This window comes from Lepisma saccharinum, unplaced genomic scaffold, assembly GCF_977018435.1.
Source record: "Lepisma saccharinum unplaced genomic scaffold, izLepSacc3.1 HAP1_SCAFFOLD_450, whole genome shotgun sequence".
Taxonomy (NCBI): domain Eukaryota; kingdom Metazoa; phylum Arthropoda; class Insecta; order Zygentoma; family Lepismatidae; genus Lepisma; species Lepisma saccharinum.
In genome coordinates, this window is record NW_028143147.1 from 74,925 (window position 1) to 190,954 (window position 116,030).

At 37.8% G+C, this 116,030-nt stretch overlaps 2 protein-coding genes across 4 annotated transcripts; one reads left to right on the forward strand and one right to left on the reverse strand.

Annotated features, from left to right (window-relative positions):
• Positions 1 to 55,975: 55,975 nt before the first annotated feature.
• Positions 55,976 to 91,646, reverse strand: LOC145982841 (diacylglycerol kinase epsilon-like). 3 transcript variants are annotated; one of them, XM_083116202.1, is made up of 11 exons: positions 91,594 to 91,646; positions 90,787 to 91,025; positions 86,662 to 86,833; positions 84,586 to 84,716; positions 82,497 to 82,641; positions 74,891 to 75,108; positions 72,600 to 72,745; positions 71,084 to 71,252; positions 69,455 to 69,632; positions 67,493 to 67,629; positions 55,976 to 64,964 (listed from the first exon to the last, which is right to left on the reverse strand). In XM_083116202.1, exons 2-11 carry the CDS (start codon positions 90,967 to 90,969, stop codon positions 64,848 to 64,850), a joined length of 1,596 nt encoding a protein of 531 aa, XP_082972328.1. In that variant the 5' UTR covers positions 90,970 to 91,025; positions 91,594 to 91,646; the 3' UTR covers positions 55,976 to 64,847. The 3 variants fall into 3 exon arrangements, with proteins under 3 accessions (XP_082972328.1, XP_082972329.1, XP_082972330.1); XM_083116203.1 differs by having other exon boundaries at positions 91,563 to 91,625; XM_083116204.1 differs by lacking the exon at positions 91,594 to 91,646 and adding an exon at positions 91,326 to 91,344.
• An 863-nt stretch (positions 91,647 to 92,509) lies between these two features.
• On the forward strand, positions 92,510 to 114,865 carry LOC145982844 (dual specificity mitogen-activated protein kinase kinase 6-like). Its single transcript, XM_083116208.1, has 8 exons — positions 92,510 to 92,584; positions 95,011 to 95,199; positions 98,595 to 98,649; positions 99,966 to 100,131; positions 101,762 to 101,998; positions 110,184 to 110,363; positions 112,728 to 112,945; positions 114,583 to 114,865. Exons 2-8 carry the CDS (start codon positions 95,193 to 95,195, stop codon positions 114,719 to 114,721), a joined length of 1,002 nt encoding a protein of 333 aa, XP_082972334.1. The 5' UTR covers positions 92,510 to 92,584; positions 95,011 to 95,192; the 3' UTR covers positions 114,722 to 114,865.
• Positions 114,866 to 116,030: the final 1,165 nt, after the last annotated feature.

Sequence of the window (116,030 nt, forward strand, 5' to 3'; positions counted from 1 at the left end):
TAATTGAATCGACGACCTGTTTCGACGTAATTCAGTAAGTCAGATTTCAAAGCCCACAGTTTTCTAATCTGCTTAGAATCGATGCGTACGGGTGATCTCCCCTGTTGCGAAAACTCCCACACCAAATTGAAAGGGGATCGCTTTTCGAATCCTATTGCTACGAACTTGTTTTTTTCCTTGTTCAGAAAATATGTGTTAGCAAGATAGAGATCTAAACATGCCTCTACGTTGTGTAGTCCAGGACATTCGATTGTATCTGGAGAAAAGCCGATCTCCCTACGCCGTTTTATGAAATCACAGTCTGTAGTCACATCTATTCCCTCGTCCATCGGTTCGTTCTTGATAGGGACAGTTTCGATTTTGAGGGGTTGCACACGTTTGCGAGTTTTACGTTTGGAAGCATCATCCTGACGGGTCATGCGTTTCACTAGTTTGTCGTGTTTTTCCATTGTAGAATCCCTAACAGCCTCCATGATGTTTTCACTGGAGCTGTCTCGACGGCACTGAGAGAAAGATGCAGCAGCACACATTTATATAGCTTTTTGCATAACACGACACCGGATCGCGTGGATAGAGCAACACGATTGATCCCCTCTCGGGCACTTGCAATGGGGTAAACATTTGAAGATCTGACGAAAACGGTGTAGGATATATCCATCTTTACTGACACCGGGTGGAAATGCTTGAATGAAATCCTTGGTCGTAACATGGCGTGCTTTGTAATAAGCATACACGCAACAGTAATGTCCGCACGTCGTGGCCAACACCCCCTGTAAGGGAATGTTGTTGTAAGTCCAGACCGAGGAATGACGGTTCAGGAAAGTTACGAATTCTGGATAGAATGGATGAAATCCGTATGAATCGAAATATTCAGCCATATTGTTTTTGCCAAAATAGAAGGCCACCCAGTGTGTACCCTGAAAGTTGGAAGTGTCGGTGTTTGCGATTATCAAGGCAGGGGTAGGAAACGTCCGAGGTAAAAGATCTCTCGAGTAAACACCGTAGAAAATGTTCTTGGTGGAACAGTTTCGAGATAGAATCTCCCTGATCTGCGACGTGTTCATGCTGCCTATGTTTTCGAAAACGGAAAATGAGAGTACAGCGTTCTGTTATTTCTATACTCTCAAGATGATATTCTTCTAATATTTGGGGGGACGGTTGCGTGTCAACAGGTTTGGCAGACAGTACTTCCAAAGAATCACTATTATAAATATCATCACAGGTTATCAGTTCGATGAGTTTTCCCATCTCACGTTACATATGTTTTCATATGTTTATAATAATATTCCTGTCTTTGGTCATTTCTATGCTCCCAGGGCTGCTGTCAAGTAGTTCGGGAAACGATTGTATGGTCACAGGTTTTGAAGTTGTCACTTTCGAAGAAACACTACTATGCTTAATAGTACGGGTTATCACTTTGGTAGGTTTTTCCATCACAGGTAGTATAATGTCTACATCAGAACTGTCTCGATAACACTGCGAGCCAGAAACACGAGCACACATATTTATAGACAAGTCGGTCTCACTGATGGAGGATAACACTTCTGTCTTTTGTTATATCTACTGCACATTCGAATTCAGCATACAGAAGGCATGTTATATTTTCCGACAGCTGGGGGGAAAATTGCATCTCGGCTCCGATGATACCTTGTTCCTGGAGACTGGTGTGCGTGTCGTTTCCTGAAGAGTCAGGCGTTATGTCGAAAATCAGGAAAAAGGATCCGTTCTCGAACATTTTCCTTGTGATCTGGTGTCCGTAATTGGCGTGGTGAATGCCTGTACCGGAAAATAGAGTTTGATAGGCACGTGTTATCAATCCGCCGTTTCCTCCTGTGGTGACCCGCAAGGGTTCGTAAGGTACGAGTTCTCCATTTTTCACAAGATGGAAAGAAGATAGATTGAAACTTCTAAAGTCGAACGGATTTTTCTTACTGTCTCCGAGAAAGCTGGCGGTGGATACCATAGCAAAAAGAACAACATTCGGAAAAGGACCTTGAAAAGCATTATCGATCGAAATCTGCTGCGTTCCGGCAACGTAAGAATAAGCTTTGATGACGCTTCTGGTGAACGGATAATGGGCAGGAGCGTAAGAGAGTGCTCTGTCTATGGCTAAACTGGTGGTAGGAGTAGGAATGATGTGATTTATTTCGAGAACAGCCTTTAAAATTTTTATTCTGGTGGTTGGTGAAGTCTGATCTCCCCAGATGTAAAAAGCATCACGTGACCTGGCTAGATCGATACGTACTTCAACGCCGTTGACCAGGTATTTAGGCTGGTGGAAAAAATCAATGTGCAGTTTTCCCATAAGTTCGACTACGGCAGACACTTCCGTAGGATTTCCGGTTGTCGGAACGTGCTGGAAAAAGTCTTTTCTGGTGGTAAAACCTTTGTTGTCGGCGGTGATTTCATGTTGATGTCCAGGTGTGTCCAAGTACCACAAGGCATTTGTGAGATGCGTGTTCGCAGCATCGCTGCCGTAATTGATTTCTGCTTCGAAGATTGATTTATATGCGTAATTGTTATCGGCAACGGTTACAGCGATACCGTTGAGAGCCACTGTAACTTGTGAAAAAAGTGAATGGAGAGGATAATTCACGACCCCGCAGTTTTTTGTGAGAGCGTTGGAAGGTTCGGAAGCACTCATGGGAGACCCATCTTGATTGACCATCTGCGTTAGCAGACGAAGATAGGCAGATGAAAGATCTAGAAAATCTGTTCCTGCCGGCGGAACGGCAAACTGAAGTATGTTCTGATTATCGATGGACGCGATAGGCTTGTAGGCGACCGTGTAAGTTTTTTCGACATTTTGCTGAATAGGTTTTTTACTGAAAAGATCGAACTGCGAGATCATGCAAGTGTTATTCTCCATTATTATCCAAAAATATCTTTTCCTGCCGCCTTCTGTTTAATTTTCCTTTTGCGTGTCGTCCTAGATTTTGTGGATGTTTTTCTCCGCTTTTTGGATGCGCTTTTTTTACGGATCGTAGATGTTCTAATACGGGTGGCTGAACGTTTTAACATCGACTGAGCAATTTTTGTTGCAGGTTTTGTTCTTATACCGGAACCTACCAGAGAGTCGATTTTGCGTTGTGCTTTACTCTGAAGATTTTGACCCGCTTCACGTACACGTTGACGAACGATAGTTCTCGGAGTTTGCTGGCTTGTTGCAATGTCGGTGATAATGTTAGCGCCTGTTTTCAAAGCTTCTTTTCCGATCGCTTTTGCACCACTCCAGAGTAGAGGTTTCACCATTCTAAAGAGTCCTGCAAAGAGAGACCCCAATCCTCTCCCTTTTTGAATTCTAGTTGAACGATAGATGGGTCCAATTCCCCCACGGATCTGATTACTGTAATATTCGGTCTGCGAATTCATGGTGATTCATCAGCTTTTCGACATAGACTGAGCAAAATGATTCCTTACTGTTTTTTAAAAGGACTTTGCTTTCCTACGAAAATGTAAAACAGCTATTGTAGGTACGGAGCCGTTTCTCAAAGGCAGGAAATATCCTTGTCTATCATACATCGCAATTTCTATTGTTTCGAAAGAACCTTTATCCAGAGAAACGTAATGAATCGGATTAAATGTATGATGGGCTACGGGTACTGTGCAAGATGATTCTGTTTCCGAATACTGTTTTCGGGCAAGACGTAAAAGACGTAGCATTTCTCCTCCGACCAATTGCTGTTTCACGAGATCGGAATAAATGAATATGTAAGGGTTTTTATCCACGACGTTATTGGACACTGCGTGCGTAGAATAAATAGATTTCAATACGTCATATCGAAATTTAGCGTAGTCATCAGTTTCGTCTATGGGTGTAACAGTATTTGTTGGAACACCTTCCGATTCAGGATCGGGAACCCCTATCACGGACAGATGTTTGTTCACAGCCTCTTTAAAGAAAAATCTGAGATGAGTAGGAACAACGGCGTTAGCAGGGTTTGTTTTCAGGAACTGAATGAACTCCTCTATTGTATATGTTGCTGCAGGAAAATAAAATGGCTGCTCGTTAATATAGAGTGTATTATCCGTAGAAACAGAAGATCCCGACGCGTCCCATTGCGCTTCTAACAGAGAATGCCAGAATTGCTTAAGAACGTTTCTCCGTATTTCCAGGTCGTTGGGGAGGGATTCTTCGATGGTAGAGATCAGGTCCTCAGCATTTGCATACGTCCGAACAGGAAAGGTCACCGTTCCGTAATCTGTTTCCAAAACATTGTCGTATAGAGTTGAATAATGCAGTTCTGCTAATCCGACTTCCCACAATTCTGGAGACAGATCAATCCGTTTTGCAAGTTTTACGTTGAAATGGGTCAGCGTGTTGTTCGGAAAATACTTCTCCGATGCAGATGACGGTAGGTAAACATAGAAATTATCGTCCATTCTCGCCGAACACAAAGAACTCACTGGATCGTGGTGACGATATATTTTGATATAAATATGTTTTGGAAATTATTTTTCTGATAACTGTTTTACGGAAGATGCCTTGATCCACGAATCGAAACTAGGTGGATATCCGAGCCAGCGAACCAGGTATTCCAAATTTTTACCTTTTCCCCGGCTGTTCAAAATCTTATCAATTTTATACTCTTCGTCAGGATCCGAATAAACTTTTTGCAGTTCATGTTTGTAAAATGTGCCTTTTACAGGTTCTTCGTTTAAATCGTCTAATATGTATACAGGTACAGGTGATCGCTGAACAAGGGAGTGGATTTTGAAAAGTTCTCGTGACCACGATTGTTCGTATCCCTTCTCAAAATGTCCTTTGACGACAGAGATTCGTACGAAATCACCAACATTCAGATCTGAAGACGGTTGTGAAATATGACTGTCAGGTTTGTTGAGACGTTTCCACACGATGTAAACGTTAGACTCGTTCACATCTCGAGGTGCCATCCCTATGGAACTGTGGATAGTTGTATTGTAACCTTCGAGAAGTTGCGGTAAAATGTCTACGTAACGTCTTGTTTGTTTCGATGTGAAATATTTCCACATTCGTTCTTTCAATGTTCTGTTGAAACGTTCCACTACACTTGCTTTCACAGGATAATTTGAAGCGATCGAGAAATTTACATTCTCATTTTTTAAAAACTTCTGGAATGTAGAATTTGTGAACTCCGTTCCTTGGTCGGTCTGTAGTGTGACAGGTTTTCGTCTGCTTTGTCCGAAAATAATTTTGAAAGCTTCGGTTACCGAATTGCTTGTTTTATTTCTTAGTGGTAATGCAAAGGCATATTTTGAGAAAACATCGATCACTGTCAGAAGATATCTGTATCCATCGTTATGTTTTTGTATCGATGTCATGTCGTTAAGATCGGCTTCCCAAAGCATGTCTATGTTCCACACATTGTAATGATTTCGGGGGAACCTTTTCCTTGCAGGTTTGTGGAGAGTGTACGTTTCCTGGTGCATCAACCATTTTTTCACCGTATTGCGGGATATATTTTTATCCCGTACCGCGTTCCATAAACGATCTACAGATGAGAATGAAGCACGGTGTCGGGGATCGTAATATATTTTGGTGAGGATTTTATCGTGTTTTAACTTAGAGACTCCCATGACTGATCTCTCTGTCTACGGCTTTTTCTCAGAGGAACCAGCTTGTATGCGTCAGGTGTTCTCAGAAACGGTGTAGTTTTTCTGGAAACACGGACAGCCGCTTTCTTCTTCTTCTTCTGTTTCTGTCGATGAGACGGTCCAGGGCTTTCCGTTGACGACGCTGAGAAGTTCAACGTCTTCGGATCAGGAAGTGTTTTTTCCTGACGTTCGTCTATCAAATGTTGAGCCGTAGATTGGTACTCGTCGATGATATTTTGTAACTGATGACGTGTATTACGGGGTAACGTCTCAGCCAGGTTCGGAGGAAAGAACGTCGATCCTGGCGAAATAGTAGAAGAACCGTCGTTATCTTGAACAATAGGAATTTGTAATGGTTCTTTGGATTTTCGACTCAGCCATAAATACTCGTCCAGTTCCTTTCTGTAAAGACGCCATTTCTGATCGTCTGATATATTTTTCATTTTTAGAATATCATTCATTTTTTTATCCAGAACGGATAATTTCTGAGTTACAGACGAGTCGGAACCGCGAATACGTGCTAACTGTTCCGGTGAAAGGACGATCATCTTTTTGTAGGAAGATGTCATTTCTCAATGAGGAATGAGAGTACCGAGAAGACCCGATAACAAAGAACCTAGAAGTAAGGGTAGAAATCCACCTTTTTGCACAAGTAGTTTTCTTCGTTTTTCGATGTTCACTTTCGGTTTCACGAGATTGCGTAAGACCGACTTGTAAGGTGTCAGACGACGTTTTGTGGACGGTTTAATTTTCACGTTTCCTTTTAAAACGTTCAGGCAGCATTCGCTGATGAAACGAATTGTCTTTTTCGGAGCACTTTTCAATAATGATTTACGGATTTTGGTCGGTGAATTTTTCAACACGTGCAAGAAAGGTGAATGTTTCTTGAAAGAAGACGAATGTCTATTCCTGTTAGAACGTGATTTGGTACGTGTCTTCCTCGTTCTCCTCATCTCGATGTTTTAAACATTCCTGAGGAAGATATGCAGTTGAGTAATTCTGGTTAAAAATGTCTGTCTGATAACGTAAAGGATCCGGTGTTGACTGTGAAAGATCAATATACAAATAACTGAAAGGTTGAGCGGTAGCATCTATATATACTTTTTCGAGTTCCTTCATGCGGTGAGGATGAAGTTGTCGTGCAAACACAGTGAATTGGTTCATATCTCGAGGGTTTTTAAAAATAACGAAATGCTTCACGTTCAGCGAAATGTCTCTGCAATTTTTCCCTTGATGAAAAAGATTCTGTGTTATGAACACCACCGAAATGTTTTTGTGATGACTGCCTTTTGTGAAAAGGTCGGCGACTTTTTCTCCTTGAGCAACCATCATAAGATCATCCAGGATTATGAGAGTAGGGGTTTTTCCGTTCCACGACTGCCAATCGACGATCCCTTTATGATATTGCACATCTCGAAGATTTTGCGGAATACTGTTTTCCTGATCGTAACACCATACGATTTTCTTGACGGATCCTTCGACAAGATGAACGATGGAGTCGACCATATTTGTCACAAAAGTAGTTTTTCCACTTCCTGATGCTCCGCAGACCATCATGGTGAAAGGATGGGAAAGTTTAGGAAACATGTTTTATACTGGAGATTTGAAGAAAAATGAAGATCTGGCACATTGTAAACACATTTTATACACTGACTGTCCGAAGAAGGGTTCAAACTCTTGACCTCTACAGACATATTTTAGTCAGCACAGTATCCGAAGGGATACGATAAATGTTCATCGTCGAAACGTCGTTTCAACAGTACCGGCTGAAACAGCTTTTTTTCATATGTACTGATTACTTGGAACTGTTTTGTTCTTCTGATCCTGAAAATATTTTCGACCATAACTTCAGGTTGCTCACTGTTTATCATGTCGCACATGGTATCAAAATTGACCAATTCCGATGTGGAGGTATTCAATGTGATTCCTTTCACTTTACAGATATACTGCGGTTCGGAGAACGGTTTTGTTATTTTCATGCTGTAACTTTTCGGTCCCGTTGAAACAAACTGTTCACAAACTGCACCGGGTCCGAAATCTGCCAATTCATCGGTGAGTTCTCCTAGTGCGTCACCTGTCTGGGGATGATATTCCATTTCAGGACTATCTACGTAAATTACAGAATCTGTATCACAATAACATATCCTGTCACCCAATTTTTCGAGAAGTTCGTACAGTTTCAGACGAGCATGGCATGTTGTGAAGGCTCCGATAGGAACATTTACTTTCCTGTTCAGACTGACAGCCTCTTCAACATATTTCCAGTTCACTAAAACGGTGTCCTGATTGATGAATACGACTCCTCCAATCATTATATTTGGATCAGTCATTTTATCGAGAAAATCTTTCGATTCCTTGATGATGGTCGTCTGGGAAAGGTTGTCCCGTTGACACAACTTGCCCCATAAAGAATTAAGGCAAAGTTTAGCCAGAGTACGTTTACCAGGATTGACTTCGATACTGTTTTCTTCCAATAGAATACCCTCCTTATCGAAATATTTCTGTATGTACTTCTTCTTATCCTCGTCGTTCTGACACCATGAAGGCCAGCCGCTCGCTTCCTGTTTTATTTTCAAGAAGGTGTTGACATAACCAGCAAAAAGTCCTCCAGTTTTTGTGACAGGGTTGTACATCGATGTTTCATACTTCCACACTTCCGACACTGACAGTACTCTGTAGCCTAAACTACAAGCTTTACGCACCTCGGCGATGACCCAAGTCCCCGAAAGTGCGCGTTGTTCATCGGAATGGCTGCACGTACCTTCACATTTTAATCTGATAGCACATTCGTTACACAAGACAAACATCAGTTTTCCATGCATTTTTGTAGGTAGAACAGGATGTAAAAGGGCTTTTGGTGGCAGAACAGTACATTTTATGAGCCCCTCCATGTTCAAAACCTCATTTACCGATGGAATAGAAGTTCCTAGAAATATGGCAGGATGTCCGACAGGATAGGCACAGTATTTGTTCACATAAGGGTACAAACTTGTAAAATCATAGTACTGTAATTTTTCATTTTCCTTGATTTTGTAATACGTCCTGACTGTTTCAACTCTTCCTCCATATAAGGCGTCTCGTGGATTTAAAGGAATGCAGCAAACGATAGGATGTGTCGATAGATGTCTGTCGAGTTCAGGATCTGCTTGCAATATTTTTTTGAAATCGCATTCCCACATTGTGACAACATGGTATCCTTCAGAACGTAGAGCCGCAAGTTTACGACACGTTGTCTCGTATCTGAAGGCTGCAGTGTTCAACAAGTCACTATGTTTATCACTGTTACTATCCTGATCGGTTTCATCTTCTTCGTCACCTTTCGGATACATATCCCTGTTAATTGATATGCAGCGTTGACAACCATGCCAGTAGCACCCAAGCGCCTCATACACCGTCTGCGTCTCCTCGTGATAGCCGTCCACTCTGTAACGCCCTCCTATGACATATTTTTCACGAGTACGTCCACCGTGAAGAAGTATTACATCATTTTGTTCTTCCACGTAGGTTAACCATTTCAATGCGAACTTGGACATCTGATCTGCATGATGGTAACCTCCTTTAGGTATTATTCCTATAGTGTTAGCCGGCATAAATTTCTGCCTGTAAATTAGTGAACAGGCAGATGCTATTGTGAGACAATCCTTGAAAATGTCGATCTTGCATATGTCTAGGAAATTCTGTCTCAGCTTCAAACATCCTTGTCTCAACAGGGTAACATCCTTGATGCAGTATTGAAGAAGTTGGTTTTTGTTGTTGAAAGGTACATTTTTGCTGCATTCAATGTCATACCAAGACATAAAACGGTGCTGATCTTCGACTGTTTTCATATATTCATAGCCGTATGCAGAAGGAGGAGGCATCGGTCCTATGTAATTTCTGTTCTTGTAGGTGTTCCACAGATGCGGATAATAGCCTTTCTGAACAGGCAAACCGAAAAGTTTGGAAAATCCAGCAAGATTTGTCTGAACGTAGTTGAGACTGTCCACAAAATGAAGATTTTGGTATGACATACTGATGATTTTGGTACCGTCTAAGATCACATGAGGTTTCATTTCTCTTTCCAACATTCTCCGTAGCAGAAATGTGCAATCATAGCCTCGTGCATTGTGTGCACAGATGGTTATGTTGGAAAACTTGTGCTGCAATTCGAGATAGGACAGAAATGTGTCCACAGGATCATCCCAGAATATAAACTCTCTGGTTCCACAAACAGAACAGGGAACTGTTAAATCCTCCTTCTTGTAACACGAGTGACAGGCTGTCTGTACTACAATAAGATTCGGAACATGAAGAAACGTTTTTTCTTTCTCAGAGTAAGGAATGTCTGTATAACATTCAAAATCGTAGAATATATATAGAAATTTCGAATTCACTTTACTTTTCGGTACAGCCATGTGACAGAAATGATTTATAGGTTTCACGCAGTTACATACAGTACAGAACTTCATATTACATTTATGCACTTTTTCATATGTATTGCTTGTTAGAATAATTCTGAAACATCTGGGGCACTGTTGGATTTCACTACAGACTGTACCGTTTCGGAATGGTGTAGAAACGTGATTCGTGAAGCAGTTTTCATTTTTGAAAATTCTGTGACATGTCTGACATATTCTGCGAACACCCTGTTCAGGCACACACGGCGGAGTTGAACGACACATAGAACACAATTGTTTACACAGATGATTATGCGGTCTATGAAATATGAGTTCGTTACACCCGCGACATTCTTGTTTTGCCGCAAATGCTCCAACACGGTTCACTATCACATCATAATGCTGGCGAGTGTTATCATAGAGAAGGTATATATATTTGGAAGCATTTTCAACCTGTCCTTCAAACAAAACATCTTTCACATCACGAAGATTGTTGTATACAACAATTTTATATTCTGCAAGAACTTGCTGAAATTTTCTCAGTTCAGGAATTCCGCTTCCTGCACACGCATTGTCTGTGAGATCTACATCTGCTTTACGCATAAGTTCGAAAACAGGTTTGAGAAGATTTCTATTTCTTCGATACTGTGAATAGGACGGATCATTATCAGCATGGGATTTTCCTATGATCAAAGCTTCAGCTAAACAGAGTGGTTTCCTTCTATTCGGCACACCGACGACACTTCTTTTTTGCGTGCTTAGCATGTAATTAGGTAAACAATATGTTTTTTTACCTCCGCCACCTCCGACAGGTATGTCGACATGGTCGGCGCGCAAAATTAAGCGATCTGTAGCAGTGAATGTTTTCGCACTCTGCAATATTTTATACATGATATTCCACACCATATCACTGTGTAACTGGTCACATCTGTGCCACCCGACATAAATATCTTTCACAGTGGGGTCAGATATGTTAGACAGAGTTAAACCTATCTTGTCTTCATCTTTGGTGTTTTTTTTAACGTAGGTGAGAAGATTTTCGACACCTTCGCGGATCCATGTGTGAGGATCGACATTTTCTGGAGGGTGCGAGAAACTGAATTCCACACGTCGTCCTTTGGAACGGAATTTAGGATATTCACGTTCTTGAATGTTGTGTAATATTATATTCCCTATCTGTTCACGAGACACTGAAGCACGTTTTCTTTTCTTACCTCTTCTATCTGCTACAGAAACACTCTGGGATGACGGTTCTGCTGGGGGCAAGGGATCCGGTCTCCATGACGGTCCTGGCACAGGTTCCAAGCCTAATCCAGGTGCGACGTTCCTTGAAGGTCCTGGTGATGTAACAGGCTCAAATGCGGTTGTCTGCTTCTCCTCGGTAGCTGGGGATACAGGATCGGGTGTTGATGAAGGACCTGGTGATTCTTCGGAAATACCTGCTCCATAAAGATCGGGTACGGATGTTGTCACTGTTTGTAGTAACCGGTCATACTCCTCGATCAAGGAGATTGTTTCTCCTGCTATGATTTTTTGCACAATTTGCACCAACACTTCCCGTAACTGTCTAGGTGTTGTGAAATATCCATCACGATATAGCAATAACAGATCGTCAGCGGATAACTGTACGTCCATGATCGTGCGATGTCTGTGTCACGAAGACTGTCATGTGGAGAGAACACCGTACTTTATATACGCAAGCATACCAAACCAGTTATTTCCGTTCCTAACGGTTTTGCTGTCTGATCTGCAAACTCTCCGGAAATATGTAACAGTCCTCAGGTAACCGTCTTCGCCCTTTCTGGCTGATATGAATGCTCATGAAAAATTCTCGGAAAAGCTAACTGTCTTCACCAGATGTTGTCCTTTCTGATATCAAACCCAAGTAAAATTCTCGGAAATAGCTAACTGTCCTCACCAGATGTTTTCCTGATTGCTATGAAACCATGTAAAATTCTCGGAACTACTTAACACTCTTTTCCAATAAATCCCCGAACCATCCCTAACTGTTCTACTTTATTCCGAGTCCAACACACTATCACTCATCCTCCAAGCAAAGGTGGCGACCCCATTGTCACACCAGCATCAGAACCTGACATGACTGCCAATTCTATAATATTACGTAGTATCCGTCGGTGATAGATATTGTCACCTATCTGTTGTAGGTAAATTGAAAAACTCGAAAAACATGTCCGGAAAGTTTCGAAGGGTCGTCCAGCCGTCCCTAATTGGACTAGAGTGAAAGCAATTGCAGATTCGGAATCTGTACGTCAACACCTTTAAACAGAGTATATGGACGGAGGTCTACGGTCAAAATAACAAAAACCAAGATGGCGGCCAAGATGGCGACCCCCATTGTCATGACGAGGTGAGATGACAATTAATTGTATAATATTACGTAGTAACCGTAGGTGATGTTTACTGCCACCTATCTGTTGTAGGTAAATTGAAAAACCCGAAAAACATGTCCGGAAAGTTTCGAAGGGCCGTCCAGCCGTCCCTAATTGGACTAGAGTGAAAGCACTTGCAGATTCGGAATCTGTACGTCAACACCTTTAAATAGAGTATATGGACGGAGGTCTACGGTCAAAATAACAAAAACCAATATGGCGGCCAAGATGGCGGCCCCATTGTCATGACGAGGTGAGATGACAATTAATTGTATAATATTACGTAGTAACCGTAGGTGATGTTTACTGCCACCTATCTGTTGTAGGTAAATTGAAAAACCCGAAAAACATGTCCGGAAAGTTTCGAAGGGCCGTCCAGCCGTCCCTAATTGGACTAGAGTGAAAGCACTTGTAGATTCGGAATCTGTACGTCAACACCTTTAAATAGAGTATATGGACGGAGGTCTACGGTCAAAATAACAAAAACCAATATGGCGGCCAAGATGGCGGCCCCCATTGTCATGACGAGGTGAGATGACAATTAATTGTATAATATTACGTAGTAACCGTAGGTGATGTTTACTGCCACCTATCTGTTGTAGGTAAATTGAAAAACTCAAACTCGAAAAACATGTCCGGAAAATTTCGAAGGGCCGTTCAGCAGGCCCCTAACTGAACTAGAGTGAAGGCAATTGTAGATTCGGAATCTGTATGTCAAAAGTATATGGAAGGGGTCTACGATCTGGAATACAGAAACCCTACATTGCCGTCAACATGGAGGCCCTATTGTCCGGCCCTGTATGATTTAACATAAAATTGATTTGCCATATCTGTGCATTTTCAAAGGGCGATTCCGACTCGGTTTGGCCCCGGGAAGAAATAATAGAAATAACTTTGCATTTTCAAGGGGTTCGACTCCCCCTGTGTGTTCTAAAAACAAACTGATTGCTTTAATTTTGTATTTTGCAACGAGTCTACTCAAACCCTGTAAAAACGAATTTTCTATATGTGTAGGTCGACTCTGATTCTGTTTATTTAAGAAACAAACACAATTACAATAACGCTACATTTTCAACATCATCTATCTCACGATGTTCTTTCTCAGACGTTCTGTGAGGACCCAACAAGGAAGTTGTTTTCGCAATTATATCTCCATACGTTTATTATCTATCTGGATGGAACAAGGAAGTACTATGTACATAACGTTATCAGAGTCGACCAGATGCAACAAGGAACTACTGTGAAACTCATCTCAGAACTGCAGGCCTCAGTCCAGCAATTTCCTCCTTGTAAATCTGTCATGATGTGATAAAGAACTCCAGCCACCGCAGTTTAATCTCTTCTACAGATTTCCGCGTAACACGCTTGCTAATGACTTAAGCATGTAAGGAAGTCTGCAGAACTTCTGAAACAGATTTTCCTCCACTCATTCTGTTACTTCGTGCTGGATCAAGAAGAACGTGCGATGGCGGATAGAAATTTGGTAAGTACCTATTTCATATTCATATTAAAAATAACATATTTTCTGTATACACCATATATTTTTATTACAAAAAACTATTATACATATTTCATTATACCCATTAAATGCAACACCTCTCAATGTAGACATTATATGTACAATCTCGGGTTCGATTCCCGATGGAAACCTATGGTTCTGTGCATAAATTTAAAATCAGATAGATTGTTTAATTATCCCACAACTGAACGAAACGTGTTAGTGTATTAGTAAGATTAGTAATGTTTATTCGTTCAGTTTTCTCTTTTTCAACATCTCCACCATCCGTTCCTCTAGCTCTTTCCCCGTTCCCCCTGTTTTTTTATTTTCTGCTCTTTCATTCCTTACACTTTTAAATAGTTCCATTAACTCGAAACAGATTCTTAACGATAAATGCGAGGGTACATATTGGACTCTCTGTATGTTTTCTACAAAATCACCAAACACTGCCGCGTTTCTTTTTTTTTCAATAATGAAGCTGAATATTTTCACCAATGTGTCCACCTTCACTTCAAAATCTTTACACGTTTCTTCTAGTCGGTGCAATAAATCTTCGGACAACCCGTTTTCTTCGCAGAAATTGACGTAGCTGGCTACATGCTTTTCTACTTGTCGTGCGTGAACTTTGCTCCACAAATTTCTTCTCTCTTCTGTTGTAGTCCCCGTCTCCTCTTTTACGTCTCCATACAGCAGACTGAACCCTAGTGGAAGTGTAGTCATCTGAAATAGACAGAAAATATATTAGTTATGTATATATATATATATATATATATTTCGGCCTCCCCGATGGCGCAGTGGTAGCGTCGTCGCCTTGTAATCAAGGGTCCCGGGTTCGATACCCTGTGGAGGCACAAGTGGTTCGGATCCTACTTTAAACTGTAGGTCCAGTCCCAATTAGCCTTACCGTGCATAAAGTGGACTTCAAACAACTAATCAATTTTTTTTTTTTTTTTTTTTTTTTTTTACACAAACTGTAATCACTGTTATATATTAATTCACACATATTTTCAGGAACGTAACATGCAGCAGGGGGAGGCTCTGCGGAATGCTTTTGATCAATATCAAATAGGTGTAGAAGAACAAGAGCACTTCGCAGAGCTCACCAGGGATGTTAGGAGGTGCCTGGAGGAGCAGGCTGACATCGAACGGGTCTACGAGCAGACGTTGGCAGTAACAGCACTTCGGCGTCGACTCAATCGGGAAAGAATGGCCGACACTTTCCGTTATTATCGTCAAAGGTAATTATTTTAATTTATTTCTTATAACATTGTATATTTTGACATGGTCCGACAACCTATCGACTATCCTTGTAGCTCAATTATGGACAGATGGAAATTTAAATCTGAAAAATAAAATCGAAAATTTAAAATCGAAAAATCGTAAAGTTTAAAATGTTTTAAACAAGTTTAAAACGTTTTTGAACAAAATTGAAATAAAAGACCCTCAGTCACGGTCCTGTTTCTCCCAGACCTCACGTTTCAAAATGTCCTCAGTTGTGGCCTGGTTTCACATGCATGTTCACCATTTTCTGATTATATATGTCACATACCACTTTTTCTTTTACAGCCAATATCTACATGGAACCGAATATATTTCTTTAATTATTATATATTGTTTTTCAGAATGGGTCGACGCAATGCTCGTAGAGCCGATAACCTGCTTCACCTGATACCTCCTGCGGTCCTCAGAGGCTACGTTCGTCCTCCTTCTCCTGCTCCGGAAGAGGAGGAAGATCCACCCCTCATTGATTTGGTGCAGCGGGAGGAGGAGGACGGACATCGTACGCCTCCATTACCACCACCCGAGGACCGGGAACAGCTAACCCCCCCACCATAGGCTGTATGTACATCTTCCAAATAAACCTCTGCTGCCACAGGTAATGATTTTTATTTTCTCACCTTTCAAGCTGTATCGTTTTCTGCTTCCGACGTGTCAGTCTCCTCTATTATTTCGGGGAACTCACGATGTGGGCCTGTACCTCTTGAAAACTGCTCTTCAACTTTATGGACACTGGAAATAAAAGCATATTTTGATCTTAGATCGTTACGCCGTAACGGGTTGTAACAATAGTCGGCTAACTCTTCTAAATCTAATGCAGTACCTTTTATTCCTAATGTATCGCTTACCGACTCCTGTAGGGGTACACTACTGTTAAACCACTGAAATATTTCACCCAGTGATAACATAGACTCACGATATTGTTTTCTAAATATCTGCATCAGGGTTGCAACATCACTGTAATCCACTATCATGTATTTTTTGTGACACCCCACTCGGTACAGCAGGGGAATCTCCTCATTCAGTAAATGTTCCAAATTTTCGTACCGTGTCAATTCGACAGCGGCACGCCCACAATTTAAACTCTCATCCGTCATCATGATATATTTTGTAACCAGACAACGTGGAGGAACATGCAGATCGGATATATCTACATGTTCCGAATTTAGTTCAGATTCTGTCTCCATACAGATGCAATCTTTTGAGGAAATTCCCGATACTACAGTAAAAGGTCCTGCATTATATCCGTGAGATGCTATCTCACCGGCTACACGATTGCTCCACACATGGTACGGCAAATGACCGTATACAGGTGCTCTCTCGAAAAGGTAATGTGTCTCGCATAATCCTGTTCTACGACTCTTGATGTACTGCATGCTGATCGGAAAACCATTACTTTCAAGTTCCATAAAATTCTCATTCACTAGATCTCTATTGTAAAATGTTATTAAAAGAGATTCCCTGTACCTTACCGGACTATCAAACACCAACACTTTGGGACTATTACTCTCAAATATTTTCGATTTAACACCATGCAGTCTTTTCGAATCGGAGACTGTTACAGGGTATGCAAAACACATCGCCTTTCTCGGAGAACGTTCTATGTAACCGTACAAAGGATTATACTGCATATTTTTATCAGCATCATGTTTTCTTTTCCTCAACGTTTCACCCCTACCACAGCGTCTCAACTTCTCATATTTGTGTTGTGCAGCATTCTTTGCTTCCCACGATCTACGAAATTGCTGTTCCGTAAAATACTTAGGAACGCTCACGTACGGGCTTTCATCCTTAAACATTTCAGGCTGTACCGACGACCGTGGTGTCCGTGGAGGAGACGGCAGTAGACGGCTACTTCGTGATGTCGTCGTCGCTGGCAACAAATCTGGAGCAGCAGGTTTCATCCCCATTACACCGCCGACAAATTGCAATATCCAGCTCCCTATACCCATTTTACACTTCTACTCACCTCAAGATAACCCACTATATATTATATATATATATACCAGGTAGGATTGATCCGTTGAAACTGATCACTTTTCTCACTACAGTATCTGCAACCTGACAGCCGATTGTGCTGGCTGAGCTGTGGACAGTTATCTGGCGGACAGTTGTACCTCTTATGATGCATATCTGGCTCGTTCCATTTTATATACCTTCCTCCCGACGATCAACACAGTCATATTCGATACGTAATCTCTCGCGCAGAGCATCCAACGCCCACGTGCCTCTCCTATCTTCTTCCTGTCCTGGTACACTGTACACACTCAACTCTTCCGAGAATCGTACTTTTTTTATTCTGTATAATTTATCTACATCCGTCTTCTCCGGCACTTTTTTCTCCTTATGCTCTTTCTCCATCACGTGCTATCCCACATGCCACAGCATTCAGCCATTCCGCACATCATTCATCCTGTCCATGCATATCACCCTCAACCGTCCACACACACACATATCGCTCACCAATTCCTGGAACCACTTAACGATAATCTTTCTCGCAACACCAAACCAATTAACACCAGACATCAAACATTACTCATTCCCCCGAAACCCTACTCTCATCCCACACAATTCCTAGAACTCGAACACTCAACACTTCAACGCCATCTGCTCGAACATTCACCAGACCCTGAAATAATCTCCCGACAAAATTCCTTGAAAAACAGACCTTGAAACACTTGACTCAAAACTGCAAAAGCAATTACCATTCCCGACCCATTACACAAACCACATCCATTAATTCTCACAACATTTCCTCGAACCAACACTCAACAAACCACATTTTCCAAGAACAGACACTTAACCTTCCCGCATGCCTTAAAAGCCTCATCAACGCCATCTGTTTTCAGACGCCGGAAATTCCGAGAAAACCAACCGTCACCGGATAATCGTCGATACTTATCCTCCTCCCCAACCCACATTCCCAGAATTTCAGAATCATCCAACGCCATCTGTTTCCAGACGCCGCGGGAAAAACCCGAATACTTTTCCAACCAATCAAAACGCTCCTCACAAAATTAGGCCCCGCCCATTTTAAAACAACCCACCAATCAGAATCATCCACACAAATTAAGCCCCGCCCATTTTATGACGTCATCGCGAACAACAATAACACTTGCTTGCCCACACAACTACATCATCAATTGATCTTTGATCGATCTTTTCCAATCAATTGGTTTATCGACTCCAAGGCGGTACACTAACTACTGTGCTTTGGCTGATGATGCATCCCCTCTTTGTCGAGACGTAAGTGGTGGACGCTGATGCACCCAGACAAGAGTTTATCCAGAATTCTCCATCTAAGGGTGGGGAAGTAGAACGTAAGGGCAAATGTATAACTCAAATGAGCATAAACTGGGTCTTTGCGAAAATTTTAAGCGCGTGTTGGGGTGTGCGTATGAATGAATCACTGGATCCAGACTGTTGCTTTGGTTTGATTTATTTTACTTCGCTTTTCTGCCAATTTTGGCTAAACGCGAAGATGATGACTGATGATATGTAGAAACTGATTGATTGACTTCATTTTACTTCGCTTTTTTGTGCGTTTTGGCTTATTTGCGAAGATGGGGATGAGTGATATGATGAAATTGACGAATGGACACTCACTAACATCCATGCCCAGACCGGGATTCGAACCCGGGACTTCCGGCGCCATAGCGCGCTATGCTAACCACTCGGCCATGGAGGTTAGCTCCTGTCAGTGGCGTAGCGCAGTTTTGTACCCCCCGGCGCCCTGATGATGGCAGAGGAGTGGACAGGTATTCAATACTTGGATAGTATGACGAGCACAATAGTTACAATGTTGTGTTGTGTTGAGTTATGATGAGTTTGTAATGTGAATTTATGAACGTACATGTTCAAAATGAAACAAATGACTATCGAATATAGTAAACAGTTTGTAAATGTTATGTACCATATCTAAGTTATGAATACAAGAAATATTAATATTGGAATCTAGTTTTATGTTGATAAAAATGTGTAGGTTTCAATAATTTGGCGACCCAGTTTCCAGGATTCGAATTAGTAAGTGTTTAACTATACGTTTTTCGTAATAATATAGTTAAATAATGATAGTAAAAAGGAAAAGATCAACACGAAAAGGACACACGATTGATGAAAGCTTGATTTCTGACAATGTGGAAATCAATATTGAAAATTTGGGTTGTTGTAAGGATCCAGATAAGAATGCTAAGTGTATAACTTGTCGCAAATGTGGAAAGTTATATCACTATAAATGTCTACAGTTAGCAGCGTTACATTCCAGTAATTCTGATACATTTGAACAGTACTTGTGCAAAGTATGCGATCCGATGTTTGGCCAGCATGGGACTGAACACAATAAAGATACTAATTTTAATGCATTATTGGAGACAATAATTCATAAAATGGATGACGTTCGGTTGCAGTTTACAGACAGCCAAGCGCAGATGAAACAGCAGCTTACGGACAGCCAAGCACAGATGAAACAGCTCACAGACAGCCAAGCTCAGATGAAACAGCAGCTTACGGACAGCCAAGCACAGATGAAACAGCTTATAGACAGCCAAGCGCAGATGAAACAGCAGCTTACAGACAGCCAAGCGCAGATGAAACAACAGCTTACAGACAGCCAGGCGCAGATGAAACAGCAGCTTACAAACAACCAAGCACAGATGAAACAGCGTACAGACAGCCAAGCGCAGATGAAACAGCAGCTTACGGACAGCCAAGCACAGATGAAACAGCTCACAGACAGCCAAGCTCAGATGAAACAGCAGCTTACAGACAGCCAAGCGCGGATGCAACAACAGCTTACACACAGCCAAGCGCAGATAAAACAGCAGCTTACAGACAACCAAGCACAGATGAAACAGCTTATAGACAGCCAAGCTCAGATGAAACAGCAGCTTACAGACAGCCAAGCGCAGATGAAACAACAGCTTACAGACAGCCAGGCGCAGATGAAACAGCAGCTTACAGACAACCAAGCACAGATGAAACAGCGTACAGACAGCCAAGCGCAGATGAAACAGCAGCTTACGGACAGCCAAGCACAGATGAAACAGCTCACAGACAGCCAAGCTCAGATGAAACAGCAGCTTACAGACAGCCAAGCGCAGATGCAACAACAACTTACAGACAGCCAAGCGCAGATAAAACAGCAGCTTACAGACAACCAAGCACAGATGAAACAGCTTATAGACAGCCAAGCTCAGATGAAACAGCAGCTTACAGACAGCCAAGCGCAGATGAAACAACAGCTTACAGACAGCCAGGCGCAGATGAAACAGCAGCTTACAGACAACCAAGCACATATGAAACAGCGTACAGACAGCCAAGCGCAGATGAAACAGCAGCTTACAGACAGCCAAGAGCAGATGAAACAGCAACTCACTGATCAAATGAAAAAGTTTTCTGAAAGTCAGGTGTTAATAACAGCGAAGGGTCCCGGGTTCGAATCCCGGTCGGGCTTGGTTGTTTGTGAATGTCCATTCATCAATTTCATCCTTTCATCACTCATCCTCATCTTCGCAAATTAGCCAAGAGGCACAAAACGCGAAGTAAAATAAACTAAATCAATCAATCAATCAATAACAGCGACTCTTTCAGAAAGTTTCAATCAGTCTCTTGTTACTTTTCGCGCTGAATTCCGAGAAGAAATAAAACAGGTGGCTGATGCTTGCATAATAAATACTAACGCCCTTAAAAATGAGGTTAAAGAGGAATTAAGTGGTGTGCAGTCTAATATAGAATCACTTATTGCAAAGACTTCTTCTCATCAGGAACATCTCGTCGAACTAACGTCACAAGCGGAAGAACAAGTCTGCAATATAAGTGCTGTTAAAATTACACTAAATGAACAACAAGTATCTATTTCTCGCTTAGAAGATCAGATTGGTGATATTAAAACTAAAATAGGGCACATTAGTAGTACAAAAGTGTTAGCTACTGAGAATGATAATGCACCAACCGTTGATAAAATATCTGACGTGTCTGAAGCCAATCAAGTCGATGTCAATTCTCAAACTGCACAAACTACTCCAATAACAGCTTTAACTAGAAACCATGTTAAGAGAAAGAAGAAATTTGTTTCTTTTAAAGGCAAAAATACAAACGCAACTTCATCCGATACAGATGTAACAGATTTTGGGAGTGAAAATTCGAATACTACGCATGTAAAGCAAATGTACAATAGTAAGAGAACGAAGAGAAGCAGATTAGTAAGGGAGTGTTATCAGGCCATCAATAATGTTAATTCTAAACACTGTACAAATGCTTCTTTCACTAATTCATATGTCACACGAGATATATGCGGTTGTGATAATTCATTACAAGGGCAATTTAACACCAGTTCTGTTCACAACTCGCCTGACAATTGCACAAGCAATGTCCATACTTGTTTCTCGGGCTGTTCAACAAATGCTATGACTACGGATTCTATTAACTGTAGCATTCATACCAATTCCTGCCCATTAACAGTTTGCAGAATTCTGAACGAATGAATGCTACATATAAAAGCGGCACAGGTTTTGGTACTGCCAGAAGTAATGCACGCTTCATAAGTCCGAATAATCAGGATAGCACAGTAGTAACTACAGTACCGTTTGACCCAATGACACCTCGTCTTCAGAATTCGATGACTTCGTTGAATAACCGTCCTTCACAAGCAATAGTAACTGGCTCTAATGAGACTATGAAACGCATATTATAAGTGAGTGACTTGAACCTACTCCCAAAGTTCGGGGGAAATTTAGAGAAACAAAGTCCTAGAGACTATATTGATCAGTTAGTTTCAACATTCAATCTAATGGGAGTTCCGGAGGAATAAAGGCTGAATAGTATACCGCGTGAAGCACCTAAAAGTACCACCTGAAATAGCGAAGAAACCAGAAACAGTAGCGATGTGAGGTTTGCGGGAAACAATAATATCAAATGGGGCTCGTAAATCGGAGGTATGGGGTGGGTCGAAAAATATCGACAAATGGGGCATCTGGAGCAAAGTCATATTTTTTTAAATGGAACGATATACAATAACATGCATAATATAAAAGAGCACACGCAGAGAAACACTGTGCCGTTGGTCTTATGCATCTACTGCACATAGGAACGAAGATATGGCCATGTGAAAATATGTAAACAAACTAACAAGTGGCCCACTTGACCGTCAGTACCACGGCATGTAAGACTTCTCAGGTGCCTGACAGAACTGCCTTTACGCAGAGCAAGTTTTGATAGCAGGTCCACGAGATCGTGTTAGTTAATAGCAAGCAGTCGTAGTGGTAAGAGCGAAGATTATGGTGTTCACAAACATAGAAAAAGCGGACATGATCCTGATTTATGGGGAATGCCGAAAGAATGCCTCAGAAGCCTACCGTGTGTACGCAGAGAGATATCCGGACAGACGACAGCCATCTCGACGTCTGTTTGGTAAGTTATTTATTAAATTAAGAGACACCGGACGTGTAACACCACGAGCACGTGTGCGGAACAAGCCAACTACAGGTGAGGCAGGTGCAACAAATGTTCTCGCCGCTGTTGCTGTGAATCCGCACGTTAGCTCCCGTGAAATTGCCAGGGATGCTGGGATGAGTCAGCGAAGTGTATTGCGCATTCTGCACACACACAAGTTTCACCCATATCATATCTCCCTCCATCAGGAACTGCACGGGAATGATTTTGTGGACCGTGTTCGGTTTTGCACATGGATGTTACGACACGACACACCCGATTTGTCACGTATCGTCTTCACTGACGAGGCAACTTTTACCAATCATGGAAATGTCAACCTAAGGAACATGCACTATTGGTCGGTGACAAATCCACATTGGGTTCGCCAAGTGGAACGCCAGCGCCCATGGAGTGTGAACGTGTGGTGTGGTATAGTGGGTGAACATCTCATTGGCCCTTTTTTATACAAGGGACACTGAATGCTGACCGATACATACAGTTTTTCCAACATGAACTGCCTGTACTATTGGAGGACATACCACTTCAGACAAGGAGGGAAATGTGGTACCAACATGACGGGTGCCCAGCTCACAGTGCAAGACGCGCTACAGCATGTGTGGAAAATACATTTCCAAATCGTTGGATTGGACGTGGAGGGCCTGTCAAATGGCCGGCTCGTTCCCCAGATTTGAGACCGTTAGACTTTTTCCTGTGGGGAAAGCTGAAGGACATTGTCTACCGGGATGTGCCAACAACTCCAGAGGATATGCAACACCGCATTACTGCGGTCTGTAGGGACATTCCCTACGAGATGCTACATTCTGTGCAACGATCTTTGCGTGGGCGCCTCGTTGCCTGTATCGCAGCTGACGGCCACCACTTTGAACACACACTTTGGCAGGTTTTCGCTTCTTGCGCAGTGGTTCTTCGACATACTGTCATGGTCATTTTCATTATGCTGTAACACTGTCAAATACATGGTGCTGACCATGTCTACTGTATTTTTTCTTCCTTTAACACGTTCTGTCTTCATCTTGTTCAATGGCTTCCGACATCTCATACTTGTACATGCCGTGGTACTGACGGTCAAGTGGGCCACTTGTTAGTTTGTTTACATATTTTCACATGACCATATATTCGTTCCTATGTGCAGTAGATGCATGAGACCAACGGCGTTGTGTTTCTCTGCGTGTGCTCTTTTATATTATGCATGTTATTGTATATCGTTCCATTAACAAAAATATGACTTTGCTCCAGATGCCCCATTTGTCGATATTTTTCGACCCACCCCATTCCTCCGATTTACGAGCCCCATTTGATATTATTGTTTCCCGCAAACCTCACATCGCTACTGTTTCTGGTTTCTTCGCTATTTCAGGTGGTACTTTTTTGGTGCCTCACGCGGTATATAAGTGTTTTTACGGCATGGCATTGTTATGGTATAATTCTCATAAGAAGATATTTTCATGTTTTCAGGATTTCGTAGGAAAGTTTTTGCATCATTATGCTTCTGAACAAGTAGTACAAGCACAATTGGCAGCTCTACGGACAAGAAAATATGATCCTAATGTTGATGAAAACTTAGCTACTTTTGCATTGAAACTCTATTCTGCCTAATCAAATTTGGAAGAAGACCCATCGGAATCTGATATGATTCAGTTTTTGTTGCGACAAATACCGAGAAATGTGTCAGAATATGTGTCATGTCATGATACAACAAGTATGGACAGACTGATATCTATTTTAGACCGAATTGATTTGGTTCATTCCGGAAAAAACAAAGCTTTTAGAGTTCCAGAGGACCAGGAAGAACTTATGAGAAGAAATAAGACAACCAAATTTCTGAACAACAAATCCAAACAATCATTCAATGTTGGACAAGTTTCTGTCAAAACGCCAGATTTCGTAAGACCAGAAATTTTGCATATTCCAAAAATACCGAACCTACAACAATGGACATTTCCACTCAAATTTTTTTACAACATTTTTAAAAACTACACCCTGGAAAAATGACCCCTGCAAGTTCTCGCGTTTCTCTGCGTCCAGTTTAAGGCAGAAACGAGACTTCCAAAGTTGCGAGCCTAGCGTTGCGCTGAAAACACGCCGCCGCCATGTTAGTACGTCACTCCTTATGGAGAGCTCGTTGTCGTCTGCTTCGAGCATCCAGTTCCGGATGGATAGCCCACGGTGAGCGAACACGTGCAGCAGTTTTACAAATCTGTACCGATTTAAATAATGGAATAAGGAGCGATAGGAGAAAGGAAAGCTATGCTTTGTAATGATCATATTTCTATGAAATATCCCTGCTGCTCACGTGCAAGATAAATGAAAGGGTTCAGCTGCGTGTGTGTTCTCAGGCCATGCGAAAAATATTGCTTATAAAATTGGTTGCTGACCAGACACTCAAAAATATTTTTTAAACTTATATTTATCGATATTTACCGTAACCTATGTAGTGCAAAATAGGAATTTTCACATTCTTCACTTTATTTATAAAGCCTATTTAACTTTCTTTTCCATATTTTTCAAAACTGCTAAAGAGATAGGTTTGGAAGTTAACAAAGAGAAAACTAAATATATGCTTACAGGCCGAAACCAAGTGTTAGGTAATAATCAAAATCTAATTATTGATAACAAATCGTTTGAAACAGTTTCCAAATTCAAATACTTAGGAGTAATATTAACAAATGAAAATTATATTAAAGAGGAAATAAAAAGTAGGCTTAATTCAGGAAATGCATGTTACTTCTCTCTTCATAAACTTTTGTCTTCTCGTTTAATATCTAAGAAACTAAAAGTTAAAATATACAAAACAGTAATTTTGCCTGGAGTATTATATGGGTGTGAAACTTGGTCCCTTACATTGAAAGAGGAACATAAATTAAGAGTATTTGAAAATAAGATCCTTAGGAAAATATTTGGACCTAAAAGGGATGAGGAGACAGGTGAGTGGAGAAGGTTACATAATTTAGAACTACATAATTTGTATTCATGTCCAGACATTATTAAAATAATTAAATCAAGAAGACTTAGGTGGGCAGGCCATGTGGCACGAATGGGAGAGGAAAGAGGAGTTTACAGGATTCTTGTTGGGAAACCTGATGGTAAGAGACCAGTAGGAAGGCCAAGACGAAGATGGAGGGACAATGTCGAGATGGACCTAAGGGAAATCGGTAGGGATGGAAAAGAGTATATAGATCTTGCTCAAGATAGGGACAGATGGAAGGCCTGTGTTGCTGCAGCCATGAACCTTCGGGTTTAAGAAGGCTAGAGAGTTAGTTAGTTAGTTTTCCATAAAGCAATTTCAGTTTGTGTTCCATTTCTGTTGCCCAAATTATGATCAAATATTTTTGTGCAGTTAAGAGAAAATAAGATTACATTAGTTGCACAGTACATATCTATACTTAGTTTATGTATAATTATTACAAGGAAATAATGTGGATAACCATGGGCGTATTTAAGGGGGATTCAACGGGTCCAACCCCCCTCTTTTTTTGGTTCACTAAAATTACCAGTTTCCTTGTTCTATCCGCTTGTTCATAAAAAAATTCCTTCGGACTTATTTCATTGTCTTAAATTAGAGACGTATAGGACGGGATACGGATGGGAAGGAAATTTCGTAATTCCACACACCAGATGGGACTGCAGACCAATATCTGCAATTTCCTGAAAACCTTTTACCGAGTGGCTGAATTATAGTAATTACTACTATACTGCTAGGGCATAATTCATCTCCAAGAAATGGAGCACAAATTTTTGCACTGGAAGTTGTAAGATACTTGTTTTGCACAGTAACAAGTGAATTTGCTTTCGCTTCCGCGGCTCATGCTAAGTTGACGGGACGAGCAGAAGCCCCGCCTGCACGCATTTCTAAGTGATGACGTCAGAGGACCTCCTGTCTGTGGAGAGGACGTTTTCAAATCCGTGACGTAGTAGGTGAATTTCAGCGGTGTTTGAAGGCGTGTTTCTCGAGAACCGAAACAAATATCGCCGAGATATTTTGCACATCTCATGTTTGTGTCATTATCTGTAAAATGAATGGATTTAAAACGTTTTTCATGTCAAAGTGGAAATGTCCATTGGTGGTGGAAGCAGAATTTCGAGCAACGTTAAGCAATCAAATCCATGCTCAAACCAACCTATTCAAAATACTTTACGAACGGATGAAGGCTTTTCATCTCCGAATAGTGTTCAACCAAATACACAAAGTGGTTATAATAAAAGTCCAGTAAGGAACCAACGGGGTAAATGTAATTGGAACACAGTACGAAGCAACACTGAACAACCTAAACAACAGTCTCAACCTTCTCTAGCTGAACCGTGGTTAAGGCCTTCGCAGAGTATGCAGGTGAATCCATCTATACCTTTACCTCAGTGGAATGCAAATAATTTAAATTCCATGATGCAATATCCTACTCAACCGTGGATATTCTCTCCCTGGACTACACCATTTACTTCTTGCAGCAGTACAGTAACTCAGCCAAGTATATATCCAGGGAATAACTCTTTATGGTATGGTAATAATCCCAATTTGTTACCACAACCCGGGACTAGCAGTAACGTGACCCAAAGTCAAGTATGTACCTTCGAGTAGTGGAGTGTGCAATTCAACAGGAACGACTGCTAATACAAGTGAAAACTCATCCTTAAACATGTAAGGCAGAGTAATTGAGCTCCGGTTCCTCTGTCCAGTTAATTACAAGGAGCATATTCATTACTATACTCCAACATCAATTGAAGATAATCTCAATTTTCAGAGCAACACATCTATTGTTCCCAACCATTTGAAAAAGGAAGTTCTTAGTATAAACTTTGTACTCGATTGGTATGAAGCTGAACCAGAATGGGTAATGGACGATGACGGTGTTCTTGTTTCGAACACAAGAGTTATTGTGTTGCCAGATCAAATTTGTGATTTAACCATTAACTGTATTATTGATTGTGGGAGTCAAGCAAATTTAATGGATTATGCAACTTGGTTAAAATTGAAAACTATTATTCCTACTGCTAGATTAGATTCAGTGGATAATGTTAAATTATTTTATTTTGCTGGTGACAAAAGATTTAGAGTTATTGGTTCTAAGAATATTAGTTTATTAATAGCTTCAGAGCCCTTTCATATAGAGTTATATGTTATTAAGCAATTACATGCTGAAGTAATATTAGGATTGCCATTTCTTTGGCGCTTCGGAGCAATAATTGATTTCAAGAAGCAAAATATCACATTATCAAGTGATAAGAGAGTTCAATCTAATTATGTTTTAGAAACGACTGACATATTCCCTTCATGTTCTCTTCAAAGTAACTTTGTAACATTTGCTAAGAATTCCGAGCTAGAAGAGGATGAAAACTACTTAGCATCAGAAATCGATCTTAAAGCTTCATTAGCTGATAATAATTTGTTAACTAATGAAATGTATGATATATTTGTGAAGTTATTGTTAAGTTTCAGAATATTGTTTTCTGCCAAACCTAGGCAAACTAAGGTAAAGCCTTAAAACTTTTCAATTGTACAGAAGAAAAGAGAAGAGAGCTATTGAAAGCAAACAATGTGTAACCCAAATGATTTTTGTGTATAATGTTGTGTTTATTTTCTGTGTGCTCAATGAAATATTTCTGTATATTTATGAAAGTTATAAATTTTGCTTCTTTGTATAAAGAGAATATGACAAAGAAAATTGCCTAAATTATGTATGAATGGCATGCTTGAACGCAAATATTGTATTGCGTTAGTGTTTGTAGAAAGCAGTTTGTAATCTGCCCCTTTGATTGTAAATTTTCTTCTGTTCGACAATTTAATGTATATTGAATAATTGTCTCACGCAGAAAATGTTTCCTAAGAGAGGGGATTATATTGTGACGAGCACAATAGTTACAATGTTGTGTTGTGTTGAGTTATGATGAGTTTGTAATGTGAATTTATGAACGTACATGTTCAAAATGAAACAAATGACTATCGAATATAGTAAACAGTTTGTAATTGTTATGTACCATATCTAAGTTATGAATACAAGAAATATTAATATTGGAATCTAGTTTTATGTTGATAAAAATGTGTAGGTTTCACTAGTCACCCTCTTCCCAGCAGCCACAACAGACGAGAAATGAACGTGAGAAGAGAAAGTAAAAACAAGAGAAAAGAAGAAAGCGTAAAGAAATGGAGTGAAATTGATTGATTGAATTGTTGTTTTTAATGTGCCTCCAAGAAAAAATGGAAAAACAAAAGATGAGAGCGTAAAATAAATAAAAAAGAGAGAAAAAGACAGAAGTTAATAAAAAAAACATAAAATAAGAGAGTGTAAAACAAATGGAGAGAACGTAAAAGAAATTATGAAAAGAGAGAGAGAGAAAGGAGAAACAAGAGAAAAGAAGAGTGTAAAAGAAATGGAGAAACGGGAGAGAAAAGAGAGAAGAAATGGAATAACGAGAGAGAAAAGAGAACAAAATGAAAACGAGAGAGAAAAGAGAGAAGAAAAAGAAACAACGAGAGAGAACGGAGAAAGAAAAACGAGAGAGAAAGAGAGAAGAGACAGGAAAATGAGAGAGCGTAAAATAAATGGAGAAACGAAAATAGAGAAGCAGTGAGTGGAAGATAAAGGGAGAAGCAACAGAGAAACAGAGGGCAAAAGAAATAGAAATAGAGGGAGACACCACTGAGACAATAAGACACACGCACACACGAGCGAGTGCTTTTATTATACAGGTACCATTATGTTATAAAAAAAACAATTTACGGTCGCCTCCTTTGTCTTTTGCCTGCAGTTAGCGCGGGAAGGAAGGGAGGGGGGAGCTCTGGAATCGAAACCGCAAATGATGCTTGTGAGAAAACCACGAAGCGTGAAGTCTCAAGACCACCTTCGAGCTACATTGCCTTCCCAGAAATGACTTACGATGCTGTATCAGATTACTTCTCTCTTTTATAGCGCTCTCTGCGACCATTTGCACTTGGCATACTCACAATGAGGCCCGCTTTAGACGAAAGCATTTTCCTCAACGTTTATGCCATCACCAAAAAGCTACCGTGTAAAGTGAAAAATCTTAGCATTTCAGATGACATGCATATGTCATGGCTAGGGATAAGATTTTTATGACCTAAAAATCACCAAAATATGCAAAATAAAATATGCTCTTATCACCTAAATTTTTTCAAAATATGCACTATAATTTGAAAAATATGCCCTTATAACTAGACTGTTTCAAACATCAATATCTAACTTATGCCGAAATATTTTCATATCCATATTATTTTTAGCTCACTTTATGGGCCCTGATGAGTTGAAATGCACAATGAATACTTTCTGTAAATTTTCAATTAAAAAGATTTTGCTGGTCCAAAAAAAAAACAACCTTGAGTGAACATGGGAGTAAGAACGAGTCCACTTGAAAAATGACTGTATATTTCTTGAATAAGCGAAAATATGCTGAATATGACCGAAAATCCATCAAAATATGCTTTATCGCGTAGAAATGGCCAAATATGCCAAAATATGTCCTTAGAAAGCACCTTAATTCAATTAGTTTCTTCACAATATGAATTTCTATATATTTAGGGAACACATCACCCTTACCAAAAAAATATGCTAAGTCATAAAAATCCTAGCCCTAGTCATGGCATTTCTCAAGAATAGAACCGGCTGTAATTCCGTAGCATAACCAATCAGAAGCGCCCTCTAGTGCAGATGTAATGGCGGCCAAGCGAGATGTAAACAATGTATCACTTCACATTTTTAAAAGCCGATAACTATTCAACCGAGAGGAATAACGTTTCGTGTAAAACGTTATTAGGTACAAAACAATGGCGCTGCTTAAATATATACTTTATAACGTTTAATATACCCGTATGAAAGAATATTTTAGTTGTCTCGATTGTAAACACCTTGAACTCGACGTGTCTTTTGGGCCTCCCCGATGGCGTAGTGGTATCGTCGGCGCCTTGTAATCAAGGAGTCCCGGGATCGATACCTGGTGGAGGCACATAGTGGTTCGGATCCCACTTTGAACAGTAGGTCCAGTCCCAATTAGCCTTCCTGTGCATTAAGTGGACTTAAAACACCAAATCAACCAATCAATCAACCGACGTGTCTTTCGTGCTGTATATATTATACACTGTAATCGCAAAAGCTTACCGCAATGCTTCCGTAGACGTGTCCGTAGACATGACCGTACTTGAAGCAAGCATACTTCAAGAATGGTCTCGCAGAGCGGTCTTGAAGTCATGGACTGGAAGTGAAAATCTGTCGAACTGCACTTCGACTGCAGCGCCAAATACGGTCAGTAGATATAACCGAGGACACGTTGGTTTTCCACGTTTTAACACTTGTTTTTGACCACAGAAATCACACAGCATTTGCAAATGTTCTTATATATATATTTTTACACATTAGAAGAACAGGAACCAACAACTTGCTGGCTTTTTACCTCCACGATTTCAAACGAATGAACAACAAGTCCACTTGTCACGTGACCAAGCCTGCAACGATGTGTGCTCTGCCCTGTGTTCTCAATTCCTCGTGAACTTGGCGCTTTCGAAATACACTCGGTGACGTCACTTCCGTCAAGACCATACTTCAAGTATGGTATGGTACAGTTTGTACAGTCAACGGCAAAGATAATGGTAGGCAAATTGTCCACCACTATTTTCATTACTTTTTTTGTTTTACATCCTGCGTTGCTTTAAGGAATGAAATTATGTTGGTTCGAAGCAGTCATTGTTCTTTGCTGGTCGACAATTCGCCTACTGTTTCTTTCGCCGTTGGGTGTACCTTTCGGACACAGCCCGTGAAAAGTACTATCTGCTATAAGATTTTTGGAAGCATTTATGCTAGCAAAAATGGTAATGGAAATACTTTCGTCTAAAGCCGACCTTACAGTATCCAATACGTTTCTCTCATGTTAGGTTCCCCTCTTTCTCTGTTATGCACTGCATGGGAAGGTTCTGGCATCTACTTCATGATTATTTCATGTTTATTTTACTCCGCTTTTCTGCCCCTATTGGTAAATCGCGAAGATGAATGATGCTATTAATGAAGGAACTCTCACAAAGAACACCCAGACTGGTATTCAAACCTAGGACACCTGGTGTCGAAGCTTCATGATTACTATCACCACGCTCATCGTAGTGGTTAACCTAGTGGTATAAATATTCAAAGTACTGTCACGAACACTTCTGGGTTGTAACAATTCTATCGACTTTCAATGGGATTATTACAACCAAGAACAGGCCCGTAGCCAGAATTTTATTTCGGGGGGAGGGGAGCTCCTCCCTAACCAGCAAGGGCGTTGCCAGAATTATTTGTAGGGGGTGTCAGGCCATAGATAAAACTAGATTTGTGTATATAATAATGACAATAATAATTGTTGTTATTTTACAATAATAACTATTATAAGTTAATAAAATATACCAATTTCAATCCAAATTTATTGTTATTATTACATAAATTGAGAGATTTTGCTACTTGATCCACCGTATCAGTGAAAATCAAACACAATTGTCGTCCATTATTTTTCTTATATTTTGTACGGTTAGTGTACTGAAAATCATAGTTATTGTATTTTGTTATTAACTTTACACAAACGTTAAAAAAAGGCTTTAACAGTTAGTGGTAAATTTTACTCATAAAGTTTATATTCCGTGACCTCTCACAAAGAAAACTATAAGTTTTGGAAGCTGTAAAATATAAAATATAAATTGGTTCCTCTATTATACACTAAACGTTGTTCGATGTAATGCAGTTTTTACTGTGGTTATAAGTTTATTTCTGTTATTAACAATAAAAATAACATTTAAATTAGATATTTGTAGGATTTCGAGTGACTTCAGCCCCCTTAGCCCTCCCCGTGGCTACGTGCCTGACTCAGAAGTGTACGTGACTGTACAAAACAAACTCTGAAGAGACAACATGTCCCTCTTAAAATAGTGAGAGATAAAACTCTAGATACTAAATTTGAGCATTGGTTATTGCATTGTGCTCATTGAAAAACTTCCTTAACAAATATGACAAAATATTGAGCAACATTTCTATTACTAATCAAGTTGCATTCAATACATGCGTAAGCATTCGGAAAATACTGCGTAATTTGTCCCATGCAAGTAAATTTAATCTTCACTTGATTGTTGTTCACGAGATAACACACTGCGCCCGATTACAGACTATTTTAGAGCATGCAAAAGCAAGTTAACACGGCGTTCGTCCAAATACGTGAACATTTTCCAATTTTATCTTTGGGAAATACTGCAATTGAGACTGCACCTTGTACGGTTAACTTTTAGACACACTTCAGATAACATTTTCATGGAGGTGAATCATGGAATTTGTATTACAACCTTGAAATCTTCGCGTCTCATAAGGAAAGGAAGATAATTTCAATGAAAAAGAAAAAAGAAAGAAACGCTAAGTACTGAAAGAAAAAAGAAATGATAAGTACTACCACAGATAAGTGTACAATAGTGCTTATCTGTGGCACTACTACATAAAAATGGCTATAGGCTTCGACTACGGAGAGTTGGTGCCCTACAAACCACCAGGGGGAGCAATTATGTATAAGGTGAGCGGCAATGGTGGGAATTTTTCTGAAAATGTCCCTGCGTAAAGCAGTTCTAGGTCACACTCAGCCTGTAAATTAATGGGTACGTGGGGGTAACATTGGCGGGTAAAATTAACCGGAGCATGATGCTGATCACAGTACTTCCACTGTAGTCGAGATCGAGCCTTGCCTAAAGATGGTAAAATAAAGAAGCAACAGTTAAAGAACCCGGAACCCATTGATTATAAGGTGACGACGCTACCACTACGCCATATGGGGAGGCTCTCTCCTTAATTTCTCTCACGCACACTTTGAATTATTTTCTTGATTACTCTCTCTCTCTATCTCGTTGCTTTAATTTCTCTTTTTCTATTCCGTTCCTTTGACTTTCCTTCCTACACACTCTGTCTCTCATTTCTTTCTCCTCTCTCTACTTCATTTCTTTCTTATTCTCTCTCCTTCGTTTCTTTCAACTTCTTTCTCCCATCTGTATTTCTTTCCATTCCTTTATTTATGTTGTATTGCGGGACACTTTTTACATTTCTAGCCTATGATAGAGTAATTTAAAGAGTCTGCGTTGCAAGCGAAGGCAAGTAGCCTATCGTTTTTCCCCTGTCACCAAGCAATGCGCACCTTTTCTTCACGTATTCAAATCACTGCCGTCCTTTCCCCGTCTGGTCTCTTGCAGGAGATAGCAATAAGCCTTGAAGGTCAGAGGGCTGTCACAGGATGTGGATAAATAGCCTCACGCTTCTTCTTCTTTTTATAAATTATAAACATGCTTTATTCTAGCATGCATAACTAGGTATGGTTACAGATGTTATCGAGACGAGACTTTACCGTCTCAAGTTTTTGTACGTGCGTTTAAGAGGCCCTTGTTTCGATTCCCGGTGAAATGCCGATTAGCCTAGCTGTGCAAAAGTGGACTTACTGCATATATACATGGACGCCCGCAGGCATAGGCGTGCGAACGGGGGGCAAGGTGGCAAACTCCCCCCTAATTATGGACGTCCGAATATTTTTTTCCACTGAGGGACAAGCAAGGTATTTTTCCATGGGGCATATTACCCCGATAATAGTGTTCCTCCTCAAAAAACACCTCTTGAATTTGAAATTATCGCATTCCTGCATCTCCATTATAATAATTAATGAAAATTTTTATGACTGAAATCAAATTATACGTGTGAAAATGTACTTTTAGGTTGACATTCGGTTTCTAAGGGGAGATGTGGCCATCTTTGCCCCCTTCCAGACGTCCATGCCCCTATATTATTACATGTTCACATAGAAATATAGGATAGAGGAATCTTATTGCCGTTATTAAAAGATATTATACTCTTAAAGAAAATGAAGTATTTTCAAGCCAATGAATGTTCAAAGTAACTGCGGGGGAAGGCGGTGAAGTGGCGCAACCACAGGGGGCATTGGCCCTCAATCAATTTTAGGGGACCAAACATGGAAGTAAAGGAGAGCAAAACTAGCAGAATCTCAGAGTAGCAGAACAAAACGATACTCAAGATGGAATTACTTTTCACGTCTTTCTTGCATTATTTCTTCCAGACGACCAAGAACACCTGCAAGGGGGGGAGGGGCACAGAGCTGCAATTTCCCCCTAGACTTTAAATTTTATACGAATATAAATACATCGGCGGGAGTTGGGCCTGAACGCCGAACGATCTAAATTTTAAAAAAAAATGTAAAAGAGAATGCCATGCTGCTCCATGGAAATGTTTGCGCCAAATTAAATCAATATTGTTTACATTTTACAAAAATTTGACTCTTAAAATTTTCTTGCTCGCTTCGCTCGCAATGTATTTTCTGTAATGCATTGTTAATTGCCTGAGAGAGAAGTACTGCACTGCTACCTTCATTTGGTGCAAAGGTACATAAACCTTAATCTTAAAACTCAGCTAGCTTATCTACAGGGTAGGGTTCTTTGTAGACAACGAAACCAGACAGGATGCCTTCCAATGGAGACGTTTAAACGAATATATTATTTAAACACAGGATACATGGAGTAAGAATTTTACATGATAAGCTACATTCTTCTATAATTTTCTCGTTACAGTCAATTTTCATCTCAATATTCTTTTTATTATTTATTTTCTTTATTTGGATATTCTTCTATATGTACTTCCTTCGTAGTGGGCAGATCTGGATCGGGACTTCCTTCTCAATGGACGTTCTGGGTCGGGACTTCCTTCTTGATTGACGGCCTGGATCGGAACTTCCTTCTCGATGGACGGTCTGGATCTAGACTTCCTTCTTAATATGGAGGATATGGACTTCCTTCTCAATGGACGTTCTGGATCGGGACTTCCTTCTTATCTTCTTTGTAAACTTCCCTCTGGATTTCAATTTATGTTTTGACTATTTAACGAATGCCTTTATCCTTTTCCAACTTTTTCCTCCAAGCTTTGGGAATAATACTAATATCCTCCCTTGGGGCTGCAATTGGAACGCGCCACCACTAACTAGGTACAACAGAGTGTATACTTGGTGCAGCCGATTGATATGCGCATCCAAGTAGGTGCTACGGTTAAACCGCGCAACCAAAAAGTGCTGTGGGGCGTCGATCGGAACGCGCTCGCCACTGATGTAAACAAAATTTCCCCTATAGGAATGGTAAATCAACCAAACAGATGCAATATCTGTTCAAAGACACAAACTTGTATCAGTGCTTTGACTTCTTTAATTTTCATATTAACTTACATGTGATCACTGATTTGATTTATAAAATATATATATTAATTTACTTCTTTCATATTTATTCTTTGTCTTCTTATAATATATTCTATTGTTTTCCATCTTTCCAATTTGCTTTGTTCTTAACTTCTTATTTATAAAGTTATTCACATATATTATGCCAATTCTTAACCTTGCACGCCTGGTGCTGCCATCTCTATTCTTCTTTGGCAAACTATTCACATTACTTGGTCCTATTGGGTACGTAACAGCACCTAAACGAATTTGTCTTCAATGCATGATTAATTGTTTGGAGAAAAACGAGTGCGCACATTGCAGAGACAATTTATATGATTTTTGCTGTTGGTTTGTTATGGGGCTGATGAATTGATTATGTATGTATGTATTGTGTGTGGGGGGAGGGGGGTGTATATATATACACACTACGCACACTATCAATGCAATAAAATTTAAACAGTGAGATAAAATTAGGTTTTTCTTTCCCGACTGAACTTTCATCAAGGCTTTTGCCCCCTCCCCCCTAATCAGAGGGTCTGCGCACGCCTATGCACGCAGGATGTTTTCCAAGAAGGGTTTCCCCTCAAAACAGTGGTGCCCACTAACGACACATCGTTCCTGCGACGACCTGTTCTAATCCAATTATACTTATACATTAGTATTATTTTTTCTTTACTTCGAGCACGAAAGAGTTGTAAATATTACACGTAACATGTTACAAAATATAATAAATATGCTAAAATATGTACCTGCAGTAAAAGTAAATATGTTTGTTATTTGTGCTCTACCAAGACTACTAGAAGGAAAGGCTGGGGTCAGACACGCCTCTTTTCGCGACTGCCGCGGGTGTGACGTCATGGGCGGACAAAACCCAGCTGAGTCTTTACCCCATACGGAAAGAAATGTGGAAGGGCTGATCTGTTTTGTTCTGTTCGCTCCTTTTTTCTTGTATTTCTGGATTGTTGGGTTCAGGGTGCGAAATCTTGGAGTGGACGAGGGGGATTTCCCCCACCAATAATCTTGGCCTCAAAAATCCCCCCACCAAAAATTTCCCGGGGGGGGGACAGTTTTTGTTATAACAAAGAAAAGATAAGCAATTACTTTTAATTTCAAATATACTTTACTAAGAATAATATCGAAAACACACACAAATTAGTGTGGCTGTGAGTGTTGAATGCTTTCTCTCTCAAGAGATCACTAAAAAATCTACATCAATACGCACAATAAAAGTAAAACAAGAATGCAAAACAATAATAACTATGAAATCTAATTGATTTATATTAACGTAGTGCACAAAGTAAACAAAAACTTACACATAATAAAACCACTTCAACTGCCATAATTTATTAACATCTTTAACCGGTTAGTAAAGGAATTAGATAGCTGCTTTACACTATCTGATATGTATAAAAGTAACAAATTAATTTCTAATTCATAATCATAATAATTATTTTAATTGAGTAATTTATTTTTACTTTTAATAACATTGAAAAATATGTACATCGTATAATTCACACATATGTTTGTGGGGAGGGGGGTTTTAGGTTAAGAAGTTTTCAATGATTTCGCACCCTGGTGGGTTGTGGGGTGCTGCAGTTTACAATGCCTTCAGTGAGGTGCTGCGACGTGTCGTAATCTCCGATGAAAAAATAAAAACAGCGGGTGACAATATATAACTGAACACATCGCATCTAATGAGACTTGTTATTGGATTGCGATACCAGTAGTCTCATTACACAACATCAGGTTACCATACACTTCAATTGGGTTACAATTATTAGAATAAAAAATAATAATATTGTAATTTATAATAATATTGTAATTTATAATAAAGGCTCTCACGGGTATAGTAAGATAAAAACTGCAAGCATATACCCCCAATTTAATATCCTGCCCCACCAAAATTCCTATGTCAATTTTAGGTTCACTGTTGGTATTGAAGAGTTAAATCTCGACCTCCTCCAAATAATTTAATTTTCAATCGCCACACCAAAATTCCCACAACAGTCTAAGCGCAACAGTAATTAATACTCAAGACTTGGCTATCTCCCATCCTAGTGCTCAATTTCCTTACTACAGAGTTGGAAACTTCCCCAACCAAGGGTAATTCCACATCAGAATTCATGATAAAAATTTAAGGTTTAATATGTAATAGCTGGATATTGTGCACCTCAAATAGATATACCGTATTGACGAGAGGCGACACTGGTATGTCTCGTCGCGTGAAAATTCCATCTCTTCTCGTGTCTAGTCTCGTTAACAACACTAATAATACATAGTAACTGTTATAATTCCCTTGGAAATACACAACTTGCTATTTATATACGAGTGATGCTTAAATGACAACGTAGTTCAACTTCCATCCTCCATTGTTCTATTATTTATTCAGTCAAATTTTCATCACAATCGCCCCCCCCCCCCAAAGTTAAGTGGACGCAACCAGCTTTCACATACCCGCCTGTGGGCACCCCTGTTCGACATCCCACTGATTATATATATATATATATATATATATATATATATATATATATATATATATATATATATATATATAGTGAGCCTCGACTTTCTTCAGTTCTATGTCTCAAGTTTTCGTTCAGTCGAAAGTTGTTTAAAGTGTTTGTGACATAATACACACGGAAATTCCTCACATTCCTCCCTGTGTAGTTCAAAGATTCATAAGACTCACAACTGTAATCTGAATAAGGAAAATTAATGATGAAATAAATATCAATAGTCGAAGCAAAGTTACCAAATTTGAAGAAGTTAAGTGAAAACAGCTCCTCTCTCACTACTAAAAGAGAGTAATAGATGAGGTTGTTTTCTTTTACATATTCAACTTATCCATAATTTTGGCTTTCTGCCTTTCTTTATTTAACAAAACGCATGACCAGGCATATTAACTTCAATTTTACATGAAACTTTAGGTTTCAGAGAGAAATGTCACGACCTAAAAACTACCGATTCAATACATATGTTAATAGCTGTTTAATCCAATTCTGAAGACATACATTATCTCGGATCCTAAGTGAACATGTATATTCAGTCCCAGCTAGTTTCTGGGAATAATGACGGCTCTCTTTTGTTCATAATTTCTGCATTGATTCCGCTGCGAAACCGTGGCGCGGAGCGATCTGTCCGCCCGTTACGTCACGCCTTACGTCAAGGACCACGTGATCAGGTATGGCCCCAGCCTTCCTTCTAATAGTCTTGGTGCTCTACACCCCTCCAAAAAAAATCAAATCTGTGCTCCAAGGTACCTTTATAAGGTAGGCCATTCCCGAGGTTCCGAGATTATTTCCCATGATCCTGTGCGCGCTATGACGTCATTAAGAGGACAGAATGGAACTTGTTTCGTTAGCGTATACGGAAGCTTGAAATAAATGGGTCGATTTTTTACTTATACACACCTTTTCTTGAATGCCCGTAGAATGTGTACAAATCGCGCTGTTTGTGCTTTTGCCACGTGCAATAATAATAGAAGATAATTGCCTGGAATTAAGTAACCATCGCTTCCCAAAAAACAAGTTGCTGTAGCAGGATTGATTCAATTTGTTCCTCCAAATTTCGGACTTACTCAGAGGTGCCACCACATGGGGGGGGGGGGGGCATTGCCCCCAACCTTCGACGGAAGTCAATTCTAGGAGGGGCAAACATTGATGGCCAAGGGAACCTGCAGGGGGCACAGAGGAGCAATTTCCCCCTTCTATTTCAAATTTTATAAAAATAAAAATAAATTTCGTAACATTTTCTTGCTCGCTTCGCTTGCAATGCCTGCTTTTCTCAGTCTCGTCAAGTTCAGAGCCGTAGGTAAGGGGCGGCGGGAGTCGGCCATGGGCGCCAAATGAACTAAATTTTTAAAAAAAGTTATGAAAGAGAGAATGCCTTGACCCCATGTGATATTATTTGCTCCCTATTAAATCAATATTGTTTTCAATTGCAAAAAATTGATCTAAAAATTTTCTTTCTCGCTTCGCTCGCAATGTAATTGTTTTCTGTAATGTAATGTATTTAAATAATATGTTTTGTATATATGTATTGAATAAACTTTGAATACGTACATAATTTAGTGTTAGCATCTTGCATATGTATTTTCTTATTTTATGTCGCTCCATGTTGCATATGTGTAAAACATATGTTGTATTACATGAAAGTTATACATGTTATATGTACAAAAAATATCTTCGGCATGCATTTTCGCATTTTCTGCTATTCAAAAATACAGTTTGTGTGCTTGTTTTCCATTATTAGCTAATGTAAAGTTGCTGGTGTTGAAAAATATTTCAAATAGTTTGTTCCAAATAAATGCTTTAGCAAAGACATCTACCCCTTCTTGCGTAATTTAAGAGGATAATAACGTCTTTGACACTACTACTACCACTAGTAGTAGCAGAAATAATAATAATAATGCCATTATTGTTCTTGTAGTTATACATACATATATATATATATATATATATATATATATATGCCATTATTAATGTTTTTGTTTTTATTATTGGTACGTTTATCCTGGTACTTGCCCCCAGACAAAAATTCGTGGTTGCGCCTCTGACGAAAAATGTTTATATATCCTCATTCAGTGCATCTGCTTGTTGGCATTCATAATATTTGATATTTTTAGGTATAGTACTGGGCCCTAAAGGGGGAGGGGAGATTATGACCCACACCAACCTCCTTGTGCACACCACTGATTTCTACCCCAAGTGTTGACGTTAACGTACGTCACTGTTTTCTTTTCTTTTTAATAAACTGCTCCAATACCCGGTATTGCTGAAATATTCACTTTAGAGAGAGACCTTTCGTCTCTTCGTCCCTCGAACCGAACTAGCACTACACTGATGCTCCGGAAGTTCCGCTGTCGTCAATGTCTTCAGTTTCGGACCCGAACTGGAACTAGTAGTAGACTTCGTTACTTTACGGTATTTAGTCCTTTTAATTTTCGAATCACTAGGTCTTATAAAGCCACCAATGGACACTGACTGATCACTAATCGACTGTATGAACTGTCACACTTACATTTTAACCTCATTATATTCTAGAACGTTCCGCAGATAAAAGGATTCGTTAATATTGCCAGTAGTTCGAATCCTTCTCTTATTCAAGAACGTTCCCTCTCGCGCATTCCAGAGATTAAAAAATTGCAATGAATCGCCCTACGTGTGGCGCTACGTTTGCAGCTTCCAAATGCTGACAAGTCTTTGCATAGTGCTGCGACAACACCGAAAGCGCAAGAAAAGTTTTAATGCAATATTATCAACAACAGGGTTATAGAACATATTCCGTGTTACTTTGGTAAGTATTTATCTCCTTATATTATCGGCACATTATTCAAGAAAACAAAAACCTAATTTTATCTAGTGTAAACTGAAAAACTTTAAGGGGGGCTCCAGCGCCCTGATTACACCTTGGATACGCGCTATTAACAATAACAGGGTTATAGAACATTCTCAGTCTTGCATCGATAATTATTTATCTCCTTATTATCGTCACATTATTCAAGAAGCCAAAAACCTAATTTTATGTAGTGTAATCTGAAAAATATCCTGTGGGGCTCGAGCCACCTGATCTCCACCTTGGATACGCGTTATTGACAATAAGAGGGTTATAGAACATTCTGTGTCTCGTCTCGATAATTATTTCTCTCGAATTATCATCACATTATTCAAGAAGCCATGAACCCAATTTTATGTAGCGTAAACTGAAAAATTCCTGAAGGGGGTGCTGGAGCCCCCTGATTCCCACCTTGGATACGTGCTTGACTGAATAATTATTTATCTCCTTAAATTATCGTCACATTATTTTATTTCACACCACAATAAACATAAAACCTCATTTTATCTAGTGTAAACCGAAAACTTTCGGCGGTGGGCTCGAGCCCCCTAAACCCCCTTGGATACGTGCCTGCTGCAAGTGTCCCTTCATCAATTTAAACTAATCACCACTCATCCTGTTCGTCGCGATTATCCAAAAGTGGAAGAAGACGCTAAATAACAAAAACAAATTTATCCTCATCGTGGCGATCAATTGGAGAATCTGAAAATTAACGTAAAAATATTAAAGGGAAATTCCAGGACATTCAGTAAAAAGTCATATGAGAATATGCCCGGACAAGAACTTTCCTTAGAATTAGACATTTAAAATAAATGCAATAGGTTAGCTGGAAAGAAAAGCTGGGAGTGGACTACAGCCTACAGGGACAAGCTATCACGCAAATAATGTCTGAAAAAGAAACTATGCATTGTTTCGGAATAAATGTATTCTTCTATCGCGTATTTCATCTCTTGTTGTCAAAATAAATTAACAGCTTTGGTGTATAATATGAAAAGATGAATGAAAACGTAGCTTTTCATGGGCCATCTGCTACATTCTCCGCATAGCTTTATTCCGCTCGTGTCCGCTTGGTGACGTCACAAGCTCTAGCCAATAACGTGCAAGTTGCGGAGTGGCCCCCTCTGTCTTTGCTCCATTCGACAGGACCAGAAACAAACGCTTAGTGCCTACAGTTCTGTTTCGCCTAATTGCTTTCAGCACAATATAATGTGGTGATTTATGATTGGCCGCCATTTTAGGCAAACGGGATATATCTTTCGCCAAATCTCATTTCGTCTCCACTGGTTGAAAGGGAAATATTTCAAATGAGGGAGACGTGTGCTATGTTTTGATTCATCCTTAGCTAGTTTTCCTTGATGATCCAGCGATCGGTCCATACAGATAGTAGGAAAAGGGTAGGTTTGGTTAGGTTAGGTGTATGTATATATCCTACTATAGAAAATACGGCAAACGTCCCCTGCTGCTGGATTGCGTGACAATGCTGCTTTTTAGGAGCAAAACCTGACGATTTGGCGCATGTGACTGTTCGTAATTAGCATCTGCACATGTTAGGTGTTTTCAACGTCAAAATTTCCCTTCCAGCTGGTTCAGGCAAAACGGGATATCCCATTTCGCCTAAAATGGCGGACAGTTGTGAGATCTGATTGGCATGTGCTGACAAGCCATTAGGCGAAACGGGATTAGGAGGAAGACGATGCGATCGCTTAGGATGAATTGAAACAAACTCGAACATCAAGTTTCTTGCTCAAGAACTCGCTCGAATCAAGTTCCATTGCTGTTGAACGCGCTGACTAAACTCGAGTAAGTCTTGTGCAATTCCTAGGTAATGTTTACGATGCCTGCTTTCTGGAACTTTGCGCGGAGTACGGAGAATTGTGTGACGCAGCACGGCGTTAATAAGAAGAGTGGTAACTGGTAAGCAACGAACCTAGCGCGTTGCATCAGATACTGTGAGCGGAAGTACAATGGCTGAGAAAGTGGGAGGTGATAAAAGCCCCACTTTCCCAATGCTTGGTCTGTAGGGCATGGCTCGCGAGTGGGATTAAACAGGAGAGCGTCCCCAGGAAACTAACCTTAATTCAAATTAGTAAAAAACTTATTATTTTTGCAGTCTATAACAAATTTCAGTTAATAATCCAGCAGAATAATGAAAGTAAAAATAATAAACTGCCTTAGATGGAAAATTAAGTTTAAAATGCACGAACCAGTGAGGATCTTTGATTTCTTCTGCATATTCAAAATTCCAAAAATGATAGTTTTATGTGGAAGGTGCGATGTGGACTTCATGATTAAAACCTGCTAAATTTCAAAGATTTTCAATTAACTGCACGCAATATAAAAATAAGCTAAAATTGCCCGTGTAATTTATGTAGTGGCTCCAGTGTATGTCTCTCCCTAAAATATAATAACATTTTGTTGTATTATTGAAACTGTCGTCTCATAAAATGAGCGATACCATGAAAGTTATTCTCAATAATCTTTATTACATTTACTTAATATTTAAGAAAATATTGAAGTTCAATTGGCACGGATACATTTAATTGTTAAATTTATCTTAAAAGTATAAACGAGTAAGCGATTTCTCATTCAATAAATCAATAAATACTACAAACTTTTGTGCGTTTCTCGTGTCAGACGGAATAAAAACTGTTAATTTCAAGAAATTTCAGACACTTTTAATGTGAAAAATACCAAGAGTTCATCACTTTTAAATACGATCCTTTGGAATTTCTCAACTGCCCGTCGCACAAAAAAAGTCGGAAAATAATTTTATCGAAGTCAGGATCTAACCTTGTCATTTTGGATTATTATTATTTTACAGTACCTTTCGGATCGTAATATCATGTACAAAAAGGCAAAGAACTGTTCGTCAACAAACCGACAGATGTTTGTAGAAAGAAAGCATAGCGGAATCCAGTTTCTATTTAAATAGTGGACTCCAAGTCTGAACTTGCCAACAACGGTAAAGTATTTTCAATTGTATGATTTGTTAGATAATAATGTCCTCCTCCGCAGCCGTGTGGCCTAACGCGCTGTGCTTTGCGCTCCGACTGCGGAACGGCATGGGTTTGAGTCCGCCTGGGTTCTCGGCCTGTGTATAGGAACGGTGGCAACCCACCATCGTGAGGAAATTGGGGAGCTACGAGTGAGCAGAGTAACCCGGTCATAAAAATCTCCTATAACGGCTGGGGGTTCGACGTGCTGACTCGACTTCACCCCATTACCGGTTGAACTCCACACCTCTAGGTAGGACTGTGGGAGGGACTGGCAGTCGGGAAATAGGTCAAGGCCATTACGGACTGTAGAGCCACGGGTTATTATTATTATTATCATTGTTGTTGTTGTTAGATAATAACAATAATAATAATAGGTAAAATATAAATTTGTATAACTGAAGTGGAAAGTGTAAAATCTCACTCTGCCCTCGAGACAAAATCTTGCAGGCACCCTTGTCCCCCTTCGGATGACCATGAACCATAGAGAAAGGATGTGCGAGTTTAATGTGTTCAATAATTTTTTGGCAAAAGCGCATCAATATTTTTAGAATACACCAATGAGAATGCATTTGCGAAGTGACAGATACGTACTTTGCAAATTAATTTATTAACATTTTACCCTACAATTTTTCAACAGACTGCAACTGGTTTCTTATCCAATGTTGGGCCCACGCCCCTGCTCCCCTCTCCCTTTTACGAAATTTCTGAACACGCCACCGCACTGCAACAACAAACAAGAGAAACAAGACGGCAGTCACATCAGCCAATTGACATTTTCCCTAACAACCTGCAATGGCATTTGACAGTTCTCCGATCAGTCTTGTCTACGTGATAAAAATCACACGATTCGCATTCTTCCATATCGTCCTACTTCCTGTAGCTTAACATTTCGCATGCCTTTCACGGTGACTGGTCTTTGTTGTGACTCGTTTTCTTCACTTCCCCGCCAGCTGAAGGGGAAACCACGTGCTTTGACACACGTACAGCAGCGCAAGGCGAAGGTCTGCATCGCATGGGAAAGCATTTGCAAGTGCGCATTTCCTGCCATCTGTTGATGGAATCTGAAAACAAGACAAGGAACTGCAATCTGGCAATTACTACGTATCAAATATATAGTAATTTTTTTTTCTCCCATGGTGGAGTCGACGTCAAATTTACCCTCACACCATTGCAAAAAAAAGGGAACTTAAAACCTCAATGGAAAATCCTGGATAAACTCCTGTAGCAGGCCCGTAGTCAGGATTTTATTTCGGGAGGGGCTCATCCATATAAGTAGCCACCATTTAAAGATGAAAAAGTGGGGGTAGAAGCCCTCAAGATGAATTTCTCAGTATATTACAACTGCTACAAGAAAGTAAAATTAGTTGCCACTATACACTATTTAAATTATATATTTGTAGGATTACGGTATGGGGGGTAGCTCTCCCAGTAGCGTACGCAGGTTTTCATCAAGGGGGGGTTAATTCTAAAACTTTCTCCAAATTCACATTACCATTGTTTTATTATACTTTAATTAAATAATAATAATCACAATTAATTAATAATACTTATAATTAATTAATTAGCTGAATTATTACTACTACTACTTCTAATACCACTACTACTATTAAGTAGTGCAGATCTACATAAATATAGTATTTATGAAAACAATAGAACAAAATTACTTTCTAGTCATTCCAGGCCAGTAGCCAGGAATTATTTCTGGGGGGGGGGTGAAGTCAATCCTAAAGGGGGCAAATTTTTAATATATTGTGTCGCATTGGCAGACATAGCAGGGTACACAGAGGCAATTGCCGCTCCCCCAAAAGAGATAAGTAACAGAAAAGGGATGATATATTGAAACTCCAATGAACAAAAAAACTTCGAGCAACATCAAATAGCAATATTTCGATAATGACCTTTCCAGATTGCCAAAGAACAAAGTTTAACATAAATAGGCTAATACGGACTGTATCTACTTCATATTTACAGGTCGATAATATTAATAGACGATTAATATGTACCAACAGGTTTGGGCCTCTCTGCAGAACTGATTAAGGGAGCCCTTTATTAATCATGCTTCATAATGATTCCCTCTAGTTTCCAGTATGCAAAATTTTTACGCACAAAGGAATCTAACGAGAATCCAACACCATCATTGTGTTGTATTATGCAAGAAAAATCAAATCAATTAAATAATAATGGTTACATATTATCTACACTTTGATGAATTGTGTAAAAAATTGTAATTTTTTGTAGTCCTACTTGCTAAAACATTAAAACATGGGTCCCTTACTCCACCACGGATTCGATTTGCTTCAAATGAAAGACTCTTGCATCACTACAGACAATGTTTGCTTACCGGTTACGTTAATCATTTTGCAAAATATTGTGTTGTTGAAATACATGTGTTTGACACTCGAAAAACAAATAGGAATCCCTTGATTGATCAATGACTTATTGGATTACAATGTCATCATTAATAGTTCATATCAAGTTTTATAGAGGGAAATGTTGTATCCTCTTTACATTATGAAAAGATACCTTCCTTAATGACTATGGTACGAAACTGAACAATATAAGTGGCCTCCTTCGCCTTACCCCATTTCCGCGGCACGAGGTCTCTGGGCCACTTATCGCTACCACTTTTTGAGCAGAAGCGTACAAACCCCAAATATCAGGGGTTTTTTTTATGCTGATAGTGATTTCTGCCAGTTACAGAATGGGTTAAGATATATGAATAAAATTAGGAGAGTCCACTCCATAGCAGAAGAGTTGACAATTATTTGTCAAAAAATAAGGTTGTGCCTGAGGTACTCTAAACAGACAATGTCTGCTACAGGCACAATGTATTGTCATTTTCTTGAACCTATATTCATATCGTGCCACCTGATAGCACCGGCAACTTTCACAGCATGTACAGGACATGAAGGCAATAAACTTTTCTTAGTCACTATTTGCTCGTCTAATTCTTCTTTCGATGTTACAAGCAATCGAAATATGACATCTTCTGTCCTTAATGTATGCAATCCCATTGATAGCTTCGCAGTTGCAAATGTCATTTATTTTTACTGACCTTTAAAATTCTGAATTCTGAGAGCAATGTATAAGATGCTATGGAAACTATATCATGGAAACAGTCAGGGTTAAGACTTAACTTGTTCTTTATAAAATAGATATCATAACACACACCTATGTTGCTTATCTTATTAGTGCATGCGAGCGAAGCGATTAAGAAAATTTTACGAAATTTACTTTTATTTGTATAAAATTTGAAATCGAGGGGGCAATTGCCCCTGTGTGCCCCCTGCAAGTGCCCTTAGCCGTCTAAAAGAAAAATGCAAGAAACACTTGAAAACTAATTCCATCTTGGGTATTCATTTTGTTCTACTATTCTTAGATTCTGCTAGTCATGTTTCTTTACTTCAATGTTTGTCCCCCTAGATTGGACTTCCGTCCAAGATTGGGGGGGGGGGGGGGGCAATGCCCCTGCCCCCCTGTGGTTGCAGCACTGTTTGTGAGTGCCTCTTCATAAATTTCACGTCATCACTCATTGTCACAATTAGCTAGATGTGGCAGAAAAGCAACGCTAAGTAACAAAAATCAAATATCCACTCCCCCTCTCTATCACATGAATCGCTATTACCAAAAGGTAGACTTGGGAAACAAGAAATTATGCAGTTCAAACTTCATAGCAACACATCCAAGAAAAACATCCAAATACATAAAAAAAAGGTAAAGTGTTCCCCTGTGCATAGCACCACGCCATGAAGGCGTATAGGGGGTGTGGGGGTAACGCCCCACACTTTCTTGATCCGGTCATGAGTGGGGGTGATGTGATCAGCATCACGCCCCTGACCGCCTTTACCCCCCAGGGTTTCCCCCAGGTACCCATGTTATTCGACGCTGGGTGGGCGCCGGGGCCGCTTCCACCGTTAGAAAAGTTCCCGGATTTGAACCGGCTGGGGATCGAACCCGGGACCTTGAGCATGGTAGTCAGACGTGTTACCGACTGAGCCACCGCGGCCACTCATCCAAATACATTAGGCACCTTTAATACAAGACTACTCAAAATGTCACAACTGTTCTAGATACTGAAAATTGCGAAATCATTTCACGAAGTCTGAATCTGGAAGGGAATATTTTCCCCCAATCTTGATACGACATTATATGGAATCCCACACACCTTCATAAATCACAAAATCAACAAGTGTCTTTGTTATGTTGCTAGAGTAATACAGGATATAATTGTAAAGATTAGTGAGAATTCCAGGTAGAAATGTGTTCTGTATTTTTCACAGGGGGGCAAAGCAGGCTCTCAGGGGGGGGCAGTTGCCCCCCTCTAGCTACGGGCCTGAGTCATTCTATTTTTAAAATTTTTAAATTGGCCATTTAATTTTTTTTACACAGCATTTCTCATATTATTTCACAAGTCAAGGGGGGGGGGTTTAACCCCGTAACCCCCCTTTGCATACACCACTGAGCCCTCCCTCTGGCTACATGCCTGTCCTGTTGTGTGTATGTATGTGTGCGTATATAGGGTGGGGTGAATTTTTGTCAAGGGTATAAAACAGTAAAAAACATGCTGACTTCCCTCAGACTAGAAAACATAACTTTTCGAAATTCATGTAATGTCTAGTGGTCTGTAGTAAAGAAAAAATCCCCATTTAATGCTGTTAAATGAAGTATTTTATTCAATTCTTGTCAACGTACATTTTCTCATTTAATAAATATCTAAAATATATTTAAATCTTATTACCTCCTCTTGGAAATTTTAATATTTTTAAAATTTATTTTATAACTTTATATGTCATGCGTATCTCGTACCACTGGCGTACGCAGGATTTTTCTTTCGGGAGGGGCTGGAATTATATATGTGGATAGTACATATCTGCATTCAGTGGCACCAACATATGTGGCCAAGCCCACTCAATAATTTGTCGTGTTATCATTATTATTTGTTATTGTTATATATTAGCTTATTGCAATCAGTAAATAAGAGATTTAAATGAGTAAGGATGCATTGTTGGTGTGCATCAATAGCATGATATATGGACCGGAGGATTTATAAGATTTTTTTTGAACTTATAGGAACTCAATGTTTTTCAAAAGTTGGTACTCGTGGCTGCTTTGTAGAAGTCAGGATATACAAGATATTTAGGAATTTCCACTCTAAAAAATGACAACTGGGAGACACTTTAAAGGGTGTTTGCATATACCACTGGTTTTTCAGAGTTCTTCAGTGGTTTTATCTGAAAATTTTTATTCTTCTCAAGATTTCGGAGGGGTCTATAGCCCCATCAGCTACCTCTGCATACCCCAGTGTCTCGTACAAACTTCAATTTTTTTCACTACCTCATTGAAGACTGATCACTTGGGTAAATTTAATTAAATATTTTATTAAAATTACATGAATTTTGCTGATATTACTTTCCAATTCGGTTACATTTCTATAAATAGAAATAGAAATCAGTATCCTGAGTTGTGTAAAGCACTTGAGAGGACAGATGTGAGCAACGGGGATACATATCTTATGGTCAATGCTGGCCTTGGGCTTCTATTACCAAGTAACACTGTTGACCAGAGTAAATTATAGTGTCAAAGTAGAAAAAAATACTAGGGGGGAGCATCGTTATATCACTTACTGCAACATGAAGGCAGTGTGTGCTTTGGTCCTGATGAAAGAAGAAAAAAAGATGGAACACTTGCTGCTAAGGAGCATGTGACGAGAAAGTTAGGCAAAAGCATTATGTATTGCTGCCTTTTTGAAACTCAAGTTACATATATTATTTTACTCCTAAGACAGAATAATCTTGTGTCCTTTGTAAGAAGATCATGGTGTGATCCAGTGGCGTACGCAAGGGGGGGTTACGGGGTTTAACCCCCCCCCCCCTTTTGAGCTTGTGAAAAAAATGCTCCCAGGATTTGAAAAAAATCGAATGACGAGAAAGTAATTTCGTTCTAATGTTTTCATAAATACTATATTTATGTAGATCTCTACTACTTAATAGTAGTAGTAGTGGTATTAGTAGTTTTAATTTAGCTAATCAATTAATTATAAGTATTATTAATTAATTGTGATTATTATTATTTAATTAAAGTATAATAAAACAATGGTAATGTGAATTTGGAAAAAAGTTTTAGAAATAACACCCCCTTCATGAAATCCTGCGTACGCTACTGGTGTGATCTGTGGTGATTTTGAGGGCAATGCTTTGTGAAAGTTTTGTGGATAAAGGTAACAAAAATGGAATAGTAATGCTGCTGGAATTTACCTTCAGAGACTTTTTTATGCTACATGCTAATGAATTACCACTGAGGAAGTTATCTCATGTTTCTGAAGGATGAACGACTGGTCAAAAATCAACAGGGAAAAATACATCCAATGTGATGACACTTGATTCTCATATCACTGTGTGTTTGATGTTCCTTAGAGAGTTATAAAAGATTTGTTCTCATTGTACTTATTCCACATACGTTTACTGGTTCAACAAAAGGAGAACAAGAGTGATATCTAGACTTCTGGCTTATTTCTTAGTTCTCTAAAATATTTAAAATGCAATATTTTTATATTTTCCATTGTCATCGCTGCATCTCCCGATGACCTCTGACATCAGTTCAAAATAATAGGTACGTGCAAAAGTTTTACCCGTTTTTGACAGGTCACCGATTAGCGGAGTACTGACCTCACAGATAGCGCTACCAGTGTGTGAATGTGGTCAGGTAATCAGGGGAACTTAGAGCAGCAACAGGCAGTGAGTGTGGACAAGGAGCGGAGGTAGAAGCATTTAGTCGTGAGCTGGATGTCTTAAAATATATGATGATTAGATACCCAAGACAACCATAGCAGAATTAGTGGACACCTTCCAGGTACACAGGACAACAGTCGAAAGACTGCTCAAAGCTCTGCGTTTCACCAAAGTTCGATTATTGGGCTCCACATCATCTGAGTGCAAATCAACGAGAGGGGCGAGTCGCGATCTCTGTTTCCTTGCTCTCCCGGTACAAAAATACCAGTTCTTGCCACTCATTGTCACGGGCGATGAGAAGTGGATTATGTACAGTAATGTAAAGCGTCGCAGGACTGTGTGCCACATTTCTGAACCGCCACCATTGATATCCAAACCAGAACGTCATCCCAAGAAGGTGTTGTGTGTTTGGTGGGATGTCAAAGGAGTAATTCACTGGGAGGTCCTGCAACCTAATCAAACCATTAATGCCACCTTCTATTGTGAAGATTTGGACAAACTGCGAGCAGCATTGTGATCGAAGCGACAAGGCCTCGCCAATCTGCAAGAAGTGATCATCCACCATGATAATGCCAGGCCACATGCTGCTGTCAAAACACGTAAAAAAAATAAGGAACTTACATTGGGAGGTTTTACTACACCTGCCCTATTCTCTGGACTTGGTCCCTACAGACTACTACGTGTTTCGCACGTTGCAGAACTCCTTCCATCTTTGGTGATGTGGTGGCTGTGAAAACTGCCTTACAACAGTTCTTGGACTCCAAACCTCAGAACTTTTATTGGTGCAGGTTTCATCTCGTTAGCAAGATGGCTCACCAAAAGCAGGTAGAACATTTGCACATACCTACTAGGTTTCCCTTTCCACTATCTATTTTGTCTCGTCAAATATGGAAAAATACATGTTTCTACTGATTCATAGTTTAATCTTCTATTTTACACTCATACACATGTTTGTCATGCCAAACACAAAACAGCAGTTGTATGCTCCTTTGTCTGTACAGAAATTATGGAACAAATAATTACAGATAATTGTTGACACTACATACACAGTCCTTACAGTACATTACACACACAGACAACTAGTATGAGACTGGATTTATAGTTGATGTTGAAAGGATGATTTAAAAGATACTGGTAATGTGTATTCTGAATCAAAGAAATATCAAGGAAGGTCTTCAAGTCAACCAAAGCCAAACAAATACATTTGTCCAGTCAGTTACTAGATGCCTACAGTTACAGCCTCAGTATTAACAATCAAAGCCAGCAATACAAATACGTAAATAGTACACTCAGTTACATAAAAGCAATAAATAATAAAAATATTTCTCTTCTGTCTTAAAACAAACATTTTTTTTTATAAAATACAAAATATATATTTAAAATTAAAAATTTGAAGGAAAAAACTACCAAAAAAAGTAAGGATAAGAAAGCATTTCTAAGAGTTAACGCACACACAAACACTTTCAAATGACACAGTTTAATGAAACACATCAACTATTGATGTGACGAAACAGAGAATTTACAATTCTGAGGTAGTCTCCGATATATTTTCTGAAGTGAATTTAACGTTAATACCTAATGATTTCAATACACAGCTTAACAGAAATGCAGTGGGTTTTACAGCATGACACAAGTAGAAATACTGTAAAAAATTAGGTTTGTATGTTATAAATATTCTTAGATATTAAACACTGGGAAAGAGACAGTTTAATATTAAATATGCAAGAAAATAGTTTCAAGATCACATTTGTTGAGTTTTCCTAAGGCAACTTTTAGACTGAAGTGACAGTGACAAGTAACGTGTCAGTTGGAAACAAAAGATTCAAAAATAAATGCAACTGACACATTTTTACAGACAGGAGCGACCTGTGTCAGTTGTCACTTGTCCCTTCAGTCTGAAAGTTGTACAGTACAACACCATCTGCACTAAACTTGCCAAGATGGTCTTTGTGATCAAAATTTTGATAATGAGATACTGAATACTGGAATCGGTTCAAAAATTGGAATATTACAAATTCCGATACTAGTTCTGATATGGTACTTTTGGTCAATATTCTTAGATCGAATTTGTCATATCTCTATCAACTATACTGCTGGACAAAAAAAACCGGACACTTGCATTTTTTGTGATAACGCAATGGGTCGATAAAAGCTCTGGTACAAGGGCTAACTAAATGTTGCAGAAACTGAATTAAGTACGAATGCATAAACAAAGTCCGAGCCTATGAATGGTGCATATGGTACTACATGATCTGCCGAACATTCTGTAATATACCTGCGAGCTGTTATTGCAATTCAGATGTCAAATATTAAAGTGTCCGGTTTTCATTGTCCAGCAGTATATAATTGGACAATGAACATTGATGTTTTCTACACTAAAAATATAACAAATACTTTCCTACAACTTTCAGCATAATCAAGTGTTCATATTGACACATAATAATTTTATCCGCACCAACATTACCAAGAAATATATTCAATAATAAAAACAAACACTACAATTTTTTTTTTTAAATTGAAAGAAACATCTTTCAAGGACAATGAATAAAATTGTAGAATAATTATAATTACAGAATAAAAAAAAATATTATTAATAATGGTAGAGAAAAATATAATTTATAATCTAAATATAATAAATATAAACCAATTTTGATTAATAATAGATCTTTGGTACTAAACTACTACTGATTCTTGCTGCAGGACATCACTGAAAGGTAACATTTTCCTTCAATTATAGTGGTTTAAAATTCACTTTATAGATTGCATAATGAATTGTAAAAGAATTATTTACGGATTTGATATAAAATGTCAAATAATGGGTTCAGAATCTGAACAACATATGCAATTCCTTCTCTGATTCAAATATTTAAATTAAATTGTAATTGTTAGAATTTAAAAATATCAACACTGGAAAAATATGCATAATTTTGCTTTATTTTCTAGCTCCAAAGCAAGCCAGCTGTAGTGAAATGCATTGGAGAATCAAAAGAAAATGTGTCAAAAGTTAACAACCTTAAATTAACAAAGTACCGAGTGATCCACTGAAGTGTAGAGTGCCACGTCCGTGTTTGCGCTATCGGCAGACAAGCTGTAGACAGTCCATGAATCATACCTGCAAGTTTCCGTAACTAGTTTAAAGAGTGATTTATTTACTTACCAATTTATGAAAGAAGGTGCTGAAACTGGTCACCTTCGTTGTACACATATTTTTGACAATCCTTGATGAAGTTACTCATCACTAGCTGCAGTTCCCATTGATTAATGTTTGATTTCTTGGTGGACGTTATTATGTTTCATTTCTTTCAGGGTGCGTGGATTTGACTTGTATGCAGCATTTTTTAATCTACCCCAGAGATAAAATCGCAGGGAAATTTTTCCACCTGGGAATCTTGTCTCAAATTACCTTTGAGCTTAATGTGCTAATTGAGTTAACACATACTCATATGAATCATAAATAAATACATGCTGTGCAGTAGAAAACATTTGCTGAGCCATAACATACTTTGCGGTTGAATACACAAGAAAAGACAATACATAACAAGCATCCTATCACTTCACAGTCACCAGACTTGAAAACAGATCACTCAACACAAAACAAGGACTCTTATCACTTCACAGTCTCATGTCTACTTTCAGGATATCCGTAAAAACTGGTTTCTAGCACTCTCTCACCAACTTACATTAGTGGGTGTCTTAATAAAGATGTATCGAAAATGTGTGCACATTGAAGGCGACTAGTTGGAACACCTCCTTTTTCAAATCTGGTAAGTTAATCACTTTTTAAAATAATAACAGGAAACTGTTGGGCATTTGCTTCATCGACACACTACGATTACAACAAATGGTTGCGAGTGCCTTGGGTGCCGGTAGTGCAAACACTGATGTGGAGGTATACATTTCAATGGATCGCATTGTAGTATATCAAATATGTATCAGATCTTTAAAATAAGTTAGGATGCATAGATGGCAAATAAATATGCATTTATATATGTGTGTATATATATATATATATATATATATATATATATATATATATATATATATATATATATATATATAATGGATAAAAGCAAGGAGGGCCAAAAGGGCTAAGTAAAAATCAAATAAGGTAAAAGGAAACACTCACCGGACAGTAGAAAAATTCAAAATTTTCGCTAATTTCATACCTATTTTTTAAAATTAAGGTAATTACACACAAACATATTAAAACATAACAGTTGGGCTGAAAAGTTCGTAGGCTGACTCATAGATGGCGTTACTAGAATTAAATCCATGTGATTTTTACTTAGTACTAACCTTCAAAAGATACGTGTATAAATTTCACAGCTGCCGGATAATTAGTTCGTGAGATATAGCATTGTGAGTGAAGCAGCTTTTGTTATTGTGAAGAAATGGATAAAAAAGAATTTCGTGTGTTAATAAAGCATTGCTTTTTGGCGAAAAAAAATACTGTTGAAGCCAAGGCTTGGCTTGATAAACATTATTCGGACTTTGCACCAGGAAAATCAACCGTTGAGAAGTGATTTGCTAAATTTAAACGAGGCAAAATGAGCATCGAAGACGATGCACGCAGTGGACGCCCCAAAGAGGCTGTTACCGACGAAAACATCAAAAAAGTCCACAAAATAATTTTAAATGATCGTAAAGTGAAGTTGATCGAGATAGCTGAGACTTTAAAAATATCAAAGGAACATGTTGGACATATTGTGCATGAATATTTGAACATGCGAAAACGGCCCCATTTGAAGAAGAAAAAAGTGCTGTTTCATCAAGACAATGCACCGTGTCACAAATCAATGAAAACGATGGCAAAATTATATGAATTAGACTACGAATTGCTTCCCCATCCACCATATTCTCCAGATCTGGTCCCCAGTGACTTTTTCCTGTTTGCAGATCTTAAAAGAATGCTCGCTGGAAAGAAATTTAGCACTGATGAAGAGGTAATCGCCGAAACTGAGGCCTATTTTGAGGCTAAAGAGAAATCGTACTATAAAAATGGCATCGAAAATTGTATGACCGCTATAATCGTTGCATCGCCCTCGAAGGCAACTATATTGAATAATACAATCGAATTTTGTCAAAAAAATATTTTTTACTATGTTAGCCTACGAACTTTTCAGCCCAACTGTTACAAGGAGTAATTATAGAACAATATTTATGCAGTGGAACTTCAAATTAATGTTTTTCAGGGGATGACTATAAAAACAAAACTTAAAATGCAAGAAAATGTAAAATTCAGGAAATGTTTTAAAATTCTGCTCACTTGGGACGATGAGGATTGAATGTATAATGTAATGTGAAGAAAACGGGAACATGAAATTTGGGGTGTCCCTGCATTTAATCCTTGATATACTCTGCCCGAAAATTGAAACAAAACATTGGAGACTTTTTGTTTCAATTTCTGAGCTATGTATATTAAGACATTATATAAATTATGTTGTTTACAATTTATAAACATATCATCGAACAAATGTTCATTACTTAAACTTGTAATTAGACATAAAATTTAAATATCATCAAATTGACTTTTTTCATTTGAGTTGCACATACAGAGTAACTTTCCCTATTCCCTTAATTTTAGAAAAAATATATTAGTTTTGGTGACAAACTGGAAATAAATCCAAAATTATTTTTTATTAATCTAGCTTGAATATATGCAAGCAGTCTTAACCACTGGTAAAGTAGTATTTACAAATTCATACCAATAATTTTATTTAACAATTGCATAATTTTCAGAGCAACATATACACCTGATTATTTTATGAAAGTTACATAGTATATTTCTAGTTCAATTTTTTTAAAAATATCCCATGTTATTTGTAAAAAGTAATGTCACTAAATAGAAACATCAAAAAAATAATGAAAAATATACACGATACAAAAATAAGTACAATTACAATAAATATAAAAATGTAAACTGCCATTATTTAAATCTACTACATCAAAAAATGGGGTACCAGGATATTGAACCAAAAGTTGGGTACCCATTTCTAGAATCATAATCTTGGATATTTCATGATCTAAATCGGGCTTTCGTTATTATGGACCGACCGACTGAAAAATAAGTTTCATCTGTTTAGTTGCTTCATCCATTGCCAGACAATTTAACATTACCCAATGGATGAGTGTTTCTTTTCCCCTGTTGCTTTCATCTTCACCCCATCTCCCCCCTCCCTCTTTTTTTAAATTTCCGAGGTTCATGTTCCGATTGTTTGCAGGCTAAAGGATCCTTGAATGTAGGTGTACGAGGTGTGATTGAAAAGTTATTAGACAGGAGTCACCACTGTTAACTGGTTAGGTTTTGCAGGGGTTCTGTGTGAGGAAAAGAAAGCTTGTATTGTCCTTGAAGGATCATATCACATCTCAATCTTTGATTAGTTGTGAGCTGCAGCCTGTTGAGTGTGGACGTGTGTAGTGTTGTTGGCTGATTATTGTGTGTAGAGAAACATGGATGAAAAAATGAAACAATGCGTGAGTATAAGAGTTTGCTTTAAAACTGGAAAATCAGCTTCGGAGACCTATAAACTGTTGAAAATAGCTTTCGGGGATACATGTGTATGTAGGGCAAGTGTTTTAAACTGGTACAGTAAATTTAGAGATGGCAGATAATCAGTCGAAGATGATCAGCCGAATATGATGACAACGTTACTAATTTTTTCGATAGTACTGGTATTGTGCACTAAGGAAACAGAACTCAAGATACATTTCCTGCACTTCCAGACAGTAGACAGTTTTCCTGCTGACATGGGTGAACTAAGAGAAGAACACTGTAAACGGTTTCGCCCGGAAATCAGTGACATGGAGTGGCAGTTTCAGGGATGTTAGAATACAAGAGTGATGGCACAGATTTCACAAGGTGCACACAGAGGAAATCTGTATTTTGGAGCTTCCATGAGAAAAGGCAAAAACTGACAGTTTCACCAATGACATTTCAAATTTGTTATGAAAATTCACCTTCTTTTGGAAGAAAAACCCAGGTGCTAGCGCATGCAAATAGTGTATGTAAATATCGATATTTGGAATTATTTTTTTACAATTTGTGAAAAAATCTGATGTGATGGGGAAGAAATGATTCGTAATCAGCATCCTGGAATTTTCTTAAATCACCTTTCATTCCCAAAACAGTTCTCAACAAGTTTAATTTCCTAGAGATGCAATTGGCCACTGTAACAATTTAAAGGTCTTCAAAATTTTGCATATACTGCACATTCAATGTACATTGTTCATTTTACATAATTTCCATGATATTTAGACTTTGCAAGAGTGTCACCTGCTATTTTGTGCTACTCAGATTCCAGAAAAGTACTAGCTGTTATTGTTGATTAAATTCGAACTGATATCAGCTCAGTCCTGAAAATATTCCATAATTTTGGATCCAATTTATCCTAAATTCAAAGAAAATGAAGGTATGTTATGGGTAGCAGAAGCCCCACTGTCTCCTTTATTAATTTGTCCTCAAAAAACATGCAGAAGAGATAAATTTGAAAAGATAAAAAGAAGAGAAATTTTTAAATAACTTTCTGCAAAGTTGTGTTCTCAGGCAAATTGTTTAATAATACAGGTCATGTGAAAATGTTGTTTTCGGCATTACTTCATCTCACAGAATTTGGTGTAACTTGTAACATAACTACAGACAAAAAAAAAAATAATTCTGTGTTAAAATCTTACACAAAGCTGAACTTTCTTACAAGATTACTATTATTATTTTGCCAACATTCTAACACTAATAAATATTATTTCCAGGTATATTTAGAGATAATCCTGTCAGGTCATTTACAAAATAATCATCACAACATACAAAAATTTCAAACACGTTAAGCACCAGATACATAAATGTGATACACAAATTTACTTTACCAGCAGGCTCTATGCATTAAAATCATACATGTTTTAAGTAAGTTTTTCAGAGTTTGTGTATTAGCTGTGTGCACTAATGATATGGAAAAAGTACATGTTTGTTTCTTGTGGTCCTTCAATAAGAAGCATAACAATGGTCTGATAATTTTTAGTACAAATGTCAGTAGCGCATGTTTAGAAATGCAGCGTTACTGTCATTTGTTCAGTACCAAGTTACATTGTGCAGTAGGTGGTGATGTTTGCTATTTTGTAGTTAGAAGTTTTGTTTTTGTAATAGAATGGAAAATCCCGAAGTGATACAATGATGAATGGAGACTGACAAAACTCCAGCAGTAAACTTTATACTTTTGGTGACCTTAGTGACAGTGCTGAGCCGGAGCATGTAACAAGCAGTAACAATGGCTCTGAGGAAGTACTGGACAAAAAATTTACATCAAGGAACCACATGCACTAATTAAGCACTGAGATTTGTCTAAAATATCAACCACCTGGTCCATAGGCATGCACAGAAACTTTGATTAAGGGTGGCAAAAGCATTGATGAAAGTTTGGTCGGGAAAGAAAAACCTCACTTCATCTCACTGTTTAATTGTATTGATGGTTACAAAACAGGGGCATATATAGTGTGTGTCCGGACCCACCGAAAATTACCCTTAGTGTAATTTTGAACATACAGAACGAAGCAGGATAGTCATGGGATATAATGCTTCTCTATAGTTGCTTGGAACTTTCATCAGCTTAACAATACTTCATTTCTTAAATAGTATATTTGTTTAATAACGAAGATAAGATCTCTCTACACCAAATTTCTAGGTGAAAGTATAATAATATAGGAGCACAGAAGGGGGCAAGGATGGCCCCACCTCCCCCCTGTAAAATGAATGCCAACCAAAAAGTATATATATATACATATATATTTTCATTTCAGTCACAGTAATTTACATTAATTATTATAATGGGGATGCAGGAACATAATAGTTTCAAACTCAAGTGGTGTTTTTTGAGGGGGAAACACAATTATGGGGGCAATATACCTCGTTTACCACCTGGGAAAAAAATATTTTGCTTGCCTCTTCCTGGCAAAAAATATATGTATGTCCATGATTAGGGGAGCAATTGCTCCCCCCCCCCCCCTTTGCCTTGACCCCTCGTGTGCATGCCTATGACCTGGTCCTGACAAATAAAAGAATGAAATGTTGTCTGGAACTTAACGTGTTAATGTACACAAGAAATGTGCTTACATATCCACGTACCTGTTTATTTACTTTGATTAATTTCAGTGGCCACTGCCACTGTCCACATCAGAACTTGTACTTCCTTATCTTACTGCATCTCAAGTCCCCTTAAAGTGAAATTAATAAATGAAGTTGGAAGAATTTCTAATCATGCACAAATCCTGCACATTTTGTACAAACAACTTTCTCTTACAACTATGCAACACCACACAGTTAAGGTAAGTACAAAATTACTACAATATAATGCTACTATGTGCTAGCATGAAATTCTTCTTGGGTCACACACACATTATCACAAACACTTTTCACATTTTACAAAATGCTACAAACATTTCACAAACTGCTTTAAAAAATATTACTTTAGTTATATATCACATAGTGGAATCAGACATGTAACAACTAACTTTAACAACAATCGTTCTCTATACACACTAATTTTAACAAATATACCATTTACTGATATTTCCATGCAGTGTCATACACAGGAGGGGCCTAAATTTAGAGTAGGATTTGATATGTAAGTAGCTTTTTGTTAGGAGTTCAAATTTTATTCCCTTGCAGGTAGATATTATGACTGAGTCATGTGACATTGATCATAGTGAATTTCATGATGGAGCAAGTGAAAATAATCTATTTTTTTCCCCTACCACTTTCAGCTCTCAATTACTTCCGCTAGCACGTGCACACAAACGAACTGCGTACACATGAGCAGCTCAAGGAGAATATTTGGTCCCAAATGGAGCTAATTTAAATCATGCCATCTTTAAACCTAGTCAAGATCTTTCAACCTACTATCGGATTAAAAATTATAGATACTCGAGTTTAGACTGCAATTAAAAATTAACCAGTACACCTACAAAGAAACGAGTTACATCAAAAATTAGCTCATTCAATTATGCATTAATCTATGCTAACCAAATTACTTTTCAAGTATGCCTTGTATTTTTTATCGTTGTGAGAACAAAAAAGGGGCAGTTTTTTTGAGTTTTGCAAATAATTGCTCTCTTTGAAATTCTGTAAATCAAAAACGGCTTGTCCGATATTATGAAATTTTAGTATGGTGCAGGGAGAAAGGTTTTATACACAATTCGTAATTTTCAGATTTTTAAAATTGGTAAAAATAAAGTTCTCATCAATTTTGCGAAACAACTTTTTCTTAGTATTGGGTAGACCTACATATACAATATTGATCTTGTTTTGAAGCTCTTTGCATCTGTTTTCAAAACCCATTATCATTGTCAATTCACATGTGAAATAGATTTTATACAGATTTTCATTCAAGGGTAAATATGTATGTGGAACGTGGCAACACTGCACGGAGTGACTAGCAGTGACAGCCTGCAGTTTCCACGGTTCAACAGACATCCCTGTGTATCGTGTTGGCATGTTCCGTGTACAGCTGTACTCTGTTGCATAAAAATCTGTATAAAATCGGTTTCACAATGTGAATTGACAATGATAATGGATTTTAAAAACAGATGCAAAGAGCTTCAAAACAGGAACAAGACTGTATTTGTAGGACTACCTAATACTAATAAAAAGTTATGTAGAAATTTTTCAGCAAAAAATGCAGGCTTGACCAGTAATTTCTACGTAGTACATCTGTGTGTACCTAATCTTCAATAAGAAAAAGTTGTTTCATAAAATTGATGTACCATCCTCAATAGATCGAAGTGAATGAAAAAATACAGTATGTAGTGGTGGTACATTCCTACAACCCTGCAAAGTTTCGTTGAAATCAGACTGATACTTCTTGAGTAAAACAATAATAACCTTATATAAAGTATGTGTTGCCAGCTTCGGGAAAATGCCCGGAATTTCCCTTATAGAATCGGCCCTATGGATGCTGGATGGACCAAATTTGGAGGGAAGCACGAGAAAAGACCACTCTATGAGGATATGTAATGCACATGCTGCAACTTGTTAAAAAATAATAATAATGATAAGAAGAAGAAGAACGGAAATTACGGGGTTCCGAAATTTTGCATAATTACGGAAAATTTCCAACTTTGGGCCTTTGCTGCCGCTTCCCCCCCTGGATACTTTATTTTCGGATGTTACTTAAAATGTTGTTTTTTACTCATTCTTACATTTAGAATTTAAATTGTTCAAAAAGATGCAGTAGTTCAGTAGTTATAGCCTTTTATCTTCAATTTATCCCTAAGTAAAAAAAAGGGAAACAAAGGGCTTTTTCAAATGGTGCTTGTTAATAATAGCAACAATGGACGTACTGTTTTGTAATTACAGTATCTAATAACTTTATACATAAACTAATGAACAAAAAATACACAACAGAAATACAGTGTATAGTTTTCAAGAAATGACGTGTTAATTGCTGCCATGTGCTAACACGTGGTTGGGGCAAATTTTGACAATCGGGCCTTTGCCCCAGCATTCCCCCCAATCCTTAATTGTCGTACGTTGCTTAAAATGTTGCTTTTTACTCATTCTTGCTTGTAGCATTTATTTTTTTCAAAAAAGATGCAGTAGTTTACAAGAAATCTATCCCATAATAATATGGAGGTAACAAAGTGAAACAAAGGACGTTTTCAAACTTCACTTGTTAATAATAGTAACAATGGATATATTGTTTTGTAATTCGAGTATGTCATACCTTTGTGTGTATTCTTAAGATAAAAAAAGGTAGAACTGAAATATTGTGTGTAGTTTTTGAGAAATTGCACACTAATTGCTGACGCGTGCTGCTGGTCAAAGTTTCGACCATCCGGCGTTAAGGGGTTCACATGTGGTGGTCGAAATTTCGACCGTCAGGCAGCTAAAGGTTAACGCAGAATTGAATAAGCTAAATTTTGATGTAACTCGTTTCTTTCTAGGTCTACTGGTTAATTTTTAATTTGCACTCTAAACTCTAGTATCTATAATTTTTAATCCGACAGTAGTCAAGACAAATCTCCACATATTAAGTATTCATTGTATACATCACTCAAATTAGTTTATTAATAAAAAAATAATTAAGTGTCAATTTCTACTCTGATTATTGGCCAACCCTGAATGAATCTGCATGTGTATGTGAAATATGTTAGGTGCAATCAACAATTTTGTGGACAATAGAGCCATTCAGCAATGCTGTACAATGTATTGTACTTACAAGTAATGTCTATGGATGATATATAAGTAATTTACATATGTGAACAATGTTTCAGTAAATGAACATTTTACACAGCAAACTCTAAATCAAAATTTGTCTTTTTAAGTTCAACAAATATACAGAGTATAAATAGAACTAGATCTTCAGTTTTAGATGGAAACCTATCACCATTATACCTTATCAATGAAGGGTAGAAGCATACCTAACTTTAAAGAAGCTGTACACACATTCTGATAATTATCAAGTATGTATAATTGGGGAAACTGGTGACCAAATCTGACAAATATTTTACGAAAGAGAATGCGAAAGAGAATGACAAGATGATAAGAGAGATGAGAAAACAAATTTTGGGTATATCATGTAAGCAAGAAATCTTACAAAATCATAAATCCCACGAAAGAAAAATCTCACTGCAAAATAAGATGTAATGAAGAATCCATTGAAAACTTCCAACACAATCCATTGAAACCCTGATTATATGTTTTCCAGAGGATCACATCTAAAAGAAGGGCCTCTCCGATGGTGCAGTGGTAGCGTCGCCGCCTTGTAATCAAGGGGTCACGGGTTCAATACCCGGTGGAGGCACATATAGTGGTTCGGATCCCACTTCAAGCTGTAGGCCCAGTCCCGATTAGCCTTCCTGTGCATAAAGTGGACTTAAAACACCAACTCAACCAACCAACCACATCTAAAAAACTTGTAAAGCTGGAACATTTTATGTTTTGCCTTATTCAGATCTGAATTGAAAATCAGAGTTCTCCTGTGGTTAATTTTGAAACTACTGCTTCGATAATTCATTAAGAAACTGCACAGGCATTATCTGTCAAATGTATTGATTGTTTAAAACAATATCTTTGTTCTAATTTTTTTCTGAATAAAAAATACACACTTTATATTACAATGTTACTGTAATTAAAGCGAGCAGAGAGAAATGTTTCATGATAATAATAGTTTAGAACTTTAAAAGCTTCACTGTATTAACTGTGCCAGCAAAGCACGTATGAATGGCAAACACGACTTGATTGACTCTGAAACATTGTTGTCACAATTATTTGCTTGAATGCAATTACTTGGCAAATACATTTTGATTGGTGTTCACAGTAACTATAATTCCACATAATTATTGATTCTTCTACATTATATATATTAAATAGACTTCTTAATTTTCTTTTCACTTCTCATTATAAGGCTTATTCTTATGCATTGAAAGTAACGAATTTCCATGCCTGACATACTTGGGTTATTAATACATGTGGTACAGACCACAGCAAGATTTTTAAAGTTTTTGTCATTTAATTCAAGAAATATTAAAAATTTAACTTTTCTGCAATAACGAGCATATAATTTCTTGGTGTTACTATACTGAGTAACAAGATAAACTTTAATACAATTTCCCATTATAAATACAATAAAAATTCACAGCCAACAAATTAGTATTATACTACATGGCATAACAAGGAAAAATAGCAAAAATGCTTAACAAAATGAGTAATCTCTGCTGAAATAAATTTTATGTATCCTACCAGAAATCTCTTTTCAACAAAAGAGCAGAGGGGAAGAAAAAGTTGTAACACAGCATTCGCTAGTAAAATCTTTCAGCTGTTTTAATAATCATATCTGCATAAAGCTTATATTTCTTTGGTAGGAATTAGAGAGAACAGACAAGGAGATTCAACAACAATTTACCTGATTCATACATAAACAATACTGCAACAGTGTAGTAACGTTTGTAAATAAGTACCCAGCCACCACTAGATGAGGTTGAACAACATATTCAGTCACTAGGACTAACAGGCTTTCTTGCTATCCTCGTTACTTGTCCAGCTTAAGCATGGTTGCCTGGTTATGAAATGTGATATCAATGTCACCAGGATGTTGTTCCCACGGCTCTCCGTCAACTTGAACAGGCGTTGTTGCAAGCAGACGGATCTAAGAGAGCAGAACAAAGCAAAACTAGTTACTATTCCAGCAACATGGCAAAATTCAAGTACTGCGCAGTTAGAATTAAAATTCTCCTAATCAGAGCCATCCGGAGTCAGTTTGAACAGGGTGTCCACTATAGGACCATGATAACATTCAACTATAATTCCCGGTTTTCAAGGCAAACTTTCCAAAAATTCAAGGGTACAAGCTGATGTTTTCTCTATTTCAACCTTATGTATAACCACACCACACACACAAACGAATACATTTATAATATAAAGGAAAGGGTTTGTGTGATTCCTATGAATCCAAAAATTCTAATTCAATCCAATTAAATGGTACATATACTATTTAAAATATTTGATTTGAGGTGTGGAATTTACATTTGCCATTTCCCATACTCAGACTAGAAATACATCTACAACACAAGTCACAAATGTTACGAAATATACTAATATACAAAATATAGTTCATTGTATGAGAATTTCAAACTCAAATTTACCTAGTCAACTTTACGATATCTTATCTTGCAATGATCTGCCTATCAGATAGATTGTTCTGCAAAGGACACTAACAAAGTAAACGGATTGTGAAAATTCTGTTTTATTTTCCACGCAGTTTTTTCTTCTCTTTTCCTTTCTCGACAGAAATAAAAGCTAAACTGTCAAAACCTTGCCTCGGGGTATTTGTAAACGTATAAATTCATTTCAATTAATAAAAGTTGGAATTTTTCACGTCTACGGAAAAAAATTCACGTAGAATTCACGCATAATTCCCGGAGCCAATAATTCACGCATAATTCTTGTAATTCAAGGAATTTCCGGTGAGTAGCCAACCATCCTGTTGCAGCAACACATTGTTGTGAAACTTGGTATAGAGGCTATGCAGACCACAGGGAAGAAAATGCCAATGAAAAAAAATAGTTCAATTTCTTCCACCAGGTGGAAATCTGCCGCTGAAATAATGACAGTCAGAAGTCGGACATTCGAAACTTTATTTTCAGTTGATGTTGGTACTAGGATGACCAATTTTCGGCATTGTTTATGAGAGATTTAGTTGCGACAAATTTTATGCATTTTTAGCGTCCCTCCCAACAAATCTTTATGAAATTTATAGGACTAATATTAAACAAAATAATTAATTTACATTTTATATAATATACAGATCACTGTAGAGAATAAAAATTTACAAATTTGCATTTTTCTTAGTCCTAACCCATATGTTTTTATCGAACTAAGCATCATTCAACTACTGCAAGATATGATGCCCACAAAAGGTTAAACGTGCAGTTGACTTAAAGTTTTGTATGGCTCGCTGAACTCTGAATGAGTTGCAATTTCGCAATCTTGGAGGATCTTTAAAAATAATAATAATAAAAAACCCTCTATTATGGGAGATCCCAGGAGATATAGGAGAGTTGGTCACCCTAGTTGGTACAGAATTGTTCAATATGTGAGCCGTCAGCATGAATAACCCTTTGGGAGCATAAGACAGCATGATCAATGGTCCCACGAAGCATTTCCTGGGGAATGGTAATGGGATACCATATTTTGTTGGCTTACAGCTCTGGCAGAGTCCGTACACATTCTTGATAAATACAATATTTCAGGAATCCCCACAGCCAGAAATCACATGAATACAAGACTGGATAACAGGGTGGCCAATCATCTGGAATACCTCTGGAGATGACACGATCATCAAAGTTGGCATGGAGCAGGTCATTCACTTGTCAACATGCAGGGGTGAAAACATTGATCTCTAAATATCATATTCTTGAAAGCAGAAACAACATGCTATATTGAAATCGCTGTGGTGTTTCAGTTTGACAAGCAATGTTAATTGGACATTACCCATTGTCTACTGCTTTTTAACTACACTTACTCTAACACCATGATTTGAGAGAGCACCTCTTCTCTTGTCTTCAGGTGAACAAATTTCCTTGTACTGGTAGAGAGGTTGAACTTATGACAGATTGTGATTTTACAACAAATCCAGTGTGATAACCAACTACTCCATGGCACCCAGCAGAATTCTGTACTATTCCAGGGAAGCTGTAGCAACCAGTGAGCAATCACAGTGCAGAATGGTGTTTCACTACTGGCTGCTTTGGGAAGGGGGAATTTTAACGTTGTCACTTCTTGACCAAACAGTGGGCGTAATTGGTTGTTTGATCGCGAGTTCCTTCGCAGGTAGACGTGACAACAGAGGATCACTGCCATAAAGGCGGTGTCCGTGCCGGTTTCTGGCCCAGCACACTTGTAACTTTTGCTCCACTTATGCTAATATTTCTAATTTTTGAGTTGCTTTAATTTTACACTGGGTGGACTAGTGTTTCAGTTTCATGATGTTGAGGTGGTATTGGTTTCTATGAAATTCATAACGGATGTAGCTTCACACCAAGGGATCGAGCCAGCGTGGTATCAGAGGTCCGAACCTGGGATTCCTCTCGTACTAACCAGGATTACCTTGGCCACATAAGGTAAAACTACCAGTAGGGTAAAACTAACCTATCTCCCGATGGTGATTCCACTTACCTTTACTGAAGAAGCCTGACCAACTCTGTATGGCTCAGAAAGACCAACTTGTAGCTGGGCCATATGGAATGATGAATAAAGACACAGCACTTCAAGTTTCCCATCGCTGTAGCTCTGGGGAGGCACTTCTTCACCACCTGCAACAAAATTTACACACATTTTCATTACAGGCTGCTCTTACAGAATATTTGTAACTGAATGAACTGATTTATCCTTGCATTTCTGCCAGTTTTGGCTAATTACAGATGAGAATGAATGGTGAAAAAAATAAATGAATTATGGATGGGACAGATTAATCAATCCTTTATCGGCATCAGCCGATATAGGCATGTCAGTCTATTGGTTTATCAGTAAAATTAAATTTTACTTGTAATTTAGTGCAAAATTCTGTCATTTTGTTATATTTTTTATGGATAATCTCCATGCCCTACTTTTTAAAAAAGTAAATGTTTACACATGCAACTTCTTTTGCACTGCAGTCACCTTGAAACACACATTCATTAAGGAAGTCAATGAACCATTCAGGTTCTTCAAGAACCATTTGGAATTTTATATCGGATTGGAAGAATATTACGGTACTTTTATCAGTATTGGCCAAAATTTTGTATCAGGCCATCCCTAAAATGGATGAAGGGACAATCACAAATATGCATAGATGACACACATGAAAGGACAAACATATATGGACACCACAACATGAGCTCCACAGAGAATTATACTGGCTGTGAGGCCAGATGCCAGAGCCTCGCTAGTTTTCAAACTACATTCCAGGGTGTACTACATGGAAGGGAGGCTAATATTTGGGTGTCTTTCCCTTACATCCCAACATTTTGAAACTGCATGGAAACATAGTATTCTAGAATTGAGCTGATACAACTACCTGCATATGGATTTCATTAGTTCATTAAGATCATTCTGGACTCTTGACCTGCCACAGCAAAATCATTTTTGAAAATTCCTGCCATGGTATTTCAAATTCTGAAAAATTGCATCTGTTTAGAATTTCTTCAAGGGGCATTCAAGTGCATGTGAGTGTCCCCCTCATCTAATCATCACGATTAGCCAAAAGTAGGGTGACCATAATATTTTGAGCCTAAAGGTCTTAAGAAAGTCAATTTACCCCCTCCTGAAAAATCGGCAATCATAAAATTATTTTCATTAATGTTATTATTATTAGATAAACTAAATATATTAGCATTCACCAGTTAATTAGGAATTTTCTTTTTGTGTCGAGACGCAGAAATTTAAATTCTTCGTGTAGTCCCGCATTGAAACTACAGGTACGCTTCTTGGTCAAACTTATTCACTGCTCTAGAATTAACGGAACCAACACAAAACAATAAAAACCGCGAGAAGAGATAACTTAAACAGTAAAGTGCTGTCTGCTCGAAGCTTCTCGACGAAATTGTAGCATTTGGATTGTTATGCGCAATTAGCCAAAAGTGGCAGAAAAGCAACACTAAATATGAAAAATAACAAATTTCTATGAATAACTTGCATGACACTAGTTTAAAATATGCCATTGACTTCTTTTAGCATGAAATGTCTCAAATCTAGATCTAATTTTGAAGCTAACTTCTATATTTTTATAAAACGGGACATATTAAGGGTTTTTGAAACAAGGACGGGTCGACCGGGACACGTCTCCTAAATGGGACTTTACTGGTCAAAATGGGACGTATGGTCACCCTAGCCAAAAGTGACAGAAAATCGATGGTGAATAGTTAAAATGCAAACATACAAATGCAGTTTATTTTTAATAATTTCATTGCACTGATATCTAGACAACAGCAAAACAAACCAGTTGAATACTAACTAACTAACTAACTCTCTAGCCTTCTTAACCTCGAAGGTTCATGGCTGCAGCAACACAGGCCTTCCATCTGTCCCTATCCCGAGCAAGATCTATATACTCTTTACCAGTTGAATACTCTAACTCTGACTAATTGTGTAAGCACTTACCAGCACCCATATCCCACAACTGCACCCCTGCACCCCAAGAGGGGATATTCAGCACCACTATGGACTCTATGGAAGGCAGCTCCACTTGTTTGTCATCCACGTACAACTCGACTCTCTTGTCCAAGTCGCGGCAACCTCTTTCAACCACTTCACGTGTGCCATACGTTAGATACAAAAGCTGGAAAAATAGACAAGAACTTGAGTTAATGCAATGAACAGAAAAGAAAAACAACAACAACAATGGCATGATATGAAATTTTAACCAATAAAGTGCTGATATCAATAACAGAAATTCTCCCAATCCAATAACAAATGTTCTTTGATTGATTCATTTAACTTTGCCTTTCTGACACTCTTGGTTAATTGCAAAGGTGAGTATGAATGGCAATAAGATGAGATTGATAAAGGACATAACACAATAGAAGTTCCACTGCTTGAGAGTCCAGACAGCAGAGCCTCATTAGTCTACAAAATGCAGTCCAGGGTCAAGGACGTGTTTGGGGGGGGGGGTTCAGGGGGTCCGCCCCCCTTAAGATTTATCAAGTACTAAAATTAAATAATGCAAATATACTCGATTAGCATTTGCTGTATAATTTCCTCTGAACTTTGGAGACAAGGATTATATTGGGATTATATGGCTTTGAGACACAAAGGACGTATTTAGGTCGTCCGGACCTTCCCACCCCACCCAAAAGACTTATTAAGTATGAAAATTAAATCATGAAAATATACTAGTTTAGCATTTGTTGTTTAAGTTCCTCTGAACTTATTTGAAGACAAGGATTATATTGGGATTATAGGGCTTTGAGACACGAAGGACGTATTTAGGTGGTCTGGACCCCCTCCCTTCCTGAAAGACTTAATAAGTACAAAAATTCAATAATGAAAATTATTAAATAATAAAATAACTAAAATTAAATAATGAAAATATACTTCTTGTTTAATCGTGGGTTATTTATTTCCACCAAGCTTATTGGAAGGCAAGGATTAGATTGGGATCATATGGCTTTGTATGACAGTATCAAAAAAAAAAATTATGCAAGATTTATTACTACTCATAATGTAACATCCTTAAAATATCACCAGGAACTTTACTTTCCGTCAACTGGTTCTAACATCCTTTTCCTATAGTCAATAAATATTCAATTCTTTATCTATTTGACATTAATTTCCTTGCCAGGGCAGTTGCTCTTGTTTTTTTTACAAAATTTGCTGATCGTAACTACACGTAAGCAAGATAATTAATATGTGCTGTTATATCACTTTTCCTATACCGTCCTTTTACCCATTCACGTAATAAAAATATATTAATTAATTTGAATATTTTAATTAATATAATTACTTTAGTTTAAACATTAATAATAATTAATAATTTGAGACACTTTGTACAGATGAAGGGAGACCCACAAAGAACACCAATGTTCAGTTCAGGACTCAAAACTGGAACCTTTGCTGGTGAGAGCCTGAGTCAGTCACTATCATCTGGGAATGGCTTTCTGGCATGATTTAAATACTGAGAACAATGCAAGCCAAAGAAGTAATTTGCGTACTTAGGAATACATGGCATTGAATCATATTGTAAGCAAACATTATGAACTCAGGTTAATTACACACATATATATATCTTACCTTATTAAGAAGTCTGCTACTAACTATATAGAAAGGAGATTCTCGTGTGCGATGAAAATTCAAAGTCACCTGAGCATCTACCCCGATGCCTATGTAATTGTACATATACAGAAATTTTGCAGGCAAACGGATGCCAAGGTGACGACGAGGTTTTACGTGGATGCACCACCTGTAAGCATAATAGGAAACCATTAAGGTAGACCAAATAAAGAATGCATAATATAATCAATCTGTTATATAGTGATTCAGGTTGAGCCGATGCTGATGTATCGGTATTGGATGGATTTTATTTACTAATACTATTTTGACATTTTGGTCATTCGCAGAGTCCACAAAAATGCTTTGCAACATTTTTCTTTTGCAGATTATAATTATGCTGCAAGATACGCTACATTCTAAGTTTCCATTTATTTTGCACAAATATTGTGTGCAAAAAAAACTTATATTTTGTGATTGCATGCCAGTTATATTAATACTCTGGTGGAATGTTAGTATTTCAAAGCAAAACTCTGTTAAATTGATGCTTGTAATTGGAGTGGAATGCACGTGGATGCACCACCTGTAAGCATAATAGGAAACCATTAAGGTAGACCAAATAAAGAATGCATAATATAATCAATCTGTTATATAGTGATTCAGGTTGAGCCGATGCTGATGTATCGGTATTGGATGGATTTTATTTACTAATACTATTTTGACATTTTGGTCATTCGCAGAGTCCACAAAAATGCTTTGCAACATTTTTCTTTTGCAGATTATAATTATGCTGCAAGATACGCTACATTCTAAGTTTCCATTTATTTTGCACAAATATTGTGTGCAAAAAAAACTTATATTTTGTGATTGCATGCCAGTTATATTAATACTCTGGTGGAATGTTAGTATTTCAAAGCAAAACTCTGTTAAATTGATGCTTGTAATTGGAGTGGAATACTCACTTACTAATATTAATCAATATTTTGAACAACTTTTAAGGGTTACAAATTTTTAAGCATCGGTATATGTCAGAATCGGATAGAGAATTGGCATCAGTAGACTAATATGCAATTTTTGGAATTATCCAAAAAAGTTTTGATATAAAATTAAACAATACTGATATCCTATCGATCTAACACAAAATTGCAAATGCTCTTTCAAGAACATGATTAATGCATGTAACCAGGTGACTGGAATGGTTTTAGCCTTTCAAAAAATAAATGCATATTTAGGCATTTTATTAAAAAACAAACTGATGTGAATGCTATATTCATGTTCATAAAAATAACAACAAATTGGCACAATTTTGCACTATTTGTAGATACATTAGACTGAAAATTATCGATGATTTCACCAATATACTAATATGCCTACAGTTTCAATATCTCATGATACGAACAAGATGCTACGAAATATGTTAAAAATTCTACATTATACTCTTAGTTTCTTTTCAGATGAATTCAACATGATTCACACAATATTGATCAATAATGGCAAGCAGAGGGAAGAAGGGAGAGAAGATTATGACTTTTCTACTTACCGATCCAAAGTAGTCTGATATGCTCTTTTCAATTTATTCAAAATATTCATTGGATCTATCTCTCCAGTGTGTTCGCTTCCCCAGCCCAAAACACGAGACAGGTCATTACCAGTTCCTAATGGTAAGATTGACACTGGAGGTGGATTCTGTAGGGGAAAAAAAAAGTTATTTCATATGTTTTACACATTGTAAATCACAAGCTGCAGAATGATGAAATTACCCCGAAAGTCTCATCAGCTGGGAGGAAAGATGTTGGTCTAGAGTGGGGATTGCTAAACCATTGATCGCAACAGTACTTTCAAATGTAGAGAGGCTACAAGCACTGGACCTACGATTTAATGTAGAATCCAAACCATCACATGCCTCCATAATGTATCCAACATAGAACCCCTTGATTACAAGGCAACGATGTTATCAGTATGGCATCGGGGAGGTCCTCAGGGTCATTCTCAGTCTCAGATGCACTTAAACCTTGGCATTGCATACCAGTAAAAATTTGGAATCTTAGGAAACTAATCAGAAAATATGTACTGGCCATATCTATCTGTTCATGTGAACAATCAGCATCTCAACAACTATGAGCCGGAAGGACATAATTTGGTGAACTGATAAACCTACTAAATACTACCTTTTGATGTGTGTGCAATAAGGAATATATTGGACAAACGGGTAGAAGTATGGATATAAGATGAGGTGAGCATGATAAAGATTTAAGGGAGGGAGTTCGTAGAACGGGGCTGTCAGAACATATTTTAGGAGGGTCATAATATTAAGAAAAGGGAGGTTGTTCAGAATGAAAACAAACAAATTAGTAGGAATGTATACAAGGCTGCCTACATTTGCAAAGATAGGACTAAAAAAATAAATAGGGATGATGGAAATGTTGATGAGATTTAGATTAGGATGTTCAAAAGATGGAAAGAGCATGAGTACAAAAAAATAGGTTTTCATGTTACCCCAGATGATATTCGTGAGGCTCGGGAGACCCGTGACTTTGAGTACGATGTGACGTAAGCAGGTAGGGGAAGGGAAGGGGTAATTTGTGAGCGGGGAGTGGAATCGGACAACTTCCTGCATTTTGCAAGAAGGCAATCTGGATCCCTCACAGGGAAAGTGAATTGGCATGCGTCTTTTATCTTTTCAAGTCGAAATGTTCTTTTAAGATTGACTTTTTGACTTATATGGTTTTACCAAGGATGGTAGTGGGGATGGAAGTTTTAACAGGATTGGGCAAGTTTTTAGGATTCCTTTTCTACCATAGTTATTCCTATATCCCTCTTCCTTGTTTTTAATTAAATTTGACGTGACTATGAAGCAATCTCACTAGTCAAGAAGGAACCTGATGAAGGGAACAGTTGATTCCTAAAACGTTGTTTGGAAATTGTACATACTCACTAATCGTAAGTAAAATAAGTTTAGTATTTTTAAAATATTTTTTAAGAATACTTATTATTCTGTAATTGTGAGTAATTCACACACCCACAAGATATGAAAAATAAATTGACTTGTGACCATGAGCTAAAGTTTCTGAAGTTACTTTTGACAAATTGCCCCATTAGTCTGTCTATTTAAAAGAATAATCTCATAACACCTTAAAGATTGTGAACCAAGAAATTATCATAAAAAGCAGAGTTGAATTGATACCACTTTGAAGCAATACTTTTACAGTATTTTCCCGGCATTTTGATCATTCATGAGATCTGCAAAAAAAGACATGTGACACTTTTGCAAGTCTAATAATCCTAGAAATTGTGCAATATTCAAAGTATCCATTCATTACCAATACAGATCCGGCACCATATTTGTAACCTTGGCATGCAAGCAGAGCTAGGTTAAATCGCAGGGAAGCCTGTAGTTCACATATCTTCTAAGGTTTCAGAAATCTTTGTGCTAGTATATTTTGTGATTACGTAAGAAATATTTTTAAATTCTGATGTAGTTTTTGGATATTTTAAAGTAAAACTCTGGTAAATTGATGGTCATAATTGGAGAGAATACTCACCCACTAACATTAATCAATAGTCTGAAGAACTTTTTAATTGTTACAATTTTCAGGGATTCGTATTGCTTGGATTCAATAAGAGTATCGGTTTTGGTATAAATTCAAAGTGGTATCGGCTCAGACATAATAAAAATAACAAGATACAATTTTGCACTAAATTGCAGGCTATTTAAAGATACATTGAATTCGTAACATTATCTATAATTTTACTGATACACCAATATCCCTATATCAGCTGATACTAACTGGGTAGCAATTAATCTGCCGTACCCCAATATTTATAATATACCTTAAGATTGAGTTGATCAATACTGTTCAAGACCCATCCAACTGTCCCGTCACCTCCAGCAACAAGAACATTTGCTCGGACATCCTGGAGCAAGGTACACCACTCGAGAGCTGCTTCAGGTGGGCGATCAGCTAAGTCAATCACTTGAGAAGGATTCAAATACCGCCGGAAGAGTGACAAGATTCTATCGCCATCATTGTTGCCAGATTTCCTGTTGGCTGAAGGACAAGTACATATTAATCCATTTAAATGATCACATTACACAATTAAATTACCATATAATTCTGCACCCGTGCGGAGTTGCTGGTCTCCTAACGGATGCCCCCCTAGGTGGCAGACAAGGGAATGCTCACCAGATATGGTGGGTACTGGGGGAATAAAATACCCGGGGTGGACCAAAACCAGACTCTGTTGCCTTGCAGTGAATGAAGTTGGCTCTCGAAAGGCTAGAAGAAAACCTCGATAAAAAATTACCTGGTCCTCCAGGTTAGGGGTTGAGCATGGGGCTAACGACCCTATCCCAAAAAACAAACATTGTTACGGAACTCAGAAACAATGATAGCCGGATGGATTCTATGGAAAATCACAGGCATGGTAAAGGACTACGTAAACGGAAGAATGATAACTACATGGCCAAATGGAATGCTAGAACATTAAGTAAACCAGGTGCACTGCAGAACCTAAAGGAGGAAATGGAGAAATACAGAATAATATTAGCGACATTGCAGGAGATCAAGTGGCAAGGAAATGGAATGTTACTTACTGGGGATTATACATTAATGTATAGTGGATGCAGTGAAAATACAAGAGGTGGCACAGGATTCCTATTAAGCAATAAATATAAAACTGTAGTAAATAACTTCACACCAATAAATGAGAGGCTATGTACGTTGAGAATGAAAGTCAAGTTCTTCAACATTATCTTAGTATGTGTATATGCCCCAACGGAAGAGGCAGAAGATGATGAAAAGGATGGATTCTACCAGCAGTTGGAACAGGTAATCGATCGTATAACAAAACATGACATTAAAATAATAATGGGAGATTTTAATGCCAAGGTTGGACGTGAAGAAGCATTCCAAGATACTATAGGAAAGAAAAGTTTGCATGAATTTTCAAATGATAATGGTCTGATACTGATAGATCTGGCTATGTGTAACTTAATGGGAATTAGAAGCACCTGGCATCAAAGGAAGAATTTGAGGAAAATAACATGGTATTCACCATGTGCTGATAGATAGAAGGCATGCCTCTGATATACTACAGGTAGATAGCTGTCGAGAAGCAGACAGTGATTCGGACCATTATTTAGTCCACATTACATACAGACAGCAAATAGCCACATATAGGGATGGAAGAAGAGGGAAGGTGCCCTCAAATATGATTATGAGAAGTTAAAAAGAGATGAAGCAATTGCCAACCAATTTCGTTTAATGGTAGGCAACCAACTTGAGCAAAGAAGTCAAAGGTGGGAAAGTGAAAGTATTGAAGGAAAATGGAATATAATTAAGGAGATACTAAATGAAACAGCACAGGAAGTGCTGGGAGAGAAGACGAAGATCCGAAGAGGTGAATGGTTTGATGAGGAGTGTAGAACAGCCATAAATGGAAGAAATAAGGCACGAAAGAGAATGCTTTATAGGAAAGCCAGGTATAACACAGTAATAGGAAAGCCAAGTATAACACAGAACAATATAGACTAAAAAGAAAGGAAGCAGACAGTGTGTGCAGGAGAAAGAAACGGTACTTTAAGAAAGAGTGGATTGAGGAACTTGAAGAATATAAGGAAAGGCTTCCAAAAGACCAAGTAGGAAACCTAATACGGGCGAAAATGAGATCTTAGGGCCAGTTTTTCAATGTCTGGTCAACGTTTTGGTCAGCCAACCACCAGGTGGAGTTCACCTCCAGTCTTAACCAACACCGGTTTTTTCAATGTAAAAATAACCAAAGGTTCGTTGACCTTAAGTTCGGAATGTAACAATTGTGAGTTTGCAATGCTGAGCGAGAAATTCGATCCCACTGCCATCTAGGTGTGTAAATTCAAATCAAGTTTCACCTGGTGTGAAAAGGTAAAACTACAATAAGGCACATGCGGTTGTTGAAATTCATTGTTTACATTGAAAATACAGAACCTAACGTGCTACGTATTTCGTTCCTACAAATAAATGCACATGAGGAGAAAACATTTACTGCACATTTGGCTTTTTTCTTGAAACAGATAGACTTCACAAAACACAAAATGGTAATATGGTATAAATAGTTATTATTTTTCTTACAGAATGAGAGATCAAATACAAATAACTAGCTATGTAATAATAAAAAATAAGTTGACATTTTATGACGGTTTGGAGTCATAATTCCCTTGTTGATAAAACGTAAGCCAGCTACAGTAATATTCTGATGGTTGGAGAACTGACCTAACCTATAGAGATTGCTCGTCCATGGTGTGAACGCACACGCAACTCGGAGAAATTCACGAGAGAGGGCAGCTGCTTATGGGGACAACTTGATCTGGAAACTAGGGTTACAAATTTAACCGCTAGAGGTCGCTCTTTGTATTAATCTAAAAAAGGGAGGAAATACTAGTTGAATTAGTAGTAAATATTATTAAATTTTTGTAGAACTTTCAGTTTATTCATTGGGAACTTAACAGCCATCAAATATTTATTTTCAAAATTACGTGAATAATTTTAATCTAATTATCGCTCGATGAGGGACATTTTGACTAATCATAAAGAAACTTGGAGGCGGAAGTGATGGAAAAAAGACATCAAAATATCTACGTCTCGAGGGAATATTCTAATATTAAAATTCTAAAGTTGGGATATAAGTAATTGATAATTGTACCTTAACACACGCACCTGTAGTAGTTAGAAACAAGTGGACGTTAAAGTGATTTGCGTGTGAAAGTGTGATGGACTTTGGTTATGAAGTGTTCGGAGACGGCGTGGGGCGTGGAAAAAACAATGAACGCACCCAAAGCATGGAGGGAAAAGCTGTTGGTTGACAAGAAAACGGCGCGATAGAATTGACAAGTTTTGCATGGTTATGGACGAAAAACCAGAACGAAAGTGTATTCGTGACCACCCAAATGGGGATGCAGATGGATTTTGGTTATAATTAGCAGTGAGTAACAGCTGCGTGGACTGTGAAATGCGAAAGATGAGAGCTCGCCCATGAGGTAAGGCCATTCGTTCTATTAAGTGCAGTGACGGTCGAGACAAAGGAAACAGTGTCGGGCAAACCTACCTTCACGTCTATCCAGAGTTTCAGACTATATAAAAGTTATGCAAATTTGACGTATATGTGGCAAGGGGGAGGGGGAACCCCGAAAATTCCAAAATTTCATAAAAAAATGGGGATTTCCGCCCTCCACTTAAGAAAAAAGTACACGACAGTGTCGACATGCACATGGAAATTATCGCTGGCATGTAAGGAACACAAAAATATTTGTATTAACGTATGACCAATGTAACGCGAGTTGTACCCCCAAAAGGAATGGTGAGCACACCACTGATTCTAGCTTCAAAATGCAGCGTTACCTTGAAAAGACTGTAGCTCAGAGGCTAATTGCCCTAGAGAGATGAATGATATACCGTTGTATGCGAAATGAACAAAAGAGTCAGACTATATAAAAGTTATGCAAATTCGACGTATACGTAGCAAGGGGGAAGGGGGAACCCCGAAAATTCCAAAATTTTGGAAAAAAATGGGGATTTCCACCCTCCACTTAAGAAAAAAGTACACGACAGTGTCGACATGCACATGGAAATTATCGCTGGCATGTAAGAAACACAAAAATATTTGTATTAACGTATGACCAATGTAACGTGAGTTGTACCCCCAAAAGGAATGGTGAGCATGCCATTGATTCTAGCTTCAAAATGCAGTGTTACCTTGAAATGACTGTAGCTCAGAGGCTAATTTCCCTAGAGATGAATGATATACCGTTATACGCGGAATGAATAAAAGATTCAGACGATATAAAATTTATGCACATTTGGCGTATATGTGGTGGGGGGAGGGGAACCCCCAAAATTTCGGGAAAAAATTGGGATTTCCCCCCTCCCCCCAAGAAAAAAGTACATGACAGTGTCGAAATGCACATGGAAATTATCACTGGTTTGTAAGGAACACAAAAATATTTGCATTATTATCGTATGGCTAATGTAACGCGAGTTGTACCCCCAAAAGGAATGGTGAGCACGCCACTGATTCAAGCTTCAAAATGCAGCGTTACCTTGAAATAACTGTAGCTCGGAGGCTAATTGCCCTAGAGAGATGAATGATATACCGTTGTATGCGGAATGAATCACAGATTCAGACGACATAAAATTTATACACATTCGGCGTATATATGGAGGGCGAGGTGGGAATCCCCCAAATTCTTTTTATTTTTAAAAGGAGTTTTCCCCCCTGAAATAAAGGACATGAAAAGGTCAACATGCACATAGAAATTATCGCTGGCATGTAAGAAACAGAATGCAGTTTCCAGGGGTCAGGGAAATGCATTGCTTTGTCAGCAAAATTTTTCCCTTGAAAAAAGAAGTTGCCTTTTTCCCGCCATTTTCATGAAGAAAAAAACGTGCAACAATAATTTCTGTTAAATACATGTGTTAACAACAATATGAAAAAAGAAAATTGGAATTCTAGCCAAAAATAGCGAAGTTATAACGTAAAAACTACGACCTTGACACAGCGTCTCGATCGAGACAACCGGCTGGTTTCCCGAGGGTTACTAGGAGCGTCTCGATTGAGACGATTGGGCCCCAAAAGTTTTAGATATCTTGGAACATTAGTTACCATGGATAATAATATTAAAGAGGAAATAAAAGCAAGAATTGCAGCTGGTAATAGAAGTTATTTCTCACTGTTAAGAGTTTTCAAATCTCGCAGCCTGAGTAGAAATTTGAAAATCAAAGTATATCAGGGAGTGGTAAAGCCAGTGGACATATGGAGCACAGACATGGACTTTGGCGCAAGCAGATGAAGAACTTTTTCGAAGATGGAAAAGAAGGATATTAAGGAAAATATATGGGGCAGTAAATTAGAATGGACATTGGTGAATAAGGAAGAATGATGAAATTAGAGCACTCTATAAAAAAAATATATAAGAAGCATGAGACTGAGGTGGCTGGGACATGTGGAAAAAATGCCTGAAGACAGAGTGGTTAAGAAGGTCTATAAAGGGAGACCAGGAGGGAGAAGATTAAGAGGAGTCCAAGGAACAGATCATTGAAGTATCTTGAGGAGGACCTTAGGAGGATGGGAGTAAGATGGTGGAGAAGTACAGGATGGTGCAGAGAAACGGCAACATTTCAATTGACGTAAAATGCACAAATAATCATAGGAAAAAATACATTTAATGATGGATATGCATCTACATAGCATGCCATTAACTATGACATTTACATGTCACTTCACTTCTTAAAGATTACATCAGAAAGATGTGTTCCATCTCGGTGTACACATTCTGAAAGCATGCTGTGGAAACTCTGGAATGCCCGCTGTATCATGTCTCGAGGAATATCAGTGATTTCTGCTGCAATCTTCTGTTTCAGTTCAGCAATGGTTGCAGGATGTGTGCTGTACACTTTACTTTTGAGATGTCCCCACAGAAAGAAATCGCAAACACTAAGATCAGTGGATCTCAGTGTTCAGACATCTCGGAGGCCATGAAATGTCACCGTTACGTGAAATGATCCGACTTCCAAATAATTTGTGAATTGCCTCCATAGACTATCGAGAAGTATGTGACGTGGCTCAATCCTGCTGAAACCACATGTTGTTGGTGTCAAGATGTGCATCGTGCAACTTCGGTGCAAAGAATGTTTCAAACATAGCAACATATCAATCTGATGTCACTGTTGTTGCAATGCCTTCCTCACTTTCAAAAAAATAAGGGCCGAAAACACCATGACTTGACACTGCACACCATACTGTAACCTTGGTGCTATGTAATGGACGCTCGTGAATTTGACAAGAATTTTCCTGTAACCAGTAACGAAAATTGTTTGTTAACATAGCCGCTAAGGTGGAAATGGGCTTCGTCAGACATCCACAAATTGTTAAGGAAATTGGCGTCCTCATTAACCTTAGCCAACACCTATTTGCAAAACTTCTTATGAAACACAAGGTCTTCAGGATGTAATTGCTGCACAATCTGTATCTTATAGGGGTGGAACTTCATTTCATGCAGTATTCTTTGTACACTTCTTCGACTACACTGTAGGGCTGATGCATGTTGTCGAACGGATCGGCGACGGCTACTCTGAATGGCAACTCGAACTGCTTCACTATTCTCTGGTACACGTACTGTTCGAACTCTACATGGGGGCTTCTTCTTCAACGCTGAACCGGTTTCTTCGAAATTACACACCCATGTTGTAATCGCACGAGCCGATGGGACACGAGCATGACGTCCTACCCTCCTGCCGAAATACCCTTTGCACTGCAGTCACACTATCCCCGCTCTTATAAAAAGCTTTCACAGTGAAAGCACAGTCTGAGCCATTCCAATGCTGCTGCATTACTAAATGGCAAAGCCTCCTCAATGATGTCGCATCGGTCCCAAACAAATGCCGGCACTACAGTGTTGCCAATTTCACATTTAAATTTTGCCGTTTCTCTGTGCCACCCTGTAGAACTGAAGATGAAGAGAATGGGCTATCATTGTGAAAGAGGCCAAGGAGTAAGTAAGTATATAATTCTGACAAAAAAATTATGTTCAATTCCAATCTATTGTCTCCCAATACTACAGTATTTCCTAATATGATTCTTCTGTTATCTATTTATACTGGCAAATGTAAAAAAAAAGTATACACTCGTAGTGGCTTAAAATATATTTCTCGATAACTCAATGTAATTAATGTATGTGTGGCTTTCAGCAGCAAGCAACGTAATATTAAATGTTAAGCAAGGTCATATATGAACAAGTAGATTTACATTATGTGACTTGTGTCCAACAAAATATTGAAGAACGGAATAAAAACAAACAAACACACTCGCTCTCATTCTCTCTGTGCATTGTAAGCTATACCTTATAGCTAGCTTAGTTGCTTTCCTGATGATTGATGATAACTTTATGTACAGAAAATTACTTAATCTGAGACAAAATCAAAATTTATTGAGCTCATTCTTAACTTACACAGTCCAAAATGACATAACATAGTTACAGCCTCTGGAAATGTGTTAAGAGCTTGTAACTACTGCCACTAAAATGCTTTCAAATCTGTATCTACACAGTATGCCCACCACAATTATCACAAACATATTTTTTGACATACTCTATCAGTATCGGCCAATATGGGCATATACAGGGTGTTTGAAAAGTCACACAACCGATATTTTGAATGTACATAACTTTTGTACAAAAAGCAATAGAGATATGAAACTTACACTGGGCATTAACTTGGTCTATGTGGATATTTTTTAACCATACAAGAAAACGCACAGGAAGGATAATCGGGACTGGAGGTACAGTTTAAAGAGGGATCCGAACTACTATGTGTCTCCACCAGGCATCGAACCCGGGATCTCTCGATTACAAGGCAACAACGCTACCACTACACAATCGGGGAGGCCCACGCTAATGTAAAAGACTCACCAACAACAATAAGAGGACTCCAGTCTCTCCAGTCTGGAGGGATTACTGCACGGAGGGTGAGGCTTCCATGGACACTTCGGCGTTTCTTCAAAGTAACTGAAGATGGAGGCACAGTGAAGCAACGAAATGGACCAAAGTCACAAACCTGTTGAGGAGAAAGTGACTGTGTTGTATTTCCCTTATGTTTTTTTTTTGTCTCTTCAGGCTTGCAGCTGTAGCAACTAGGATGAATGATGATTAGATGAAATTAATGAAGGGACATTCACAAAGTAACATCAGAGCCTGGACTTAAACCCAGGACTGTTGGTGTAATTTGACTCGGTTTGCCAGATATTCTCTATTTTCTAAACATGCATTATGTCCAGTGTCAGATAGGAATTTGGAAAAAATAAAAGTAAATGTCCTACATTTTGAGCATAACATAATTTAAATTACAAAAATATTAGGGCTGAGCTGATACTGATGTATCGGTTCAATTTATTTTTCGTTGATACCATCCGATACCAAATATTTTGAGTGGCTAGAGCGGCCAAGAGAGACAACTTATTTGTCAAGATTTGTCCATTTCAAAAGTTCGTTCACCCTTCCTTGACAGGTTGGGGTCCCCACAAGAATTCCATGTACATTTCCGAAAATGATGCACCTTCCAGGGAAGCAGATGACAAGATCAAAGGCAGGACTAAAGTGAAAGTGCTGCATCCAAACGTGACATTGAAGGCATGTAACTGCCTAGTGGTCAACACTATGTGAAAATGAAAGAAACCATCCATTGCTAATTCTTGTTCGCAAACTCATTGGTCAAGAACGTGACTTTTTCAAAAGCACATTATTACAATGCTAGGCTCATTCCGGAGTTCCTGGGAAAGTGATGAATGTCGCTGTTGGGTGGAGGGTTGTGGATTTTCTTCTTGTGCTCTACCCTTCTGTGTGACTGCTGCCCAATGCCGAAACTGCAGTGACTTGTTTTTATTGCAAATGACAGAGAATAATGGACAGCAGAGCATATAGACAGCTGCCAAATGAGCATTAAATATATATCTGTATTTGTGCATATTTTTATGTCGTTTTCTTCCCTCCCCAGGTTAATCCAAATGATAAGAATATTGTTTACATTTGTATTTATTTTCCATTCCTTGTGCAAGCTATACATAAATATACACAATACATAAATTTTATTTTACACGCCATAACTTTCTCTCCCCTTAAAGACATGTATAATGAAATTGGGGATCATGAAATGAAGCAGGGACACTTATAATAAACCACCGATTTTTTTAGTGTATCTACAACATTTTAACAAAGCTTGCAACACTTCCAAAACTACTTCTTCTCTTTTTGCATCCTCTGGGGGTAGAAAGAAGTTCACATAAAATGTCACAGGCATTTTAAGTGATATAATTAATAGAATGTGATGTGACGAGTTTTGACTCAGTAACTAGCATTTGTTATTTTAAACTGAAAATAAACAAGTATCAGTATCGGCATCAGTATTGGTTGGAATCGGGTAAGGTATCGGCTCAGCCCTAGAAAATATGTTTTAAGTGGCAAAGTGGAAAAATAAATGGACTTCTCTTGTGAGGTAATTTATTACTCTACTATAAATCAGTAGGGTAGTATCTAAAGTCGGTGGTGGCAATTGGGGGGGGGGGAAGTTGCCTCCCCTACTTCTTGACACTTTTGCCCCCTATGTTAAACCTTAGGATCAAGGGAAAGTACCTCCCCCCCCAGTTTTGGAACCCAATTGCCACCACTGTTTACAGTAGATACTCTATAGTAATAGTGCAGTAGTGTTATTGACTACAAGTTCAGAGGAATTTTGTACTAGAGTCCATTTAAAAATCCATTACATTTTAACTGATAAAAATGGGTCTGTAATTTCCTATTAATATATATTATTTACTGTGAATTATTGTACCCTACATTTTAATATAGTCACCCTTTTTAGACACAAAAAAGAAAAGAAAACATATGTATAACACAATGAATGGTCAAGGTTGTTGAGGAATATAAGCATTAATGGATACATGGAAGCTTGAAGCAAATGAATGTGAGGACTTTCCCTTCACATGCAATTGTAAAAATTCCTCACCTCTCCTAGCATTTGAAGGCAATCAGTGTGAACAGTCCGCTGGCACCAACAGCATTGCAAGTCAACTAAACCAGGTTCAGCTCCACACTCTTCTTCGCACACTTCACAAACGGCACCAAGGGGAAGGTTTCCTGCAAGAGTAATGCAAATTAATAATAACAACAAATAAATAAGAGATGGGACAGATTAGTTGGCACTCTATCGGTATCAGCCGATAAAGGCATATTGGTCCATTGGGAAAACTACTGATAATTTTACCATTTCTATATATCTATAAAATATCTTGTAATTTAGTGCAATATTCTGTCATTTTATTATATTATTTATATTGTTATAAACATAGAATCACCATTACCTTCTTCATAAAAAATAAATGTCTAAATATGTAGCTTTTTGCATTGCAGTCATCTGGTAACATACAAAAAGAGGTCAATGAACTATTTAAAATTTTATATCAGTAGAATAATGGTTATTGGCATCAGTAAATTTTATATGCGTACTTTATTGAAATTGGCTAAAATTCCATATCGGTCCACCCCTACAATAAATAAATAATAATAATTATTTTGATTCCATCTTATGCACTATACTTACATAATGTACAATTACAATTGGTCTAAAATTTCTAATGCTGCAGGCTTCCATCTATCTAAGCAGGCTTTCAGAAATGCGTGCATCAAGCAGCTGAAGAGAAATTAATATTTGTTATACCCTAGTTATTGTTTTATTATTTTTTTAAAAAATTTATTATTCTTGTTACATATTTGTGCATGCTTCTCATTTGTTAATTTCTATTTTCCTCTCTGTTGATATCCTGATATAAAATGGATTCTCTCTGTATTCAGGATTTCTCAAATAAATAAATAAATAAATAAATCCTTAAACCACATTCAGAAAGAATCTGTGATAACCTTAACTAAACTTAACTTATCCAATATAATGTCCAGGGGCTAGGTTGCTGTGTTTTGGGAGGGATCTTCTTTTCTCTTTGAGAAACAAAGAGAGAGAAATGTGGAGGCATGTATATATATATATAATGCACGTGCGTGTATAATGCGCACCCTGGTTTTTATAGGGAACAAGTGACAAACAATTATATCTCGTATATAATGCACAGTACAATCCAGGCTCAAGAAATGGATTTCTTAGTTCTATGTCGTAAAGCTGTTGCTATGCCGATCAACAGTGAATGACATCATTCATATTTAATGAGTCACCTGTTGCTATGTGGACCAAGGGGAGAATATTACATTACAAAGTGAAAAATTGGGGCACATGGCCTTAAAACTCTTATAAGTGGTTTTGGTAATTTCCTCTTTAAAACTTCAAAAGATATATACATGCTTTTTTAGGCTTATATGTATAATAAAAGAAATAGCCATAAATTCTTAACTTATAGATATTTATTTATGAAACTCATTATCCAGATGGAAGAAAGTGGGATTTTTTCTTATTTTAAAATTATGTTCCATAAATCTCAACATGGCTTCCATTGGTGGGACGACAAATATCCAGTCGGTATTCCACCTCCCTCCATATGTTTTGAAGCATTGTAGGTGTTACATTGTTCACTGCAGCAAAAAATCTGTTATGTAATTCTGCACACTCCATATATGTCATATTATTTGGCCAGTAAAAATTTTAATTATAATTTTCTTCTTCCTTACCTTTTTTTTCAAACAAAGTACCATAGAAATCAGAATGTTCCTTCATTTTGTAATGAGCTGATTTCCACCGCATTGCAAATAAGTGTCGCCATCTTGAATGGAATACTGTTGTCATATTCAGAAACTGCAGAATTCAAGCTTTACAATGATATATAACATGATAGGGTTCCGTAAAAATATAAAAAAATATTCTGTACATAATATGCACTACACTTTCTGGAGGAAAATTTTTGGAAAAAAGTGTATATTATCCATGAGTAAATACGGTAATTTGGAAAGTTTTTATTTGTGTTAATTTTTTCTCTAAACTACAAAAAAATTGGGGAGACATGTGGTAGATTTCAAGGGACTAGTGCCCCCTACTAACATCCCTGATATAACATAGCTTACTATATACAGATTTACGTGCCTTTAATCCAGTGATGCTTAGTTGCTCCAGTTGTGCTGGATGAAATAAGCTTGCATTTCAATTTCTTATCAGCAGCTTTTATACAGGAACTGTCAGCACAGACACCACAACAATCACAGAATGCTCCATTCCCAGTCATTAGGAGGGATTCACAAATACTGCAGTATGAAGGCTGAAATTACAATAAGGGATTCCATTACTTTCACATGAACACACATGCATAGTAAAAGATTTTGTGATCTGGTGTGTGTGGGGTGTTAGGGCAGGTTCTGCAAAAGAAAGAATTTGAAGAAATTTACTGCCTAACCTGGAAATCAACATCAACCAAACCCTCAACACACTAACCAACATTATCTCCAAAGAAGAACTACTCAAATTGCGATCTCACAATCCTCTTCCGGCTAAAGTCCAAAAAATAGACATACTCCGCAGCCACAACCACAGCGATCCGAAAGGCTAAAACGAAGGCAAATCTCTGCTCCCCGTCCTCACGAAGATGACCCAGTGGAAAGAACAATGACTTGAAGTGGAAATTCTGGAGCAACCACCGGGAGCTTCTGGAGGAGGCTCTCATACCATCTCAACTGGATGCTAGGAGCAACCTGCGACAAGATGCATCAGACCACCAAGGCATCCGGGATAATCACATAAAGATTACATTCAGAGGATTCCAACCCGGGACACTTAGGATTTGAACCCAGACAGGAAAAGAATCATGCCAAACGAATTTCACCAAAACCAGACAGAATTACACACACATCTAGAACTCTTAACTTACGCACCTCTTTAAAATACTATTTTTCTGACACCTTCATCTTTCATAAACTTGCTATCCTGACGAATCCCAGGATTAACCTTTCCTGGTGCTTCCAGAATAATCAATGATGATGCGCTCTCAACATACCATCCCCCCTACCTCAAGACACTCACACAACATATATTCCCCTTATATCTGACACTACTATCACACTTCATACTTAAGCTAAAGTCCAAACTCTTAACCTTCTCACTTGATATTCTCTGAACCAAATAAGAGGAAATGGAAACGGGGGAACCGATATTCTGTGGAAAAGACATTCTGGTCTATTTAGGCACCAGAACATAAGCGCATACCCTCGAATGTATGCGGGCATCTTCCGGAGGTTCCCCAATTTTTCTGTATGCAAGTATGTTTTTCATAAAAGGTGTTCAATAACATTACAAACAGAAATCTCTTCTTTTACCTTTTCTTTTGTGCAGTGCAGAATGGCATGCAGTACTGGTATCTGCTATCCTAGCCAAGAATAAAATGTCTGAACTAAGCAAATATGCAATGAATGAATTCTGTATAGTAAGTACACTTGATTCACATCCGCCATCAAATTTTTGATGAATATATATATATATATATATATATATATATATATATATATATATATATATATATATATATATATATATAAAGTGATTTTACACTCAATGGAATCACGCCGACGCCCTCTTTATGTTCATCTGAAAATTTTCATTACAATGCAAGGCGCATGTCAAAAAAAGGGCCGATAATTTTTTGAGCAGGGTTGGCAACACTGATTAAGTTGAGCATGCGCAGGAGCATGCCCTAGTATTCTGTGCTTGCAACAGAGTCAGAATCGTCAGAGTGGGGTTGCCTACATGCGAGTAGCAGTAAGGTGAAATGGCTGCCGTAATACAAAATCCTGCCAAATGTGAAGTGAGATCTGTCATACGATTTCTGAACGCCAAAGGACAGAATGCAGCTGACATCCATCGGGAATTGTGTGCCATTTATGGACCGACAGTAATGAGTGAAGGGAAGGTCAGGAAATGGTGCAGAGAGTTTCGGGAAGGGTGTTCAAATGTCCATGACGATGAGCATAGCGGAAGGCCTAGTGTTCAGATGGATGATCTGGTGGAACATGTTAACAAGAACGTGCGTTCTAATCGCCGGTTCACAGTATCTGAACTCGCCAAAAAGTTTCCAGAAGTGTCTTCAAAAACAGTGCATCGAATTGTGACTGACAACCTGGGGTATCACTAACTGTGTGCAAGGTGGGTACCAAAAATGCTGACAGAGATGCTCACAAAGAGCAAAGGACAGCTGCACATGATTTTTTGGCCCGCTGGGGGGAGGATGGGGATGACCTCTTTTCGCACATAGTGACGGGGGATGAAATGTGGATATTGTACGCCACTGGAAAGTCAAAGCAGCAGTCAATGCAATGGCGGCACTCTGGTTCTTCTAAAGAGAATAAATTCAAACAAACACCATCAGTTCACAAAATCATGGCAACCGTGTTTTGGGACCAAAAGGGTGTGATTTTTGTGAAATTCTTAGAACCAGGACGAACAATTACAGCAGAGGTGTATTGCAAAACATTGAATAATCTGCAACGTGCCATCCAAAATCGGCGGAGAGGAATGCTACGCTCTGGAATTTTTCTGATCCATGACAATACCCGCCCACACACAGCTGCTCGTACTGTTGAGACAATTCAAAGATTTCGATGGGAAATATTCAATCATCCCCCTTACAGCCCTGACCTTGCCCCCAGTGATTTCTTTCTTTTTCTTCACCTGAAAAAGTAGCTTGCATCGAAGCATTACAATGACAGTAACGTGCTCAAGACATCAGTTCTGGACTGGCTGCACTCTCAGGCGGCATATTTTTACGCAGAGAGTATACAGAAGTTTATGTCACGCTATCAGAAATGTCTGGAGGTTAATGGTGACTACGTCGAAAAATAGCCAAGGTATGTACTTGTTTATCAATCACAATAAATTTCTTCTCCTATCATTTTCTTGTTTTTTAAAAAATATCGGCCCTTTTTTTGACATTCGTATATAAGTTTTTGGAGGGCAGAAACCCATAATTATGGAATTATAATGTATTCCGAAACAGTAAGTTTCCCTCCCCTCCAACCACTGGCATATACAGAATTTTATTTTGGAGAGGGCTTGAATTATAAAGGTGGATCTGCATTCTTGAAGGGGAGAATACACAATAAAATATTTAATTATTATTAGGGCTGAGTCGATTTTACACCAATTCTCACCAATACCGATGCTTGAAAATTGTAAAAATTAAAAGTTGTTCAAAATATTGACTAACGTTAGTGTGTAAGTAACCATTTCCAATAATATGCACCAATTTATTAGTTTTGCCTTAAAACATGCAAGAATTACACCAGAATAGTAAAATACCTATCATGTAAACATAAAATATAATATTTTCACACAACATTGGTGCAGAATTAACAGAAACTTGAAATTTTGCATAATTTCCAGGATAAATTAGACTGAAAAAGTGCCATACTGCATTTTTTGCAAACCCCACAAAAGATTAAAATGTAATTTATGCATTTTTCTATAATAATGTCCATCCGATGCACAAAAGCTGTTGCTTGCATTTCCATCCATGTACTTGAACCGGATGTTGCGAGCATCTGATGACGTAATCCCCGGTAAGTGTTTCCAAACACACAGTTTTTCACTATATTGCCCAACCTAACCTAACCGTGATGGTGCGTGGGGCTATCGTGAATCATTTTTGGGGCTATTCGTGGATGGTTATACGATTCATAATGGTTTTTGAGGCTGTGTGTTAATGGTTTTTGGGACTATGCGAGGAATGGTTTTTGGGGCTATGCAGGAATGGTTTTCGGGGCTATGTAGGAAATTTTTGTTAAGAAGGTTGAAACACTGCTTTGCCGTTTGAAACACAATGCTAGTCAAGATTTGCCCGCCATTTTGCATGTTCAGGAAGCAAGAAAAGAACGAACAATAATTACTCGATATGTCGACAATAGATACTAATTTCCTTAAAAAAAGCAAAATCCCTTGTTAAACAATCTTTCCCAATGCAGAAAAAGTAAGTACGAATGTAAACAATTACAGAATAAACGAGTTACAGAGGATTTCCGGCTTTGATAGTTTTACCCATAATTTTTAATAGATCATATTAATTCCACTTGCACTGTTGCATATCATTAATGTCACAATAACAAATATTATAGAGTACTGAACCATTTTTTTCCCAGAAAAAGAACACTACATGCATGTGCACATAAACACATACACAGTTGTGCTATTGAGCAGATAAAAGTTTACATATATATATAAATATATTACCTGAGAAAACAAGCTGGTGTATCGCCAATTGTGTCTCTTGGAAGCATCTCGGATGGGCACATGAAGGTCGCGCATAAAGTGTTTTATGAGATTCACAGTAATAAAAAATACTAGCAAAATGGTCATTACTGTTATTATAACCTGGCTCACACCTTCACCCCACAGCAGAAAGAAGTGCCACATTTTCCTTTAAACTTATACAGCATTATCTCTTCCACGTTCCATTTGTTCTGTAAGATCTGAAGAAAAAATTAATTACGAATTTGTGAAATTAATCTTCAAATAAATGTTCACTACATAATCATTAATAAACAAACCTGGGCATACATAAATTAATATCTGACGTGCACAGTTGGCACTTGCAAAAAATATCTGATGTACGTTTTCCAAGATATCCTGTACAGTTATAATCATCAATGTAAAAGTACATATGAGCACTATTGAAATTTAATGTCTTTAATGAAATATTTAGGGACTGGGTCTGAACTTCATAATCAGCTGGAAAAAAATAGTTGGTGGGAAGACATAAATACGCATACATTCTGCTACAACTGTTCGCCGTTCAATTAACTTCAACATCTAATATAATTAACACAATGACACATTACTAAAGTTTAGAAAATATTCATTAGTGTGTGTTCAGTGCTTATATAGGCTAGTGAAAATCTCAGTAAAAAGTATGACAAGTAGAAAGGAATGACACACAACATGATAAAGTTTAGTTTACAAATACAGTCATGTATCTCAAGTTTTAACATTAGTACGAAGTAACCTACAATTACTATGTGTTATAAACTATTGCCATACTTTAATGCAAAATATTCACAGTGATAAATACGCTGAGAACAGAATGAAACATGTGCACAGACTAATCGAAATGTAAATATTAGCCCATTCCAGTCCCAGTAGCAGCTTCTGACGTCACCCGAAATGCTGTTTCGTTGTTTTATGTTTTCTTAGAATAGAATAGAATAGAATGGTCTTTATTTAAGCAGGCGTGTTTCGGCCTCATGGGCCGTTCTTACAACCAACCCTTGTCAAAGATACAATAAATGAATAAAAACAAAAAGAAAGAAAAAAAACACATAATGATCATGATAATACAATAAAGATAATATAAAGATTATACAATGATAAAATAATACATTGAATAGATTAGTATATATACTGTTGAGTAAAGATAAGTAATAAGTCTTCGGTAGTTCAATGTGTATGCCGGGGGGGGGGGGGTAGGTTAGGTATGCATTATATGATGTATAAGTGCAGGTGCAATTGTTAACATATGAAGGTTAATTAAGTTGTTGGGACAATAGTAAGTTCTTCAGATTTTTCTTAAAACTTTGATGGCAAATAATGTTAGTCAATGGTGCAGGCAGTTTGTTCCATTCCCTGATCCCTGTAACAATGATGGACTTGTTATATGTGGCGGTTTTATGTTTGGGGATTTTTAGATTGTGCTTGTTGCGGATATTATGTTCGGCTGATGTTCTATGAGAACAGATCTTATCGGATAAGTATTTTGGGGAGCCACTCTTAAGTATTTTGTGCATCAAGGTGAGGTTTAGTTCTTTTAGCATAAATAATACCTTTTTGGTCGAGCTCCGAACTATTGCGGTGTATTTATGCTAAGAGAGATATTATACCGTTCATTGGTATGATTTGACATTCTATGTTTGCAGTGAACCGATTCTCTTCTTGAACACTGTATAAAGAATAGAGTTAAGTGTCTGAGTGCGCTGGACGGCGAGCGAGGGGTAGTCATTGCGGAGGTGGTTGTATTTTTTTGTCAGGAATTTGTGTAGGTGTTAAGTGTTTTTATACTCGTAAACATAGTTCTAAAGTTTGTGTGTTGGTGTTATTGGTCATAATAGTTACACTATTCAAAGTTCAGCCAGAAGTAATCTGGCGAATATCGGAAACAACGACTTTCCTAAGTATGTTCCGGACGAAACTTTTTCGACAGGGTGACTTGATACCAAAAACTTGTTTATTAATTAATCTTCAAATTTAGTTTCTTGTATTGTTTGTGGCCTTAGATTCTTCGTTTAATTTATGAAACGATAGTTATTCTGCTGTAGAAGGAACAACTGATACGGGATGCAGTAGTTTGTGTGTTCTAGAATGAATACTCGAGACATTTGTGAAACCTCTTAATATTTTTCAACGATTTGCATAGTAGGCTGATATATTGCTTATGTTGGCATCTTTAGCCATGGCACACTATCACTAAACATTAATAAATTCTACTACTTAAAATAAAATCCCGTTTTTCTTAAATTTATTAATTTAAAAGAGGGTACTACTTTACTATACCGGAGACACCTATCAATGATTTATTTCGCAATTTTTTACATTGCTAACGTACTATTCTGCATTGCGGAACATTTCTTTAGGTGAAATAATGAATTTCTAACGAAAATAATGTCTATTTCTTACGTTAACGAGTACTTACTGTTGTTCCTTATTTCCCACACACCATCCACGGGTAGCCCCAAAAACCATTGACGTTAACCCAAAAATTCACGATAGCCCCACGAACCATCACAGGGACGAGGTATGCCTACTAGGTTAGGTTCCATTAGCACTCCTTTCGTTCAATTTAGCATATACGGACAACATCGGCTTGTAGCAGCAGCAATAGCGCGTATTGTGCTCTCATGCAGAAAGCAAATGGCGGCAGCAGCAATAGCGCATCGGAAATAGATTTTCGTAGAACACCACATCCATTCGCATTAAAATGGATGAAAACTACATTCCCGAACATCAACATCGCTACAGAAAATTATTTGCGTAATTACTTTCTCCTGTAAATGTAAAGAAATCCATCTCCGGTATAGTAAAGTGTTACCTAAATGAGAACACAGAGAATTAGAACAATGATTTCTTAGCTTATAGCATGACAAAAATATAGTCCATTTTGATTTCTGTTATGTTTTTTGTTTGCTGTGAACAAACAGGATTCCCCTCCTTAACCTGGTTTCTTGGACTGAATACATTGCTCAGCACTCTCCACATGTAGGTTATGTTCAAGTTAAGGAGTGGTTGATAGTTATTTTTCTGTGTGATCTCTCTCACTACATTCGTTCCTGTCTGATTGATTTTCCTCATTAAGTTCTTGTAGCATATGAGCAATTTTCTCAAAGTTCAAAGTGCAACGGGATTACATGTTTACAGTTGTGAAGCTACATTCAGACACTTGAATAACAATTTTCTTTGCAAAATTATATACCCAAACACAAGAAATACCATAAACAACAAAGTCATGGAACTACCAAAGTGCAAACACCATTACTATACCCAGGCCAGGCTAATTGTAATGGGCCCCATTCACAGCGCAGGAAGTCTATTTTGATAAAATCCTGTTTCCCTGCTGCTGCATTGGGGAGGAGAAATTTTAAAGCTGCCGCTTGTTGCTCAATTCTGGGGTCAGTGGTAGGTCTAATTGGCTGTTTGACAGCAAGTTTCTTCATAGGTAAACATGGCAACAGAGGGTCACTGCCATAAGGATTAACCCTGTGCCGGAAGTTACGATGGCCTCAAACTAATGCCTCGTAAGATTCATGAACAACATTATATACCTCACAAATAACCTGGAGAAAATTCAAACACAACCATACAAAAGCCAGAGCTTCTCTCCGACTGAGACTACTCTGGCATGCATGCGTGGAAGTGCATTGAAATTCCAATGTATTCATTGGCATCATAAAATTCATGACATATTAATGCCTCCACAATCTCGTGATGGTAGCGTCGTCTCCTTGTAGTCAGGAGGTCCAGGGTTCGATATCCGGTGGAGGCACATAGTGGTTCGGATCCTACTTTAAACTGTAGGTCCGGTCCCGATTAGCCTTACTGTGCATATAATGGACTTAAAACACCAACTCAGTCAATCAATCAGTCATGACATATTCGAGTTCTAAGGTTAATACACCCTCTTTCATTTTATTCTCATCTAAAGGTGTGCTAGGTAGATGTGATAGTGCCAGAATACAAAGTTAACATAAAGTACAGCAAAGTACTTGTGTTCTGTGTATAATGCTTTTATTAATAATTTCCATTACCTGATCATGTTTAAGTACATTATGTGTAACGTGTGTAAGTATTGAGATGATAAACATCGCAGGCAGTTTCTTATCTTTTGAAGCAATGGCTATCATTTGATAAGTAAATTTATGTAATGTCTGGATACTAGCTTTTATGTTTAATGAAACTTTAATTTTACAGTGACCGTGTTTCTTGCCGCTGCCGTCCTCTGAATTGACTGTGCAATGTGAGTCTGTGAGAACTTGCCAAACTGCTGAATGAAAAGGCTTGTCTATTGTCACTGATCAGGGAACTTGGAATACGGACTGCTTTGGATAGGCATTTTCACAAAATATTGTTCCTGGAATTATCCAACGTGAAATATGTCAAGTATGTTTTTGTTATTTTTTTTATGTACAATATGCTACTAGGGTATTAGGCCTGCTTTAGATGGAAGTGTTTCCTTTTAACATTTTTTTCTAGCATAAATGCTTCCAAGAATCGGTACCTGTTCGATCTTGGGACAACACCTCTCACTCGTTTATTTCGTCATTTGTAACATTTGTACTTACCTATTGTGAATTGCGAAACATTCTTTAAGGTGGGATTTTGCTTTTCTCACTGAAATAATTTCAATTTTTCATTACGAGTATTTATTGTTCTTCTTTTTTTGCTTCCGAAAGACACAATGTGGCGGGTACAGCTTGAGTAGCATCGTGGATCATCAGTGGGTATGCATTGTTTCCAACCTTCTTAGCCGAAAAATGCCCCACAAACCATTCACACATAGCCCCAAAAAACATTCACGGTAAGGTAAGGTTATTATTTTCCTGTAGTTTACGGTTATTACAAGCATAAGAAAACAGTTTTTTGTTGTGTCGTTTCAAGAGAACACACGCTCCCAGAAAGTGAAAATAAATGTCTGATGAAGGGAGTGTGTGTTCTCCTGAAACGTCACAACGAAAAACTGTTTTCTTATGCTTGTAATAACCGTAAACTACAGGAAAATAATTCTACAATGGAAGCAATGCATACATACAAGAAAAACAGTTAGGTTAGGCAAACATAGTTAAAATTTGGAGTCATAATATCAGGAATGTATATTTCGTTTTTTCATCTTCTTGCAAAACAATGGCGTGGTTGGAAACACTGACAGGAAGTTAGTTCATCATCCAGTTCACGTAGAGGGAGAACAGCAATTTTGGGAGATATATTTCTCTTCAAAAATACATGAACTCCAGGGCCAATAGATTTAATGATGAAAGAAAATACCTCCACGAACTTTGAAAATGCTACAAGAACTCATTTCCGCAAGTAGTTTCTTCTGTAAAAATGAAGAAGTACGTTGGCCTGAGGTCGAACAGTTACCCAAGAATCTTATGGTACTTACACGGAAGCATTTTATGTAACATTTTGGTTAGCTTTTGCAATTACAATGTATAATATACACTGCACTAAAGGCCCATCGAGTTACACCATGTATTGCGAGTGCACGATGTTTACAATTGAAACAACTAAAATATCCTTCCATACATGTACTGTGTACACTATGAAGTATGTATTTAAGCAGCGCCATTGCTTTGTACCTAAAAACTTTTTATAGAGAACATTATTCCTTTCGGTTGAATAGCTATCAACTTTTTAAAATGCGAAGTGATATGTTGTTTACATCTTACTCGGCAGCCATTACATCTGCACTCAGACCTAGAGTCGCTTCTGATTGGCAATGCTACGGAAATAGGACTGATTCTATCTTTGAGAAATGACATGAAGTATACCATGTCATCTGAAATGCCATACGATTTTTCACTTTACATGGTAACATTTTGATCATGGCTTAAATGTTAAGAAAAATGCTTTCGTCTAAAAACGGCTTTAGTCTTGTACCTATAAGCAATATATAGAATTAACACATGTCAAAGTCATTACCAATACCTTAGTTCTTCGAATCTAAGGCACAGGTTTTTGTCAGATTTTAGACATCCAAAATTCAGGTGCACCTTAGATTCAATTGCGTCTTCGATTCGATGTATATACTACAATATACGTATTTCATGCATGTACAACATAGAATCTACTTCAGTCTCTAATACTGGTAGTTACAAAGAGTAAATATTTTTATCTTAACCTTCCTTAAAATTACTGGTAGCTGCAATACAACAATCAACAGAAGTTACCGATGTTGCAAGGTAAAGTGCCGCATACCATATTTGTAAACAAATATACATGTACACCATAGATGTTTTAATAAACAAAAAATTGTAAAACAGAAGTTACCGATGTTGCAAGGTAAAGTACCGTATAGGTATTTGTAAACAAATAAACATGTACCCTATAAATGTTTAAATAAACACCGCAAAGGTTAAAATATGAATGTCTTTGTGCATATTCCTGCACCTTAAATTCGAACATTTTTTTCTGAAAAAAATTGTAAAATTCAAGTGCACCTTAGATTCGATGGCGTCTTTGATTCGAAGAACTATGGTAATTTCTCAATGTTTGATTCATAATTTTTAAATCCACCTCTACATGATCCAATTGTCATTGAAAGAGAGCATTTATGGTTCAACAAAATCATCAATTGAAAGTTGTTGAACCGTGTTCTTATTGGAAATCTGGAAAGGTCAAAAATTTTCCCCCCTACATGATCAAAGAAAAATTTGACCAGTTCACATTTTTCCAAAAGATAATTGTGTATGGCATGAAAAGAAATGAATAGATTAGCAATTAGTCATAATAAAGATGATACTTTTCTTTCCAAAGTGTGATGTTTATGTATCTTCTCGGTATTATATACTAAATGTAATCCGAGATACCAGGAAAAAATGTGAAAACCGTTGTTTTTCATATTGTTTATGTAAATTGTAGGTTGTTGAATATATTATGTAATCACACCACTTACGGCTATGGAAATATACATCCTTCTTTTCTGTATAATTGTCTGTGGTTTACTTACGGAGTAAGTATTTCATGTTCTTTCAGATAGTTTTAGGCCTAGATAATGTGTGTCAGTTCGAAATGCAATATTATTTTCACAAGTTTAACTTGCAAAAGATTTTAGAATACTGAAAATGAGGTTTCGAGAAACTGGTTTCTGCATTTGAAAGCTACAGAAAATATTAATTAGTGAAAAATTATGTTACGGGTTATGTAGGTATTTTGACGCATTTTAAAAAACTGAAAATATTGTATACATGTGTGGAAGAAGAATGGGTACATTCTAAGGCAATCAGATTTAACAATCAGAACCTCCTTTAAATATACAAATAATAACATTATGTGGCCAAGTAAATATGTGAGACCAGACATGCTTGACATGCCTAACCTACTCACATAAGAATATTGGTGTTGGATTATGATTGTAGTTAAATTTTATGTATGCAAATAGAAAACAATTGCAAATCATCAAAAGAAACTTATTAACAATTAAAATATTTAAAACAATACATTAGTACAGGCATGCATATTTCGTTTTTGCCGAAAACACGAAATGTGAAATAACACACTGTAGTGTTTATTTTTTATGTTTTTGAAAGGTGTGATGTGCATTTTCCAACCATATTTTGTTACGAAATGATGCGAAATGAACTGCAAAACATGAAATAAACTCTTAAACATGAAGTCTGAATTATCTTGCAAGTTATGCAAATCACAGAAAATTTATTAATTCTGCTGCAAATATTTGAGAAGCAAAATTGACTCTTTACACTGGAATAAACAGTAACAGGAACTTCCGAAAAGTGAAACTAAAGTTGTTTTTTTAAATTATTATTATTTTGTTTCAGGGCGAAGACTTGGACCAGGATTAAAAGTTACACTACCAAATGAAACTGCACCAGTGTGAGTACTAGTACATCTTGAAGTTCTAAATGTGTTGTTGTTGTTGTTATTATTATTAGTGTTTCAATTCAAATTTTGGAGGTTTGTTGAAGATTTTGGCAGGAAAAGGAATAATGAGGAGAAAAGACTTAGATCAGTGTGCACACTAACAATTCGGATGGTGGTCAATTCCATATGGGATTGGGGTTACAGTTGTGCATTAAAGGAAAGTTCAATAATTTGTGGACCCATCAAGAATTGGAACCTAGAACTTGTTCATTAAAAGGTGATTTACTCACAGACATTTCATAGGATAATGAGCAATATATGGCATTTTTGCCATGGTTAATCAATAATGAAATATCAAATGTCCGCCATGCCATATGGGTACGATGGTTCCTAGCTACTGATCCACCAGGATACTGTATTTCACCGTGTAATCGTCATACCATTTTTTTAGTCCAGAAATGGTTCATCGCATATTCATCATATAGTATAATTCTCTTTGTCATTTTAAGAGCCAGGATTACAACTGACTTGAAAAAAGTCAGGAAACATGAAAGTAAAATCTACTTTAATGGTGGATGCAGTAAACGTGGGTTTTAGTAATTCATACCTGAAGTTCGGTGTTTCCACGTTGCAAATTTTGATGTTTTCTGAGTGCCGCCAGATGAGAGAAAATGGAACTGTCACCACACGGGAGCAATCAAACCAGTGACACGCTAACATCCAAATCTCAGATGCTTCCTCAGTTAATAAAGGCAGAGAGTTTTTGAAGCTAATTGGAGAACATCCAAATTTACAACGTCATAGCACCAAACTTCACGTATGAAATTCTACTATCTTGAACCATGAAATATTCTGTATAAATGTACAATTTTTGTTAATTTATGTTGAGCAGGGTTGAATAAGGACTATTCTGCTCAGTTTGAAACTTAATTGTTAGCATGTTAAACTCCACAAATGGTTTCGAAATTTATTATAAAATTGCCTGAAAAAGTCAGGGAAATTTGTTTTGTGAAAATGAGTAAGACTTTCAGTATTCCTGTTTTAAAGGTCAACTGGTACATGTAAGCACACGTCATTATTCTGATTCATGATTACTTGTTAGGGCCTCCCCGATGGTGCAGTTGCATCGTAGCCTTATGATCAAGGGGTCCCAGGTTTGATACCCGGTGGAGGCACATAAGGTTTTGGATCCCACTTTAAACTGTAGGTCCAGTCCCAATTAACCTTACTGTGCATATAATGGACTTAAAATGCCAACTCAATCAATCATGCATACTTTTTACTGTTTTCCCTATTTGATACCTTTTTTTTTTTTGTTGTCGTTGCAGAACTCCACCGAGAAACCTAGACAAAAGGACAACAATTACTATCGGTGACCAAACATTTGTCGTGGAAGCTGATGACTTGGAGAAGCTATGCGATTTAGGTCGTGGAGCTTATGGTGTAGTTGAAAAGATGCGCCACGTACCGAGTGGTACAATTATGGCTGTGAAGGTACATATATAATTGTGAATTTAGCTTAGTAATACTGCCATTCAGCTGGAATCTTGTTTTCGCGCAATTTTGTCTCTTCTTGTCCTTGTATAGCTAGCTCTGGAGGTCACCCAGGCTCTCATTGATTGGGAATTTAGAGGTGGTGAGAGCATGATGCTTTCTTTTGACGGCTTCTATCCTTATCTGTTTCTTAAATGTTAGGCACATCCTTCTTCAATGTGCTGATTTTAATGTCCTCAGGCAAAGTTTTAACCTTTCCAGCAATTTATCATCCCCGTTTGTAGATGACAAGAGTGCTTTAACAAATGTTTTTAGATTTGTGACAAGAGTGGTCCTTTTCCATTCAAGGGGCTTTTAACACCCCCTTTATTCAGCAGAGTAAAGATGTACATGGAACGTGGCAACACTGCACACACCAATGTCTGTTGAAGAAAAAAGCACTTCATCTTTTTGAACAATTTAAATTCTAGATGTAAGAATAAGTACAAAGCAACATTTTAAGTAACATCCAACAATTAAGGGTCCAGTGGGGAAGCGGAAGGCCCAAAATTTGAAATTTTCCGTAATTACGCAAAATTTCCGAACCTCGTAATTTTATTTTTTTACATATCCTCGTAGAGTGATCTTTTGTTTTGCTACCCTACAAATTTGGTCCAGCCAGCATCCAAAGGGCCAATGCTAAAAGCAATATTCCGGACATTGTCCTGAAGCTTGCAGCACTGCTGCTTTTTATAATGTTATTATTTTTTACTCAATAAGTATCTTTGCATGGTTGTAGGAATGTACCACCGCTACATATTACATTTTTTCATTCACTTCGGTCTATTGAGGGACACACAAATTCAACCTTCTTCTTCTTCCTTTAGCACTAATTATTGGGAGGTACAATGTATAAATTTTACCTCAACTAAAAGCCCTGTCTTTAAGAAAGAAAACAAAACGAATTTCATCTGTCTACGACAATTTGTTCTCGAGCTATAATTTGTTTTGTATTTCGCGGCAAGTTTGAAAAGCAGGCACATGAAATACTGCCGGCTCTGTTCAAAAGTCAGGCATGCGAGAGGTCTGCCTGCTAAAGGATGATAAACACCACACTCTGAGTATCCCATCTTCAATTTCATCTAATCAGCATTTGTACTCTTTGTCAGGAGCAACACAATAAAAGGAAAGAAAATCCATGTACAGATACCGTGTCTTGTATATCTTGATTAGAGTGAAACCTTTGTGTAGTCAAGCAACTTTAATTTCATATTTTTATGTGTTTTTCTTCAATACAATAAAATATGTTATGTAAACAAGCATATTCCGTGAATCGATGACATTTCAGTAAACATGGTATTTTTTTATCAAGTCGTGTATCTGATATTTCCTGAAAGTAACAATGTTTACCTTTTACACATGTTAACAATACATTTTGGTAACATTACATGAAATTTTAAGTGATCATTGGTAGCAATTAAAAACTCTGGATTTAATAATTTAAAGTTTGAGCTTCAATTTGAATTTAAATATGTGTACAAAAACCAATGGACACTATTAAGATTTTTCTTATTGTTGTTCAAATCTTCTATGAATGAAATACATGTATCAATAAATAAGGTGTACTTACAGTTGCATTTTCTCTCCTCAGAGGATTACGGCCACAGTAAATACTCAAGAGCAGAAGCGGCTTCTAATGGACCTCGATATATCCATGCGTTCTTCAGATTGCCCATACACTGTGCAATTTTACGGAGCCCTTTTTCGCGAAGGAGATGTGTGGATTTGCATGGAAGTGATGGACACAAGTTTAGATAAATTTTATACTAAAGTGTACAATAACAAAAAGCAAATCCCTGAGGACATCTTAGGACATATTGCATATGCTGTAAGTGTAAGCTACATGGTTTTCTTCGCGTTTGTGTGCGTATTTTGTGGAAAAAAAGTGGTGCATAGTGCATTTTTGTAGATTTGGTGCATTTTGTGGATTTGGGAAAGGAAAAATTCTTGTGTACAATCTTTGAGAATTATTTTTATCTTTTAATGCATATTGCTAATGACTACTTTTATTATTATTTTAAATTTTTATGAAGGTAACTACAAAGTACAAGTAGGATAGTAGGATTCCAGGAGTAGTTGTTAGCATACTGTATTTGTAGTAAAATCATAGGTTTGATCCCCACAAGCAGAAAGAAATTGTTTGTTTGAAAATGTGAGGAGAGGTGTTCCCTTGAAACATAGTGTTAAAATAGGTATAAGTAGTCAGAATCAGTAGACAGTTGAGATTTAAGGCTGAGCTGATGTATCAGTATTCGCCGATACCAGTGGTATGAGTATCGGTTGGATATCATTTACCAATACTTTTCTGATGTTTTGATTGTTGGCGGGTTCTGCAAAAATAACACATATACAGTCAACTCTCGATTCAACGACCTTTCACAGTTCCCGGGAAAAGGGTCGTTATTTCGAAGGGGTCGTTATTGGAATTTGCACCAATTTTCAGCTTAAAGGGAGCTGAAACGGACAGAAAGATGCCTAGGAGATGGTAACACCATTTATCCTGGTAGTTATACAACCTGTTATGCACAGGATGCGTGTTGTGAGAAGGAAAATAGAACATGAAAAAGTTTTCACAAACGAGAATTTATAATAATGTTACTTTGTTTCAATTGTGCACAGTCGTTGCTTTTCCAGTAAATTCTTACAATTCTAGTTCCTGAGAAATCCGTCTGCACTGAGACCAATGGAAAGGAAAACAATCTCTCGCTTATTGCAAGCGAAACTCGAAGAATCTTGACACCAGTCAGACTGGTGCCAGCAAAAGTCGGGAGATAATCGGGCAGAATGAATGTTGGATTTTATACAGGTTCACTGGAGCATTGTCTGTTACAAGATTAACTGGTAAGATTAGATCTCTCGGGAGAAACAACACAGGTTGTCTCTAGGTACCAGACAAAAAAAAATAAAGGCAGGGCTGTAATTTTCGTTCTGGTTCGGCTGTGTAAAATACATCGTAAAAAAAGTCACTTTTCTTTGCTTCAACCAACTTCATTCTCCCTCCTTCCCCATTCAAGGGAGCAGTCCAAACTCCTTCCTTGACTTGCATTGTAATCCAGCGTGAAAAAGGAAACGCGCAACTTGCGATCTGTGTTCACCCAATGCGTATTCTAGGACACGTAAACAGCGTTAATAAACAGCGTGGCAGTCGATAATCATTCGGGTTTGGAATTGAATTTCACTTTAAACTGTATATTTAGTCCCGATTAGCCCATCAGCATAAAATGAACTGAAAACAAGCTTTATGAAATTGCGCATTTTCACATGTCAAAATGGTAGATCGTTATTTACTCTCATGTTAATCGACGATTGAATGTTGGATTTAGGAGTATTCTCGATGTCAAACACCCACCCCTCCAAACGTTTTCCCCTTGAATAATGTCTTTTTAATCTGTCTCAGTTATACATTGAACTCTTTTTTTTCCCCTCCACATGAATGGTTCTGAAAAAAAAAAAGCGGATGCAAATTAAATTAAAGATTTGCTTATCAGAAGGCGCAGAACATGAAGTTATTTTAACTCTTGTTTTCCTTTCTGGAGATCGAATTATCGTCAAATCAAAACAGCTTTGCGAGATTCAAAACAATATCCTTTTTCTTCACGCTGGATGAGTCATCGCTGTTATCGGCAAGGGACAGCTTTGCAGATGCTAGACAAAACACTGGCGCCAGCTGCATCGTAAAAACAAAGAGACCGGCTGGAAGTTCGAGCAACAGGTGGCGGAAGAGAATAATCCCAGCATTTTACAGATAACGCAACTGTCAAAGACGGAACTTTTAACAGCAGTGTAAGGAAGAAAGAAATGACCCTTGCTTTACGTTTTACCATGCAACAGACAATAATAGGGGCAATATTTCCTATGCAGACAACAGCATTAAAAAAAAAAAAAAAAAAAAAATCTGCAATTATCAACATTGCCGTGCACACCAGTGGCGGAGAATGAGCTGGGGAAAGGGAGTTGGGTCACGTTCTTTTATTACTTGTTCTATGTTGTTTTTTTTCAAGAATATATCCAGAACTGGTTGCCCCATTTTAGACGTCAAAGGAAAGGAAGAGGGGTGGGTCATTTTCCACCCTCGCCTGTAATCAGCCCGCATCAGCAAGAAAATCGGGGCTGAAACAATCTGCATCCCCCCCCCACGTTTGCTGACATGAAAAGTGGGAGAAGTCAGTCAGCCAACGGAACACTTTTTTGGCAGATATTACGACATCGACACAATTAGGAAAACGTATGAAGTGGGATTATGATGCACGTAAGATCGAAGTAAACTTTTATGGAAACCTGGATGACAACGCATTAAGCGGCTTGACGATCTTTAGTTCATCAATGTGGTTTTGATTATCTAAAAGTTTCGCTTTTTTGTGAAGTGTTGCAGGGAACAAAGAACACTTTTTGAATGAAAGCTGTTACCGGAAGTTGTCGTCTACAAGGCCGAGAGTTGCTCACTCACGGGAACCTGCTGAACTCTAGGTCAGAGCTGGACAGATGGGCCAGACTTCCAGGCGCCAATCATCTGTATTTTCGAACATTCCTGCGATCTTATCTCTCAAGGTGGTGTATTTATCGATGAAAGAGCTTGACCTGCCATACACATTGGCAAAGTCTGCAAGTCCAGCAGTCATTTCAGGCTGCTCCTCCCCCCCTCCTCCGCGAGTTTTAAGCAGCTCTTAGGACAAGGAAACAAGTCAAGTCGATTTAAAATAACATCCAAGCACATTCGATTTTCTTTTCTCGCGTATCCAAGAGCAAGCCTGGCGCGTTGGGTAGCGTCCGTCGGGTGCGGTGTAACATTGGTGCGCTTGAGGGAGCGGAGGGCAGAGGTCAAGTGCTATTGGATATCACTCAAGCATGGTGTGGTGGTGTCTATTTTTAGTTCAGACCTAATTATGAGCGGTAGAGCGCTCGTAAAGGGAATGAGTGGAGGAAAAAACAACGCATTTTTCGGCCGGTTTCCTTCAATTTTTCAACTTTTTTTTCCAAATTTTTCTAATTTTTTCTAAATTTTTCACGGTTTCCGGGAAAAGGGTCGTTACTTCGAGAGGGTCGTTATACCCGGGGTCGTAGAATCGAGAGTTGACTGTACTTGTGTGGATTCTAATTATCCCGGAAATTATGCAAAATTCTAAGTTTCCATTGAGTTTGTACCAATATTGTGTGGAAAAACAAACTATATTGTAATTAGATAATAGGTATTCTAATGTTTGGATGTAATTCTTGAATATTTTAAACCAAAACTAGTAAATTGATGCTTATAATTGGAGTCGAATGGTCATGCACTAATATTAATCAATATTTTGAAGGATTTTTAATTGTTGCAATTTTCAAGCAATGGTGTAAGTGAGAATCTGTAAGAGTATCTATCGATATTGGTATGGGTATCAAGCCCTGTTAATATTACATTCCAACATAATGCTTGTGCAGGATAATGGACTTGAGACTTACATAACCTCCTTACTGTGTTCTGTAAAGTCATTCTCATTAAAAAATGAAACACCTAAATCTTGGAAAATTTGCTGTGTGTTATGTAACTCTCCAGTGATTATTAGAGGCACATATTTTGGGTAAATAAAAAAGCAAAATTTCGGTACAAAAACAGAGTCGATTTCGGGTTCAAAAGCAGTAATTAAAATAAAATTTCGGTGTTATAGTGGTGAATATTCACATCAAAAGTGCTATATAAGATGACATTGTGGTTTTAAAATTGTGAATATAATCCTAAATTTAATTTAAAAACTTCACATATTACACAAAATAAACTTATCCCTTCTAATAGCACATTTATGTAGTTACCAGAGTATTAAGTTTATTCCTGTGTAAAGGGGTCCATTTTTGCTTCTCAAATATTTACAGCAAAATTAATCAATTTTCCGTGAATTGCATAACTCACAGGATACTTCAGACTTTCGAAAGTGTTGCGTTGGTATATTCACTGTAAATTTCGTTTTTTAAGAGTCTATTTCGCATTTTGCAGTTCATTTCGCATTATTTCGTGATAAAACAGAGTAGGAAAATGCACTTCACACCTTTCAGAAACATGAAAAGTGAACATTACAGCATGTTATTTCATATTTCGTGTTTTCGTCAAAAACTAAATTTTCATGCCTCTGTTGATAAGTTAATCCATTGCAGTGAAACGAGTACTTCAAAATTTATGTGTCACCTTTTTATTGCAGTTGACTGTACATGTGAATAGGCAAAATATTAGGATATTAAGGCAGATGCAAACTGGAAATAACATGATTAGGTGAAGCAGAATAAATTTTTCGTATTGAGCAATCAGACTTGGATTTCTATGTTATTTGCTTTGAGGGTAGCTCTCATTATTGGAATGGATTTAGTAATATAGCAAAGTAGTACAAATCGAGTGTGCAAAACTTGGCAGTATGAGAATACTTTGTGACATTAGTTTTTTTTTTTGCCTGGTGAATTGAAATTTTATAATCACTTGTTATGCCACATGATGGAATCAGCAAACACCTATCGATATTTCTCTTGTAGTTTATGGTCATTACAAGCATAAAAACACAATTTTTGTTGTAACGTTTCAGGAGAAGACACATTCCCTTCATGTCTGATGTCTACAGAAGTGTTACAACAAAAAAATGGTTTTTACACTTGTAACAGCCACAAACTACAAGAGGAATAACTCCAAAATGCAAGCAAATGGAATTGGAGAGAAATACTTTGTATTTATTAATCGATACAGACAGTTCCATACTAAAGTGTACATGGAAAAATTAGTGGTTCATAGAGAAAAATATTGTAGCTATTTTATAAAAGATGTAGGAATATTTTGTGGTAAATTTGATAAGCTGACTTGCAATGGTTACATGCTACCCTAACATGTGTAAGTCATGAAGAATCTCAGCTGTAAATGTTCTGAGAAAGAAGGCCAGGGAAAGGGATAAGAATATTCAGCACTGTCCAGGCATCTATAAAGTACTGACTCAGAGTGTCATGGTTTCCAGGGAGGATATCGCTTGGCATCAAAAATCTTCCATTGTTCCACCTTCACTCACATTTTAATATACAGCAACACAAAAAATGAATAGTGCAATAAAAATACATTACAATCTGTCCAAGCTTTCGGCTCCATCTTGGGGTTCTCATCAGGGCTGCAATCAGGAGATTGCAAGATATACGAGGTGCATTTCAAAAGAAAGGACCGATTATTTATAAAAAGTTACTGGCAATAGTGTTCAGATTGCGCCTGCGCAGTAACATCAACTCGTCCATTGATGACCTCACAATCGTATTTTTGCTAGTCAGCTGTTGGTTATTGTGTGAGTTATACTGTGTTAAAATGGCTGCATGAATACATAATCCTGCCAGTTGAAAACTACGGTCTGTGATTCGATTTCTTAAAGCCAAAGGTCATGATGCTGCCAAAATTCACCGAGAATTGTGGGAGGTATTGAATGAAGGAAAAGTATGGCAATGATGTACTGCAAATGGTTCCCTTGAATGGGAGCTTTTGATCACTCCCTGTATAGTCCGGACCTTACACCTAGTGACTATCACGTCTTCCTGCACATCAAAAAGTGACTTGCATCTTGACGATTTGAATAAACTGAAGTGTTCAAAATCTCAGTTTTGGTTTTTCTGAACTCCCAGGCGGTGAACTTCTGTGCAGAGGGTATAAAAAAAAGCTTGTTTAACGGTACCAAAATTGGGATATGTACGTGTTTGTAACCACTAATACAGAGTTCTTTCACTTCTTTGATATAATCAATCGGCCCTTATTTCTTAAATGTGCCTTGTACTTTTTGTGTCCACTGACATAGCAAGTAGTGACATTGAAATTACTGCTGCTTCTCTCATCGTCTCGACCAGACCTGAGGATGACTGAGATGGAGCCGAAAGCTGGGACAGATTGCTAATGTTTTTTTTTATGATGTTCATTTGTTTTTTGTTGTGGTATTCTAAAATGTCTTTCCTGGATGTAGCATAAGGAGTTTTTTATATTCACCTTCACACACCATTCTGTCAAATAATGATTTATTTCAATATTTGCTCTCCTGCATGGTGGGGTTGCACAGCATGCTTTGATGCAAGGGTACCTGGTTTCAAATCTCAGCTTTTGCAGTTGTGTTTTTTGTAAGTGTCTCTTCACCAATTTCATCATTTTGCCACTCATGTTCATCATCGCGATTAGCCAAAGAGGCAGAAAAGCGATACTAAAAAACAAAATTCAAATTAAATAATTATATTATTTATCTTTGTAATTGTATGAATGTTCTAGTACTTGAATAAAAATAATGAAAAGTATTAAATCAATAATACGAGGGTTGCTGGCAAGGTTTCTGCAAACTATCACCAACAGTGGCACTAGTGTTTCGCTATTATAAAAATCTGAAGACTAGACCCTTTTTAAGTTTAAATTATATTTGATTGTTTGTTTAAGTCTATTTGTTTATTTTTCAAAGCAATTTGAAGAAGTAGTTTCGTATGAGAAATTGAAATTTCTTGTGAACACTTTCGGCCAATGATTTTTTATGATTTCAAATGTAGTTTAACACCGAAACAACGCATTGAGCGACTTCATTTGGCTTTTGGGGATGAAGCACCATCCAATAGGACTGTGTATAATTGGTTTTCCGAATTCCAGCACGTTTCTCAGTGATGAATTTCGTGAAGGTCGTCCATCCGCGTCTGTTGTTGCCAGTAATGTTGATGCTGTTCGTGAAATGATTTGAGAGATATCAGCATGTGACATACCACGAGATTCAGGCATCCTTGAACATTGACATGAAAGCAATACATACGAGTTTGCATGGTCATCTGAACGTACGGAAACTTCAAGCCGTTGGATCACATACAACTTGAAGAAGCTCAAAAACTGGCTCGTGTAAATTGATGTAAATAAATGCTCAAAAATTTCAACCGAGGCAAGTCAAATCTGGTGTGCTACGTCGTTACAGGGGATGAAAGTTGGATCTATTCATGTGAACCCGAAACTAAACAGCAATCCACTGTTTGGGTGTTTCAAAGTGAGCCAAAACCAACGAAAATTGTTCGTTCGAGGAGTGCTGCCAAGCAAATGATTGCTTGTTTCTTAGGTTATACTGGGCATGTGGCAACAATAGCTTTAGAAGAATGAAGGACTGTAAATGCTGAGTGGTATACAACAATTTGTTTTCCAAAGGTCATCAATGAATTGCTAAAACAAACCCAAATCGTCGCATTATTCTTCACCACGACAATGCCAGTTCCCAATCAGCACACCAAACTTGATTTTTTGTCCAGTAAAAATGTCGAATTAATGACTCATTGTCCGTACTCACCTGATTTATCACCTAATGACTTCTTTTTGTTCCCACACATGAAAAATAAGATGGGTGGTGAGCGATTTGTGTTGTCTGAAGCAGCTGTTGATGCATTCCGAACAGCAGTTTTTGAGGTATGAGCTTCAGAGTGGAAAAAATGCTTCCAAAATTGGTTTGAGCGTATGCAAAAGTGTATCGATCTTAAGGGTGAATACTTTGAGAAACAATAAAGCCATTCCCAGAATTTCACATGTCTTTTTTCATATTGATTGCAGAAACATTTCCAGCAGCCCTCGTATTTATGTCTTTGCAAATATACAGTATCAATAATAAATATACATGTACACTGTGAAACCTCAATTTTATATTTGATACATAATTATTCTTCATGGTTATAAAGTTTTGCCAAAATTTACAGTTTCCTCCATTGTAGGTTTTTCCACCTTGGTCTTGTGAAAAATACAAAATCGAGGTTCCACCATGTAAATACTTTGCATTTTATTTGTATTTTTGAAACATGGCATTTATTAAAAGAACAATCAAAGCCAACATGTGGTAATACGAACATTGCTCAAACTCACGACCATGATATAGTCAAAATATTGTATGTGAAAATACTATGTTCTAGAAATACAAATAAAACACAATAAGTGGTGTTATTTTGCCACAAATCATGTTGACACAAGGTTCACCAGGTTCTAGTATATTTTGTCAATTATTTGTTTTCTTACGTATGTTTTTCATTTGCAGGTAGTAAATGCCCTACACTATCTGTATTCTCAGCTGAAGGTTATACATCGAGATGTGAAACCGTCCAATATCCTCATTAACAGAAGAGGCGAGGTTAAGATGTGTGACTTTGGGATCTCAGGGTATTTAGTGGATTCTGTAGCCAAAACGATAGACGCTGGGTGCAAACCATACATGGCAGTAAGTAAAACTATCAAATTTTCTGTGTGTACGAGGGCCATTTTTCTTGTAGTGGCAACATGTATGAGAAAGAGACATGAAAGAAGATACATACCTGGAATCATTTACAACCCTTCAATGTAATCTCCTGCTGCTGCGTGAACACATTTTCAAACATCTGGCAGTCGTTGGATGCCATTGATAGCTCCCGTTCGTGCCAGTGTGCGCAGAGACCACCCTGTGGCCAAAATGATGATCTGGAAAGCGTTTCCCCCTCAGCAGTTCCTTCATCTTGGGAACAAATGAAAGTCGCAGGGACTCAGGAGAAGAAGGTGGGTGCTCCAAAACCTCCCAACCCCTTTGTTGCAGTATGTTCTGCACCACTTGTACTGTATGACATCTGTGTGTGTGGATCTGTTGCATTGCAAGGATGCCCACCACCATGTTCTTTCGTGGCTGATTCACAACCACTTTCAAATGCCTAGGCCCATCTGGCAACGGTATAATATGGTAAGGCATGGTCCTCACATGCCTCGCGTAAGCCCTTGTGAATTTACCGTGTATTCCTTCCACGTACAACCTGAAAATTGATGAATATTCGCTGTTCTTCACACGTGAACATTGTTCAGGGCGGTATTATACGCACGCTTCACTTTAACGTCTTCTAACTACCACACAACAGTACTATTCAGCACCAAACACCTACACACGATCCGTAGTACAAGACTAAACAAGACCCAATCGTCTTTTGTCCCAGCGAGAACTGACAAGCGTATATCAACAGTGTTGCAACTACAAGAAAATGGCCCTCGTAATTAGATTGAAGTCAAATTTTAAATAGGTTGAGAATTTGGTGTTTGGCTTCCACAAGTTGAACAGAAAGATGAACAAAACATTGTAACACAAAACTTTAATGTTAAATCATCCTTGGAGCTTTGTGAATAAATGCAGGTGTTTCTAAGCTGCTAATATTATTAATCTTTGGAACAATTTGTTGGGGCAGTTGTCGTTCTTTTAAAGTTGCAGCTGTTTGAAGCTTTCATGTCAACCTCTCAACTTCAAAGCTGGTTATATTGGGTGTATAATTAAGAAGAAAAATTTAAAATTCCCAAATTTTTGGGCAATCTAATAATGTTTTGCAAATTCAAAAATAAATTATGCATTTCATGCTGTTTGTTACATACATTGTCACAAGGGTGCCCACAGAGGGGGCCAGAGGGAGCAACTTTCCCCTCCACTGTGATATCAGGTAAAAACTTCAAATTCTAGTATGAAAAGATGGATGAAATGTACAAAGAACTGTTCATCAACAATGTGATAGATGTTTATGGAAAGGAAGCAAGTCAAGCCCAGTTTCTATTTAAATATTAGACTGAAGTCTGAACTTGACTACAACGCTAAGGTATTTTCAATTCAATTTCATGATTTGTAAAATAATAAAAGGTAAGATATGAGACTTTATGTCTGAAGGGCAAGATGCAAAAATCTTGCTCTGTCCCCAGTGAAAATTCGTAATTGGGGGGAATGCTGGCCCCTGTGGCAGAGCAGTGCTACGATGCCAGAGGTCCATGGGTGTTTGTGAGTGTTCATTCATGTCATCACTCATCCCCATCTTCGCCAATTAGCCAAAAGTGGCACAAAAAGCGAAGTAAAATAAACTAAATCAAGGAATCATTCAATCAGTTTGGGGAAAGGGGGGGGGGTGCTTCTATGGATCAACATGGAGAAAATGCAGTGGGTGGGAGATGTCTATGAAAATTATTCTAGTAGAGGGAAGCATTATGAGATTGGGGTAGCATCCTCAGTTTGAGCACTGTTCCTTGCTCTCGACAATGAAGATGAATGATAACATGTTGGATAATTCAGTGGTATTTTTTTTCTAAGCCAAATGGGAAAATTTATGTACCTTTACCTTACTCAACGCACCCGAAGCAGAATATTGTAGCTACAAATGCTAAAACACTTTCTAAACATTTACTCCAGTTCAAATAGTCGTAGCGGTGGAGTGGTTAGCACAGCATGCTATGACAGGGATCCCAGCTTGGGCATGGATGTACGTTGTGAGTGTTGCTTCGTCAATTTCATCATATCATCAATCATCCTCATCTTTGCGATTAGCCAAAAGTGGCAGAAAAGCAAAGTAAAATAAACTAAATCAGTCAAATATTAGTGGATGTACCAGCAGTGTTATAGACAGTCTGACTGTGATCATAGAAAGAAAGATCTTACAAACCCACTCCTTTTTGCTGTAATAAATGTATTCAGTACATTCTTTCTTTTTTGTGTGCAAGAAATAAAATTTGAAAACAAAATATACACACTAATATTGAACTACATGAGAGCCAGAATAGTAGGTACTTTCTCATTCCTTTTATTTTTTTAAAGCCTGAAAGAATTGACCCAACTGGAGACCCTGGAAAATATGACATACGATCTGACGTTTGGAGTCTAGGCATTTCAATGATAGAATTAGCAACAGGAAAGTTTCCGTACAGTAGCTGGGGAACGCCATTTGAACAGCTGAAGCAAGTGGTGAAAGATCCTCCACCTCAACTGCCCCCTGGAGTATATTCACCAGAGTTTGAGGATTTTATCAATCAATGGTAAGTTTAATCAGTAAAGTGAGTTTGTAACTTTAGTTCCGAACAAAATTGTTAGACGAGGTGGGACAGTTATTTTTAGTACCACACTAATCTCCACTGATACTGATATCTGAAAATTGTAAAAAGTTTAGAATATTTATGAATTTCAGTGCATACATTTTTATTGAATTTCAAAATTTGACAAATTTTCCAGCAGATACAGGTCGCCGTGACTGCGTAAGTTGATCAGTGTCAGTGTTTTCAAAGCTCTCTTATTTCACTGTGACAAAATATATTACAAAAACAAACACTTTTTCTAAGGTAGAATTTTCCACAGATTTCAAATATCAGAAAATGTAATTAATATCTGTACATTTGTAATGGTATGTACCTTAAAATACCTTAAATAAAATGACATCAGAGTATAAAAATACCTCCTAATACAAAGTAATTTTTTCACATAATATTGGTACAAAATCAATGGAAACTGAGTTTTGCATAATTTTCCAGGATAATCGGACACTACAAAAGTGTTGCATGACATATTTGCAGATCCCTCGAAACATTGGAAAAGTATCGGGCAGTATCAGTAAATAAAATTCAACAGATACATTCTGATACTGATACATCAGCATCGGCTCAATCTTATTTGAAATGCAATGCATGACACATGTAATACAGGAAACAAGTATGGAAACACCCATTTAAAACACATACAGATGGTAAAACACAAATTAAACAAACATACGGATTCATAATACAGGGAGGGAAGGTGTGTGTGTGTGTGTGTGGGGGGGATCAGATAGGGTATGTGACTGAAATAGCAGCCATCTTGTTGGATTCAACTCCATATTTTTTAATGGAAAGGTGGGCATGTAACGTAAAAATTGGCTAGATTTCCAGGAGAAACTCATTGGTGTGCTTCACTTTCTTTTTCTCCCTCCCTATCTCTATCCCCCTGCCATGCCCTCCCTTCCCCTCCTCAAGGTGAAGTCTGAATTTGGACAGGAAGTCCCATCAATTCTAGTACTGAAATACAGTGGAACCAGCTGCTGGCTGGGAAACAACGAATCAGCGATCAGTTGAATTCTCTTTGACTGACATTGGGCATTTTCGAGTCACAAGGCACCATAAGTTCCTGGCGGGACAAAACAAATAAGCATCAGACATACAGCATGTTGCCAAACGTACTGTCAAACAGAGAGAGAGAGAGTGGGTTGGTTGGTTGGTCGGTCGGTCAGTCCAAACAAGCTAATAAAAACAACTGACAAAAACAGATATATGCTTGGCAACGTTGTAATGGGAGAGCGATGTTATCCGTACAGATTTTATATTTCACAGCTGAGAGTGTTGACACTCATCTAGGCACACACCCCCAAAGATGATTGGTGTACATATGAAGCTATGTAGCAGAAAATAGGTCAGCCACCAGTTTGGCCCACTATCAGTATAAAATGCATAATTGAGGAAAAATCTTATAACATTTTGCTGTGTTGAGACAGCAAGATTGAGTGTATAATGCGCAAAAATGTAAAATCCAGGAACATAAAATCGAGGTTCCACTGTATTCGGATACCGCACACCCCTAGAATTTGCTACTATAAGTTTGTATTATACAGGAATAGCATGTATAACTTTTGTGCCTTTTTCTATTACAGCTTGAAGAAGGATTACACTGCTCGCCCAAACTACAGTCAATTGCTGACCCATCCATTCATCGTTCAACATTCGAACGTAGGGACTGTCTCAGAATTTGTTAGTGAAATTCTGAACTTGGAGGATCAAACCACAAGATAATAGTGGTTGATTGCATTGTATTGTCATATTGGCAACTTTTTACGATAATTATGTAAAATGGACAATTTTTCCTGTTAGGCTATGGAATATTTTATCATATTTTACTAGTTGATTTGCTTTTTGAAATGTTAGTAAAAATAACAAAACAAATATTGTGTTTATTAATTTATCCTTTTTTCATGTAAGTTTTTTTTTTTTTGCATGCATGTTATTTTAATTAACCTACCTCGATATACAGCATGTCCACAAAAACATTCCATGATTATAAACGACCACAATTTAATTATGTATATTACAGGGTTCCTATGCATCCTGGAAAACCTTGAATTTTAAAATGTTCCTTCCAGGCCTGGAAATCTTATGAAATTTCACATTTTTCCAAGTGGCACCTGGAATTTTAGAGGTTGTCCTGGAAATTCCTTTGCCTCGTTTTATTTGTATGAAGTAAAATAAGTTTTCATTTAAAACAAATAAGTGTCATATGACAGTGGTTTATTTACATATGTCACGTTGCTCTCTACTGTAGTCATAGTTTTGTGCTAATTTTTATTTTTATGATTGAAGTATAATGCCCCACGTTTTCGTATTTTGTATCGCTCAGAGATAGGGAAGATTATCCAAGGCCCACGCATTTATTTATTATTATATGTAAAACTTTTTTTTTTAATAAAAGAAAATGTGCAATGATGTGTATTTTGCCATGATTACTTTGGACACTTGTCCTGGAGTAATTGTAGAAAATCCTTGAAAAGTCGTGGAAAAAAATTACATGATTTTGTGTAGGAGCCCTGTATTACGAAATTTATACCGATACCATTCGAAAGAACAGCTCAAAGAATTTTAGCGGACGTGTAATTGTTGGCGTTAACTACAACAATAGATGGCATAACAATAAAAGAATGAAAAAAAATCTTTCAATTGTTAATGGTATTGTTGTTAGAAGCAAATTGTGTTACTGTTGATGTTTACTGGATGTTTAGGTTTACATTTCAATTGAAGTGTCACAGACAGTGAAGTCAGGGGACCTCGGTGGCCACTTGCAGAACACAGCATCTTTGTTTCCGGAGCACCCAATCCATCTCCCTTCAAGTTTCTCATTTAGAAAATTCCGAACATCGAGATGCCAGTGAGGAGGTGCTCCATCTTGTTGAAAATAAATTCATTGTCTTCTTGTAATTGTGGAAAAAGCCACTCACTCAGCATATCAAGGTAATTCATACTGTTGATAGTGTCCTCATGAAAGAAAAATGGCCCATACACTTTCAGTTTCGATATGGCACAGAACACATTTACCTTAGGGGAGTCGCAT

Coding starts and splice junctions, on each gene's coding strand:
- LOC145982841 (XM_083116202.1), bottom strand. CDS start 90,969: ATGTGGCACTTCTTTCTGCTGTGGGGTGAAGGTGTGAGCCAGGTTATA. Junction 86,834..90,786: donor ACACCAGCTTGTTTTCTCAG/GTAATATATTTA, acceptor TTGTAATTTCAG/CCTTCATACTGCAGTATTTG. Junction 75,109..82,496: donor GAGTCCTCTTATTGTTGTTG/GTGAGTCTTTTA, acceptor CTTGTCCTTCAG/CCAACAGGAAATCTGGCAAC.
- LOC145982844 (XM_083116208.1), top strand. Junction 100,132..101,761: donor GTACAATTATGGCTGTGAAG/GTACATATATAA, acceptor TTCTCTCCTCAG/AGGATTACGGCCACAGTAAA. Junction 101,999..110,183: donor TAGGACATATTGCATATGCT/GTAAGTGTAAGC, acceptor TTTCATTTGCAG/GTAGTAAATGCCCTACACTA.